Source organism: Coregonus lavaretus (genome assembly GCF_964263955.1).
Source record: "Coregonus lavaretus genome assembly, chromosome: 35".
NCBI classification, from domain to species: Eukaryota; Metazoa; Chordata; class Actinopteri; order Salmoniformes; family Salmonidae; genus Coregonus; species Coregonus lavaretus.
This window is the reverse complement of record NC_140022.1, coordinates 2,637,214-2,781,392: the sequence shown is the minus strand read 5'-3', so window position 1 is coordinate 2,781,392 and position 144,179 is coordinate 2,637,214. Positions and strand designations below refer to the sequence as shown.

Here is a 144,179-nt window from a genome sequence, read left to right as displayed (position 1 = left end):
TAACGGTGCTCCCAAAGGGACAGTTATCTCATTGTGTCTATCTAACGGTGCTCCCAAAGGGACAGTTATCTCATTGTGTATATCTAACGGTGCTTCTTAAAGGGACAGTCCTCTCCCCAGTGTATTCTCCATCTTAAACAACTTCCTACTTCTCAGCATCAACAAAAACACTACAAGGCTACAAGGTCCCGGGGTTCAGTAACAACAAAACGACTACAATGCTACAAGGTCCCGGGGTTCAGTAACAACAAAACGACTACAAGGCTACAAGGTCCCGGGGTTCAGTAACAAAATGACTACAAGGCTCCGGGGTTCAGTAACAAAACGACTACAAGGCTACAAGGTCCCGGGGTTCAGTAACAACAAAACGACTACAATGCTACAAGGTCCCGGGGTTCAGTAACAACAAAACGACTACAAGGCTACAAGGTCCCGGGGTTCAGTAACAAAACGACTACAAGGCTACAAGGTCCCGGGGTTCAGTAACAACAAAACGACTACAATGCTACAAGGTCCCAGGGTTCAGTAACAACAAAACGACTACAATGCTACAAGGTCCCGGGGTTCAGTAACAACAAAACGACTACAAGGCTACAAGGTCCCGGGGTTCAGTAACAAAACGACTACAAGGCTACAAGGTCCCGGGGTTCAGTAACAACAAAACGACTACAAGGCTACAAGGTCCCGGGGTTCAGTAACAACAAAACGACTACAAGGCTACAAGGTCCCAGGGTTCAGTAATAAAACGACTACAAGGCTACAAGGTCCCGGGGTTCAGTAATAAAACGACTACAAGGCTACAAGGTCCCGGGGTTCAGTAACAACAGAAGCAGGGCAAGCTTCATCCTTACGCCCATCATCCTATTGAATAGTGGGACAAAGGACACAATTGCCATTATCTGTCCGGACAGTAGGCTATGCATGTCACAGGGTACTGTGTGAATGTCTGTGTTCACTTTGTATTGCATTGCATTATATTATATTGAATTATAGTGTATTGGATTTGTGTACTTTCTTTGTGTTTTATATATACAGTAGAATTCCAATGCAAATGGGCAATAAAGTATATTGTATCATACAATGTCATCATTAACATAACAACAAAATGTAGGCTAGAATCCAACAAAATATCATGCTGCTGAGTGTCGCAAATTGAGTTGAACAATGTTAGCGTTGGCTCATGAGTCATCACCACATTGGTCATCATGACCCACTTGACTTGATGCCTGTCCGTTAAACTGCTTACAGGGAGGAGACTAGTGAGCCTCTAGTCTAGTAGAAACGTGTATGGTCTAATTCAATAGAGAGACGTTGCTGCCCAATGTTACTGTTTAGCGTTATTGTACCGTGAGCGGCTGCCACAGCCTATTCATTGGGCAAACCTCGTGGAGACCACTTGGACGTCACCGTGTCCAGCTCCAATACACCTTTCCCGCTCCACGAGAAGCACGCGGGACAGTTGCTCAGCAACTCTGACGCAAGCGTGACGTTATTGAAGTGTGTTTTAGTTTATTATGGCAGGAGAAGATTTCCAGCCGAGTTTGAGTTACAGAGGTTGTGTGAATTATTGCATACCAGACTGATCCCCCGTTATCAAAATATGAGGAACAAATCGTCTGTGCGCACTTCTTAGGAAAGTAGCCTGGGTGCGCTCATTGTTCTAGAACGGTGGAGGATTCCAACAACACAGGTGGATGTATTGAACTGTAGGTTTTCTGTGAAGGTAAATTACAAATGAATAATAAGCTATGGTCTTTTTTTATTTCCATGACACTTGTTGGCTAATGGCTATACTCTTACGCTGTTACGCTGGCTATAGTCTTTCATCTCCTAAATAGTTAAATAGAATTACACTTTTTGAAAGGTGATTTATAACCTAGGCCTACTAGATTTAATATCACAATTGTATATTTTTTATTTCCTGTTATATGCAGCCTATATATATGCAGCCAAATATGTTTTTTCAATTTTGTTTACAGGAGTGACCTAATAACGGTAGCCTAATCCTGGGAAGTGGACAATAGATTTATCCGGTCACTGGGGTGCCTCTGCACAATGGTGGTTTTATCAGATGGCTCTCCTCCGTGCCCTGGGGGGCCGGTTCAGGTCGGTTTCTACGAGATCATCAGGACGCTGGGGAAGGGAAACTTCGCCGTGGTTAAACTGGCTTGTCACAAAGTCACAAAAACCCAGGTGCTTAATTACGCAAGCATAATGCATATGAAACATTTCTTCCCTACACCATCAATCTCCAATATTCAACTCCAACGTTATACAGTTTGTTAACATAGAGTGATTTCATACTGTTAGGATTTACAGCCAGCTGCTGCTTAGCAAACAAGTGACAGAATGAGAAACATGGTCTCAGAGGATTTCGTATTATTCTGTACGTAATTCCGAGACACTCCATTTAGCATGATATGTTACGTTTCGTATGGAATGTATTAATTTGTGGATGCCATCATCAATGTCGTATGATATGTTAGGAATTACAATTCGTATGATATGTTACATACATTTGCAAAACATACAATATGTTACGAATTTTTTAAATGTATGATATGTTATGAATCCCAATTTGTTGTAGCTAACGTTAGCTAGGTGGCTAATGTTAGGGTTAAGGCTAGGAGTTAGGTTATGGTGTTTAAGGGATACTTCGGGATTTTGGCAATGAGGCCCTTTATCTACTTCCCAAGAGTGAGATGAACTCGTGGATACCATTTTTATGTCTCTGCATCCAGTTTGAAGGAAGCTGCAAACTAGCGCTAGCGCAATTGCTAATTGCTGTTAGCACAATGACTGGAAGTCTATGGGTATCCCCTATCAGCAAATACCCATAGACTTCCAGTCATTGTGCTAACACTAGTTGGCATTGGCTCGCAAAAATAACTCTAACTTACTTCATACTGGACACAGATACATACAAATGGAATCCACAAGTTCATCTGACTCTGGGGAAGTGGATAAAGGGCCTCATTGCCAACATCCCGAAGTATCATATCATACTAATTTGAGTGTCCCGGATTTATGTTTACTATGTTACGTCTAGTCTATGTGACCAGGCTGGAATGGGACCTTGGCTGAGTCTGAAATGGCACCCTATTCCCTGTATAGTCAAAGTGCACTACTTTTGACCAGGGTCCAGGGCTTTGGTCAGGGTCCATTTTGAAATTAACTCTGCTTTCTTCACACACAGGTGGCCATTAAAATCATTGATAAGAAAAGACTGGAGCCCTCTGACCTGAAGAAGATTTACAGAGAGGTCGAGGTGATGAAGCTCCTTAACCATCCTCACATTATCAAGCTCTATCAGGTAGCTCCTCAACCATCCTCACATTATCAAGCTCTATTGGGTAGCTCCTCAACCATCCTCACTTTATCAAGCTTTATGAGGTCGCTCCTAACCATCCTCACATTATCAAGCTTTATTGGGTAGCTCCTCAACCATCCTCACTTTATCAAGCTTTATGAGGTCGCTCCTCAACCATCCTCACATTATCAAGCTTTATTGGGTAGCTCCTCAACCATCCTCACTTTATCAAGCTGTATGAGGTCGCTCCTCAACCATCATCACATTATCAAGCTCTATTGGGTAGCTCCTCAATCATCCTCACATTGTCAAGCTCTATCAGGTAAGGTATAGAGATGTGGAACTACGCTCTCTCTCTCTCTCTCTCTCTCTCTCTCTCTCTCTCTCTCTCTCTCTCTCTCTCTCTCTCTCTCTCTCTCTCTCTCTCTCTCTCTCTCTCTTCTCTCTCTCTCTCTCTCTCTCTCTCTCTCTCTCTCTCTCTCTCTCGTCTCCTCTCTCCTCTCTCTCTCTCTCTTTCTCTGCCCCCTCTCTCATTCTCAGTACGAGGAGGATTTTGAAAGGTCAGGTTGTTTATCTTGTAATAGGGGTTAAGTGTGTGTGTTTCCCAGCCCTCAGCCCAGCCAACCCCAGCTCTATGAGTCACATGGGGTTTTTAGAATGGAAAATGAAGACCCCGTGAACCCTCCCCTACTTCCAATATGGTCTCAAAGCAAATATTTCTTAAAACAACTCAGTGAGTCCGATAATCTTTTACTTCGTTTTTGTAATGGTTTTTAAGGATTCGAAGATGTGCCACTTTGGGCACACTGTTCCACAGCCTTACATGTAATAGTGACATGGGACATTTATATTTTAAGATGTATTTATTTATCAGTGAGTGTGCCTCTCTTGTGTCTTGCAGGTCATGGAAACTAAGGACATGTTGTACATGGTGATGGAGTATGCCAGGAACGGAGAGATGTTTGGTAAGTGGGAGGGTATCGCTCTAGAGGTTTCCATCTTGCTTGGTGCAATCTCTTAGAACAGTGTGTGTGTGTGTATGTGCACATGTGTACTTGATCACTAATTATTTACAATGGTTCAATCAAACAATCTGAACCAACCAATCAATTACATTCCTCATTATTCACCCTCTATCCCCACCTCTCCCTACATCCCACCCTCTATCCCCTCCTCTCCCTACATCCCACCCTCTATCCCCACCTCTCCCTACATCCCACCCTCTATCCCCACCTCTCCCTACATCCCACCCTCTATCCCCTCCTCTCCCTACATCCCACCCTCTATCCCCTCCTCTCCCTACATCCCACCCTCTATCCCCTCCTCTCCCTACATCCCACCCTCTATCCCCACCTCTCCCTACATCCCACCCTCTATCCCCTCCTCTCCCTACATCCCACCCTCTATCCCCTCCTCTCCCTACATCCCACCCTCTATCCCCACCTCTCCCTACATCCCACCCTCTATCCCCACCTCTCCCTACATCCCACCCTCTATCCCCACCTCTCCCTACATCCCACCCTCTATCCCCTCCTCTCCCTACATCCCACCCTCTATCCCCTCCTCTCCCTACATCCCACCCTCTATCCCAACCTCTCCCTACATCCCACCCTCTATCCCCTCCTCTCCCTACATCCCACCCTCTATCCCCACCTCTCCCTACATCCCACCCTCTATCCCCTCCTCTCCCTACATCCCACCCTCTATCCCCTCCTCTCCCTACATCCCACCCTCTATCCCCTCCTCTCCCTACATCCCACCCTCTATCCCCACCTCTCCCTACATCCCACCCTCTATCCCCACCTCTCCCTACATCCCACCCTCTATCCCCACCTCTCCCTACATCCCACCCTCTATCCCCTCCTCTCCCTACATCCCACCCTCTATCCCCTCCTCTCCCTACATCCCACCCTCTATCCCCTCCTCTCCCTACATCCCACTTTCTTTCTGTAGACTACTTGTCATCGTCGGGGCGGCTGTGTGAGAGCGAGGCTCGCAGGAAGTTCTGGCAGATCCTGTCAGCGGTGGACTACTGCCACAGCAACCACATCGTCCACAGAGACCTGAAGGCTGAGAACCTTCTGCTGGACTCCAACATGGACATCAAAGTAGCAGGTACAGGCAGAAAGGAGAGGCTTGGAAATCAATCAACCTTGATTCACAGAAAGATGGATGTTTTAAAAAACTGGTCAAATATAATTGTTTTAGTTAGTAATTAAGCTACAGTGTATTCGGAAAGTATTCAGACCCCTTGACTTTTTCCACATTTTGTTACATTACAGCCTTATTCTAAAATTGATTAAATCTTTTTTTCCCCTCATCAATCCAAAATGTAAATAAGGTATTTCTGTTTTTTATTAGTAATACATTTGCAAAGATTTCTAAAAAACAGTTTTCACTTTGTCATTATGGGGTATTGTGTGTATATTGATGAGGAAAAAAATTAATTGAATCAATTTTAGAATAAGGCTGTAATGTAACAGAATGTGGAAAAAGTCAAGGGGTCTGAATACTTTCCGAATGCACTATTATATTTATTAGATTCTATTAAAGGTGGTGGTTTAAGAAATTACAAAAAATATTCACTTACAGTATGGTTGCTATGGTGTCCCTTGGCATGTGCATATGTGTCCTATGATATGAATGAGAACGTTTCAGAGGATTCGCGAGGGCTTTAGGCAGGGCTATTCAACTCCGGTCCTGGAGGGCCAAAACATATCAGTTATTTGTTTCTACCTGGTAGTTAATTGCAGTCACCTGGTGTCCCAGGTCTGAACCAGTCCCTGATCAGAAGAGGATGAAAACCAGAAGTGATTTGGCCCTCCAGGACCGGAGTTGAACAGCCCTGGCTTTAGGGATAGTATCCTCTAATATGAATAGACTTTTTCCTCTCCCTCCCTGTAGACTTTGGTTTTGGGAACTTCTTCAGTGAAGGAGAATTTCTGTCCACCTGGTGTGGGTCCCCGCCCTACGCCGCTCCAGAGGTGTTTGAGGGGATTGAGTACGAGGGGCCACCTCTAGACATCTGGGTAAGGGACCAGGAAGGGATGGTTTCGCTCCTATTCTCTTGCTTTGGGTTGGTTATTCCTCTATAACCTATTGGAATGTCATGGGAAGGAAAGTGCAGATGAAGGTTGTACGTTTTCAGATCTCAGATTCCCTCTTGTACTGTAATAACCCTATAGGTGGTTATGGCGGTGCAGAGATGATTCATCAGGAATTCTACATCTTTATCCTATCCTATTTTTTGCAGAAATTGTCCCTTTTTTCCAATCAAATCCCTGGTAGTGACAGTAGTACTAATAGTAGTAGGAAGTAGCAGGACTGTGGTGCTCATCTCTCTCCCCTCTGGTGTTCAGAGTCTGGGGGTGGTGCTGTACGTGTTGGTGTGTGGCGTCCTGCCCTTTGATGGCCCCTCCCTCCCCGCACTCAGACAGAGGGTCCGGGAGGGACGCTTTAGAATCCCCTTCTACATGTCCCAAGGTACGGTCCTGCAGGAGTGGTCACATGACAGATAATCACAGGACAAGTCTGAAACGACACCCTATTCCCTATTTAGTGCTCTACTCTGCAGTAGTGCAGTAAGTTAGTGCAGTAAGTTAGTGCGGTAAGTTAGTGCAGTAAGTTAGTGCGGTAAGTTAGTGCTGTATATAGATACGATTATTGATACTCTGCAGTAGTGCAGTAAATTAGTGCGGTATATAGATACGATTATTGATACTCTGCAGTAGTGCAGTAAGTTAGTGCGGTATATAGATACGATTATTGATGGGGGCAAAAATCGATATAGTTACATATCCCAATATTATTTTGGAAGATATTATATCGATACTTTGACACCAAGTATCGATAAAAAGAATATATATATATATATATATATATATATATACAGTTGAAGTCGGAAGTTTACATACACTTAGGTTGGAGTCATTAAAACTAGTTTTTCAACCACTCCACAAATTTCTTTTTAACAAACTATAGTTTTGGCAAGTCGGTTAGGAAATCTACTTTGTGCATGACACAAGTAATTTTTCCAACTATTGTTTACAGACAGATTATTTCACTTATAATTCACTGTATCACAATTCCAGTGGGTCAGAAGTTTACATACACTAAGTTGACTGTGCTTTTAAACAGCTTGGAAAATTCCAGAAAATGATGTCATGGCTTTAAAAGCTGCTGTTAGGCTAATTGACATCATTTGGTCAATTGGAGGTATACCTGTGGATGTATTTCAAGGCCTACCTTCAAACTCAGTGCCTCTTTGCTTGACATCATGGGAAAATCAAAAGAAATCAGCCAAGACCTCAGAATTTTTTTTTTATACCTCCACAAGTTTGGTTCATCCTTGGGAGTAATATCCAAATGCCTGAAGGTACCACGTTCATCTGTACAAACAATAGTATGCAAGTATAAACACCATGGGACCACGCACCCGTCATACTGCTCAGGAAGGAGATGCGTTCTGTCTCCTGGAGATGAACATACTTGCGAAAAGTGCAAATCAATCCCAGAACAACAGCAAAGGACCTTGTGAAGATGCTGGAGGAAACAGGTACAAAATTATCTATATCCACAGTAAAACGAGTCCTATATCGACATAACCTGAAAGGCCACTCAGCAAGGAAGAAGCCACTGCTCCAAAACCGCCATAAAAAAGCCAGACTATGGTTTGCAACTGCACATGGGGACAAAGATCATACTTTTTGGAGAAATGTCCTCTGGTCTGATGAAGCAAAAATAGAACTGTTTGGCCATAATGACCATTGTTATGTTTGGAGGAAAAAGGGGGTCGCTTGCAAGCCGAAGAATACCATTCCAACCGTGAAGCACGGGGGTGGCAGCATCATGCTGTGGGGGTGCTTTGCTGCAGGAAGGACTGGTGCACTTCACAAAATAGATGGCATCATGAGGAAGGAACATTATGTGGATTATTGAAGTAACATCTCAAGCCATCAGTCAGGAAGTTAAAGCTTGGTCACAAATGGGTCTTCCATATGGACAGTGACCCCAAGCATACTTCCAAAGTTGTGGCAAAATGGCTTAAGGACAACAAAGTCAAGGTATTGGAATGGCCATCACAAAGCCCTGACCTCAATCCTATAGAAAATGTGTGGGCAGAACTGAAAAAGCGTGTTCGAGCAAGGAGGCCTACAAACCTGACTCAGTTACACCAGCTCTGTCAGGAGGAATGGGCCAAAATTCACCCAATTTATTGTGGGAAGCTTGTGGAAGGCTACCGAAACGTTTGACCCAAGTTAAACAATTTAAAGGCAATGCTACCAAATACTAATTGAGTGTATGTAAACTTCTGACCCACTGGGAATGTGATGAAAGACATAAAAGCTGAAAGAAATAATTCTCTCTACTATTATTCTGATATTTCACATTCTTAAAGTAAAGTGGTGATCCTAACTGGCCTAAGACAGGGAATTTCTACTAGGATTAAATGTCAGGAATTGTGAAAAACTGAGTTTAAATGTAGTTGGCTAAGGTGTATGTAAACTTCCGACTTCAACTGTATACAGTGCCTTCAGAAAGTATTCACACCCCTTGACTTTTTCCACATTTTGTTGTGTTACAGCCTGACTTTAAAAATAGATTAAATTGCTTTTTTCTGTCACTGGCCTACACACAATACCCCATAATGTCAAGTGGAATTATGTATTTCGAAATGTTTACAAATTAATTAAAAATGAAAAGCTTCAATCAATCAATTAATCAAATGTTATTTACAAAGCCATTTTTACATCAGCAGATGTAACAAAGTGCTATACAGAAACCCAGCCTAAAACCCCAAACAGCAAGCAATGCAGATGTAGAAGCACGGTCTTGAGTCAATACGTTTTCAACCCCTTTGTTATGGCAAGCCTAAATAAGTTCAGGAGTAAAAATGTGCTTAACAAGTCACATAAGTTGCATGGACTAACTCTGTGTGGAATAATATTGTTTAACATGATTTTTGAATGACTACATCATCTCTGTACCACACACATACAATGATCTGTAAGGTCCCTCAGTCGAGCACTGAATTTCAGACTCAACCACAAAGACCAGGGAGGTTTTCCAATGCCTCGCAAAGAAGGGCAGCTATTGACAACAGACATTGAATATCCCTTTGAGCATGGTGAAGTTACTAATTACACTTTGGATGGTGTATAAATACACCCAGTCACTACAAAGATACAGGCGTCCTTTCTAACTCAGTTGCCGGAGAGGAAGGAAACCGTTCAGGGATTTCACCATGAGGCCAATGGTGACTTTAAAACAGTTAGAGTTTAATGGCTGTGATAGGAGAAAACTGAGGATGGATCAAAACAACATTGTAGTTACTCCACAATACTAACCTAATTGACAGAGTGAAAAGAAGGAAGCCTGTACAGAATAAACATATTCCAAAACATGCATCCTGTTTGCAACAAGGCACTAAAATAATACTGCAAGAAATGTGGCAAAGCAATTAACTTTTTGTGCTGCATACAAAGTGTTATGTTTGGGGCAAATCCAATCCAACACATTACTTAGTACAACTCTCCATATTTTCAAGCATAGTGGTGGCTGCATCATGTAATGGGCTTGTAATTGTTAAGGACTGGGGATGAAAAATAAATGCAATGAGGCTAAGCACAGACAAAATCCTAGAGGAAAACCTGGTTCAGTCTGCTTTCCACCAGACACAGGGAGACGAATTCACCTTTCAGCCGGACAATAACCTAAAACACAAGGCTAAATCTACACTGGAGTTACTTACCAAGAAGACAGTGAATGTTCCTCAGTGGCCAAGTTACAGTTTTGACTTAAATCTACATAAAAGCTATGGCAAGACCTGAAAATGTTTGTCTAGCAATGATCAACAACCAATTTGACAGAGCTTGAAGAATTTTGAAAAGCATAATGGGCAAATGTTCATGTGTGGAAAGCTCTTAGAGACTTACCCAGAAAGACTCACAGCTGTAATTGCTGCCAAAGGTGCTTCTACAAAGTATAGACTCAGTGGTGTGAATACTTATGTAAATTCAATTTCTGTATTTCATTTTCAACAAATGTGCAACAATTTCTAAAAACATGTTTTCACTTTTCCATTAAGGGGTACTGTGTGTAGATGGGTGATAAAAGTATATATTTAATCCAGTTTGAATTCAGGCTGTAAGATGACTAAATGTGGAATAAGTCAAGAGGTATGAATACTTTCTGAAGGCTCTGTATATATATATTTTTGTTGTTGTTACTGCTAGCGTTAGCTAGCGCTAGTCGGATGTAATTGCGCCAAAACTCCGGTATTATTCATCCAATTGTGATGAGGTGGTGTTGAAGGAGTCAGGCGCAGGAGGGTAAATCACAGAATAACAGGCTTTAATCCGCAAAATACAGGTTTACGCAGAAATGCGTCAAACACACTCCAAGGCACACAGGAAATACTCCACCGAGCTTCACTAACCTCCACAATAAACAATCACCCACACAGACAAGGAAGCAGAGGGAACACTTATACAATGACTAATGAGGGATAAGGACCAGGTGTGTGATTGAAGACAAGACAAATGGAGTGATAATAAATGGATCGGCAGTAGCTAATAAGCCGGTGACGATGAACGCTGAAACCTGCCCGAACAAGGAGGGGAGGCAGCCTCGGCAGAAGTCGTGACACCAATAGCTTATTCTCCATCTTCTTTTTAAATAGTGAGCCAACATGTTTTCAGCACTTTTATTTCCATGACCGATCAAAACTCATTTTCTCATGCTCTCTTGTCTCTGCAGCAGACATATAGTGAGCAATATGTTTGGAACATCCAATCGCAATACAAATAGAATGGTGGGAATCTCATACATATAGTATGGTGATAATGTTGTATTGTAAGGTCCCTGGCAATTCCCAGCCCTTGATAATAGGGTGCCATTTCGAACACATTCACATACAAAGTTAGATATGATTATAGATGTTATAAATCCATGTTGTATTAATCAACCAAACACTGCTATAGTCACCACCAACGAAACAAATGGCTTTTCCTTTGATCATAGAACACTAACCAATCAAACTACAGCGGTGACATCAGCTGGTTCTGAAACCCTCTTTATTTTCTCCCTTATCTCCCTCCATACCGTCAGACTGTGAGAACCTGGTGCGGAGGATGTTGGTAATTGACCCGGCCAAACGCATCACGGTGGCCCGGATCAAGAAGCACCGCTGGATGAAGGCGGACCCCCCGGTCACGGCAGCCCCTCCAGAGACGCCCCAGCAGACCCCTGCCCTGGCCCCTGAAGCAGAGCCCTGTCTGGGGGAGAATTACAGCGAGCCGGTCCTTGGCCTCATGCAGACCCTGGGCATCGACCGGCAGAGGACCATTGAGGTGAGTGGGAGAAATACTAACAGACCAGGTTTGATCAGGCCAATGCGAGTCCTATGTGTAATTCGATATCTATATAGCTACATTGCTTACTGTATGTCATTTCAGTAGCTCTCTCTCTCTCTCTCTCTCTCTCTCTCTCTCTCTCTTTCTCTCTCTCTGTCTCTCTCTCTTCCTCTCTCTCTCTCTCTCTCTCTGTCTCTCTCTCTTCCTCTTCCCCTCTCTCTCTCTCTCTCTCTCTCTCTCTCTCTCTCTCTCTCTCTCTCTCTCTCTCTCTCTCTCTCTCTCTCTCTCTCTCTATCAATTCAATTCAATTCAATTTAAGGACTTTATTGGCATGGGAAACATGTTTACATTGCCAAAGCAAGTGAAATAGATAAACAAAAGTGAAAAACAGTAAACATTACACTCACAAAAGTTCCAAAAGAATAAAGACATTTCAAATGTTATATTATGTCTATATACAGTGTTGTAATAATGTGCAAATAGTTAAAGTACAAAAAGGAAAATAAATAAACATAAATATAGGTTGTATTTACAATGGTGTTTGTTCTTCACTGGTTGCCCTTGTCTTGTGGCAACAGGTCACAAATCTTGCTGCTGTGATTGCACACTGTGGTATTTCACCCAACAGATATGGGAGTTTATCAGAATTGGATTTGTTTTCGAATTCTTTGTGGGTCTGTGTAATCTGAGGGAAATATGTCTCTAATATAGTCATACATTTGGCAGGAAGTTAGGAAGTGCAGCTCAGTTTCCACCTCATTTTGTGGGCAGTGTGCACATAGCCTGTCTTCTCTTGAGAGCCAGGTCTGCCTACGGCGGCCTTTCTCAATAGCAAGGCTATGCTCACTGAGTCTGTACATAGTCAAAGATTTCCTTAAGTTTGGGTCAGTCACAGTGGTTAGGTATTCTGCCACTGTGTACTCTCTGTTTAGGGCCAAATAGCATTCTAGTTTGCTCTGTTTTTTTGTAAATTATTTTCAATGTGTCAAGTAATTATCTTTTTGTTTTCTCATGATTTGGTTGGCCTAATTGTGTTGTTGTCCTGGGGCTCCGTGGGGTCTGTTTGTGTTTGTGAACAGAGCCCCAGGACCAGCTTACTTGGGGGACTCTTCTCCAGGTTAATCTCTCTGTAGGTGATGGCTTTGTTATGGAAGGTTTGGGAATCGCTTCCTTTTAGGTGGTTGTAGAATTTAACGGCTCTTTTCTGGATTTTGATAATTAGCGGGTATCTGCCTAATTCTGCTCTGCATGCATTATTTGGTGTTTTATTGTTGTACACTGAGGATATTTTTGCAGAATTCTGCATGCAGAGTCTCAATTTGGTGTTTGTCCCATTTTGTGAATTCTTGGTTGGTGAGCGGACCCCAGACCTCACAACCATAAAGGGCAATGGGTTCTGTAACTGATTCAAGTATTTTTTGCCAGATCCTAATTGGTATGTCGAATTTTATGTTCCTTTTGATGGCATAGAAGGCTCTTCTTGCCTTGTCTCTCAGATCGTTCACAGCTTTGTGGAAGTTACCTGTGGCGCTGATGTTTAGGCCGAGGTATGTATAGTTTTTTGTGTGCTCTAGGGCAATGGTGTCTAGATGGAATTTGTATTCGTGGTCCTGGCAACTGGACCTTTTTTGGAACACCATTATTTTTGTCTTACTGAGATTTACTGTCAGGGCCCAGGTCTGACAGAATCTGTGCAGAAGATCTAGGTGCTGCTGTAGGCCCTCCTTGGTTGGTGACAGAAGCACCAGATCATCAGCAAACAGTAGACATTTGACTTCAGATTCGAAGCCTACCATTGACTATGTACATACCCAGCGTGCGACAGAGCTGCAGGAGTTGTGACCCGTTTTTGTTGGTTATGTTGTTGTAGTTGTGTCTAGGGGGGCGTATGGGGGAGGGAATGCTGTCACCTCCAGGTAGGTGTTTGTCCCGCTGTGTGCTGAGGGTGTCAGGTTCTTGTCCAGTTTTGGCATTTAGGTCGCCACAGACTAGTACATGTCCCTGGGCCTGGAAATGGTTGATCTGCCCCTCTAGGATGGAGAAGCTGTCATCGTTAAAGTATGGGGATTCTATTAGGGGGATATAGGTAGCACACAGGAGGACATTTGTCTCTGTTGAGATCATTTACTTATTAATTTCTAGCCAGATGTAAAATGTTCCTGTTTTGACTAATTTAATAGAGTGGGTTAGGTCTGCTCTATATCAAATTAGCATACCCCCTGAGTCTCTTCCCTGTTTCACACCTGGTAGTTTGGTGGATGGGACTACCAGCTCTCTGTAACCTAGAGGGCAACCAGTGGGTCCGTCTCCTCTACACCTGTTAGTTTGGTGGATGGGACTACCAGCTCTCTGTAACCTAGAGGGCAACCAGTGGATCCGTCTCCTCTACACCTGTTAGTTTGGTGGATTGGACTACCAGCTCTCTGTAACCTAGAGGGCAACCAGTGGGTCCGTCTCCTCTACACCTGGTAGTTTGGTGGATGGGACTACCAGCTCTCTGTAACCTAGAGGGCAACCAGTGGGTCCGTCTCCTCTACACCTGGTAGTTTGGTGGATGGGACTACCAGCTCTCTGTAACCTAGAGGGCAACCAGTGGGTCCGTGATCCTTTATACCATGTTTCTTGTAGGATGACAATGTCTGTGTTTCCAATTTCGTTGATGAAGTCTGTGTTCCTGCTCTTTAGGCCAAAGGCAGATGATCTCAGACCTTATGTATTCCAGGATGAGATAGTAAAAGCTTTGTGTTCCATAGTGTCTGGTGTTGTTTTTGTGTGGTTTAGGCCCGGACCATTACAGTAGGTGTGAGCAGAGCATGTTGAGCATCTGATACATACCTCTTAGGTCGCAGGATGGGGCTTGGGCAGGTGTAATAGTGGGGGTTGGGCCTGTTGCTCTGCTCACGACCTGAGCATATGTCCTGCTGTCATGTTGAGGTCCTTGCTGCAGGGGCGGTGGGTATGGGGGGGCAGAAGGGGCATAGGTCTGATCTGGGGGGGGCCTATATAGGGTGAGCCAGGGTTTGCTTGGGGTGGTCTTAGCTGGTTGGGGTGTGGCTTGTGATGCTGTGGTCTGAGTGTAGGTCCTCTTGGCGTGGGTTCTCTCGGTGCAGGTCCTTCAGGAGGGGGTCTTGCAGGTCTGGGAGGGTGTCTCGCTGGTCTGGGCGGAGTGTCCGTTGCTCTGTTGCTCCTGTGTGAGGTGCTGGGGCTACGGTTGATGGTGACGTCCTTCAGGGTCCTGGCAAAAGTTGGGATTGCTGCCATGTAGAGGTGGACCTGGTGGTAAAGGCTGTTCAAGTCCAGGGTGGAGTGGTGGGCCAGGTAGACATTATGCTGCATTCACCCTCTGTATGGTGGCAGGGTGAAAGTCTTTTCATGGTAGCAGGGTGGAGATAACTCTTAGGCCTCACTCCCCCCTATCTGAGATACCTACTGCAGCCCTCATCCTCCACATACAACACCCGTTCTGCCAGTCACATTCTGTTAAAGGTCCCCAAAGCACACACATCCCTGGGTCACTCCTCTTTTCAGTTTGCTTCAGCTGGCGACTGGAACGAGCTGCAAAAAACACTCAAATTGGACAGTTTGAGCTCCATCTCTTCATTCAAAGACTCAATCATGGACACTCTTACTGACAGTTGTGGCTGCTTCGCGTGATGTATTGTTGTCTCTACCTTCTTACCTTTGTGCTGTTGTCTGTGCCCAATAATGTTGCTACCACGTTTTGTTCTGCTACCATGTTGTGCTGCTGCCATGTTGTGTTGCTACCATGTTGTTTTCATGTTGGGTTGCTACCTTGCTGTGTTGTCGTGTGTTGCTGCCATGCTATGTTGTTGTCTTAGGTCTCTCTTTATGTAGTGTTGTGTTGTCTCTCTTGTTGTGATGTGTATTTGGTCCTATATTTATATATAGGATTTATATTTTATCCTAGCCCCCGTCCCCGCAGGAGGCCTTTTGCCTTTTGGTAGGCCGTCATTGTAAATAATAATTTGTTCTTAACTGACTTGCCTAGTTAAATAAAGGTACAAAAATAAATAATAATAATAATAATCATATTGTGCGTTGGGGAAAGTGGAAGAAGCTTTTTCAATCACTCCCTTGAGTGCTGTGGCCACCCTTTCCTGCTGGGCTCTCAGGTCATTTGTGCCCGTGTGAATTATGATGTGGTTGGGGGACCCTAGTCTGTCCTCTGACAACAGCTCCAGGGCATGCCTAGTGTTTGGGCACCAGAGTTTAGCCACTTTGTGTTTGGGAAAAAGTTTATCCTCTTGAATGTATATGCCATTTGAGTCAATCTCCTCTCTGCCTCTCTCTCTCTCTCTCTCTCTCTCTCTCTCTCTCTCTCTCTCTCTCTCTCTCGCTCTCTCCCTCGCTCCAGTCTCTTCAGAGCAGCAGCTACAACCACTTCTCTGCTATCTACCGTCTCATGCTGGAGAAGGTGAAAGAGCTGCGCTCCCTCAGACTGCCCCCGAGCACCGAACAGGTGGGCCTGACCCCCAATCCTGACCCCGGCACTCTGCTACCGACCTGCATCAGTCAGAAGGATCACCATGGAAACCAGGGGGAGGAGCCACAGGAAGAGGAGCTGCAAAAGGAGGGAGGGGCAGCACTCCTCTCCTTAGACCCCTCCCTCAGACACACTCTGGCTGAGGTCTCTGCCAGCCTCCAGCAGTGCAGCCCACCTTGTGAGTACTGAGACACACATGTGCACACGCACACACACTCACACAAATCTGCACTATGTTCATTTAGATACACACATTTGCATGAAGTACACACAACACACCCACTATACACACCACTATACACACCACTATACACACCGCTATATACACACCACTATACACACCACTATACACACACCACTATACACACCACTATACACACCACTATACACACCACTATACACACCACTATACACACACCACTATACACACCACTATACACACCACTACACACACCACTATACACACCACTATACACACCACTACACACACCACTACACACACCACTATACACACCACTATACACACCACTACACACACCACTACACACACCACTATACACACCACTATACACACCACCACTATACACACCACTACACACACCACTATACACACCACTATACACACCACTATACACACCACTATACACACCACTATACACACCACTATACACACCACTACACACACCACTACACACACCACTATACACACACCACTATACACACCACTATACACACACCGCTATACACACCGCTATACACACCGCTATACACACCACTATACACACCACTATACACACCACTATACACACCACTACACACACCACTACACACACCACTATACACACACCACTATACACACCACTATACACACCACTACACACACCGCTATACACACACCGCTATACACACCACTATACACCCCACTACACACACCACTATACACACCACTATACACACCACTACACACACCACTATACACACCACTACACACACCACTATACACACCACTACACACACCACTACACACACCACTATACACACCACTATACACACCACTATACACACCACTATACACACCACTATACACACCACTATACACACCACTATACACACCACTACACACACCACTATACACACCACTATACACACCACTATACACACCACTATACACACACCACTACACACACCACTATACACACCGCTATACACACACCACTATACACACCACTATACACACCACTATACACACCACTATACACACCACTATACACACCACTATACACACCACTATACACACCACTATACACACCACTATACACACCACTATACATAGCCCACTTTCACATTGTCAAAGTTACAGGGCTAAACTACTTTACTTGTTCCCTGCTCTCTCCTCATCTACAGGTATTGTGGTAAACTCATCCGACCAAGCTTCCTCAGATAGTTTATCCTCTTCCTCCTCTTCCTCCTCTGCCAGTCCCAGCCTGTCCAACCCTATTGAGGACCCCTATATGTTACTGGTCACTACTGTGGTTGGCCCTGGGACCTATATTCCAACAGAGTCCCCCCTGACCCAGGAAAGCCTCCCCGTACCCAGCTTCCAGGAGGGCCGCCGATCCTCCGACATGGACACCGGCGCTCTAACACAAGGTATGGACGACCACATCAAAATGAAAGCACAGATCAAGTATGATGGATGGAAAGAAGAAAACCTTCTTACATATACTGTAATTGGCTCTTGTCTTACACATTGGAGACAACTCTTGAGTTTTAATCATCTTTGATGTAGATCAGAAACAACAAAGGTCCTAGAATGGATCCTTGAGGAACTCCACAAGATATTAAGATACCTGTCTGAACACACAAACTGCTCTCTAAAATAAACATAATTCTGTAACCGTTAGTAACAATTTAGTTCTAGATCTATTCGTGGTGGCTTTCATAAAGGTTTATGATGTCATGACCTTTGACCTCTGTTCCAGGTCTGAGGGTGTTCCGCCAGCAGTTGAGGAGGGAGGCCAGCGCCAAGGGCCTGCTGGGACTGAACAAGATGAAGGGCCCCAGGGTCCGGCCCGGGTGGTCCCGCCCTGCCTCTGGCCCTGCACCCTGCCCTGCACCCTGCCCCCCTGCCTGGGGGGGCCGAGGCCTGTCCCACTGTGTCCCCACCACACCACTGTCAGAGGACAGCTTCCAGCAGCAGAAGTGAGGCAGAGACCTTTTTGTTTCTTCAGATGTTATCATTGCGACTCAAATTATTATCAAGCCATTTTGATTTGGGTGAAATACATTTGTCAAAAGCTTTTAAGCATTTGCTTGATTTGTCTTGGACGTTGCTCCTGCAACGAGTTCCATTGGTTCCATTGGTTCCATTGTATTGGAGCAAACTAAATGAAGCGCAGCCTGAGTATTTGAAAATATTAGACACCTGTTGCTCTACTGACTCTTCTCTGTGTCTTCCCCCAGAGTGATCCAGATTCCACTGTACCAATTCTGCCCGACCACACCTCTTTCTCTCCGCCACCCCACCTCTTCCTCCCCGTCACCACACCTCTTCCTGTCTCCTCCCGTCCCTCCTAACGTTCCCGCTCCTCCTCGTCCTCCCATTGGCCTGCTCTCCACACACACACTGTCACATGACTTCCTCACACACTCCCTTCAACAGACCCACTCGCCACACCCACAACCACAACTACACCCATACCCACGACTACACTCACAACCACACCCACAACTACACCCACAGCCACAACTACACCCACAGCCACAACTACAACCACACTCACAACTACACCCACACTCACAACTACACCCACACCCACAACTACACCCACACTCACAACTACACCCACAACTACAGCCACAACTACACCCACACTCACAACTACACCCACAGCCACAACTACACCCACAACTACACCCACAGCCACAACTGCACCCACAGCTACACCAAAAGACACACCCACTGTCCTACCTATCTCTATGCTCGGAGCAACCATTAGACTTATCCCCTTCCTCCTCCCCTTCCTCCTCCTCTTCCTCCTTCTCTTCTTCAGCCATGGTGGCGTCGGCTGCCCACCTCTTGGAGACCCATCTCCATATCAGCTCTCCTCGGGTTGAGAACCACAGCCCACCCTTCTCTGACCTTCCTCGCCTCCCTGTTCAGCCCCAGTACCCCCACCCGAACCACCAGTCTCAGCTACTGCACCCCCACCCCCACCCATACAACCACCCAGACCCCCAGTCGCAGCTACTGCACCCCCACTCCCACCCCTACAACCACCCAGACCCCCAGTTGCAGCTACTGCACCCCCACTCCCACCCCCACAACCACCCAGACCCCCAGTCTCAGCTACTGCACCCCCACTCCCACCCCTACAACCACCCAGACCCCCAGTCGCAGCTACTGCACCCCCACAACCACCCAGACCCCCAGTCTCAGCTACTGCACCCCCACTCCCACCCCCACAACCACCCAGACCCCCAGTCTCAGCTGCTGCACCCCCACTCCCACCCCCACAACCACCCAGACCCCCAGTCTCAGCTACTGCACCCCCACTCCCACCCCCACAACCACCCAGACCCCCAGTCTCAGCTACTGCACCCCCACTCCCACCCCCACAACCACCCAGACCCCCAGTCTCAGCTACTGCACCCCCACTCCCACCCCCACAACCACCCAGACCCCCAGTCTCAGCTACTGCACCCCCACTCCCACCCCCACAACCACCCAGACCCCCAGTCTCAGCTACTGCACCCCCACTCCCACCACCACAACCACCCAGACCCCCAGTCTCAGCTACTGCACCCCCACTCCAACCCCCACAACCACCCAGACCCCCAGTCTCAGCTGCTGCAATCCTACCCCCACAACCACCCAGACCCCCAGTCTCAGCTACTGCACCACCATCCCCACAACCACCCAGACCCCCAGTCTCAGCCTCAGTTACTGCATTCCCACTCTGACCCCCAGCCTCAGCCTCAGTCAAGACCCTGGGCCAACCACCTCCTCTATACCCCCTCCCAGACCTCCAGGCGCCCCCAGCTCCAACGCCAGCCACGTCTGCCTCCATGCCTAGTAGGGAGAATGGAGCCTGGGTACGGCCTGTAGGAAACACCCAGGACTACAGGCCTAGCAGCTGTTGGACAGCAACGGTCTCAAGGCTAACATTAAGAGAGAGACTGGAGAAATGGAACTGGTCCTCAGACTGATGTCCCTAATGACTCAATGCCACAATACTCTGGCAACTGTGGACATTTACAAAGAAGGATGACATCAGTGGGACCTACTAAGGATGGACTGTGAGTCTAATGGTGGAAGCAGCTTCCCCCTAAAGCTAGGACAGCAGAGTCCCTGCCCATCTTCCCAAAACAACTGAAACCCTACCTCTTCAAAGAGTATCTTAAATAAGACATTGCACTTCTCTTTTCCTACTAGCACTGACTTTGCCGATAACTTTTCTATATAGGGAAAAATGTACTTACTACGACTGTGATATGTGGTTGTCTCACCTAGCTATCTTAAGATGAATCATTTAGCAGACACTTTTATCTAAAGCGACTTACAGTAAGTAAGTCGCTTTAGATAAAAGTGTCTGCTAAATGATTCAATTATATATCTATTTTTAATGTAATTCTGATCATGTGCAAACTGACATGTCTATTGTTGTGTGAACTGAAAATACCAATAATTGAGCTACTGTGGAGACGTTAGTTTTTTCCAGGAAACACTACTCCCAGTATTCTCCTATTATCCTATTACTAACTAGGTTCATTAATAGTTGTTGTCTCCCTGTCGTCTTCTATAAACTGTCTTTGATTCAGTGCAGTTGGCATGAGGAAGATGACTTAAAATAAGTGTTTTCTCATGCAGTTTGAATTCAGACCCGCCTTGTGCCTTTTGAACAAACAATATGACACATAGTATTGAGTGGACCAGACTCACCAAACCTCTCTGTAATAACAGTTTTTTTGTATTTGTTGAACATTGTAAATATAATTTTTTTAGTTTAATACTATTTCATACGTTGTTGGACCATTTTTTAACAAAGGAATTAAAAAAGCTGTTACTGGTCTTTGCTGTTTATTGCTGTTGCTCTCTATGTCTCCTCTGTTTTCTGCTGGCCCACCACCACCCCAGCCTCCACCTGTCTGGCTCTGCTTTCGTTCCAGTCAGGGGGATTGGTATAGATATACCTCCCTCACTGCCTGGAGTTTGGTATTATGGTAATGATTGAGCCTTGCTCTGGCAGTGAGCTCCCCTGAAGGAGCACAGCCTAACGCCAAGACCTAATGTATTGTCATTTATTTGGTTATTTAATGGTAAAACCAATATGTGGTGTTTCCTGTCTGAAATGCACTTCCTTGATTGTGTGTGTGTGTGTGTGTGTGTGTGTGTGTGTGTGTGTGTGTGTGTGTGTGTGTGTGTGTGTGTGTGTGTGTGTGTGTGTGTGTGTGTGTGTGTGTGTGTGTGTGTGTGTGTGTGTGTGTGTGTGTGTGTGTGTGTGTGGTGTGTGACTGTGCGTCACACAATGCACTACTGACCCTGGCTCCGCTATCTCTTTTTCTCTCACCTGTCTCTCTCTGTCCCAGTCTGTCTCAGTCTCTCTCTGTCTCAGTCTCTCTCTGTCCCAGTCTCTCTCTGTCCCAGTCTCCCTCTGTCCCAGTCTCTCTCTGTCCCAGTCTCTCTCTGTCCCAGCCTCCCTCTGTCCCAGTCTCTCTCTGTCCCAGCCTCTCTCTGTCTCAGTCTCTCTCTGTCCCAGTCTCTCTCTGTCTCAGTCTCTCTCTGTCTCAGTCTCTCTCTGTCTCAGTCTCCCTCTGTCTCAGTCTCCCTCTGTCTCAGTCTCTCTCTGTCCCAGTCTCTTTGACTGATTATGTGAGAGAAGAAGAGGATAAGATTAATCATAGCTCTAAGAAACAAACACTCTCACCTCTATTACAAGAATAGGTGGCCTAGTTTTCCTCAGTAGCTTTGCGGTTGACCTGCGCAACGGATACGTTCACAGCCAATAAATACTTGATGAAACAGAGAAAGTACAGACAAGGGGTTGCTTCTTGGTTAATATTACAGCTTTATTGTTTCTACTTCTCAGATAGTGAGCAGATATCAGCTGAACAGGGCTAACGCTACAGCACAGGAAATATTCAAGGACAAGAGAGAAGGGTTTGGAAAAAGTCGCGACACATGAATGGAAAAAAGCCAGGTGGGCGGTATGAGCCCAATGATGGAACCCCTTTGCAGTACTACAACAATCCTATACGACCAGACAATGGTATGCGCTTAACCCCAACTCCCCCCTATCCTCCAGCCCTCCCTCCATCCCTCTCTTTCTTACTCTTAGGAAGAGTTGCTCAGTAAAGCCCTTCAGTACAGCCAGGAGAAAGACGGCAGCTTCCTCACTGGGTGAAATATTACCCATGGTACCCCTGGGGTGTTGTTTGTTTACACAGGAAGTAGAAAGCCAGGGTTAAGTCATGTGACCCTCTCTTAAATCCTTTAGTTTTGTTGTTGTCCCCCAAGCCCCAACCATCCCTCTCTTTATCCGTCCTCATGGGTCATGAGTCATCATAATCAGAACCAGAATATTAATATTGCCATAATAGTCTAGCGAAGTCTAAAAAATGAGAAAATATTAGGCTAGAAATACACTGATATCTTCTAGGTGTGGAGTCGGGGAGAGAGGGATCGGGGTAGGGTGGCGAGGGGAAGGAAGAGGAGCGAGGGGGGAGGGAGACTTTGGGGGTAAAGGAATGTGTTGTTCAGCCCCCCCCCCCCCACCCTGCCCCAGCCCCAGCCACATGGCTGCTTTATTTGGAAGAGAAGCCCCCTCTGCATGCCCCCTCCCGCCCATCGACCCCTCCCCCCCATCCCCGGTGCCACCCGGCCGGCAGCACGCCACACGCCCGTCTTCTTAAGAGGAGGGGGCGGCGTTAGTCTTGTCGTCACGGGTGACGGGGATGCTGCGGTCGCCACGGCCGAGGTCGCCACCGCCACCGGTGACCTTTGGGCCACACAGGGTCAGGAGGCCGTCAGTGGACAGTGTGCAGGAGATAGCCGATTGGTCCACGCTGGAGGGGAGGCGATAGCGGCGATGGAACTCACGCGAGATGTAACCGTGGTCGTCCTGGAGAGAGGAGAGAGAGAAATGAAGGTGAGAGAAACAAATGGTTGCAGATGGTTGCAATGTAGGGGGTTCAACACTTTAGATTTTAACAAAATATTACAGTTTTTATGGTGCTTTAAAAAAAAAAAAACATTATCCCTTCATGCTGTCTGTCATATGTAGGCCTAACCGTATGAATTCCGCCCTCTAAGAAAAAAGATCTGCAGCTGCTGGGAATTACGCAGAAAGGACGTTGGAGAAAACAAAACGTTGTTTAGTTACAACGACTCCCCAACTCAGCCTGTCCCTGGAGGCCACTAACATCCAGAATGACAATACATGACAACATGGAGGGAGAGAGAGAGAGGAAAATGCAGGAGGAAACAGGAGAGTGAATAACAACAGACTATGAAGAGGAGATAGAGGGAGAGAAGAGAGGGAGAGAGGAGAGGAGAGAGAAAAGAGAGAGGGAGAAAGAGTGGGAGAGAGAGAAGAGAGGGAGAGAGGAGAGGAGAGAGAAAAGAGAGAGGGAGAAAGAGTGGGAGAGAGAGAAGAGAGGGAGAGAGAGGAGAGAGAAAAGAGAGAGGGAGAAAGAGTGGGAGAGAGAGAAGAGAGGGAGAGAGAGAGGAGAGAGAAAAGAGAGAGGGAGAAAGAGTGGGAGAGAGAGAAGAGAGGGAGAGAGAGAGAGGGAGAAGTAGTATAGTGTAATCTAATGTAATGATGCTTAAATCTTACAAAAGGAAAACTCTATGTGGGCCACGTTCACCTCTATGACTAACATACGTCACATTCGTTCTGTGTCACCGTGTGGCCAAGGAAATTAATTGATCCCAAGCAGTGTGTCCCATTGTTTATGTAGGAATCCCTATCATTGGAGATGTTTTTCCTAGCAAAGTGTGTCAGTGTGTATGGTTTCGTCTGAGGACACGTAATTGCTTGGTTGTTTGACTTTATCCTGGCTGAACATGGGTCTTGAAAAGGGTTGAATTGAATTTGTATGAAGGGCAATGCGCGTAAGCCGACCAATTCACAGAGTAAACAAAGCAAGGCTGTTGTTGTGTGTGCACATCGACACACACACACACACACACATATACTCACTTACACACGAGTGCACAACACACAAACACACGCACACACATTCTTTGAATCAATTAGCTATTTAGGTTGAGAAATTCTCCTCTGACTCAAACTGTTGACTCTAATAACACATCTTATTAGCATCTCTTTGAGGACTTGGCTGGTTAAAGCTAGTGGTTGTTGTTGTGGCTGTGTTTAGTTAGTTGGAATGAGCAACCTGCCTAAGGATCAATGCACTGACCTGGAAAGCACAGTGATGACAGTATCTGGTGCGCCTGTTGCTTCAACTACTGCCACAGGTCGTTTCTATGTGACAGACACTCACACCATGTATATATGTCACAGGAGGGTGGTGGCACCTTAATTTGGGAGGATGGGCTCGTGGTAATGACTGGAGCGGAATTAGTGGAATGGTATCAAATACATCAAACACATGGTTTCCAGGTGTTTGATGCCATTCCATTCGCTCTGTTCCAGCCATTATTATGAGCCGTCCTCCCGTCAGCAGCCTTCACTGATATATATGTGCACATGAGAGAAACCTGGCTTTGGTGTGCCAAGCCATAGTAGAGGGATTGTGTTTGAACTCAGGATTGGGTGTACTACCACAAGTCATAGTAAAAGTTTTGAGCTAGCTCGGCTTGTCTGTCCAGAGAGATTAGGGTGTGTGGTGCTTGGATGGGGATGGAATCTTAACCCATCCAACCAGGGGACACCGATGGTGGGAGGCCTCACCTGTCTCTCTCCATGCTTGCCCTGGATCTCCACATAGTCATCAGTCACCTTCACGTTGAGTTCATCAGGAGAGAAGTGCTTCACATCCATGAAGACCGAGAACTTGTCCCTGTCGGACCTCACCTGGAGAGATAGAGGGAGGGGGGTTGAAGGTTAGAGGTCAGGGGTAGCAGGTGGCGGAAATCTGGTAACCACAGTGATGCTCATCTTCTGAAATGTATTTTTTTTCAATATCCTTTCAATTCAATTCTATATGTTGTCATCGAGTCATACCTCAGAGAGATATGAAGAAGATGATCCATTTCTAAAGTTTGTGTATAGATGCTGCAAAACAAAATGTGTGTCACTAGTCACCAAAACAGTATATGTTGTTTGGACATCGAAATTCTGCTATCCTGGCACCCAAGTTGAAATGCAGTTTAAGCTAGTAATGGAATAAGCCAGTATATGATGGGCTGGAGGGAGCATGACTCTGATTGGCCTGATTTCGACTAGATAGATAACACTGCACCAGTCTCTGAGCTCTTCCCTGCTGAGAATCACACAAGATTAGTGCCTTCCATTTGCCGCTCATGTGGCAACGTGAACAAGATGATTTCGATACATTTTCAGCACACTTGCAATAATCTTGCAAACCGCAAAATGCACTTTGTTTAGTTGGTTAAAGCTCCATTAGTAGGGATGTTTGACATCTTTGTTCTCTGTGCTCTCTTATGAGAATCAGCAACAGATACTACAGCTGTATAGGATTGCAGGATGTCGTAGCCATTCAATAACAGATCTGGCTAGCGCTGCTGCTGTCGTAGCCATTCAATAACAGATCTGGCTAGCGCTGCTGCTGTCGTAGCCATTCAATAACAGATCTGGCTAGCGCTGCTGCTGTCGTAGCCATTCAATAACAGATCTGGCTAGCGCTGCTGCTGTCGTAGCCATTCAATAACAGATCTGGCTAGCGCTGCTGCTGTCGTAGCCATTCAATAACAGATCTGGCTAGCGCTGCTGCTGTCGTAGCCATTCAATAACAGATCTGGCTAGCGCTGCTGCTGTCGTAGCCATTCAATAACAGATCTGGCTAGCGCTGCTGCTGTCGTAGCCATTCAATAACAGATCTGGCTAGCGCTGCTGCTGTCGTAGCCATTCAATAACAGATCTGGCTAGCGCTGCTGCTGTCGTAGCCATTCAATAACAGATCTGGCTAGCGCTGCTGCTGTCGTAGCCATTCAATAACAGATCTGGCTAGCGCTGCTGCTGTCGTAGCCATTCAATAACAGATCTGGCTAGCGCTGCTGCTGTCGTAGCCATTCAATAACAGATCTGGCTAGCGCTGCTGCTGTCGTAGCCATTCAATAACAGATCTGGCTAGCGCTGCTGCTGTCGTAGCCATTCAATAACAGATCTGGCTAGCACTGCTGCTGTCATAGCCATTCAATAACAGATCTGGCTAGCGCTGCTGCTGTCGTAGCCATTCAATAACAGATCTGGCTAGCGCTACTGTTGTCGTAGCCATTCAAGAACAGATCTGGCTAGCACTGCTGCTGTCATAGCCATTCAATAACAGATCTGGCTAGCGCTACTGTTGTCGTAGCCATTCAAGAACAGATCTGGCTAGCGCTACTGCTTCTCTCTGATTTACTACAGCCACTTCCCCAGGGTCATGTCCTTGTCTCCCCCACTCAGCTTTCTCTACTCTATAACTGTTCCATCTCCCTGTATTAGTAATGAATTCAGTATAGGCCTCCTAGATTAAATACATTGAGTTTCTCTGTGAAAGATCTGCACACATAGACCACCTTAGGCCAAATTACAGTATGAGTCAGATCTGTCCAATCTCAGTCCATTTTGCGCTTCCTCTTTTTATAGGAAAACAGCATACTGTTCAACCAATGAAACTGTAGAGGATGTAACCAATGCACCAATGCATCATGGCACTAATAACCCGGCTTCGATTCCTCCAAGGACACACAAGCTCTCTGTAAGCTACGACAACATGCAGGCTCTTCTATTCTATGACATCAAACACGGACAACCAAATCTGCTTTTTATCCATACAGATAGAAAACAAAAAAGTGCAAATTATACGTTTGGGTAGTTTGAACTAAAATAAAGTGACTACAGATTCAGAATGATGGTGAATGAATAGGTTTTAGTGGATCCTATTCTTCCCCAGAGGATGGAGCAGGTTAGCCTGGGTAAACCAGACTGAACGCTTCACTTCCAATGCTGAGCACAGTGATCGGTCAGGTTGAACAGGTTAGTTGTTACCTCAGACATGCCAGAGTTGGTGGAGTCCAGGAAGTTGCGGAACAGCGACTGTCTGTAGTAGGGGCTGATGGTGGAGGCAGCGTAGGGGAACAGGTCGTAGTCGAACATGCCCTCCCCAAAAAACTGATCAAAGAGACGGGCAGGATACATGGAGCCCATGGCGCGTCTGAACCAGGGGTGCTGGATGGCAATATCCATAGGAGCGTAGGTTAGGTTTTAGCTCAACGGGCTAAACAAAATAAAGCAATTTCTCGCTGCTCGGCTTTAGCTCGGCTGGCTAGTGCCTGTGTTCCGTTAGGAGTAGAGAGAGAGAGAGAGGCGAGAGGGAGGACAAGAGCTGCAGTGGGAGAGATACAAAGGCAGTAATAGTAGTAGAGAAGAGTAGGGGTCCCAAGTGGTGCATGCCCTCTCCTCTGCAGCCGCCCCCTCTTTATATACCTGTGGGGCAGAAAAGAGGGGCTTTAGTGTGGATCTCTGTGGAATGGCATTATCTCATGGTGGGACGGGCTCTGTCAGCAGAATCTGCAGGCGGTGTGCACACTGGCCCGTTCAGCTACAGTCTGGCCCCCGGGGGAGGCTGGCCCTCGTAACGTGGCGGGACCTATGCCAGCGCCGACCGGACGACAAGGGTCTGCCAAAACAAGCCGAGGCTTGGCCTGCCGAGGGGTGAGGAGAACGGAGAGAGAGAGAGAGAGAGAGAGAGAGAGAGAGAGAGAGAGAGAGAGAGAGAGAGAGAGAGAGAGAGAGAGAGAGAGAGAGAGAGAGAGAGAGAGAGAGAGAGAGAGAGAGAGAGAGAGAGAGAGAGAGAGAGAGGACTGGCTCATAGTAATGGCTGGAACAGATTAAATGGAATGGTATTGAACAAATCAAACACATGGGTTCCATGTGTTTGATCCCATTCCATTCACTCCATTCCAGCCATTATCATGAACCGTCCTCCCCTCAGCAGCCTCCTGTGGTTGGTGGGGTTTCTGACATTGGAAACAGGGTATTGGAATTGAACCTGTCTGTGTGTGTACATTAAGGCCTTGACGTGTAGCGAAGTTGTGGAGCACCGACATGCTCATCCTCTCTCTCTGTCTTTCACACACACAAAAACACACACACACACAGACATGCAAACACGCACAAACACACACAAACACACAAACACACGCACAGACACGCACACAGACATGCACACACAGTATTGTTCTGGTACTTTGTTGGGATGAAGAGCAGATTTAGTCACAATACAGTCTGGGGATGGCTGTGTGAGGGCGGGGAGCGGTCAACATGGGTATTTGTCCGATGTGGGACGAAAAGTATGGAATGTATGGAATGTAATATGGAATGTAAAGAGAAAAGCAGAGGGGAAACAGCAAGGGAAACAGCAGGGGAACAGCAGGGGAACAGCAGGGGAAACAGCAGGGAAACAGCAGGGAAACAGCAGGAGAAACTGAAAGGGAGGTGATCTGAACTGCCGGATACAGTTAATGTATAGTTAGGGCCCCCGGGCTATGTATCCTACAGTATCATGGGTCATGTTAGGGCCCCCAGCTCTATGTATCCTACAGTATCATGGGTCATGTTAGGGCCCAGCTCTATGTATCCTACAGTATCATGGGTCATGTTAGGGCCCAGCTCTATGTATCCTACAGTATCATGGGTCATGTTAGGGCCCAGCTCTATGTATCCTACAGTATCATGGGTCATGTTAGGGCCCAGCTCTATGTATCCTACAGTATCATGGGTCATGTTAGGGCCCAGCTCTATGTATCCTACAGTATCATGGGTCATGTTAGGGCCCAGCTCTATGTATCCTACAGTATCATGGGTCATGTTAGGGCCCAGCTCTATGTAGCCTACAGTATCATGGGTCATGCTAGGGCCCAGCTCTATGTAGCCTACAGTATCATGGGTCATGTTACGGCCCAGCTCTATGTATCCTACAGTATCATGGGTCATGTTAGGGCCCAGCTCTATGTATCCTACAGTATCATGGGTCATGTTAGGGCCCAGCTCTATGTGGCCTACAGTATCATGGGTCATGTTAGGGCCCAGCTCTATGTATCCTACAGTATCATGGGTCATGTTAGGGCCCAGCTCTATGTATCCTACAGTATCATGGGTCATGTTAGGGCCCAGCTCTATGTATCCTACAGTATCATGGGTCATGTTAGGGCCCAGCTCTATGTATCCTACAGTATCATGGGTCATGTTAGGGCCCAGCTCTATGTATCCTACAGTATCATGGGTCATGTTAGGGCCCAGCTCTATGTATCCTACAGTATCATGGGTCATGTTAGGGCCCAGCTCTATGTAGCCTACAGTATCATGGGTCATGTTAGGGCCCAGCTCTATGTAGCCTACAGTATCATGGGTCATGTACATTAATCAATACAATAGCCTTCCTACAGATTCTGTCTCTATTGAGGTGTGTGTGTGTGTGTGTGTGTGTGTGTGTGTGTGTGTGTGTGTGTGTGTGTGTGTGTGTGTGTGTGTGTGTGTGTGTGTGTGTGTGTTGTTTATGTCTGTCTGATCTGTGTGTGTGTGTGTGTGTGTGTGTCTGTATCATTGTGTTTGTGTGAAATAGCATGGCAATTCCTTTGTAAAGCAGCAGTGTGTGTTAAAGCCTAAGAACACAGAGAGAGGAGCTATCCACCCAAACAGACCCCTCCACGCCCGCTGCACCCACCGCCAGTTCCCATGGCTCTGATCCCTCTCCCGGTGACTTCCCTCCGGGCCTCGCTCACCGCTGTATTAACCTAATCCCGCTGGGCTTTCACCCGGCCCAGCACAGAGGCTTACACAAAGCATCAGCCAGGCTTTTTTTCCAGCCCACAGACTCACCTGCCAAGACCAACCAACCTCGGCTAGGGCCGAGCGCTTAGAGGGCATTGTGGGGCTGGATGAAGGCCAGAGGGGAGATGGGGGAGAGGATAGGGGTGCAGGACGTAGCGGGGGTAGGGCCATGTTTCAGCCCTGTCAGCAGGTTTAGGGGCAGAGAGGGTTTTATCAATGGGTCAGACAATGGAAGCCCTGGTCTGTGTATCTCCTACGGTACGCTAGACAGGTCAGGCTGTTCATCGTCAGCTTTGGTTGGAACAGTGGTGGGTAACCTAACCTGGGGCTAACCTGAGTTTGTTGGGGACGTATGGGGATATTGATTATTGTACTGGAATGTTGAGGGAGCTTGAACGCAAGCATTTCACTGCACCTTTTATACATGCCAACTGTGTACATTACAAATACAGTCTGATTTGTATTCCTTCCTTTAGGTGATCACTAAATGACAGTGAGTAGGGAAAGAGAAAAGGAAGGAAGGGGATGTGGTAGACTAGGTTTGAATCCAGGTCTCCTGTGCACCACAAGACTGTGTTAGCCCACTGAGCTAAATTGGGGGTTTCAGACCTCAGGAAAGGTTACTCACCACACCTTCTAATCAGGGGCTAATTCAGACCTGGGACACCAGGTGAGTGCAATTAACTACCAGGTAGAAATAAAGAAAATAAGTGTTTCGGCCCTCCAGGACCGGGATTGAAGAACCCTGTCATAGGGTAAGAGTTGAGTACCCCTGTTATAGACTGTCTGATGTGGTATGTCAGTTGAACTAAGCTCATGGGGCATTTATAAATTGTATTCAAGAAATATAATTAATTAAAAGTCCAAAAATGGATATACCCTTTAAAACCCTAAACAGTATATTGTATTATGAAATTGTTGCACGCCCACTCAGACTCAAGAGCAGTCACACTTGGAATGTTACACCAACCAAATCTATGCTCTTTCACTGCCACCTCGTGGTAGGGAGGTGTAACTGCTGATACGGTTATTCATATGCACAACTCAGCTATACATTTTTCCACAGAAGGTTCGGTAGTTTAGCTATCAAGAAGAGACGTCCAGAGAATTCGGCCACGCAGCCACGTCATACATTTTAAACAGTTAATGGCTTAGGTTCAACATAATTAGAGTACCATTTATCTTAATCACAATGGAATCTCAAACTACTATTAAAAACTAATGTATTTTCACTATACACATTATAAACACAAATAAAAACAACAGTATTCCATTACATGATTGCATAGCAAATATAAAGTGATTTTTTTAACAACACTTAATTTTTTTCATATTTTGTAAAGTAATTTTATAGTACACAAATCCCGATAATCCTTTTTACTCTGATACATCCAAAGTGAAAAGCATAAACAACCGTACCAATGCATTGCTGGAACACCAAATTATCTCGGACCCTGTATTACAGTGCATTCGGAAAGTATTCATCAATTCCTCATCAATCTACACACAATACCCCATAATGACAAAGCGAAAACTGATTTTTAGAAATGTATTTAAAAAAACAGAAATACCTTACTTACATAAGTATTCAGACCCTTTGCTATGAGACTCGAAACTGAGCTCAGATGCATCCTGTTTTCATTGATCATCCTTAAGATGTTTCTACAACTTGATTGGAGTCCACCTGTTGTAAATTCAATTGATTGGACATGATTTGGAAAGGCACACACCTGTTTATACAAGGTCCCACATTTGATAGTGCATGTCAGAGCAAAAACTAAGCCATGAGGTAAAAGGAATTGTCCGTAAAGACCTGGGAAAGGGTAGCAAAAAATGTCTGCTGCATTGAAGGTCCCCAAGAACACAGTGGCCTCCATCATTCTTAAATGGAAGAAGTTTGGAACCACCAAGACTCTTCCTAGAGCTGGCCGCCCGGCCAAACTGAGCAATCGGGGGAGAAGGGCCTTGGTCAGAGAGGTGACCAAGAACCCGATGGTCACTGACAGAGCTCCAGAGTTCCCCTGTGGAGATGGGAGAACCTTCCAGAAGGATAACAATCTTTGCAGCACTCCACCAAGTAGGCCTTTATGGTAGAGTGGCCAGACGAGAGCCACTCCTCAGGGGCGGCAGGTAGCTTAGTGGGTAAGAGCGTTGTGCCAGTAACCGAAAGGTCGCTGGTTCTAATCCCCAAGCCGACTAGGTGAAAAATCTGTCGATGTGCCCTTAAGCAAGGCACTTAACCCTAATTGCTCATGTAAGTCGCTCTGGATAAGAGTGTCTGCTAAATGACAAAAAATGTTAAAAATGTAAAAAGCACATGACAGCCCACTTGGAGTTTTCCAAAAGACACCATCCCTACGGTGAAGCATGGTAGTGGGGATGTCATAATACCTTTTTCAGCAGCAGGGACTGGGAGACTAGTCAGGATCGAGGGAAAGATGAATGGAGCAAAGTACAGAGTGATCCTTGATGAAAACCTGCTCCAGAACGCTCAGGACCTCAGACTGGGGAGAAGGTTCACCTTCCAACAGGACAACGACCCTAAGCACACAACCAAGACAACGCTTTGGGACAAGCCTCTGAATGTCCTTGAGTGGCCCAGCCAGTGCCCTGACTTGAACCCGATCGAACATCTCTAGAGAGACCTGAAAATAGCTGTGCAGCGACGCTCCCCATCCAACCTGACAGAGAAGAATGGGAGAAACCCCCCAAATACAGGTGTGCCAAGCTTGTAGCGTCATACCCAAGAAGACTCAAGGCTGTAATCGCTGCCAAAGGTGCTTCAACAAAGTACTGAGTAAAGGGTCTGAATTCTTATGTAACTGTTTCAGTTAAAAAAATTATAAATGTGCATACATTTCTAAAAACCTGTTTTTGCTTTGTCATTATGGGGTATTGTGTAGATTGATGAGGAAAAATACAATTGAATCCATTTTAGAATAAGGCTGTAACATAACAAAATGTGGAAAAAGTCAAGGGGTCTGAATACTTTCCAAATGCATATCAATCATACTATTTCATTTCATATGATCTTGTCAAAAAGGCTATTTTGGTAGCTAAACATATTTGACCATTCCAGAACAAAACCTCAATTTTTTCATTTAAGTATGACGTTGAAGAGTACGGTACAATGAATATGTGTATACGTAGTTTTAAATGGCCAACTCAGCGATTGAAAAAGCAGTTTGACATCAGCATTGCAGACATAGGAAAGTTGCACAGGGATAAAGCAACAAGATAACGTTTTAAGGCCCAATGCAGCTGTTTTTATAAACATTTCAAATCATTTCTGGGTAACAATTAAGTACCTTACCGTAATAGATTTCCATTAAAATTGACAAAAATAGCTTTTTAGCAAAAAACTTTCTCAGAAGAATTTTTCTAGGAGAGGGGAGGGGAAAACTGAAAACTAGCCGTTATTGGCAGAGAGGTTTGGAACTCTTTGCTATTGGTCTATTAACACATTTATCGCATGATGATGTCGCCATGGAACGTCGAAACTCCCGCCCACGCAAACCTGCTGATTAGAAGGTCCTGTGTAGATTGCATTTTCAACCAGCAACTATCAGTAAATAACACTGATCAAATTTCTTCACACTTTTACAGTGTTAGTTTCATCAGCTGTTGTACAATATGATACAAAAGACAGGAAATACTGAATTTGCAGAAAGTGTTTTTCATTTCATATATATATATATATACACAATTTGTTTTTCACACTATAAGGTTGGAATAATACTGTGAAATTGCAGTCCCGTGTGGCTCAGTTGGTAGAGCATGGCGCCTGAAATGCCAGGGTTGTTGGTTTCATTCCCAAGGGGGACCAGTCCGATAGCCTTAATGGCCATGTACTCTTATAATCTCCATCAGGCACAGCCAGAAGAGGCCTGGTTCCTTCATAGATTCCAGCCTTTCTAGGGAATCTTTCCTAGACACCGTGCTTCTGCATTGCTTGCTCTTTGGGTTTTTTGTATAAGGACTTTGTGACATCTGCAAATGTAAAAAGGGCTTTATAAATACATTTGATTGATTGAAAAAGTATGCACTCTACTGTAAATTGCTCTGGATAAGAGCGTCTGCTAAATGACTAAAATGTAAATTGTGGAAATTATAATGCCCTTTTAGTTTAAGATGTGTTTGAAAAGAGCGCCTGAAATTCCAGCCCGTTTTGGTGGGATGTAGTTTTGGCCTGCCTGGTGACATCGTCAGGCAGTAAATTAGTTAACAGACCAAACCTCTCTTCCAATAACAGCTAGTTTTCAGTTTTCCCCTCCACACCCAGTCAGTCCTAGCAACAGTCTTGTTTGAGAAACTGCTCTTTGCCAAGAAGCTACTTGTTTCTTATTGATCATGTTTTAATTGAAAACAAACACATTAAGATACTTAGTTGTTACCCAGACATGAAATCATAAAAACAGCTGCATTGGACATTTAAATAAACATCTACACACACACAGGTCTGTTTCCCAAACCTTTGTAATTGTGCAGTGTTGCGTCATTATGCAATAATGTTGATTATGCATAGTGTTGAAATACGTTGATCGATGTTTTCACAATTACAACAGTTTTTTTTCAGTAAAGATTGGTTTCACAATTATTGTTTCAGTACATGGAAGGGGGTACAGTCTGATCATTTAAATAAACATTACAGAGCAACATGGCAATTTCCTCTGTAGGCGGTGTCAACATTTTACATTCTATGATCAAGCTAGCAAAAATGTAAGACTTTTATATGTATGCATGGAGCTTTCAACGCTAGGGTTGTGGGTTCGATTCCCACGGGGGACCAGTACCGGGGAGGGGGGGGGGGGGGGGTGGACAACGACGACGACGACTATGAAAATGTATGCACTCTCTACTGTAAGTGGCTCTGGATAAGAGAGTCTGCTAAATGACGTAAATGTAATGAGAAAGCAGCAACAACAGTTTGTCCACCAAACATGTTCATAAGACCTCATATTCTTTTGTATTGTCATTCATATCGCCAAGTATGTTTGTGAGCTGTATGTGTAAATTAATGTGTTCTAATGTGTGTGTACACGAGGTGTGTGTGCGTATGACCCAGCCGTCACAGGGACACGGTCACAGGTCACTGCACTCAGAGAAGGACCTCTCCCTCTTCTCCCTGGCCGTGACGAAGTTGAGCAGGTCGATGGCTGTCACCACACCAAACACCATCTGCTTCATGCTGGGGGAGCCGTCCGTCAAGTCTGAGAGCAGAAGACAGGGAAGGGTAGAGTGTGGCATTAGCTCCCTCCTATAGCTATCATTGGACCAGGGGAGGGTGGGACTATGGTTGGTTGCAGGCCCAAATCAATGTTGGGACCTAATAACTGAGGACTTTGAGACTGGCACATATACCAGTCACATGCACAGAGCAGACATTAAACCAGGTTGGTTTAAAAATGGGTTCAGACCAGCCACCTTACCACCTTGTTACTGCCCTCAGAAAAGGACATGTCAATGAACCTTCACTCCTCTTATCGCAACATGTTCTCTACCATTATAGCAGGCAGAAAGACTTACATTGGATCTGTTCGTGTACCACCAGGGCAAAATGGTCCGTCTCCAGGATGCGAGAGAGCTTCCCCAGGTTATCAGTCAGACGGATCTGAGAATAGAATGAGACGTGAAGGTTATCAGTCAGACGGATCTGAGAACAGAATGAGACGTGACGGTTATCAGTCAGACGGATCTGAGAATAGAATGAGACGTGAAGGTTATCAGTCAGACGGATCTGAGAATAGAATGAGACGTGAAGGTTATCAGTCAGACGGATCTGAGAATAGAATGAGACGTGAAGGTTATCAGTCAGACGGATCTGAGAATAGAATGAGACGTGAAGGTTATCAGTCAGACGGATCTGAGAATAGAATGAGACGTGACGGTTATCAGTCAGACGGATCTGAGAATAGAATGAGACGTGACGGTTATCAGTCAGACGGATCTGAGAACAGAATGAGACGTGAAGGTTATCAGTCAGACAGATCTGAGAATAGAATGAGACGTGAAGGTTATCAGTCAGACAGATCTGAGAATAGAATGAGACGTGACGGTTATCAGTCAGACGGATCTGAGAATAGAATGAGACGTGACGGTTATCAGTCAGACGGATCTGAGAACAGAATGAGACGTGAAGGTTATCAGTCAGACAGATCTGAGAATAGAATGAGACGTGAAGGTTATCAGTCAGACGGATCTGAGAACAGAATGAGACGTGAAGGTTATCAGTCAGACGGATCTGAGAATAGGATGAGATGTGAGATAGAGAGGACTGTTTCATCATATAAACAAACATTGGTGGTTACAGTGTGTGTGTGTGTGTGTGTGTGCGCGAGAGCCCTATTTGCACTACTTAATGAAAACGTGTATGCTTGCGAACACGTGTGTGTGACTGACCTGTTTGAACTGGTTGTAGATCACCTTGTTGACCGGGTCTGAGGGTTTGACCTTCCCAGCCAGCACTGAGGCCAGCATGTTCCCCAGAGTAACCATTCCTAGGATCAGCCTACACACACAGTTATTTTAGCAGCAGAACAACACTACCCATGGATTATGTCACCAGAACAGTTGACTTGAATCAGATGGTCATCAGTCTGCTTTCCAACAGACACTGCAAGACAAATATCACCTTTCAGCAGGTCAATAACCTAAAACACAAGGCCAGATCTACACTGGAGTTGCTTACCAAGACAACATTGAAAGTTCCTGAGTGGCCTAGTTACAGTTTTGAGTGTCCAGAAGTGAAACATGGGTTTACAACATTTAGAAATCAATAATACTAAATTAATTGAATTCCAGGGTTATGTCAAAAGGAAGTTATCTTCAAATTCTCTACAATAATTGAATTTCTTCACCATGAACTGGTAAGCTGCACAAAGATAATGGACGCATCCCAAATGGAACCCTATTCCCTACACGGTCAACATTAGTGCACTATGAAGGGAATAGGGCTCCATTTTGGGATGCGACCACTGTGAATGAAAGAGGCAGGAGATGAGACAGTGAAGGAGTGCAGGAGGACACCCACCCAGCCGCGTCCACTACAGGGGCCTGGTCAAAGCCTTTCTCCTTCAGGATCTTGATGGTCTTCTGACAGCTGACCGTGGGCAGGACGGTCAGAGGGGCAGAGAGGTTCAACCCCTGCAGCTTCAGGTTCCACCACCTGGGGGTGGGGGGCAGAGAGAGAGAGAGAGACAACCAATTATAGAAATAAAAACAAAATACAGGCACAATATGCAGAAATCGCCCCGCCATCGCCTGGTTGCTAAAACTCTACAATTTACGCCTGATATCAGTTTGTGACAAAACAAGCAATGTTGAAAATCATTGTACCATCTAAACCTCTGTGAAATCTATTTTCAATTAACAAAATATATTGTATTTTCAGCTGTACTTTCAGCTGTACTTTCAACTGAATTTAACTGTATTTTCAGCTGTAGTACAAAACCGAAAGTAAAAAGACGCAAAACTGCACTTAACGAAAGGAAGCACAGAAATGGCACACATAGAACAGATCTACTGCTTCTTAGACATGCTTCCAATTAGAATGACAGATCTATAACTCCCATTTCTATGTGAGTTTGGTCAGGTCGCCCACAGAGCTACATATTGCACCTTTAAGAGAAAACTACAAACAAATAGACAATGGATCACTAGATGAAGACATGTTCAGAGACACAGACCCACCAGGGTTTATTCAGGCTCACAGACCCACCAGGGGTTATTCAGAGACCCAGACCCACCAGGGTTTGTTCAGACCCACAGATCCACCTGGGTTTATTCAGAGACACAGACCCACCAGGGGTTATTCAGACCCACCAGGGGTTATTCAGACCCACCAGGGGTTATTCAGACCCACAGACCCACCAGGGTTTGTTCAGAGACACAGACCCACCAGGGTTTATTCAGACCCACCAGGGTTTGTTCACCATGATGTCTGACTCCTTCAGGAAGCCTTTCTGGAACATCCACTTGTCACTCAGGAACTTGGTCCTGAAAAAAAGAGAAGAGTTGTTGTTGGTTACTTCATCCACTGGGAACAGCTGTTAAATGGTTCAGATTAAAGAGAAGGGTTGTTGGTTACTTCATCCACTGGGAACAGCTGTTAAATGGTTCAGATTAAAGAGAAGGGTTGTTGGTTACTTCATCCACTGGGAACAACTGTTAAATGGTTCAGATTAAAGAGAAGGGTTGTTGGTTACTTCATCCACTGGGAACAACTGTTAAATGGTTCAGATTAAAGAGAAGGGTTGTTGGTTACTTCATCCACTGGGAACAACTGTTAAATGGTTCAGATTAAAGAGAAGGGTTGTTGGTTACTTCATCCACTGGGAACAGCTCTGTTAATGGTTCAGATTAAAGAGGGGATCATAAATCAGTGACGCCTGCATGAGGCAACAGCTGCAATATTCAGACATGGCCACAAGGGGTCAGGCTAAGCTAAACGCTGACAGATCATTAGATTCACTATAGAACTACAGTATATTATAGTCAAGTATAACAGTATATTTAATGATGGTCTAGACCCTGGTTCCTCACATGTAGTTGCGGATGGAGTCTGGCAGGATGACCACACACCGCTGGCCCTCCTTCAGGTCCTTGGCCACCCTCACCGCCGCTGCCATGGCCGTGCCCGAGCTGCCACCTGGCACAGGGGTCAAGAGACGGGCTCACTGGTGAACACTGGGCACACGTTGGCATGATGACTCGTGGCCAGGTCAACCCACAAATCAAAACTATGACATAGGCAGCGTTCCAGGTGGTTTTATTGAAGTGGGAATGTGCAGATGATCAGATATCCCAGTGTCTGGATAAGTATTGAATGCCACTTTAACCACATTCATTTGATGTGGGTATGTGCAATAAGGATGACCTGCAACATGGCCATAGAGTCGACACTGGTGACAGTGAGATGAATGACAGAGAGACTAAAAGGTGACAAACGTACCACACAGCAAGCCCTCATCTCTGACCAGCATACGGGACATGTTGAAGGACTCCTCATCGTTAGACTTGTACCAGCTATCCACCACCTACAGGTAAACACACACTGGTGAGGTAGTGTATGTGAGTGTGTATGTATGTGTGCGAGTGTGTGTGTGTCCATCTGACTCACTGATCTGTCCAGTACAGTGGGGATGAAGTCGTATCCGATGCCCTCCACCTCGTACTGGGTCTTGTCGGTCTTGTTCAGCTCCTCAGGTTCAGCCAGGATGGAGCCTTCAGGGTCCACACCGATGATCTGACCACACAAACCAGACAGAACCACACCACACCAGACCGAACCACACAGAACCACACCACACACACACAAGTTAACACGTTAACACCCAGTAAGGACTGCCATAGCCTCTGATCAGAACCAGAACCATTTCTATTCAGTCGTGTTGAAGTAGTGAATTTGAAGATCCAAGTTGAGACTGATTCTATTTGTATGGATCTTTCCATACTTGAATAGGAATTTCAATTGAAATGCTCTCAACCCTAGTCAGATGACACCTGGGGAGGGAAATGCTCCCAGGTGGACACCCAGAGCTCACTCACCTTGATGTCGGGGCACCTCTCCTTCAGTTTGCGGGCAATGCCAGTGATGGTGCCGCCTGTGCCCGCGCCTGCCACCAGCATGTCCACTTTACCTGCCAGGTCACAGATGAGGAGGGTGTCAGGTTAGCTCATACAGATGGAGACAAATCATGTAAATTAACAGTGTATCAATGAGGGCTACAAGCCAACACAACTGCTCAGACAACGCTTTGCTATTGACCAAAACCATGAGTTAAACCTTATTCAGACACACACACTTGTATAACAACGATTCTCAACTAGTGGGTCGCGACAAGGTTTTGAATGGGTCGTAGGTGTCGGAGTCAAATAAAAACGTGTTTAATATATTTTTTATTTTTTTGAGAGAAAAAAATACTCCATTCTGAACCTAAACCAGGTAAAAAGTGTGTAGAAATAATTTACTTACATTTCTAAATAACTTAATCTCTGCACTATTTTTCTTCAATCACAGTATTTTTTGAGAGCGAGAGTCAGAGAGAGAGAGAGAGCCAGTAAGACTAGAGAGAAGGAAAGACAGAACAACAGAGGGAGGGATCTGACAGGAAGTCTGTCTCACCGTCACACTGCTCCAGTATCTCCTCTGCTGTGGTGTCATAGTGGGCCAGGGGGTTACTAGGGTTACGGTACTGGTCCAGGATGTGAGAGTTGGGGATCTCATTCTTCAGACGCCAGGCCACGCCCACGTGAGACTCTGGGGAATCGAAGCGAGCGCTGGTGGGCGTACGGACGATCTCTGCGCCCAGGGCTCTCAAAACGTCCACCTGGGCGCACGCAAACACACAGACAGGCAGCGTTTTCATTATCATATGTGCAAACTTCACAATCAAATAGGTCCTGTGAAATTCCCAGAGAGGAGATTGATGAGGCAGGCATAGAGAAGTCCTAAATGATCTTCAGTTCCATAATGTAAATGGAGGGGCTTACCTTCTCCATGCTCATCTTCTCAGGCATGACAATGATACAGCGGTAACCCTTCACAGCTGCAGCCAGGGCCAGACCGATACCTGTCTCACACACACACACACACACACATTATTCAGTGAATCTACTACTAGAGAGACACATCCCTAATCATTTACTGTGATGTAACACACCCACACAGTTACCTGTATTCCCTGAGGTGGGCTCTATGATGGTGTCTCCTGGTTTCAGATGTCCTGCTCTCTCTGCATCCTCCACCATACGCAGACTGATCCTATCTTTCACACTGCCGCCCGCGTTGAAGTACTCACACTTGGCCACTGCACAGAGGCAAAACAGAATGATACACAATGGATTATCACACACAGATTCAAATGTTTTTAAATTCTGAATTAAAACACCACCTTGTCTGAAAATATCTGATAATGTAACCAGACCTGGGTCAAACATGTTCATTTCATTTAGTTTAGAGTTTGCACTTTTGGAGCTACTCCATTGGTTCCATTGTACCAGGCAAACTAAATCAAACTCAGCTCACAGTATCTGGAAGAATTTTACTTTCACGTATGCATCTGACCCATTGTGTAATATACAGTATGCTCAGACATTTATTATAAGCTTACACTATAAAATGTATGAAGCACAAGTGAGGTCATTCATTGCTGTGCTAAAGTCCTAAGCCAACAATAGAATTAAACTGTTACATTGGATACAATATAACTGGCAACAAATCCCAAATGGGATTATGGAGTCAAGCATGAAGGATTCTACAAAGTAGTCAGCTGAAACCCCCCCCCCTAAAAAAGGTCCAGACGCCCCAAAGTAAATCCAATTCACATGACTTCTTAAGCCGACCAATCAAAAAGGGTTTGACTGCCTGTGTTATATGTATGTCTAAACAGAAAGAGACGTTGAGGGGGAAGAGCGCCTTGAAGGCCCCCTCTCCTGTTTCAACAGTATTCTCTGGACTATGTCTAATTGGCAGATAATGCAAAGTTCAAGGATAAATGGGTGAAGGATAGGTTTTTCATGGTGGCACAGATAAATGGGTGAAGGATAGGTTTTATCATGGTGGCACGGATAAATGGGTGAAGGATAGGTTTTATCATGGTGGCACGGATAAATGGGTAACTCTCCGTGAGAAAAGTGCCCACACGAGGCTGAAACATTGCGTGGGAAACATTTCCACCCATGTAGCAAGTTAAGGTTTCTCCATTCATCCCAAAAGGGTTCTGAGAAAAGACACCCTGATCAACTCACAGATTTCACACTTGAGGCCGAAGGTCTTGGGGATCTTGTTCATGCACACCAGCGGGGTGTCACCGATCCTCTGGAGGATGTTGGTAAGGATTTTAGGGGCTTTGGTCCTGGAGGGAGGAGGGAGGGAGTTTAGCTGACTAACTCATTGAAGTTGATGAATGCTCAATGCTCATACAACATTGATGGAATCTGACTAAAAGATGGACAGGTGAACAAAGTGGAAATCAGTAGAGAAGGAGGAGGCAGGTGGAAGGAATAACAAAGGATTACCAGTCTTACTGTTGAGGGTTAGGATTACCAGTCTTACTGTTGCGGGTTAGGATTACCAGTCTTACTGTTGCGGGTTAGGATTACCAGTCTTACTGTTGAGGGTTAGGATTACCAGTCTTACTGTTGCGGGTTAGGATTACCAGTCTTACTGTTGAGGGTTAGGGTTACCAGTCTTACTGTTGAGGGTTAGGGTTACCAGTCTTACTGTTGAGGGTTAGGATTACCAGTCTTACTGTTGAGGGTTAGGGTTACCAGTCTTACTGTTGAGGGTTAGGGTTACCAGTCTTACTGTTGAGGGTTAGGATTACCAGTCTTACTGTTGAGGGTTAGGGTTACCAGTCTTACTGTTGAAGGTTAGGGTTACCAGTCTTACTGTTGAGGGTTAGGGTTACCAGTCTTACTGTTGAGGGTTAGGGTTACCAGTCTTACTGTTGAGGGTTAGGGTTACCAGTCTTACTGTTGAGGGTTAGGATTACCAGTTTTACTGAGGGTTACCAGTCTTACTGTTGAGGGTTAGGATTACCAGTCTTCTGTTGAGGGTTAGGATTACCAGTCTTCTGTTGAGGGTTAGGATTACCAGTCTTCTGTTGAGGGTTACCAGTCTTACTGTTGAGTGTTACCAGTCTTACTGCTGAGGGTTAGGGTTACCAGTCTTACTGTTGAGGGTTAGGGTTACCAGTCTTACTGTTGAGGGTTAGGGTTACCAGTCTTACTGTTGAGGGTTAGGGTTACCAGTCTTACTGTTGAGGGTTAGGGTTACCAGTCTTACTGTTGAGGGTTACCAGTCTTACTGTTGAGGGTGGGTGTGAGGGGAGTCGGCATGGTTGCCCCCCAGTCTCCAGGTGCACCGGCTGGGCAGGTCGGGACGGATCCACTTCCTCTCCCCCACCGCCTGGATGGTTCCAGCCATGTCCTCCACCTCTAGCTTGTCTCTGACGCCCCCCTTGGTTGGGAGTTGTGAAGGCCCTTCCTGGATCTTGGCGGATCCGTTGGCATCCCCGTTGCTGAAGCGTAGCCTGGCAGCGTGTGGGCACACAGTGCCGATAGGGCCCAGGACGCTGCTGTCTTTAAGGGAGGGTACCGCAGGCATGTCTCACCTGGGAAGGTAAATGGCACATGGGCTAGTAAATGGCACATGGGCTCCGTCCTGCTCTTAAGCACAGATCTAGGATCAGATTCCCCTTACCCCAGTCCTAATTGTAGCCGGTTAGTGGGAGGATAACTGATCTGACCCTGTATCTGTGGTTAGAGGGGAAGGAGCAGCAAAAGGCCAGTCTTCAGAATGTTTGTGGGATTCGAGGAGGTGCTGTCTGTCTGTCCGTCTCCTATTACACACTGCTGGACAGACTGACGACTTCTGACAAATTAGTCAGGAAGCCATTAAAGAATATTCCTGAAAAGAAATGTACACCAAAACAATTGTAAAAACGTTTGACCCCCAAGAGAGGTGCACACACACCTGACACCACCATGCATGGCATGCTGCATGTCCCTCTTAAGAGTGGTACTGCGAGCCCCACAGTTCAGTTACAAATTACTCAGGCAGACGCAGTACCTCAACACGTTTGACGTTTAAGTTAGTGAACTTCCTCAGGTCAATTTAAAAAAAACATTCACTTTGAATATGCGAAAGGCCAATTGCTAAATTGGCTCCTACACCTGAGTGGCTAGGCGTGAAGCGCTACAATGATTGAAAGAAATGTCCCTTGTCAAGAAAGGCTAATCATTAACGAGGTAATCGTGTGTGCCCAGCTAATTTGTATAGCCTATAGACCCAAGGTTATAGAAGACAACGTACTGTCCCTAACGTATTAACAAGACAACGTACTGTCCCTAACCTATTAACAAGACAACGTACTCTCCCTAACCTATTAACAAGACAATGTACTGTCCCTAACGTATTAACAAGACAACATACTGTCCCTAACGTATTAACAAGACAACATACTGTCCCTAACGTATTAACAAGACAACGTACTGTCCCTAACCTATTAACAAGACAACGTACTACCCTTAGCGTATTAACAAGACAACGTACTGTCCCTAAAGTATTAACAAGACAACATACTGTCCCTAACCTATTAACAAGACAACGTACTACCCTTAACGTATTAACAAGACAACGTACTGTCCCTAAAGTATTAACAAGACAATGTACTACCCTTAACGTATTAACAAGACAACATACTGTCCCAACGTATTAACAAGACAACGTACTGTCCCTAACCTATTAACAAGACAACGTACTGTCCCTAACCTATTAACAAGACAACGTACTGTCCCTAAAGTATTAACAAGACAACGTACTGTCCCTAACCTATTAACAAGACAACGTACTGTCCCTAACGTATTAACAAGACAACGTACTGTCCCTAAAGTATTAACAAGACAACGTACTGTCCCTAACGTATTAACAAGACAACGTACTGTCCCTAACGTATTAACAAGACAACGTACTGTCCCTAACGTATTAACAAGACAACATACTGTCCCTAACCTATTAACAAGACAACGTACTGTCCCTAACGTATTAACAAGACAACGTACTGTCCCTAACGTATTAACAAGACAACATACTGTCCCTAACGTATTAACAAGACAACGTACTGTCCCTAACGTATTAACAAGACAACGTACTGTCCCTAACGTATTAACAAGACAACATACTGTCCCTAACCTATTAACAAGACAACGTACTGTCCCTAACGTATTAACAAGACAACGTACTGTCCCTAACGTATTAACAAGACAACATACTGTCCCTAACGTATTAACAAGACAACGTACTGTCCCTAACGTATTAACAAGACAACGTACTGTCCCTAACGTATTAACAAGACAACATACTGTCCCTAACCTATTAACAAGACAACGTACTGTCCCTAACGTATTAACAAGACAACGTACTGTCCCTAACGTATTAACAAGACAACATACTGTCCCTAACCTATTAACAAGACAACATACTGTCCCTAACGTATTAACAAGACAACGTACTGTCCCTAACGTATTAACAAGACAACGTACTGTCCCTAACGTATTAACAAGACAACATACTGTCCCTAACCTATTAACAAGACAACGTACTGTCCCTAACGTATTAACAAGACAACGTACTGTCCCTAACGTATTAACAAGACAACATACTGTCCCTAACCTATTAACAAGACAACATACTGTCCCTAACGTATTAACAAGACAACGTACTGTCCCTAACCTATTAAAATGGGACTAATTCTTTGGATTCCCAGACAGAGAGTTCAGTCCATTTGGTTACCCCCGTCTAATACTAATATGCAGTGTACACTTCCAAGCAGCTGTTCAAATGGACCTCTTTCTGAACCGCGCTGAAGACACAAACCTCGCCTGAGTGGCTTGACACCAAATGACCAGCACACAATAAACCCACAGGAGAGCATTGTGTCCTTAGGAAAACAAGGTACGGTGGGAGACGGAGAGAGACCAAAGGAAACGTTCCTTTCTGAGCCAGTGCATTTCTTAATGGGACTACTACTACAGGTCTAGCTACTTCTGTTAAAGCGTAGGTCTACTACTGCTATGGCAGATATGGGAGCAGAGGGTTGAGTGTTCCTTGGGTGGGTTCATTTGCAATCTGATCCCCCTTGCAGACAGGTTCACTGAGTGGCAGTGAGGCTGAAATGGTCAGAGGTGTTGTGTTGCGTCACAGCTTGCCTAGGGTGTGTAACCAAACAAGTGGAGCAGACACCCTTCAGACCCAACAAACCGGTGGTAACAGTGTTATTACTACATGAGACAAACTGCCTTTGGAGATTTCTCTCAACAGATACTCTCAATACTTTTTAGCATCAGTTCGACAACAAACAGTGGTGCAACGCAAGAAGTATGATTTAAAAATAAAAAATTATCCTTTCAGAACTCCCAAAAGTAGTGGAATTAAAAGATAGTGTGCAATGATGTATAGCCTTGCAAAACAAAACAAAAAACAGGTAAATATCAAACAGGACAGTATCTACAACCCTATAATAATAAATAAAACTGCCCTAAAAAGACAGTGCCCAATAATGCCTTTCATAACTATTCAGAGGCAAAGCCATCAAGCCCATAGCGGACTAAACTCCATGGCAAAGGACGTTTCTGATGACTCCACCAACGGAGTGGAGCAGAGACCAGACTTTGTGGAATCTAGCAACGACTACATTATTCACTGAAGGTCAGTACTTTAAAACATGTAACTTATTAAACGCCTACCTTGTAATTGCGTGCCTTTGTTCGTTTGCTTTAATCCATACTTTTTCAATAAACTTTAATCAAATACAACCACAGACTTCACCTTAGGCGAATCAATGTAGTCGGAGCTAAATTCCACAAAGACTGGTCTCTGCTCCACTCTGGTGGAGCCGTCAGAAACGTCCTTCCCATGGAGTTTCGCCTGCTATGGGCTTGATGGCTTTGCCTCTGAATAGTTCTGACAGGCATTATTGAGCACTGTCTTTTTAGGGCCATACTAGAAACATATGCTTGGTTTAGTCCACTATCAGGGCCATGGCACAAGAGTGCACTCAATCATGACAAATTGTGGGGGGCAAAATGAACTGTATAGGTGTAGCTCAAATTCATTACCTGCAGCCCTCAGTCACCAGAACAGAAAGAGACAACAATAAATGTGCCATGTGATGAATGATTCACAGGTCAATTCATTCAATACTGTTTTTTCAAACGATAACATTTATTTCTCAACACAGAGCAATCATGTACTCAGTTCACATATAGTCCCATATGGTGGGTCAAAATAAGATTTTTTGGTGTGCATTTTAGCTAACCCTAACTCCTAAATGTACTGTACTTCTCCTACGAAAAGTGAAATCTGACGTTAATTTGACAAACGTTGGATCCCTTCTAGCCATGTTCGGAGGTTTCTGGGCCCCGGAAATAAACCACGTGCTTGTTAAAAACACGAACTGTCATTGTAGTACCCACCTCATACTATTATTTTGATTGCCATGACTCAGTAGGTATGTACACCATAATTATAAAAAATATATATACAAGGAGACAGGACTATATTTCGATGAATGAAACAGGGCATCATAAAAGAAACGTGCATCCAAAATAGCACTAACATCATCTTGCACGTGGTCGATCAGTTTCAACTTACCTATGTATCTGATGATCTGGGAATCTGGAGAGGTAAAGAATCGTCCACCGGCGATAGAAAGAGACTTTTAGAACAGTGCGATATTAAAGAGCACTTTCAGGGCGAGGAGCTTGGCCAATCGTTGGGGAAGAATGCATGTTTAGGGCGCACTTTGATTGGCTGCAGCGAGGGAGTCTATTTCTGCCCCTCCTCCAATCAGAGATGCAGATTTGGGGAAACGTTGGGGAAAACAAGTTATTAGTACATTGGGAAACGGTTGGAAGTCTACCAGGGATCTATTCATATTAATTTCCAAAAAGTGGAGAACCTATTCAAATGTTATTTTCAGAAACATCGGAGCCTATACGCAACTCGCGCATCACATGTGACATTCAATGCGTTAATGTGCCTTTCACGTATGGTTTATGGTCGTAAATATATTTTTTTGTAAATGTTACTATTCATTGTAAGGACTTTGTATTTTTCCAACTGGTGATCTGGGCATGTCATAGTTGCCCATGGTAATTTCAATGGAGTTGTTCACCTGCGTAACCATTAGACATAATCCGGATGGGTTCCTTTGGGGACATGGTCAGAACGCTTCCGTACTCGGAAAAATACTAGGTCAAATCATCACGTCGATGATCGTCAGCTCGGAGATCTAGAAAGAGGCTCGAGATCCCAGTCGGAGCTCGTTTTTTCTCCGAGTTCCCAGCTGTTTTGAACGCACTGAAGTAGTTCCCAGTTGTTTTGAACGCCTCTATACCAGGCGGTGTCAGAGGAAGGCCCTCAATATTGTGAAAGACTACAGCCACCCTAGTCATAGACTGTTCTCTCTGCTACCGCACGGCAAGCGGTACCGGAGTGCCAAGTCTAGGTCCAAAAGACTTCTCAACAGCTTCTACCCCCAAGCCATAAGACTCCTGAACAGCTAATCATTGCTACCCTAACTATTTGCACTGCCCTCCCACCCCATCTTTTTACACTGCTGCTACTCTTAATTATTTAGCTGCTACTCTTAATTATTTATTGTTGATAATCACAAGTTTACTGGAGAACTGAGACCAAGTAGAGACTTTGGACAGGGTGGATATGGTATAATAAAGGCAGTTTATTCAGAGGTAAAGATATCTGGAATCGCGTGCACGGACTCGTTCGTCAAACTCTTAGGGAGCTATCTGAAGAGAGCCCCGAAACATTGTGTGCAGACATTTTATGCAATAAATGAAGTAGGTTGAATCTAGTAGTTCTGATCTTCTGATTGGTCCTGATGAGTTGGGCGAGGTCCCCTCCAGGCTAGTGTCACTGTTGCATTGGCTCTGAGTCAGGTTCTCTGTCTTCAAATGTTCAGCCTAAAAGAGGGGGTTTTGTGTGTGTGTGTGTTAACAGTAATGATGTGTGTGTGTGTGTGTGTGTTTGTGTCAAGGCAGAACTCGTGAGTTGGAAGAACTGAGAGGCCTATGGCGTGGGTGTTGTCCTTGGCCACCTGCTGACAAGGCTGACAAGATAGGACCCTTTTGTCCATTGTTATTGGATTGGAACAGAACTTATAACCAGCTCCTGACCTAAATAGATCTTAGCACAACATTTTACTCAACATATCATATTCCATATTCACTATAACAAATATATTTACTACGACATTATGCATAGTCACTTTAACTCTACCCACATGTACATATTACTACAACTACCTCAACTAGCCGGTGCCCCCGCACATTGACTCTGCACCGGTACCCCCCTGTATATATAGCCTCCCTACTGTTATTTTACTTCTGCTCTTTTTCCTCAACACTTTGCTGTTTTATTTTACTTTTTTATAAAAAAATAAATGCACTGTTGGTTAAGGGCTGTAAGTAAGCATTTCACTGTAATGTCTGCACTTGTTGTATTCGGCGCATGTGGCCAATACAATTTGATTTGAACTATACAACTCATGACGCACTGGTAACTATTGGTGCGTTCAAAATAACTGGGAACTTGGACATCTCCGACTTCAGTGCGTTCAAAACAACTGGGAACTCGGAAAAAAACGATCATCCAACTCTGGAGATCGGCCCTTTTCTAGAGGTCCGAATGACGTTATGATTAGACCTCGTATTTTTCAGAATTCAAATGCTGCGATCAAAACAACAGGGAACTCTGCAAAACTCTGTTGCACATTTTGGTTTTTGTCCTAGCTACACAGCTGATTCAAATAATCAAAGCTTGATGAGATGGTTATTTGAATCAGCTGTGTAGTGCTAGGGTAAAAACCAAAACATGCACCCAGAGGGGGCCCCAGGACCGACCTTCGGAAACCCTGCATACATTACATTCAAACGTGTTGTAAATACAGAGGGATTTCTTAAACTCATTGCCTATGCCAGGGCTCTCCAATCCAATCCAACCATGTTCCTGGAGACCTACTGTCTTGTAGGTTTTCACTCCAACCCTAATCTAGCACAACTGATTCTAATAATTAGCTGGTTGATAAGCTGTTAGTTACAACTGGAGTTGGAGCAAAAAACCTACAGGAGGGTATCGCTCCAGGAACAGGGTTGGAGAGCCCTGGCCTCCGCTGTAGTGTAAACCCTTTCACCCAGTCTTCTCCCTGCTAGATTGTAACTCCCAACACCGACCAACTGCAGCAATAATAGAGGACATAGCAGAGAATCACTACAAAGTCTGTTTTATTGAGAAAGCAACGCAAGCTTGTATTTGTGTCTTTAAAAAAAGGGATAAAAGAAAAAAGAAATTAACGACGATTCCAACATGTCACACATTTTTCATCACGGGGGGAGGAGGGGGGGAGGGGGGACAAGGGGTGGAAGAGGGGGATAATTAGGTCTTGGCTCATCTTAAAATCTTCCAGAACGTTCCCGGTCCCTGGACCTCCGTTTCTCGCGGTCCCGTCCGCCTCCTCTGCCGCCATCGCCACCACGGCCACGGTCCCGGGAGCGAGAACGCCTTTCCCGGGATCGCGAGCGAGAGCGGTGTCCTCCTCCTCCTCCTCCTCCTTTGCTAGAAAGGGAGAAATAAAATGCTTGAACCACATAATGCCAGCACATGACTTAACCAGCCTAGAGAATACAAAAACAAAGGAGGCTTTTACATTAGTCAACTACCCAAATACCAGCGGTGGAAAAGTACCCAATCATCATACTTGAGTAAAAGTAAAGATACCGTAATAGAAAATGATTGAAGGTAGTCACCCAGTAAAATCCTACTTGAGTAAAAGTCAAAAAGTATTTGGTTTTAAATAAACATAAGTATCAAAAGTAAATGTAATTGCTAAAATATAATTAAGTATCAAAAGTAAAAAATCATTTAAAATTCCTTATATTAAGCAAACCAGACGGCACGATTTTCTTGTTTTTTTAAATTTACGAATAGCACACTGCAATACTCACACATAATTTACAAACAAAGCATGTATTTAGTGAGTCTGCCAGATCAGATGCAGTAGGGATGACCAGGGATTCTCTTTAAGTGCGTGAATTAGGCAATTTTCCTGTCCTGCTAAGCGTTCAAAATGTAACGAGTACTTTTGGGTGTCAGGGAAAATGTATGGAGTAAAAAGTACATACTTTTTTTTAGGAATGTAGTGAAGTAAAAGTAGTCAAAAATATAAAAAGTAAAGTACAGATACCCCCCAAAAACTACTTAAGTAGTACTTTCAAGTATTTTTACTTAAGTACTTTACACCACTGCCAAGTATGGTCTTGGATGCTTCACCATTCAATCTAAAACAGTCAAAAGTTGACAGTGACACAGAACAAGGTCTTCCTGGAATACAAACATTCCCTAGAATGTGTCATACCCTTTTCTACGGCGTCCATACAGGTCCCGGCGGAGTTCCCTGGAGATGGGTTTCAGGTGCATGAAGTTACAGAAGCCTCCTCTGGTGCACTCTCTGTGGATGGAAGGCAAGCAGGGGGTTAAAACTGTTACTGTGTGTGTGTGTGTGTGTGTGAAAAGCTTTACCAATCACCACCTGTATCCACTGAGTAGCACGTTTACCACCCTGCACTCCAAAGCAGAGGCCTAGCTAGCTACATGCATCTCTCCTGCTGGAGTTAGCCAAACAGTTCAACTGTAGCCTAAGCAAACGATGGGTAGTTCCAATGGAAAAACTCTTGAGGCTACGTCCCAAATGGCACCCTATTCCCTACATAGTGCACTACTTTTGACCAGGGCCCATAGGGAATAGGGTGCCATTTCAGACAGCCTGAGTTATATGCTGCAGGGAGACAGGCCTACATTCTTCCTGTTGGATAAGAGGTGGAAACTTAAGCTTTGCCCAGGTGTGTATTCACTAGGAACCAGACGGAACTAAATGGAAGCAAACTGAAAGAAACAGGGAGGGATCTATCTGAATTTGTCCAATAGAAACTCTCGTTTTCGGTGTAAAACGTTTTCCGTTTGGTGTAAATGGTTTACGTTGAAAAAAGTTTTAGGACTACTGATTACACCCCTGGTTTAGTCTGGAGTAAGAATATGGTGGAATGCAGTGCTGAAACAAGGCAAACAGATCACTATGTTCCTGGTTATTGTTGTTGGTCGCAGACACAGTGGTGTATAGATATATCAATCAGAAAGAGAGATTGACACTGACCCCATCTCATACTGCCGACAGCAGGCTTCCCTGAAGTCAGTGACCGGGGAGAGCTCTGAGTGGACAGGCTGACCGTTGAACCAGCGGTTGTTCAGGTCCATCACCGCTTTCTCTGCATCCTCTTCCCGCCGGAACTACACACACACACACACAGAGGGAGAGAAAGAGGCCATTTAGACAGATTCATGCTCTGATGAAGGTCGACTGACTATAAAGATCAGCTACTATAAAAAGGGGACGTTTTCCTGTTTCTCCAGACAGATTAACACAACACACTGAGGACGGATGCAGGGAGAATTTAACACGGCTGACATGGGATCTCTGACCCTCACCTTCACATAGACGTTGCCGACCAGATGGTCTCCGAGGTTGTCACACACGTTCATCTCCTCCACCTCTCCGTACTTCTCCTCCATCTCTGTGAAGACCTCCTGTAGGACCAGAAGATGGGGAAGGATCATAGGTGACAAAACTTTCACTGATTGATAAGTAAAGCAGCACCATGGAGACCCACTAGTCCAGACTTTATTTAAAGATCCACTAAAATCACTAGATCCACTAATAACTATACTGAACAAAAATATAAACGCAACATGCAACAATTTCAAAGACTTTACTGAGTTACAGTTCATATAAGGAAACCAGTCATTGAAATAAATTAGGTCCTAATCTATGGATTTCACAACTGGGAATACAGATATGTATCAGTTGGTAACAGATACCTTAAATAAAAAGGTAGGGGCGTGGATCAGAAAACCAGTCACCATCTGGTGTGATCACCATTTGCCTCATGCAGCGCGACATCTCCTTCGCATAGGGTTGATCAGGTTGTTGATTGTGGCCTGAGGAATGTTGTTCCACTCCTCTTCAATGGCTGTGCGAAGTTGCTGGATATTGGCGGGAACTGGAACACGCTGTCGTACATGTCGATCCAGAGCATCCCAAACATGCTCAAATGGGTGACATGTCTGGTGAGTATGCAGGCCATGGAACAACTGGGACATTTTCAGCTTCCAGGAATTGTGTACAGATCCTTGCGACATGGGGCCGTGCATTATCATGTGGCGGATGAATGGCACGACAATGGATCTCGTCACGGTATCGCTGTGCATTCAAATTGCCATTGATAAAATGCAATTGTGTTTGTTGGCCGTAGCTTATGCCTGCCCACACCATAACCCCACCATTGGGCACTCTGTTGACATCAGCAAACCTCTCGCCCACACGGTTGTGAGGCCGGTTGGATGTACTGCCAAATTCTCTAAAACGACATTGGAGGTGGCTTATGAGAGAAATTAACATTCAATTCTCTGGCAACAGTTCTGGTGGACATTCCTGCAGTCAGCATGCCAATTGCACGCTCCCTCAAAACTTGAGATATCTGTGGAATTGTGTTGTGTGACAAAACTGCACATTTTAAAAGTGGCCTTTTATTGTCCCTAGCACAAGGTGCACCTGTGTAATGATCATGCTGTTTAATCAGCTTCTTGATATCCCACACCTGTCAGGTGGATGGAATATCTTGGCAAAGGAGAAATGCTCACTAACAGGGATATAAACAAATTTGACCACAAAATGAGATAAATAATATTTTTGTGCGCATGTAAAATTTCTGGGATCTATTATTTCAGCTCATGAAACATGGGACCAACACTACATGTTGCGTTTCTATTTTTGCTCAGTGTAGATCCACTAATCACTAGACTGTATCTAGAGACCCAGTAGTCTAGACTCTTCTTTAAAGGCATTCTAAGCAGCAGCAGTAAACAACCACCTGCCCCTGGAAACGACCCCAACATGATTCTATTAATACTTTAGGAGGACAGGTCATCACCGCAGGTCAAACCAATGACATAATGCACTGACAAGAGGCCCTGTTCGAGAGCATCAAAACCATGATGTATCATGGGTAAATTGTGACCGACTAATCTACAAATAATATTGAGTAGTTATTTATGATACGAGGTGATTTGTAGATCAGTTAGCCTCGACTCGCCTTCAAAGTCAGCTGCAATGTCGAACATGCCCATGGTTTCTACACGGCTGACTTAGTCTCACTGAGGGTCTTTTCTATTACCCAACTACATATCCTCCGCTGTACAAATACTGCCCCTTTTACATCAGTGAACACTGAACAGGGCCAATATTGGCACAGCAGAATTGACCCCGTTTTGAAAGTAAATGGGAGAGAGGAAGTTGATACCGTGTAAAACAGGCAGGTTTAGCAGAGATAAGGTGAAACATCACAAGTCTCCCATGCCGAGGTCACTCACCTCAAAGAACTCGTCATAGTGCTCTTGCATCTCCACGTCGCTGACGGCACCTAAAACCATGAACAAATAACCAGTGAGAAAACAGCTATGTGGAGGCAGTGGCAGAGTCACTAAGCATTTGCATCAGCGCAATTTCAAATCCAACGATTTACGAGAATATAAAGACAAAATACCAAGCTAAACCATGAAACTAACGTACAGGTTAACTTTGTTTCATATTTGTCCTATAGCCATCATTTTAACTTTATGTTCAATTACTTTATCCCCCTTGGAAATCACCAGATAAACATTACAATGGTGCAACAGCTGAGTAAATCTGGCCAGTAATCTATTAGAATTGTAATTTTTATTTGATCAATTAGTTATTGTAAACATTAAGATGACGTTTTGCAACAACAACCTTAATGACATCGTCTCAGCACAAGCCAGGTCCAATGACGCCGTTTGAGAACACTGACAGTGAAGCTGGCTGGTGCTGAAACTGAGTGCCAACGAAGCTAGTATGAGCAAGAAATACATGCAAAACCAGAGTCTATTTAGGAAGTTGAAAGTCTAGCAAAATATAGAAACATTCAATGCATTTCAGAAGACGTTTTTCCATAACATACAACCTGAAAGAAAGGACCGCTTCCCATCTCTACCTGCCTGTGGTCTTGGTATTAAACTGAATGCAATAGAACGCAAGCATGATACATTTACTCATACTAATCGACATAAGAACCTAGGCTAGGTAAATATATACCTGACATCTTGTCAGTCAGAGGGGGTCTATGGGAAAGGTATGCTTTTCAGAGCTATTGATCAAGGGACGTCTGACCTTCTCCATCACAAAAATACTACTTCATAATTTATATTTCGCATGAGCAATAGTTCTTGTCATGGGGAAGGCTATACACACACAACTACACTGAGCCCATCACATCAGGTTCACAGTGAGGCCTCCAGGGAAAACGGTGTACATTTATGGGTTCAGCTAATAGGAATATAATAGCATATGGGTGTTGGGTGGGCAAATTCAATTCAGGTCTAGGCTACTAAAAACAAAACTAAATGTTTTCCAGGAAAAATATCTAAGCTATAGCTGTTTCCTGGCGAATGGAGGTGTTGTTGCAGTGTAGGTAGGAAGGTGTACACCAGATAACTGTATAATATAATGGAGGTGTTGTTGCAGCGTAGGTAGGAAGGTGTACACCAGAAATCTGTATAATATAATGGAGGTGTTGTTGCAGTGTAGGTAGGTAGGTGTCCACCAGATAACTGTATAGTATAATGGAGGTGTTGTTGCAGTGTAGGTAGGTAGGTGTCCACCAGATAACTGTATAGTATAATGGAGGTGTTGCAGTGTAGGTAGGAAGGTGTCCACCAGATAACTGTATAGTATAATGAGCGGTCCATGCCGCAGGGCCCTGCAAACGTAGGGGGAACTTACAGCGTATACCATCGGCAGACTGGGCAGTGTTTTGAGGGTTACGGTAAATGTTCAAGAGGGCAATGGTCTGAAATACAAAACGGACATTTTTGTGATACAGGTCAAGCAGAAATGGGGGTTTTGGGGGAAGAAAGTTAAATTAGATAAGGTATCATGCTCCTTACAACAGGCCCTGAAGAGAACACACTAGGGTCAGCTAAGACGTTCTCAATTTACACATTTGAAGCCATGACTAGCTTCATTAGTCCCCTCTATGGAACTCTGCTCTGAACCATAGAGTGCATGGTGTGATCTGAAATGCTGAAAGAGAAGGTAACTGTGTGTCTCCTGACCACAGACGTCTCTGCCAGGGCGTCACAGGAGGCTGCAATCACAAGGAACTCAGAACTAGTCATTGTAATGCCAGTTAAAGAGAGAGAGACATTACTGACAAGGGTTACTGGAGAGGTAGCAAGGACTTGTGTGTTAATGTGTTGATAATTCAATCCAATACATTTCCCCAAAGGAAATAGCTGTTTGTGAATAGGTTACAGTACAAAAGCCATCTAAGTAAAGCACATGTGAAGCCATCTCTGGAATAAGGAAGGAGGGAGGTGTTTGGCTAGTTCTGGGATCCTTGTTTGGAAAGTCAGTCATCAGAAGAGAACAGAACAGTGGCAGACAGACAGGACAGTGGGACAGACAGGATCCTGTGAGAGTCCACAGCCATACCTACCTACCTGTGTGAGAGGACAGGCATCAGCTCTGGTAAGACAGGGCTCAACACTGGGTACTGCTCACACAGTGGAGGGTTACAACTAGGTCTACACTCACCAAATGCTTAGAAGATGCATTACCCAATTACAGGACTTGTGCTCAAGGTAGTTTGGGATTTAAATTGGTCAACATAGCCTATAGAAGAATGGAATGTTTTTTTTTTTGAGTGGCTGAGAGATTGCGTATGAGAGGGCAGAGACTGAGGCAACATAAATATTTGACAATACAAAACAGATTGAGGAGCATCCTGTTTATTTATCTGGTAGTAATGGTTTGCTATTTAGGGGGGGGACTGGGAGGAGAAGTTACAGTAGCCGAAGTGTGAGAGAGGTACTGTAATGTTGGGTTCCCTGCTAACAGTGCTGAGGCAGTCCCTCACAGCTCGGCTGCTACGTGACCTACATATGGGGAGCAGGAGAAGAGGAGGGATTTCTGAACCCGAGGCTAACAGATCTTTGGACTTACAGCGAGAGGCGTCGGCCGTCTGTGCACTGTTTTGGGGGTTACGGTAGATGTTTTGAATCAAGATGGTCTGCCGGGGATGACAAGAATAAAAGAGATAAATCATTCAATTGAATTCTTGTAGATTCCAAATGAGTCTAGTTCCCTGATTGACGTAAATACGCTATTGTGTTTACTGACGTAGGAGTCGAATCTCTCCTTAGAATCTATGGGCTGTATTTCAGAGAAGTTGGGGTAGAGGACATTATTATTATTAGGACAGAATATGTGAGCGGAGCGAACCCAATTTGACTGGAGCGTGCAGCGAGTTTCCCAAAGGCTGGAGCGTGCAGCGAGTTTCCCAAAGGCTGGAGCGTCGGCCTTCTGGCCCGCTCCAGTAGCACTCACTTCCCGAGCTCAGGGCATGCCCGTCCCAGCATGCATTTGTAGTTTACCTGTGTGCCGTTATAGCCCCTTGCTTTAGCTACTGTCATCAAGTACGCTACATATTTTCATAAAGAAACTGATTTTTTTTTTTTTAATCAAGGTGATTTACAAAGATGAGGAGGAACAAGAGAGGGAGTGTGGTGATGTAGTGTCCACAACTAAAGAATCATTGTGGGGGGCCTCCCAGGTCTAAGGCACTGCATCGCAGTGTTGCGGCGTCACTACAGCCTGGGGTTTGATCCGTGACCGGGAGTCCCAAATGGCGGCGCACAATTGGCCCAGCGTCGTCCGGGTTAGGGGCTTTACTTGGCTCACCGCGCTCTTGCGACTCCTTGTGGTGGGCCGGGCGCCTGCAGGCTGACTTCGGTCATCAGTTGAACTGGGTTTCCTCCGACACATTTGGTGCGGCTGGCTTCCGGGTTAAGCGAGCGGGTGTTGCGAAGCGTGGCGGGTCATGTTTCTGAGGACGCATGACTCGACCTTCGCCTTTACCGAGCCCGTTGGGGAGTTGCAGCGGAGACAATATCGTCATCACGAGGGGAGAATAAAAATTAATGTGAAAAAATTGAATAATTGTGGAATCTGAAAAGACATATCCCGAAAGCATGATGGTGTACTTACTACGTGCACATGCTAACAGAAAGGAATGAGGTGGGTATCTAGCTAAACGTGTCATTGTAGCAAACTATTTATAAACTAAAATCAGATCTCTTAAAAGTTAGGCCATAATTGATTTTGGTCCAATAGGCCTGGCATATTACCTCTTTCAAGTAGTTTTCCATTTTGATAGGGTTATTTGACCTAAAATCCTTTGGGCCTAACCCCCCCCCCCCAAAAATGCATCCTGACCAGCCTGGCCTGAAGGGTGTTTAGCATCCCCAGTGGCTCTGCAAGCGCGGAGAGAGTATTCTTCGCCATTGGCCTGCTCTCCGAGCACCATCACATGAGCCTAAAGCCACAGACTGGCCAAACTCCTGTTTCTAAAAATGTATTCAAAAGGCACTGAGCATTTTTCATTTAATTTGTATTTAGCCTATATATATGCGCAATTTATAGACCATACTGATTTAATACAACAAAATGTGTGTGTGTCGCACTCGCAAATGCCTCACAATGTATTTATTTGTACGCTATAGCCTTGAAATAATTGAAATTGAGCTTAAATGATAAATTTCCTTCTTAGGGTACCTGTCTGGCTCCTGACCTATTTAGAGTGTTTATATGCTGTTTAATATGACATGTAGCCTATTTGAAATGATGAGCGCTTCTTACAGTTTATTTCTCTCCTGTGCGCGAAGAGCGGTTTTTAGCGGAGCGGTTGGAAAGGACATGGAGCGCGGGAGTGCTGAGCAAGGACCAGTCCAATGAACGGGATTTACAGACCGGCTCAACTCCGCCCACATGCTCTGGTAGAGGACGATCATCCAATCAGTCTTCTGATAGAAAGCTTTGTTTTGTTTCTCATGGTTCAGCATGGGGCCAGGCGCAACTATCCTGAGTTTGGAGACCTAGGGTTGAGTCAGATTAAGTCTTTTGATATGAACTGGCTGAGCTGTTCAATGAAGCACAATGACAGGGAAATTGAACTGCCATCGTGTCTATTGAATGTCTACCAAAGAGCCAGAGCCAGGCAAGCAGTCACTATAAATGAGGGGGGAGGTTGGCTGCATGTTCATGTGAATGTGTGCATAGTCAAAAGTACCAGGTTGGAGTAAAATATTTAACATTCAGGCTAACACTACTTCATTCCATTGAGGTTGTGCCGTCTGCCATTGCATCATGTATATCATAATCAGCAGTAGCCCACCAGTGGCTAGGGTGACCACATGTCCCGGATTGTGCAGGACACTCACGCATTTTATCAACAAAAAAGGGTAGATTTGTCTATATTTAAGTCAGATTTCCTATTCATTTGATGAAAATGTAATAATAATAATAATAATAATAATATGCCATTTAGCAGACGCTTTTATCCAAAGCGACTTAGTCATGCGTGCATACATTTTTGTGTATGGGTGGTCCCGGGGATCGAACCCACTACCTTGGCGTTACAAGCGCTGTGCTCTACCAGCTGAGCTACAGAGGACCACAAGTACATTCCAATCTGTCTCTTTTGCAGTCCCGTTGCGCTTATGACAAGATATATATTATAAGGACGTGGTACTGGTGATGTTGAACACAATCGTTGAGGATCTCTGATATTCTGCACAGCACAATACGAGACGGGCCAATGTCATATAGTCAACCAATCACATGTCAAATCCTTTCAGGATTTGCAGCGGACAGTGAGTAAACTACTTACAAAAAGTGTGCTTCTGATGAAAAGCTACAAAAGTAAGTAAATAGCTGTGTTAGACTGACAGATAAGGTAATTTGTAAGGCTCTCCATACTCAGTTGCTCATTCAACGTAATTGCTGCTACTTCACTCAATCCCATTTTTTAAAAGTCTTCCTTCCTAACCGTTTTAAATTCTCAGAACCAGAAATGGTTCCATGGCCAAATATTCCCTGACTTTCATAAAAACAGCCACACATGCGGTCTCTCCTTTCTGCATCACCAAATTTTGTGCGAGCTCGGCAAAAGAGTAGGCTTCATGTGCTTCAATTAGCTCAGTGCAGCTGCAAAAAACATGTATTCATGTAGGCTACACTGTCCCACGAATGTCTCGCAAAATCATCCTGTTTTCCCGCATTTGGATATTTTCAATGTGGTCACCCTACCAACAGCAGTTGCTTCTCTTCTGATTATAAATATTGACTGAGAGGCATTGACATGCTGCCAACCCTATCCACATAAATCATAATGCAGGTTCTCTGAAAGGCAACAGAACACAATGTTATATACACTTCTGTAGCTAAGCCCATCGTGGAATCTGAAATGTAAATGTACACAGGGTTAGTGGAAACAGCATCAAACATTTAGGCCTACTTTACATACATCTGCCCACATTATGTTATTGCAGTATGTGCGTAGGCCCATTGGAACATGGAAGCAACATTGCAAACATGAATGGAATTAGGGCTAATTGACAACACTGCAAAGTTTCAGTACTTCATTAATTATTATTTGATCCTACACAAGGTGAAGTCCATACGTCTATCTCCACACAAACAAGTAAACAATCAAATGTGAGTATAATCAGTCATGCTAGCTAGCTAACAAAGAAACCTAAGAAAGTCCTGAAATTCTAGTGGGCTATAACACAAACATTGGGCAATTGCTTACCATAAACCCCTAGCTAACGAATCATATTCAAGACATAGAAGCACGCTTACCTGGCTGAAAGTTGGCTTGTTGTGCAACCTAGAGCAGCGGTCCCCATGTCGGCATGCTCCAATTTTAAAGTAGAATGAACAATTGACCCTTGAATATGGACAAGAACATAAACAAATTAGATGTTGATAGCTGGCTATGTTAGTGTTTGCTTTGTATAGTTTTGTTGCTGCATCTAGCTAGCTACAATGGAAAACAAAAACATGATTCGTTGTGCTTGTGCAGTAGGCTACCAAGCCACTGGAGTCGTCTCTCGGGGCAAAGCTAAAGAGGTGGAGTTAGCTAGCTACAGTAGCACGCTAGTTAGCTGCAGATTAGCTTAGCAAGCTAAACCGAGGTTATACAAACTAGCTAGCTAACTATTTAGCTACTAACTTGTAAAACATGTGATACTAGATTCATTAAGAAAACAAAGACTGGTTTAGCTTAGTCTGGCCGATTTGGAGGGATACTGACGCGACGCAGCACATGCCACATTTTCAAACCAAGCCGCCTCCTCCATTCAAGCAAGTTAGCTAGCCTCCTACAGTATAGTCAGGAAGCTACGCTAGCTAGCTAGCCACACAAGTCTGAATGAAAAGCCACGGGTGCAGCAGCAGTCGTATTTGTAAGTAAACTGATAGCTTGTTGGGTTAAAACGTGCACGTTTTACCGAATATGCGTTATTATTTCAGCAGTTTCACAAAAAGACGAAATAACCTACTTGTCTTTCTCTGTGCCGAAAATGGAGGCCAGGTACTCCGCCATCTTCGGTTTGTCAACTAAACTGTGCTCTACGTCATGTATTCAACGCTTGCCGCTTTTTCGATAGAGACGAAAGTTGTGCTCTTCGTTTTTGTCGTTTGCATACGCTCTTGTCTTGTCTGTTTTTTTCTTCACAATATTCTCATGGGGGCGCAATTGCATCCATTTTGGTGTCATGATTAGGGCCAAAGATTATGATAACTAACCCTTTCATCTGTTTAGAGGTCTGTAGAAAATATATATTTATAGACTGGGTGGTTCGAGCCCTGAATGCCGATTGGCTGAAAGCCGTGGTATATCAGACCGTATACCATTGGTATGACTAAATATTTATTATTACTGCTCTATTTATGTTGGTAACCAGTTTATAATAGCAATAAGTCACCTCAGGGGTTTGTGATATATGGCCAATATACAACGGCTAAGGGCTGTGTCCTAGCACATAAGAGCAGCCCTTAGCCGTGGTATATTGGTCATATACCACACCCCCTTGGGCCTTATTGCTTAAGTATGCTATGCTGAATGAAGAAGAAGAAGAAGAAGAAGAAGTTTCAAGTTTTAAGAAGAAGTAGAAGATTACTTTATTATCTAATGTCCATTCATAATGCAAATTAGTGGCAAGGGGTTTCAGACTTCCTAGTATCATTCAATGAGAGGACAGTAGAGGTGACAAAACAACTCCACCACACAATGTTGGCATGTGACTCAATATTACCCTCCAACCACACAGAAAAGCCACAGCAGGGTTATATTAGAGAATCTGTGTATGTTCACACAGAGAGATCTGACAGATATTCTATGACTTAAGCTTACTGTAATGTGCATAATTTTTGCCTACTGTAATGTGTATAACTTTAGCCTACTGTAATGTACATTTGTACTCTGTTCTTGCCCCAGCTGGAACATGAAAGTGACAACTTCTCCATTTTGTGACGCAGATAGAATATATCTGACCATCTCTGAACAACCAAGGTCATGTTTAATTTACAGCCAGTCTCGAATCCTGCATCTATCTATTTATGATCATAGCTGATTTATAGCAACAGGGCCACTGTTGAGACAGTCAAAAACGTCAAGTTCGTCGGCGTACACATCTCCAAGGTACTGAAAATGGTCAAACCACACTGACACCGTGGTGAAGGCGGCACGACAGCGACTCTTCAACCTCAGGAGGCTGAAGAAATCCTGCCTGTTCCCAAGGACCACTAGTCAACTACCTGCTACCCCTGTGTCCCCCCCAACTGATGTTAACCCTGCCCCCACCCCCCAATGGACATTTAGAATTGTTACAGTTGTAAATATGTATATATTATTATTATTTGTATTATTGTTTTATCTACTTCTCTTCGACCAGCACTGTTGGAGCTCGGAGCTGAAGAATTTCACTGTACCCTGCTATTACATCTGAGACCCTGTGCATGTGACTAATACATCTAATCTAATCTATAGTGATCACCACAGTCAATTTTCGTAGATGAGAGCGGATGAAGCACATGGGGAGAGAGCGAAAGAGAGAGTAGGTAAAGGAAGTAAAACGGAAGAAATGTTACCACAAACACTTATGCAGTGACGGAGACACTATGATGCTGAGGTGTGTTAAGACTAATGTGAGAGACATTTAAAATTGAGAGAGAGTGCGGGAGAGAGAGAGAGGACAGACAGTGTATTTCACTCTCTCTCTCAGACACACAAACACACAGAGAGATGATCATCTACCGTTGCTGTGGCTGTCTTCCTAAACCACCTCTGCTGTAACCTGTTGATTATAGAAGGCCTGTGTGCTACAAGTCACCATGGGGCCCCATGACTGCTGGTCCTGGACCAGCCTACCTCTCACTATCCTGGTTGTGCTTCTCTTCCCCCGGGATGCCCATGGTAAGTTAGACCCAGGAAAAAACACAACACTTTGTATAAGGTTAAACTACAGCGTATTGTGGTTGGTTCAGTCTCAACACACAGTAAGAGAAGTGTTGCTGGTAAATAGAAGAGCAGTTGTGGTTATCTTTGAGTGAACATTGAGGTAAATATTTGAAATGTCATCCTCACATTCAAGACTTTCAGTTTTTGTCATCCTCGCAAAAAAACACTTTTTTAGTTGTGTATGAGAGCTCGATGAAGGAAAAGAGATATCCCGTTGTAGAAAAAGACTAGGGGACTAAAATAAGGGATTAGCGGAGGTAAATATTTGAAATGTCATCCTCACATTCAAGACTTTCAGTTTTTGTCATCCTCGCAAAAAAACACTTTTTTAGTTGTGTATGAGAGCTCGATGAAGGAAAAGAAACATCCCGTTGTAGAAAAAGACTAGGGGACTAAAATAAGGGATTAGCGGGTTAAGAAAATGTGTCAAAAGTAACTTTTTTCCATCTTAATTTCCTTCCCATCCTCCTACCTATAGATGAATAATATATGTTATTAATGTTCTCATCCCTGTTTTCCAGTTATTGTTGTTGAAACAAATGGCTCTAACTTTTACCTTCCATTTTGTTTCCACTGAATAGCAAATATACATTTCACACTGGCATTATGAATCAATCAACAACATCAATATTTTTCAATTGACATTACAGAGATACACTATTGTAGCTTACTCATACCCAGGGTGGGGGGGGGGGGGGGGGGTTGCACATCTCAGTTATACTACTGTTATGTTTTTTAATTTATATGATTTCAACAACAATCATGAGGGCATGAGCGAATTAAGCTAAACTTATCATAACATGATAATGATGAAAATATGGGCCCTATTTTTCCTCAGTCAGTCATTGATTGTTATTAACCAGAGTGTGAGTTGTTCAATATCTGTCAGATCTCTCTATTACTATAACCCTGCTGTGGCTTTCCTATGGTATTATTGAGCTGTGTGTGGTAGGCATACAGTCAAGCTGTATGATGATATCGTTTTGTCACCTCTACTGTCCTCTCATTGATACTGGGAAGTCTGACACCCCTTGCCACTAATTGACACTCAGAATGTCATTGATGGTCAGTTATACTGAGTTAAACTGAGACCTTTGGGATATATATATATATATTCAATTCCTTTTAGTGACGATTATTACGTTTTCAGGTTTATGAAAAGTTTCCCCATTTGTGGTATGATGAGGTGGTCCTACACTACACGACCAAAAGTATGTGGACCTGCTAGTCGAACATCTTATTCCAAAATCATGGACATTAATATGGAGTTGGTCCCCCACCCACAAGAGCATTGGTGAGGGCACTGATGTTGGGCGATTAGGCCTGGCTCGCAGTCAGCGTTCCAATTCATCCCAAAGTTGTTTGATGGGGTTGAGGTCAGGGCTTTGTGCAGGCCAGTCAAGTTCTTCCACACCGATCTCAACAAATCATTTCTGTATGGACCTCACTTTGTGCACAGGGGCATTGTCATGTTGCCACAAAGTTGAAGCGTAATTCATCACTCCAGAGAACGTATTTCCACTGCTCCAGAGTCCAATGGTGGCGAGCTTTACACCACTCCAGCCGATGCTTGGCATTGCGCATGGTGATCTTAGGCTTGTGTGCAGCTGCTCGGCCATGGAAACCCATTTCATGAAGCTCCCGACAAAAGTTATTATGCTGACATTGCTTCCAGAGGCAGTTTGGAACTCGGTAGTGAGTGTTTCAACCGAGGACAGACGATTTTTATGCGCTACGCGCTTCAGCACTCAGCAGTCCCGTTCTGTGAGCTTGTGTGGCCTACCACTTCACGGCTGAGCCGTTGTTGCTCCTAGGCGTTTCCACTTCACAATAACTGCACTTACAGTTGACCGGGGCAGCTCTAGCAGGGCAGAAATTTGACGAACTGACTTGTTGGAAAGCTGGCATCCTATGACGGTGCCATGTTGAAAGTCACTGAGCTCTTCAGTAAGGCCATTCTACTGCCAATGTTTGTCTATGGAGATTGCATGTCAGTGTACTCAAATTTATACACCTGTCAGCAACGGGTGTGGCTGAAATAGCCGAATCCATTAATTTGAAGGAGTGTCCACATACTTTTGTATATACAGTATAGTGTATTTTAGTCTGAGGGGGGATGCAGCTCTGAATAAGCACAGCTGGGGTTGAATTTCAGTTCCCTAGAACCTGTAGCCCCTTTGTCAAATGCTAATTGAGTTCCCACTCTTCAGGATGTGAAATGTCACTAAAATCGGTGTTTCTGTCACTTTTTGTGTCTTTTTGTGTCTTCCCCTTGTATTAGTCATCAGAATGACACAAGGGGGAATTTGACTGTCTCCTGTTAGCCATCATATCCTCTCATCTAGGAAAATGTATTCTCAGATCAGTCTGAGGCTGATCTTATAGCTGTTATTAATGAAAACATGTTTGGTTTTCTGTTTGTGGAAGATTTGATATTCACGGGATGTGAACATATGGGAACCTATTCATCAGTCAGTGATTTGTTTAATTTTCATTCATTTTCATTCTCCCCAGAACAAGAGAATTCTACCTGCACAGAGATTAAAGTGAAACGGAACACAGTATGGAGGGCTTCACCAGGAGTTCACCTGGAGATTAACTGTTCTGTTACTTTCTATACCAACTCACCATCACCTGTCTTATGGTGTAAATTGGACTCAAATGACTCAAATGACTGCGTTACTGTCAACACAACTGGCCACATTAAAACACAGTGGAGAGAATTGACAAACAGTGGACATGACAAACAGGGGATTTCTTTTCTGATTTTCACAAGCATATCCGTAGATGATGTAGGTCTATACCGGTGTAATTATGAAAACACTGTGAGTCATTCTATCAATGTAACTGTCTCAGGTAAGCAAGCTATTACATTTACTTTCATTTGATTAGTTAATTTGCCATTGGTATTCATGGAGGCAAAACCTCCCTGCAACTGGGTTCTGATTTTGTATGTATTTCAGAGAGAGTTGAAGACACCACAGTTGTGTATCAGAAGAACGAAACAACCAGTAAGCGGAGATTTTGACTCTTCGTAGCTTAGCATGCATTGCACACAGGACATAAAGGTGCTGCAGTATGAATGTACATCAAGGCACACCACAACACAATGCTATGTCACACCTAGCTCTGAAACACCGTGGTAACCAGTAACACCCTAACAGCCAGTTAAAACTAGCAACCTAGTATCCATGTTGAGTCAAACCTCCTCTTCAGGGGCATAATTCTGATTTGAAATGTGTGTGTGTAATTAGGCAGAATTATTTTGCCATTGTAAACTCATTTCCTGCATTTTTATATTTTTTGGCCTATAGCTTTTATGAATTCAAATGTGGGGTTGGGGGGGCATTTCCTCCCTGTTTCGTAGTGGAAATTAGGCCTCTTTCTCTTATAGACAGTACACTGCGTCTCTTTCTCTTATAGACAGTACACTGCGTCTCTTTCTCTTATAGACAGTACACTGCGCCTCTTTCTCTTATAGACAGGACACTGCGTCTCTTTCTCTTATAGACAGTACACTGCGTCTCTTTCTCTTATAGACAGTACACTGCGTCTCTTTCTCTTATAGACAGTACACTGCGTCTCTTTCTCTTATAGACAGTACACTGCGTCTCTTTCTCTTATAGACAGTACACTGCGTCTCTTTCTCTTATAGACAGTACACTGCGTCTCTTTCTCTTATAGACAGTACACTGCATCTCTTTCTCTTATAGACAGGACACTGCATCTCTTTCTCTTATAGACAGTACACTGCGTCTCTTTCTCTTATAGACAGTACACTGCATCTCTTTCTCTTATAGACAGTACACTGCGTCTCTTTCTCTTATAGACAGTACACTGCGTCTCTTTCTCTTATAGACAGTACACTGCGTCTCTTTCTCTTATAGACAGTACACTGCATCTCTTTCTCTTATAGACAGGACACTGCATCTCTTTCTCTTATAGACAGTACACTGCGTCTCTTTCTCTTATAGACAGTACACTGCGTCTCTTTCTCTTATAGACAGTACACTGCATCTCTTTCTCTTATAGACAGTACACTGCATCTCTTTCTCTTATAGACAGTACACTGCATCTCTTTCTCTTATAGACAGTACACTGCGTCTCTTTCTCTTATAGACAGTACACTGCATCTCTTTCTCTTATAGACAGTACCTATAGTAGCCTGGAGTGGCTGTGGCCTTATGTTTACTCCTCGGCTGGGATTGTGGTGTTTGTCACCGTGGTGATAACCGTATCCACGCTCTCAATGCGTGGTTGTAAAGGTAAGAGGCTCACGATTACCATAACACATTCATATGGACGAATGATGACCATAGTAACACATTATTACAGGCTAATGATGACCATAGCACATTAATACAGACTAATGATGACCATAGCACATTAATACAGACATTTACAGTGCCTTCGGAAAGTATTCAGACCCCTTGACTTTTTCCACATTTTGTTAGTTTACAGCATTATTCTAAAATTGATTAAATGTTGTTGTTTTTTCATCAATCTGCACATAATACCCCATAATTTATTAATTTATTAAAAAATAAAACTGATTTTACATTTACATAAGTATTCAGACCCTTTACTCAGTACTTTGTTGAAGCACCATTGGCAGCGATTACAGCCTTGAGTCTTCTTGGGTATGACGCTACAAGCTTGGCACACCTGTATTTGGGGAGTTTCTCCCATTCTTCTCTGCAGATCCTCTCAAGCTCTGTCAGGTTGGATGGGGAGTGTTGCTGCACAGCTATTTTCAGGTTTCTCCAGAGATGTTCGATCGGGTTCAAGTCCGGGCTCTGGCTGGGCCACTCAAGGACATTCAGAGACTTGTCCCGAAGCCACTCCTGCGTTGTCTCGGCTGTGTGCTTAGGGTCGTTGTAATAATATAATAATAATAATAATAAACTTTTATCCAAAGCGACTTACAGTGATGCGTGCATACATTTTTGTGAATGGGTGGTCCCGGGGATCGAACCCACTACCCTGGCGTTACAAGCGCTGTGCTCTACCAGGTGAGCTACAGAGGACCACCTTCCTGTTGGAAGGTAAACCTTAGCCCCAGTCTGAGGTCCTGAGCGCTCTGGAGCAGGTTTTCATCAAGGATCTCTCTGTACTTTGCTCCGTTCATCTTTCCCTCGATCCTGACTAGTCTCCCAGTCCCTGCTGCTGAAAAACATCCCCACAGCATGATGCTGCCACCACCATGCTTCACCGTAGGGATGCTGCCAGGTTTCCTCCAGAATTGACGCTTGGCATTCAGGCCAAAGAGTTCAATCTTGGTTTCATCAGACCAGAGAATCTTGTTTCTCATGGTCTGAGAGTCTTTAGGTGCCTTTTGGCAAACTCCAAGCGGGCTGTCATGTGCCTTTTACTGAGGAGTGGCTTCCGCCACCATAAAAACCTGATTTCACTTTGTCATTATTGGGTATTGTGGGTAGATTGCTGAGGATTTTCTATTTATTTAATCCATTTTAGAATAAGGCTGTAATGTAACAAAATGTGGAAAAAGTCAAGGGGTCTGAATGTTTTGTTCATGATTTCCTTAAAATTGCAGGTGCCTGTCCGGCCAGGCAGTCAAGGAAAGAGGAACAAACAGAGAACCAGGTCAAACAGATATACACTTTGCACATCTCCTTTTCATTTAGTCCTTTATTAGTACTCTACAGATTCTGAATGGTCTTTAATGTGTTTACAGTATGTAACATGGTGGAGTCTTTTGGTGCACTCCTTGTCTGTAAGGTCCCAGGTGTGGCCCATTATAATCAAGGTTGGGGTTTGCAAATACACAGAGTATAAAAGTTGCTTACTTGTTGTTACAGTACATGGCTATACCAATGACCCAGCTAGCATCCCCACGACCCAACCCCCAACCCCACCACAGAGGAAGCATCCGATCCCACCAAGCCCAGGACCGGCCCCAAGCCCAGGACCGGCCCCAAGCCCAGCCCCGGCCCCAAACCCAGGCCCAGGCACAAGCCCAGCCCACCCCACTGCCAGACTGTATCTATGACAACGCACCTACCAGGGGCCCACGTCGCACTCATCCGGCACCAGTCCAAGCTGCAACCAATCAGGTTACTGTCCCGGTGGACAGGGACGATACCTATAGCAACGTGAAGGAGAAAGAGGAAGACAGCGATATCATGTACGCAGCGCTCAACCATCAGGTAAAGCCTCGAGCCGCGCTGTGCCCTGCACAGCCTCAGGAGGAGTGCTCAGAGTACGCAGCCATACGAGTGTCCTGAGCCCTGGAACCAGGAAGAAAACTCCTCTTCCCAGAGGGTCACAGTCCTACTGGTTTTTGTTTCTCCCTGATTACGAGAAGGGGGTCGCTGCATCCCAATATGGCGACTGGAGTATGGGTGAGTGGGTGTGTGGAAAGGGAAGTAGTGGGCGTGTGGAAAGGAGTGGGTGTGTCGAAAGGGAAGTAGTGGGCGTGTGGAAAGGAGTGGGTGTGTCTAAAGGGAAGTAGTGGGCGTGTGGAAAGGAGTGGGTGTGTCGAAAGGGAAGTAGTGGGCGTGTGGAAAGGAGTGGGTGTGTCGAAAGGGAAGTAGTGGGCGTGTGGAAAGGAGTGGGTGTGTCTAAAGGGAAGTAGTGGGCGTGTGGAAAGGAGTGGGTGTGTCTAAAGCGCTATAGGTTAGACGGTTTTGATTGAGCTGTGTTTTTTCTCTTCCACTTCTTGCCACTCAATCAGACTGTGACACAGCTACACTCTTAGAACAAAAGGTGCTATCTAGAAACCAAAAATGGTTACTTGGCTGTCCCCATAGGAGAACCCTTTGAATAACCCCTTTTGGTTCCAGGTAGAACCCTTTTGGGTTCCATGAAGAACCCTTTCCACAGACGGTTCTACATGGAATCCAAAAGGGTTCTACCTGGAACCAAAAAGGGTTCTCCTATGGGGACAGCCATAGAACCCTTTTGGAACCCTTTTTTCTACGAGTGTGCCTTACATTGAGCTACCATACTGCGAGAGTTTGGACTTCTGTTTTTAAGCCAGAGGATGAGTCTGAGTGTTAGTTTTACATAAATAATTGTACATTTTCCGGTTTAAAACTGAAGATTGTTTAATTTTTATTAGAAGTATTGATGATGGGTGTACTGTTGCTTCATGGGTTGTATGCAGGTCCTTACTGTGGCTGTCACCCTGATATTGGCTACTAGGTAGCTACTTCCCACACCGTTGCCGGACAGTAGTGCCTGTCAAGCGGGAGCGAACGGTACTGTGTCCCAGTGTTGTTGTTTTTCATGTGTGCCCTCCCCATTTGAGTAGTAGACTGTAGGTACTGTATGTATCAAGGTGACATCTAGATGGTTTTCAATATTAACGTAGTTACTTCTTGTGTAGGCTGCTATCCTCCTTGATATAAAATAATTTAAGAGAAAGCATTGCCACGTTAGCTACCGCCTGCGACATGACCCTGACACCAGTGGCGATTGGTGCCGTTGAAGATGAGGGAGGACGATTCTTTTCCCCATGATCATGGCCTTATTTCTATTACAGCTTATTGGATGACTGTCATTCATATTCCATTCACCCAGTTCAATGTAACATCGATAGGTTTAGGCTACTACATGATACTCTACTTTTCCCTATACCCATCATGAGGTTGCTACAACCTAGCCTATGAATGAAAGTTTGCAGCGTAGGTGCAGACAGGTTGAGAGAAAAATTTGAGGTGACAGACAGTGACACATGGACAGACAGTGACACATTCTATACCGCCTTGCATGCTCTTGCCTGCAACTAGCTGATCTAGGGTGTAATCATTAGTCCAACAGTTGCAAACGAGAGTTTCTATTGGACAAATTCAGGTATGTTTATCCCCGTTTCATCCGTTTGCTTCCGTTTAAGAAACATTTAAGAAACGTTTTTCAACAGAATTGGCAGAATGAATACACCCCTGATCACACGTAAACACAGTTCACTTTCATAGCAGCCACGTTGTATTCCTTCTCGCGTCTATGCGATCTCCTCCTCTCACCTTTTCCCTTCACTTGTGGACTTTAATGCACAACACATCAGCTGTTTGTGACCAGGCGAAAAAACCTTTCCAAGCCAAACCATATCATAACAGCTACACACAGCCTACCTCATTGTCACCATATTAGCTAAAGTAATGTCATAGCTAATAGAACCAATGCATTAGTAAACATGCTACAACCATGCAGTAACATTACAGTGTACAGTCAGTAAGCAGTTTAGCAGTTACACCGGCAGGCCCCAGTGGCAAAAAATTTGTACAACCAAAAGCTTATCATGACTTGGAAGAGTTCCAGTGTTGTGTTGGATCGTCATAGCCAGCTAGCTAACATATCATGCCTCTGAGCCGGGTGTTCGAGTAGGCTAAACTAGCTAGCTGCATTTGCTAGCTAAGTAAGTGAAAGTGAAAGTGATTTTTTGGGGGGAAATATAGCTCTCTCTCCCTCTCTTGCTTCTTAATTTTTAAAGAAATTATTTTGTTCAAAACAAGTTCAACTATTTTCTTTCTCTCTCTTTGAGTCAACTACTCACCACATTTGATGCACTGTAGTGCTAGCTAGCTGTAGCTTATGCTTTCAGTAATACATTCATTCTCTGATCCTTTGATTGAGTGGACAACATGTCAGTTCATGCTGCAAGAGCTCTGATAGGTTGGAGGACGTCCTCTGGAAGTTGTCATAATTACTGTGTAAGTCTATGGAAGGGGGTGAGAACCATGAGCCTCCTAGGTTTTGTATTGAAGTCAATGTACCCAGAGGAGGACGGAAGCTAGCTGTCCTCCAGCTACACCATGGTGCTATATTTAGTATAGTTTTATGTATCTAAATTCACTGAGGAAGATTGTCCTCCCCTTCCTCCTCTGAGGAGCCTCCACTGCATGATACCCAGTAGGAAGTACTTCAAGTCGGCAGGCATGTCGATACAACCCCGGTGCACTGGTCCGGCTTATTGACTCGTCTTGCAGCCCAATCAGCCACGTAAAACGGTATTCAGTGGCAACAAATCTGCCCAATTAGCTGATTTGCTTTCCATACAGCCAGTCCTTTCAACACACCCCCTCTCCCATACTCCGGTTGCCATATTGGGCTGCAGATACCCATACTTGGTATTATAGAAATTGATCAGTTGGCTGCCTCTGAACTTTGAACTTCCACCAATGATAATGTCAGTTTTAACTATGGTCTTTTGGGTAAAACTTTCATACAGAGGTTAATTCTTGAGACCTACATAAAATATTCCACAGCACTGTAATCAAGTGAAAATCAGTTGACTGTTAACGTAACTGTGATTGATTGTTTTTTTTGTAAATAATTTTTTCTGTGATTGCGTGTTACCTATTTAAACAAAGAATCAGATTTGTTTTACTATAATATAATTTTCACTGCAATATTACTATTCTCCAGTCCTTACTGTAATCAACCAATTTAGGTGAAATCACTGTGAGTGATGATAATCCCCTAGCCTTGGGTTTAGTTGTGGTGTTACTGTCGTTATGCAGGGTGTTTTGCAGTTTACCTCTTGTGCTGGGATGTGATTAGGAGGGTTTCCTGTGCTACACAAACCAAAAACCCCACATGCTGCAGCACACTGTCACATATCCTGTGTGAAGCTGAGAGAAGCTTTCAGTGTGTGTTTGTGTGTGTGTGTGTGTGTGTGTGTGTGTGTGTGCGTTCAAGCGTGCTCTACTGTTTCTGCATGCGTGTGTGCATGTGTTATCCCAGCTAGCACACAACGTTCGGAGAACAATATATTTCTTAGGCTTGGTGAGAGCGTGGTTGTCCTATGGTTATTTTGCACACGATCTTCCCACATTGTTCTGGGAATGGTGCAGGATACCCAGCTAGCACATAACGTTCTGAGAACCATGTGTTTTTTTTTGCATAAAGTTTTCTGCAGGTTTCCTCATGGTTCTATTTAAAGAAAAAATTCACCCAAAACCACTCAATCCTATAATTTACAGTGTTACATAACACTAATATGTGAGATAATAATGTTGGTAGCAACGTTATAATAATGTTGGTAGCAACGTTATAGTAATGTTGGTAGCAATGTAAATCGTTGTGGAAATCTGTTGCAGCTCAAGTCGACTAGAAAGCCGACAATGCAATGCTCTCTCTGCTGGCTGGCTAGTAGCTAGCTAGCAAATGTAGCTACACACAATAATACCAAAGTCAATATCAGCATGTGAAGTAGCTAGTTAGCTGTAAAATCGCCTAAACAAACTGCACTGTCAATTTAGGAGTCTACAATCTCACCATGTTCAACCTGCAGATCGATGTGCCTCACAGAGTGGAGTCTGACATTCGCAACGACACTACGCAATGCACCCTGGACTGACGAGGCAGACAAATAGGAGATATGTGTTAGACCCTCTGTTAAATTAAACATTTCTCGAGGTTGGAATATCGCAATAATATGATCAATGGCTCATTCGAGAGAAGACAACCTCCCGAGTTATGACATCGGCCAGTATTGAAATCTGACATGTATGATAGACGTTTTTGCGATTTAAAAGTCATATTTCTATTAACTTCCAGTGTAGTGAGAGCGACTTTATCACAATGCTACGTCATACCGGCCGAATTTCTACCTGCTTGAACGGCAATAGCTCAGATACACATGAAAACATGACATGACCCAGGGAATCGATAGAACAGAGATGCACAAAAACAATATAACATAAAAAATGAGTGAATCTTTACTTTAAAGTCATGTTCTCAGAACATTAAGAAAACTTTCCATAAAAAGCACAAGCAAATATTAGTAACGTTCTAAGAATGATATTTAAAAACATATACATTCCGTTCTCAGCATCAACAAAACTCTCTCTATCCTCTATCTTGTTAAATGTGTTCCGGTGTATTGATCTTAATCAGTTCTTGTTTCCTTTGAAATGGGGTCTGTTTGAATAGACTAAAACGAACAACTTTGTATGAGTAAAAATACATGGCATGCTAGCTCCAACTTGGTGGCGCAGTGGACTAATTCCATGGATAGAGCACAAAATATCATAGGTTCAAATCTCACTGATGAAAAAAATATGATTAATGCCTAAGCAAAACAATTTCCATGTGTCCTATCTGTGCTTGGAGTTCAAAACAGTGAATCCAAACTAAGCTAGCAGTGTTATTAAAAGTCTTATTGAAACATGTTCTCAGAATGTTATTTAATTACCTTCAAATAACCTATAATTTCCGTTCTCCGAACGATAATAAAACATCCCAGGAAAACATTCAGGGAACCATAGTAAACGTTCTCAGAACTTCCCTGCAACCTAAAAATGAACATTTCCAGAACAAGGGACATTTTCAGGAAACTTATGGCTTCCTTCGAAGTACCAATGGGAAACCAAAAACGTAAGTTCCCACGACTTCCAAGTAACCACATTTAGAGCTGGGATGTGAGTGTTTATGTGCATGCATGAGTGTGTGCTTTACAAATATGTGATTGTGATCTCCTAACCATCACAAAGACACAGGGCCTTGAACAGAAACACAGGGCTGACCACAGTGTTGTGAAGTACACCTGACATGGTGGAATTGAGACTGTATGGTTTTACAGTACAGCACAGGTGTCAAACTCAATCCACAGAGGGCCGAGTGTCCGCGGGTTTTCGCTCCTTCCGTCTACTTCACTGTTAAAATAGAAAGTCTCAGAACACCATGATTGTGTAATGAAACCATGAAAAGTAGTGCACCTAAACTGAGACCTGGTGTTTGGAGGGGGTTTAAATGTAAACCCAATGTAAGCGTTTTAATACACAGAATGTGATTGTAAACAGAAATTAAGTACTCAAACACCCAAAGCGGTTCTTCAACCTGAATATTGAGAGTGTTGTGAAAACACTTTGTGGGGTTTCAGTGCATGTAAAAGGCAGCTTCAAAAAACAAAAACAGAGTTTCACATACAATCAATGGTTTATAAATGCAAATAGTTTATATCCTAAATATTGATTGATGATAAGGACCTATGGAGAATAAAAAACATATACTTAATAAAAATGAATGCAAATTGTGCAGAGCCCGAAGACCGGGGTTAAATTCCCCGCTCCAACCCTTCAATCTCTTTCTCCCACCTATCTGTATCCCCTCTGTCATTTCATAACTGTCTCAATAAAATGTTAAAATACTCAAAAAATATATTTAAAAAAATGTATGCAGTCATATGAATTATTTCTTAATTTCATTTTACCAAAATAATGTAAGAATAAATCCAACTTAATATGTTGCTCAAAATGTCAGTGTCTTTCATGACGATAACCAAACAGAAAGAAAATGAGTGCGTGAACTCTGGTTTTAATCACCTTGCATTTTTCTATCTTGCCACGTGACTGATTTCAGAGGATTGTGGGTAAAACAATTAAAATACTTTATGATTCTTTCACACAATGGTGTATGCATGTTTGAAGAAATCCAAGTATATTTCTGTATTAGTATTAAGCTTGTGCCATGAAGTGTAATGGATGATGATGAACGAATAGCTAAACCGTCAGGCAAATTGACCTTCAATGAGGACAGCACCCATTCCCACATTTAACATTATTAATGGAAAAGACAAGTGTAGAATCCCGAATTTCTGCAGTTCAACCTCCAGGTACTGCTGGTGGTTGGAACACTTGACAATGCCTGTCCAAAACGGTATATAATGACAAATGATCAAATACATAACAATGTTAAAGGTTAAGCCACTTCAGAAAAAGGGATCTAATTCTGCAGTAGACAGGATTCAGAACATCAGAATGGTGTTTAGAAGCTTTAGAGAGAGGAAACGGCACCAAAAGAGAAGGTATCTCATTCTGCACTAAACAGGACTCGAAACAGCAAAATAGTGTTTTCAACCTTTTCAGTGAGTGCAGTCTCTGGCAAGGTGTTGGACAACACTTGATTAAGTGGCATTATAACCCACCATGTCATGTTTCAAAACATCTCAGGATGATGTGTTTCAATACTCCAGCAAAGTTAAGGTTTCGTCTTCGTCAAGTTGGTGGCAGCTCAGTTGCCATTAGTTTTGGCATTACAAAGCACTTCATTTTAACAGTGTTGATTGATGAATTAAGGTCCGTAATTAGTAAGGAACTCCCCTCACCTGGTTGTCTAGGTCTTAATTGAAATGAAAAACAAAAAACCTGCAGACACTAGGCCCTCCATGGAATGAGTTTGACATCCCTTCAGAACAGTATTGTAGATGAGGTGAACCCCAGGTGCACTGGTCTATTGGCCATCTGACGCCATGATTGTAAAAACAAAAGGGAACCACTTAGCTGACTGGCGTGTATAGGCCAGTAATGGGACTTTACCTCTCAATACCATCATGCACATCACAGGAGGTTGGTGGTACTTTAATTGGGGAGGACGGGCTTGTGGTAATGACTGGAGCGGAATTAGTGGAATGCTATCAAATACACCATTCCATTTACTCCGTTCCAGCCATTATTATGAGCCGTCCTCCACTCAGCAGCCTCCACTGCAAGCACATACAGTACCAGACAAAAGTTTGGACACACCTACTCATTCCAGGATTTTTCTTTATTTTTACAATTTTTTACATTGTAGAATAATAGTGAAGACATCGAAACTATGAAATAACACATATGGAATCATGTAGTAACCAAAAAAGTGTTAATCATTTCAAAATATATTTTATATTTGAGATTGTTCAAAGTAGCCACCCTTTTCCTTGATGACAGCTTTGCACACTATTGGCATTAATATTATTATTGTTATTTCATAGTTTTGATGTCTTCACTATTATTCTACAATGTAGAAAATTGTTAAAATAAAGAAAAACTCTTGAATGAGTAGGTGTGTCCAAACTTTTGACTGGTGCTGTATATGGTAATGTTGTGTGTGATCACTTGCACCATAAAGGCTGTTTTGTGAACACAATCAACCCACAAGGCCTCATACTCTGACAAGACCCGTTTCATTTCTGTACTTTTATATCAATTCTAACCTGCGACTCTGCACTGTCTCCGGGTGTCTCTTGAAAAATAGATGTTTTCTATCTCAACGAGAGACTAACCAGGTTAAATAAAGGTTAAATACTTTTTAAATAAGTGTTAACCCTTCCATGGTGCTGTTTGTATAAGATACTGCTTTCCTGTTCTCTCACTGAATGTACTGTAACATAACTGAAATGATGATTGCCATTGAATGGCTATTTAAAATTATTTGACCTTTTATCAAATATGTGTTGTTGCTTTTTTAAAATTATTATTCAATAAATGTATTATATTTTCTGAACGGCGAACTGTCCTAAATGATGAACTGTACATGAATTAGGATGAAACTATGTATTTTGTTTTATTTAACTGCATCTCAACTGCATATACAGTAAACCTGATTATTAGGCCTATGTGTTCTTTCCCAACCAAGACGTCAACGACATTTAAGACCCTCAGATAGGGAAGCATCAATTCCTCTAAAAGACCATGCTCCCCCATGCTGAACGTCTCAACATCCCACCGAATACGGGAAATGAGCCATTTATGTTCAGAACAGTAATCCAAAACTTCGACCACGTAGTGATTCTCTGGTCTCAACCCCTTCAGTCACGTGGAGTGAGGTGGACGTAGGTTGTTCCCGCCACCTCTCTGTGGTCTGTGAGTGGAACATACTGTTGAAGCCTGAATCTGTGATAGCACCCTCCCTGATGTAAAAAAAGGGCTTCATAAATACATGTGATTGATACGTGCGCCCACCAAGTGCTACACCTAAAGCAGCACCCTGACTGTGTGGCTGACACCTGACACTGAGGAGGGGGAGGATGTGTAGAAGTGAGAAAAACAACAACACGTGAAAAGCTTCCTACCGTTGTTCTCATGTCTTACTTCCCTGTTCTGCTATCAGGAGGAAGTTGTATACTTCACATACTTTTACAGGTAAACCAGTATGTGTCTGAAAAATGTGCTTAATTGACATCAGCGGACCGAGATTAGAGATCTGAAAACTACACTGAGTGTACAAAACATTAAAGACACCTGCTCTTTCCATGACACAGACTGACCAGGTGAATCCAGGTGAAAGCTACGATCCCTTATTGATGTCACTTGTTAAATCCACTTCAATTAGTGTAGATGAAGGGGAGGAGACAGGTTAAAGAAGGATGTTTAAGCCTTGAGACAATTGAGACATGGATTGTGTATGTGTGCCATTCAGAGGGTGAATGGGCAAGGCAAAATATGTAAGTGCCTTTGAACAGGGTATGGTAGTAGGTGCCAGGCGCACCGGTTTGTGTCAAAAACTGCAACGCTGCTGGCTTTTTCACGCTCAACAGTTTCCTGTGTGTATCAAGAATGGTTCACCACCCAAAGGACATCCAGCCAACTTGACACAACTGTGGGAAGCATTGGAGCCAACATGGGCCAGCATCCCTGTGGAATATTTTAGACACCTTGTTGAGTCAATGCCCCAACAAATTTAACCTGTTCAACTCAATATTAGGAAGGCGTCCTTTTATGTTTTGTACACTCAGTGTATATCAATGGAAAACAGGTGGACCACCTTAAAGATCCCTTATATTAGAACCACCACTACAGAGTTAATGGCTGTAGGGGGTAAGTAAAGGGTTAATTTACAGACGACGATGTAGAGTGGCATCTAGTGGATGTATAGCATGTAGCACACAATTGGCAGATTACAATGTAATGAGCTAATGACCTCCCACTAAACTGTTATCTTGTTTCGGTCTGATAATATTATGAATGGGTTCAATCCAAATGTATTCATCTAGTTTCAACTTGAGAAAATGACCCGCTTCTCCCAGACAATCTGTCTCAGGTCAAAGGACATGGTATGACCACTAAAATATGTTGGCCCCTGTTACAGGTTTCGGGTTTTTCCATTTATGTTTTGAGGTTGGACTTTTAGCACGTATAACATGTCTTTGGTCTAACAGAGTTGGATAAAATAATGGGGGGGGGGGGGGGTCTTCTATAACTCAGTTGGTTAGAGTGTGGCACTAGCAACGCCAGGGTCATGGGTTTGATTGCTGTTGGTGTCAAATATACAAGAAAAATTATGCACCCTGTATTGTAAATTGCTTTGGATAAAATAATCAGTGAAATGACATATAGTTATGTTATGATATCTCCATAGACACATATGAGAAGCCAAGTGTCATCATGTCATAGTCTGATTGGCATTTACACTGCATTAGTTGCATTATAACCATTCATAGATTTGGTATTTGCATTTTAACCATAAATGGACAAAATATCCTAAACAACTAAAGCAGACATTCCATTGAGGCCAGTAGAGCTGTGACTAGATCACACTGTTCTATTAGGATCACACTAGATCACACTGTTCTATTAGGATCACACTGTTTATACACTGTTCTATTAGGATCACACCTGTTCTATTAGGATCACACTGTTTATACACAGTTCTATTAGGATCACACTGTTTAAACACAGTTCTACTAGGATCACACTGTTTAAACACAGTTCTACTAGGATCACACTGTTTAAACACAGTTCTACTAGGATCACACTGTTACAGTATATTAAGATCACACTGTTTAAACACTGTTCTATTGGGCAGAGCTGTGACTAGATCACACTGTTTACATTTACATTTTAGTCATTTAGCAGACGCTCTTATCCAGAGCGACTTACATGAGCAATTAGGGTTAAGTGCCTTGCTCAAGGGCACATCGACAGATTTTTCACCTAGTCGGCTCGGGGATTAGAACCAGCGACCTTTCGGTTACTGGCACAACGCTCTTAATCACTAAGCTACCTGCCGCCCGTTTAAACACTGATCTATTAGGGTTCAAAAACAAACATTGACAAGACCAAGACAGACCAAGAACAACCAAGACAGGACAAGACAAGACAGGAAAAGATCGTACAAGACAAGACAGACCAAAACAGGACAAGACAAGACAGACCAAGACAGACCAAAACAGGACAAGACAAGACAGACCAAGACAAGACAAGACAGACCAAAACAGGACAAGACAAGACAGACCAAAACAGGACAAGACAAGACAGACCAAGACAAGACAGACCAAAACAGGACAAGACAAGACAGACCAAAACAGGACAAGACAAGACAGACCAAAACAGGACAAGACAAGACAGACCAAGACCGGACAAGACAGACCAAAACAAGACAAAACAGACCAAAACAGGAGAAGACAAGACAAGACAGACCAAGACAGACCAAAACAGACCAAGACAAGACAGACCAAGACAAGACAAGACAGATCAAGACAGACCAAGACAGGACAAGATCGGACAAGACAGACCTAGACAGGACAAGATAAGACAAGACAGACACATGCTGAGGAGAAGCCTCTAGTCATAGATAAGTGGAAGTGTGTGTTTGTGTGTTGACCCAGTTTCCCTGACTCATATGACTACCTGAAACTGGAGTGTGAGACTAGACTGGGTGCGTGTTTGTTTTTAGGCTATTTCAGAACTTTCACTGTGGCACAATAGTCTGGAAAGTAAGTTAGTCATAGAACATTTAAGAGTAGATATGTTTAAAAAGCAGTGCCATTCAGACGGTCCAAGAGAAACAGCACTGAGTCCAAACTGGGCACAAGAGGGGTAGACTGAATGGGCTTTCTGTTAGCTTACCTCCCACAATCTATCCTGACCATCTGTTTCCAAAGGGACTCTTGTGGTGAAACCCTGGTGAATAATCTTCAAGCACAACACACACACTAATTCATAAACGTGCATACACATATAAACACACACATATAAACACACACACTCAAAAAGTATGGAATGGCTCACAAAGCACTTCAAAGTAGAACCATTTTCAAAAAGCATAGGTCTGATAAATCAGGCACCTAATGAAATAAGCCTGGCTGGGGCCACGTTTGTATCATCTGTAGGATGCAAGGGAACACAAACACCTCTGAAGTCCAGCAAGACTTTCAGATCATGGTACAAGTATGAGAGGTTCGAATGGTGAGGTCCACTAATTATCATAAACACATAATACATACTTTAAAAAGCATGGAACAGTTGGCATTGTTTCAAAAGGCAACGAGTAATCTGCCACAATTAATTTGATAATGAAGAATCAACAGTGTGAAATAAAGAGCGTCTCTGGATGGTTTTAATTGTGTAAGTAGCTCCTGTAATAGTACATTACATACTGTACAAACAGCGCCTTCAGAAAGTATTCACACCCCTTGACTTATTCCACATGTTGTTGTGTTACAGCCTGAATTCAAAATGGATGAAATATACAACATTTTATCTCACCATCTACACACAAAACCCCATAATGACAAAGTGAAAATATGTTTTAGAAATGTTTGCAAATGTATTGAAAATGAAATACAGAAATATCTAATTCAAATAAGTATTCACACTCTTGAGTCAATACATGTTAGAATCACCTCTGGCAGTGATTAAAGCAGTGAGTCTTTCTGGGTAAGTCTCTAAGAGCTTTGCACACCTGGATTATACAATATTTACACATTATTCTTCAAAAAATTCTTCAAGCTTTGTCAAGTTGGTTGTTGATCATTGCTGGACAGCCAAGTCTTGCCATAGATTTTCATTTACATTACATTTACGTCATTTAGCAGACGCTCTTATCCAGAGCGACTTACAAATTGGTGCATTCACCTTATAGCTGTCACGAACTCTGATGCGGATGTGGTGCGAATCAATTGCAGGACACAGGAGCTAAATCAATCCAGATTTTACTAGTAATACCAAAATAACAACACGGGTCAAAAAACCCGGAGGCGAAATATACGCCACAGTGCGTAAAACACTCCCAAACCGAAACTGCGCACAAACAATAGTGCGACGGTACACAAAGAGCGACTGGCAAACAGCACTGCACCAAACGACAGGAAAACAATTACACACAACACATGACAAACAAATGGAACAATATAAAGGGTACATAATCACACTAACAGGGAACAGGTGCACAACAACTAGACAAAACCAAACGAACATCGAAAACATACAACGGTGGCAGCTAGCACTCCGGGGACGACGACCGCCAAAGCCTGCCCGAGCAAGGAGGAGGAGCAGCCTCGGCCGAAACCGTGACAATAGCCAGTCGGATAACCACTTTACAATATGTTTATTTTTTGGGGGGGTGGGTTAAGGGGGGGGTAGAAGGATTACTTTATCCTATCCCAGGTATTCCTTAAAGAGGTGGGGTTTCAGGCCGATTTAAGTCAAAACTGTAACTAGGCCACTTAGGAAGATTCAATGTTGTCTTGGTGAGCAATTCCAGTGTATATTTGGCCTTGTGTTTTAGGTTATTGTCCTGCTGAAAGGTGAATTCATCTCCCAGTGTCTGGTGGAAAGCAGACTGAAGAAAGTTTAAATGTTTTATCCTGAAAAACTCCCCAGTCCTTAATGATTACAAGCATACCCATAGTATGATGCAGCCACCACTATTTGCCCTAAACATAACACTTTGTATTCAGGACAAAAAGTTAATTGATTTGCCAATTTTTTTTGCAGTATTACTTCAGTGCTTTGTTGCCTTGTTGAAAACATGATGTTTTGGAATATTTGTTTATTTTGTACAGGCTTCCTTCTTTTCACTCTGTCAATTAGGTTAGTATTGTTGAGTGACTACAATGTTGTTGTCCATCCTTAGCAGTGGTGTGTATTCATGGATGCAAAGGGAAGCCAGGCTTCTCCCAAAATGGACCCCCAAAAAATAATATATAAAACATGTATATTTAGTCTCTCTGTGTTTAATACATTTCCTTCAATTCGCAAAAGAGGCTGAATATATTCCACGGGAGAAAGCATCCGAGCGAACGAAACAGCTCCCCTATGTCTCAGAATGTGTAGCCCAACTATTGAATGCAAGGGAAGCCAGCAAGCATTTGGGCTCCCTTGATAAAAAATAAATATAAAATAATAGCCAATCAGCCTTGAGTTGAACAGGGTGAGCTCAGCTGTGAATGGTCCTGGCGCACCAAAAGAAAGTGTCAAGGGAAGCCCGTTTGGATTTAGCTTCACACCAATCACATCACATCAAGCCAAACGTCATTGACAGAAACATTTTTAATTGTTGCATCTCATTGTGTTGTTGTCCTCCGGTGGCTTGCTAGCTAGCTAAAATCGGCCCATTCCTAAATTAGCCATGGATGGAGATAGGAGTTAGGACTAATTCTCAGTACTGGCCAATGATTCTAACGGCGATTCTGATCCAACCATTCATTAATGCATTGTTGTGCCCCTGGCCTGAGAGGATGGAAGTTCAACATGTAGCTAGATGTAGTAGGCTAATGTTAACTAGTTGGCTTGACGTATCGTTGCCCATGAAAGAAACTTAGGCTAGCGAGCAACTATTTTAGCCAGGTAGCCTAGGACAACAACAACTAAAAGCGTGTACTGTATGACAGAGTCATAGACCATTTAGGCAGCATGAAAGAGAATGGCATTGCTGGCGTTTCTCTACAAGTAGGTTGAGTCAACATGTTTTTCTACTTGCAAGCACGCACACACACGAATCAGTACCATTGGACAGCCACATCAAATTTAGCTTACGTTGATTGGACTAAATCGTTTTTGGTATCTTTTAATTGTCACTATTCGACTAAGCATAGGTGATTAGATGATGTTGAAATTATTACATTGAAAGGGTCCTGGATCAGTGGAGGCAGAGCCTGTTTTCTTTGCGACTTGTGGTAACTCTCCGTGGTTCTAAATCAATAGTTTAGTAGTTCAAAAATGTTGGAAACATTAACTTGCTCTACCATGCTGTAGGTCACGTAACTGTTTGTTACATGCAATATGTTTTGTGGACTTCACCGGACAGAGGTTTTCTCCGGTTTTGTGATGAAACAAAGGTGTGGTTCAATTTATTCTGCCACTGTCTTCTTATTGTCTCGGCCTTTAGGCCTATACATCACTGTGGCAAGGCATTTGAACTAACAGGTTATAGAGCAAACAACGCAATTATCATAACACATAGGTTGTAATGTGTTTTTTATTCCCTGGCTTGGCTTCCCGCGTGATTTTACCCACCGCTACTGATCCTCAGTTCTCTTATTTATATATATTTTTATCTACCAAAAGGTGCCCTTCTTTGCGAGACATTGGAAAACCTCCCTGGTCTTTGTGGTTGAATCTGGGTTTGAAATTCACTGCTCGACTGAGGGACCTTACAGTTAATTGTATGTGTGGGGAACAGAGATGAGGTAGTCATTCAAAACTCATGTTAAACACTATTATTGAGCACAGAGTGAGTCCATGCAACTTATTATGCGACTTGTTAAGCACATGTTTACTCCTGAACTTATTTAGGCTTGCCATAACAAAGGGGTTGAATACTTATTGACTCAAGACATTTCAGCTTTTCATTTATAATTACTTTGTACACATTTCTAAAAAAAAATTCCACTTTGACATTATGGGGTATTGTGTGTAGGTCAATTTCATCCATTTTAAATTCAGACTGTAACACAACAATGTGGAAAAAGTCAAAGGGTGAATCCTTTCTGAAGCCACTGTAGATCTATTTACCAGTAATCCTCAGGCATCATTTAGAAATACACAGCTGAGTTTGCTACTAGTGCTATTTCTGACACTCTAACAGGAATACACTGTGTCGTAAGGGACTGTAGCCTAAAAAGCTATTCAGATATACAGAACCTGACATCCAAAGTCATAAGCATATTTCATTGACACAATCCTGTCACCTTCCATCGTTGTCTAGACCATTTTGAGTATGCTGATTTAGTGTGATGTTAAACTATAGGGTTTGTAATACTGACGTTATGAAAGTGAATTGCTAATAAACAGTAGTAATTAATTTGTATACATTTGTTGTGAGGTTTAAACAGGTTGAAAAGTATGGAAGCCATTTTCAAGTCAAATGGGCAGATGGTAGGAATATGCTTCAATAGGAAAGGCACACACCGAGACAGACATTTTGTAAAACGCTGTTGTAAATATGTAAGTTAAATATAGAGCATGAGAAATATACATGATATTGTTTGGATTCTAAATTATATCATATAGCTAGCTGTAATATACATGGCAAATTGCAATTGCATTTTAATACTGGAACTCCAGTATTAAAAAACTAAAGATATCTGTAACACACACACACACACACACACACACACACACACACACACACACACACACACACACACACACACACACACACACACACACACACACAGCAGCAAAAAAACAAATAACAGGAGAACTCCTACACAAAAAAGCAGCCTGGTCCTTAAACATACTGTAACTGTTAAAATACATTACATAGTGTGTACTTAGAACGTTTTTGTGAATGTATCATTTAAAAACCTCCTACTTTTACAGCACTTTGTTATAAGGGCCTTTGTCCTAGACTTTTTTCTTAATCGAGTGGACCGATTTATAGCCTGATCCCAGATCTGTTGAGCCATTGGCGTGACAATGACTATAGGACTTACAAACAGATCCGGGACCAGCCTCGACAGACTAAACTTCAAAGCCACATTTTGATAAGTGTCTTTATCTAATGTTAATAGAAACATGGCTTTAGTCTTGTTTATGTTTTCGTCACTGGTGGGATGAAGGTTTACATCCAGTTCAGCCATTGAGGCCTGGAGAAACAGTTGTTGATGATGTGTAATACTGTAGTGAGCAGACATGGAGCGTATGGTGCTGAGGAGCCTATAGGTCTAGCTGGATGATCAGCACTCTGGCTTCTCATCAAAACACTCCTTCTTCCAACATTCCAGGTCAAATCTCAATCTGCAGGACAAGAGAGAGAGAGAGAGAGAGAGAGAGAGAGAGAGAGAGATTTAATTCATTGTCACATCCAAAAACAAGGTATTATTGTGCTAGTTCTACTATCATCTACTCAACAGTTTCAACTCAAAACAACAGTCCCCAGTCCCCTGCCTGTCAGTCACACCATTTTCCTGACCCCCTAAAACAGGGATCATCAACTAGATTCAGCTGCGTGCCGCCAGTTGGGGAACCCTGCCCTAAAATGTCCTCATCACAGAAACAGGCAGTCAGCATCATGTGGAGACAGATCACAGTCTGCTGCAGGGTGAGAAGTCTGCCGCATGGTGGGATATCGACACCTTTGTCTTTGAAAGAATAAACGCCTACATCGGAATTGCTTTACAATCACACAGACTTCCTCTGGTTTGCTTAAGGAGCAGGACCAAACCTTGTCTTATTATTCTTCCTGGAAGTGATTAAATCATGCAATGTTCCCTGCCAAAAGTATCATAACATTCTGGTCAAGCGTGACACTCGTCCAGACACATTATAGAGCAGTGAAGGCTGCTGAGGGGAGAACGGCTCCTAATAATGTCCGGAACGGCGCAAATGGAATGGCATCAAACACCTAGAAACCATGTGTTAGATACCATTCCACTGATTCCGCTCCAGCCATTACCATGAGCCTGTCCTCCCCAATTAAGGTGCCACCAACCTCCTGTGTTATAGAGGGTGTCATGATCGAGGTAAGGAGTAGACCAAGGCGCAGCGTGATGAACAAACATACTTTAATTAGTTAAAGTTTAAACATGAATACAAAACAAGAAACGACTCGTGACGTCCACGGTATCAATGACCGAACACGGAACAAAAACCCACAAACACAAAGGGAAAACAGACAGTTTAAATATGGCTCCCAATCAGAGACAACCAGCCAACAGCTGACACTCGTTGCCTCTGATTGGGAGTCACTCAGGCAAACATAGAATTAAACACAACAGAATTACCAACATAGAAATACACACATAGAATGAACACACCCTGGCTCAACATAATGAGTCCCAGAGCCAGGGTGTGACAGTACCCCCCCCTAAAGACGCGGACTGCGACCGCGCCTCAACTAAACAAAACAGGGGAGGGCTGGGCGGGCATACCTCCTCGGCGGCGGTTCTGGCTCCGGCCTTGACCACCACCCTCCAATACACCCCCCATAGCGCCCCTGGTCCAGTCTGGCCCCGCCGGCTGGAGCCGAACTTGGCTTGGTGCGAGTGGCAGGAACAGGCCGGACCGGGCTGGCGACGCGCACCGTAGACTTGGTGCGAGTGGCAGGAACAGGCCGGGCCGGGCTGGCGATGCGCACCGTATACTTGGTGCGAGTGGCAGGAACAGGCCGGGCCGGGCTGGCGACGCGCACCGTATACTTGGTGCAAGTGGCAGGAACAGGCCGGGCCGGGCTGGCGACGCGCACCGTAGACTTGGTGTGAGTGGCAGGAACAGGCCGGGCCGGGCTGGCGACGCGCACCGTAGACTTGGTGCGAGTGGCAGGAACAGGCCGGGCCGGGCTGGCGACGCGCACCGTATACTTGGTGCGAGTGGCAGGAACAGGCCGGGCCGGGCTGGCGACGTGCACCGTAGACTTGGTGCGTGGAGCAGGGACAGGCCGGACTGGGCTGGCGACGCGCACCGTAGACTTGGTGCGAGTGGCAGGAACAGGCCGGGCCGGGCTGGCGACGCGCACCGTATACTTGGTGCGTGGAGCAGGGACAGGCCGAACCGGGCTGGCGACGCACACCGTAGGCTTGGTGCGTGGAGCAGGGACAGGCCGGGCTGGGCTGTCAACGCACACCGTAGGCTTGGTGCGTGGAGCAGGGACTGGCCGGACTGGGCTGGCGACGCACACCGTAGGCTTGGTGCGTGGAGCAGGGACAGGCCGAACCGGGCTGTGGAGACGGATAGGAGCCCTGGAGTGAAGAGCGGCCACAACCCGTCCTGGCTGAATGCCTACCCTCACACACTCTGTGTGAGGCATCCGCACAGGACGTACAGGGCGGTGTATCCGTAACCTGGTGGCCTCCAGAATCCGCCCCTCTTTTGCCTCCGTCAGCCCCGTCGTCCATGCCGTGTGCCCCCCCCTAAAAATTTTCTGGGGTTGCCTCTCGACCGCCCGACGACGACCCTGATCACGCCGTTGCTCCTCTCTACGGCGCGCCTCCACCGTCTCTTCTCCCGGCGCTTCCTCCCATGTCCAGCCCAAGAGCTGCCCCTGGACACGCTGCTTGGTCGTTGCATGGTGGGTTTTTCTGTCACGATCGTCATATGGAACAGACCAAGGCGCAGCGTGATGAACAAACATACTTTAATTAGTTAAAGTTTAAACATGAATACAAAACAAGAAACGACTCGTGACGTCCACGGTATCAATGACCGAACACGGAACAAAAACCCACAAACACAAAGGGAAAACAGACAGTTTAAATATGGCTCCCAATCAGAGACAACCAGCCAACAGCTGACACTCGTTGCCTCTGATTGGGAGTCACTCAGGCAAACATAGAATTAAACACAACAGAATTACCAACATAGAAATACACACATAGAATGAACACACCCTGGCTCAACATAATGAGTCCCAGAGCCAGGGTGTGACAGAGGGTGTCTACAGTACACGCATTCCACCCGTTTCCAGGAACACAGAGAAAACCACCAAACACACAGCCAGCTCTGAAAGACCATATGCACACTTAGAAGTAAAGCATGGCTGAAATTCCATAGTAGTGTACGTTTGTGAGTGTGGGGGATAGTCACTGGTGGGTTTCCAGCAAAATAGGCATCAACTGTTTTTGTTTTTTACTTTCTTTGCCTTGAAAAGTAAATCAACATATACTGGCAACCACCAGCAGGTGTCTCCTAACCATCCAATCAGAGGATCTCTAACCAGGTTGCCAGATTGGTGATAGATGACCATGCTGTCAAGATAATGTGAAGGTGATAAAACTAAAACTATTATTTCCCTTCTTCTCGTAGACTGTTCCTGTAGCTCTCTTCCCTATTTCACAACCAATCAGAGTTTTGCCGACAGTGCTGCACTCATGGCGAGGTAAGGTCGGTTGAGTGTGTTAGTGTGCCGGGACAGGATATGGTTACTCCCTGGTGTTGCAGATTAAAAGTGCCCCGTGTAAACCTCATCAAATAACAGAAGTTCTTATCTGGACTTTACTTTCTGCATGACTGGCTGAAGCTCATTTTCCCAAAAGATACACACAAAGCTTTTCAACAGTATGTCTGACAACCAACTGGGTCTCCTGCATGCCACAAGACTATGTAAGCATACAAACGCTAACTCTGTGTGGACATAAATAGAACTGGAGAATTTTACTGGAATACCTTCAGTTCTGGGTTGGGTTCTATTTCCCAGCTGTCATTGAGGCAGACAGAAACAACTTTGGCCCATTGATTTAGTAGAACCACAGTAGAACCACAGAAACCCACTTGTGGTTCCGCACTGGTCCCAGTCTCTCCCCAAGCATGTCAATAATCTACTCCACCATCCAGAATAGCTACATCTCTATCAAGTGAGGCCCATCTCACAAACATATAATGCCTAAGAGGTTAAAGTGCAGACTGTCAGCTTTTTTAAAAACTATATAGTTTGAACCATTTAGAAATTACAGCACTTTTTGTACATAGTCCCCCCCATTTTAGGGGACCAAAAGTATTGGGACGAATTCACTTGTATGTGTCTTAAAGTAGTGAAAAGTTTAGTATTTGGTCCCATATGCCTAGCACGCAATCATTACATCAAATTTGTGATTCCCCCGCTCCGGTGCTCGACGTCACCAGTCTACTAACCACCGGTCCTGACAATCATCATTACACACACCTGCTCCCCATCGTTACGCACACCTGGACCTCATCATCGCCTTGATTACTCTCCCTTTATTTAGCCCTCAGTAGCCTCAGTCTTCAGGCGGTATTATTTAGCCCTCAGTAGCCTCAGTCTTCAGGCAGTATTGGTTTTGTTCTCCTGTTTTGAAGAGGCAGTATTTTGTGACGTATTTGCTGGGAGTCAGGAAGCAGGTGCAGAAGGTGAGTTTAATAATGAGAATCATGAAGATGATAAACAAAACAGGAGAAGCAGACTGAACGAGACCAAACCAATACCGCCTGAAGACTGAGGCTACTGAGGGTTAAATAAAGGGAGCGTAATCAAGGTGATGATGAGGTCCAGGTGTGCGTAATGATGGGGAGCAGGTGTGTGTAATGATGATTGTCAGGACCGGTGGTTAGTAGACCGGTGACGTCGAGCGCAGGAGCAGGAGCAGGAGCAGGCGTGACATGGATGCATTTGCTGTTTGTTTTGGTTGTGTTTCAGATAATTTTGTGCCCAATAGAAATGAATAGTAAATAATGTATTGTGTAATTTTGGAATCACTTTTATTGTAAATAAGAATAGAATATGTTTCTAAACACTTCTACATTAATGTGGATGCTACCATGATTACGGATAATCCTGAATGAATCGTGAATGATGAGTCAGAAAGTTTGACGCACAAATATCATATTTTCAAAAGGGACAAAGGTTATCGTCAATTATGAAATTATATTAAATCAATTAGAGAAGCCATCTCTCATTCCATCGCAAGTGTTGATGTCACTTACAGTTGTTTGACCTATAATACACAGTGGGAGATAAATCTGATACCAAATCAGAGACGCAGGTGCCTCTCTTGATACAACAACCTCACCGCAACGTCATAATCAAAACCGTCTTTCGACCCAACAAAGTGATTAGTAACGGCACTCTGCACAATGTCATTGAGGGCACTGCAATGCGTGAGGGCCGGGCTAGCATGCGGCAGGAACAGTTTGAGAAAGAGAGAGGCGTTGTTATCCACTGGGCAGTTTGTCAGAGTTTGGGTCCTTTCTCCTCCCTACTCCTGGCCTCTCGTGTGAATCTGGCTCCAAGTACCGGATTAGAGAAGGTTCTTTCTACTGAGAAACTAGCACTGGACAGCATAGCACAATCACTTGTTATTCTGGGGGGGAGGAGAGGAGCACGAACCATAGACAACACTTCAAGCAAACTAAATGAGTAAAAATAACCAAATTACCTCAATGATGTTTATTTGGCTGGGATGCCATAAGGACAGTATGTCATCCCTAAGTTCTGTACATGTTACGTCATAGTGAGTTACCGAGTTACATTCCTCACACATATTCTATTTAACAATCTGAATATTTCTCATAATGACTTTATGAGAAACAGCTGTGCAAAGTAAATGATTACCTCACAGGGAATTGCGGCAGTAGCTCTCGCTTGACCAGAGGACGATCCTGGCACAATATATATCAATTCCCCTAAGTGGTGCTTTAATATCCTGAATGCACTTCAAGCTGAGTTTATCATTCAATTTATAGGATGTGAGAAGCACCCAGACACACACTTATACTGCGTCCCAAATGGCACCCTATTCCCTATGTAGTGCACTACTTTTGACCAGAGCCCATAGGGAATAGGGTGCCATTTGGGACACATCCGTGGTCTTGTATCCACATCATGATTCAGGGGGTGAACCAACAAGGACATGTCTGTATCTGCCCTCCCGGATGTTGCTTTTGGACCCTTTGCTGCCCGTCTGAGAAAAGTAACTCTACAGGAAAGAGTGTTTACCAGTTTGGAGGAGATGAGTGCCAGTGAATCTGTGTCCTCAACACATCTACCGACATGGCAGAGGTCTTCCTCATCTGTTCCAGCCTTTCTTATCGCGTAAGAAAACAGCAACGAGGAAAAGCAACATTGTGATGAAAGCTCTGACCGACCAGTGGGTCAGGACCTATGAATCAAGTCGGACACTTTCATCAGCTAAGGAAACAAAAAAATGACTAAACCTACGCAGTACGCAAACAAACCATGGACGGTTCGTTCAATGTCTCTTTAACTTTACAAGAGTGCAAAATCCGATCAACTTTAAAAATGTCTTGCCCTATCTGTAAGAATTGAGAAATCAATCAAACTGTCCATATTGCAAAATACTACACCACTTCTAAGGTTTAGCCATGAGCCAACAGAGCCAACACCCATGGACTGTCATTCTAATTCCTCCACAACCCTACCTGGCTTATCTTGACACCTCAGTGCCAGACTCAGCAGCAGTGTTTTGCAGACTACACCTCTCTCAGAATAAGTTGACACACCTCTCACCCCTCCCACCGCTGCTTATCATAGACAACAGTAACCACAGTAACCATAGAACCATTTCCCTCCCATTGGTTAAATTACTATCATTAGTGATCTTGAACATGTTGAGACGTAAACAAGCTAAAATGGCACGAGGATTTCTCAATAGGAAACGGAGTAATACTGTTGCGTTGAATTCCTTGAAGGAACTACCAGAAAGTACTCATACAATTTCCTCTTTAATACCAGGTAAATACCAATGGAAACTAGTGCTACCAGAAACTGCCCACACAGGATTTCCCAATTGAAAATAACAGAACAAAAAATGGACAATTCCTGAAATCTCTCTCCTTTGGCAGACCAAAAAGCGAACTTTGATGGCAACTGTTGTCAGTAGCGTGATTGATTTTATTTCCTGTATCTACCAGGGGACTGGGAAGTCCTATTATTATTGCCATTGGCACTGCTGGCACCAGACCACCCCACCCTGAAGAGGTCATGGGAAAAAGTGTTAGAGGTCAAGGGTCAATGGAGCGACGATGACACAGGACTGGCATGTCCCCTTTCACTTTCCTGTGGACCTCCCACCTCCATGTTAAAATATGTCATCACTCTCAAAGAGTTATCCTTTTGAGTCATGTTTCCTTACCTTTGTGACATTGTTTTTGTGATTTAGGGGAATGGTAACTTGGGTAACTTTCCATTAGTGTAAAGTTTGAAGGTCATACTGTTGTGTTTTTGTATCAAGCTTTGTGCCAACTGTTACTGAGTGTTCTTTAACAACACTGATAGTGGCAGTTTTAGATACTTGTTACCATAGAGATAAAACAGTTTTATCAACTGTCATTACTACTCTCTACTAAGTCCTAGAGGGGATCCTGAGAGTCCACTAAAATCACCTAGGGATATGATGACGAGGCCTTGACCCCATAGAACTCATAGTTGAGATAAAATATAATACTTTATTAATCCCAGAGGGGAAATTTGTTAAATTAAGTTTCCCATACAGTTCCGTTTTTTCCCCATACAGTTCAAGTGATTGACCCATAACCTCCCCTCCCATTCTCACCAGTGGATGTTGCAATCAAGATGGAGTCACAATAAATGAAACATTAGAGCTGCCTTCTACATTGTGTTTATACGACATGCTCCAACCATGCAAACTCCTGGAGCAAGACGCTAACTTTTCACTCTGAGATTGACAGTTGGCTTTTAGAGACCGTAGATCTCAGGGAATGTGACATCACATTCCGATGCTAAAAAAAGCCTCCCCTTCATCAAGAACACATGAAACAACCACAGTAGGAGACAGATGACTAGGGTTATGAGAAGCACTCATAACTTGGCTAACATAACCCGGTCACATTGTGTCTGCTGTGTCAGCTCTGAAGAGGCTTGTTCCCAGGACTCTGAAGGACACTGGTATTATTAGCATCACCATGGCAACAACACATCCATGGTGTTGGAGACTACACAAAAGTAGCAGCAATGTCCTTTTTGTGACTCTTTACAAAACACTTGGGGAATGTATTGAGTAGGACACAACATTTGAAACATTGCAGATAGAACTACAATGTACTGTATATTGAATGGACAGGGTCCTCTATTCTGAACGAGAGAATCGAGTCCACTCTATTGGTTACATGTTCAGGTGAGAATGTTGCACCCCACTAAATAACCCCATGGAGTGTCACTTCTTCGACCAGGAAATGGATCAGAAGCTGATTGGCTACTCACCGTCTCGGCACAGGAAGCACTTGCAGAGGCACACACACAGGCAGCACAGGAGCAGGGCTGCCACACAGGATACTGAGATGAGAGTAGCGAGGTCAGGCCCAACTGCAACACACACACACACGTTTACCAACAGACATATGACAAGCCATCAGATGTTATAACGATAACACACCATTTAGCAAGCGCTTTTATCCAGAATGGCTTACAGTACAGTGAGTGTATATATTTTGGTAAACAAATCTGACCTCCCGGGAATCGAAGCCACGACCCTGGCGTTGCTAGCGCCATGACCAACTGAGCCACACAGCACCACATTATTGTCTTCAAGGACATTAAGCTACGCCTTATTTCGACCATAACTCATGATATGAGCTTCAAAACAAGAGAGATAGACATACTGTGGAAAAGGCCTGATGCTTTTTTGGTTTTCCACTTCCTGGAAACTGTAGCACTTCATGGTACATCAAATGAGCCAAAATGACATGTCACTAGAATATCAACTGAAGCTTTCCTAACAATCACTCCCCCTCTGGGAGCAACTGGAAACAATCAAAAAACCAAAATCAGGACAGTGTTACAATACAGGATTTCAACACACAACTCTACACATGTTGAACCACAATGCAGACCTGGATTCAAATAGTGGACCCAGGTCCTGGGCTTGATTGACCGTGCCTGGTGGAATGGACCCAATACAATAGTCCTAAAAGTGCAAACCCTGCCCATCGCACTCCATGTATGGTATTTGAAATAAAACAAATACAATTTGAACCAAGCACTGTCACATTGCAAGGGCTGTTAAGCAGACTTGTATTCATAAGCACAACAAATCTGTGTAACACTTTATTTAAAAAGTATCATTAATATACCATTATTAAATCATTTATAAGACATGTGTTAATGATTTGCTGATAATATGTAAATCTTTATTAACCCAATGTGATTCTCTGAGCTGCTCACCATTGAGGTTGACGGACATGGGCGAGTCCAGGCCTCGGTGGTGCACCATGCATTTGACGGATAGGTCGTGGAGCAGGCCCTCCTGGAGGAGCAGGGTGCTGGTGACCAGTGTGGTGCCGTCCCCCTGGTCGTAGGAGGAGGACACGGATGGCCCCAGCGTCCGGTTGTCCCCCTCCACACTCCATACCATCTGGGCTGCAGGACGGGCTGCGGCCGTGCAGTTGGCTTCGATGACACCGTTGGAGGTCATGGAGGTGATCTCCGGGTTGGGCAGCACTGAGGGAGACATCACACACAATGGATGAGAGATCATGTTTATGGTGAATGACAGCATATACAGTGTAAGGCAGTGGTTCTCAACTCTAGTCCTCCAGTACCCCCAACAGTGGTTCTCAACTCTAGTCCTCCAGTACCCCCAACAGTGGTTCTCAACTCTAGTCCTCCAGTACCCCCAACAGTGGTTCTCAACTCTAGTCCTCCAGTACCCCCAACAGTGGTTCTCAACTCTAGTCCTCCAGTACCCCCAACAGTGGTTCTCAACTCTAGTCCTCCAGTACCCCCAACAGTGTTTCCCAACTTTCCATCTGACACAATGACACCTCGCTATATCAGACGGCACAACATGGAAACAGGGCATGGCCTCCAACCCTCCAGTCTCCATCTGACACAATGACACATCACTATATCAGACAGCACAACATGGAAACAGGACGGAACGACAGACAACAAGGCAGAGGATTGGAGGAAGAATCACTTCTATGTAGTGTGATGGGTATCGGTGCCTGGGTTTACTGCTGCTGGTCTGGAGCATAGGGGCGCACACAGAGACATACTGATCAGAACACACACACTGAGCAAGGCACACACCACTCACACACACACACACACACACACACACACACACACACACACACACACACACACACACACACACACAGAGGGCCTGTGTCCAGGGAAAACAATGGCCCAGTCATCCCAGGGGCCTCAGCCCAAATTAATCACCTCTTTCCTGTCTCCAGAATCATCACCCTTCCCTCAGTCCATAGGCAGCCACACAGCATCTAAGAGGCATTCTGTCAAAGTCAAATTCCATAACTTCCATTCCATAACTTTGAAAACCTACAGGAGGGTAGCTCTCCAGGAACAGGGTTTGAGTGAAAACCTGCAGGATGGTATCTCTCCAGGGACAGGGTTTGAGTGAAAACCTGCAGGAGGGTATCTCTCCAGGAACAGGGTTTGAGTGAAAACCTGCAGGATGGTATCTCTCCAGGGACAGGGTTTGAGTGAAAACCTGCAGGATGGTATCTCTCCAGGAACAGGGTTTGAGTGAAAACCTGCAGGATGGTATCTCTCCAGGGACAGGGTTTGAGTGAAAACCTGCAGGATGGTATCCCTCCTGGGACAGGGTTTGAGTGAAAACCTGCAGGATGGTATCTCTCCAAGAACAGGGTTTGAGTGAAAACCTGCAGGATGGTATCTCTCCAGGAACAGGGTTTGAGTGAAAACCTGCAGGATGGTATCTCTCCAGGGACAGGGTTTGAGTGAAAACCTGCAGGATGGTATCTCTCCAGGAACAGGGTTTGAGTGAAAACCTGCAGGATGGTATCTTTCCAGGGACAGGGTTTGAGTGAAAACATGCAGGATGGTATCTCTCCAGGGACAGGGTTTGAGTGAAAACCTGCAGGATGGTATCTCTCCAGGGACAGGGTTTGAGTGAAAACCTGCAGGATGGTATCTCTCCAGGGACAGGGTTTGAGTGAAAACCTGCAGGATGGTATCTCTCCAGGGACAGGGTTTGAGTGAAAACCTGCAGGATGGTATCTCTCCAGGGACAGGGTTTGAGTGTAAACCTGCAGGATGGTATCTCTCCAGGGACAGGGTTGTGAAGTAGCCTTCCGCCCCTAAAGGGCCCTGGGTTTAATAACTGTACAGTAGAGTGTCTCCACAGAAGGTCTAAACAGTAGCATTGTGACCCACTCTGGCTCCTCCCACCAGCTACATTAAGCTCTTCCCTTTCCTGTACTATATCTGGGAAACACACACAGACAGACAGAAGTGTATCCTCTTATTATATGAGTTCCTTCCTATCTACTATTCCTGCTCTTACAGTAGTATGTCTACTATGACAACATCATCCGGGAAATCGTCTGATATTTACAGTGTGATTACAGTGTGATTACAGTGTGATTACACATGGCCCTTTAATGACCTGAAGTGTATAGACATAAACACACATCCTCCCCTCCAGTCTCAGGGGGCGGGGTTGGCCTTCAATGAGCACAACAACTGACTACCCTGGGGCACACGGCTACATTTTCCAACTAACTAAATATAACATACAGTGCATTCGGAAAGTATTCAGACCCCTTGACTTTTTCCACATTTTGTTAATTTACAGCCTTATTCTATGGATCCAAAAAATAATAATCCTCATCAATCTACACACAATACCCCATAATGACAAAGCAAAAACAGGTTTAGATATTTTTGCAAATGTATTCAAAATAAAAAACTGATACCACATTTACATAATAAGGATGATCAATGGAAACAGGATGCACCTGAGCTCAATTTCAAGTCTCACAGCAAAGGGTCTGAATACTTACGTAAATGTGATATTTCCGGTTTTAAATTCTAAAAACCTGTTTTCACTTTGTCATTATGGGGTATTGTGCGTAGATTGATGAGGATTTTTTTTTATTCAATCCATTTTAGAATAAGGCTGTAACGTAACAAAATGTGGAAAAAGTCAAGTAGTCTGAATACTTTCCGAATGCACTGTATATTAAAATGGATGGGCAGTAGATCACTGCTACTGGTTTTGAGACGCATCTTTATCAATCTTTATCAGTGAAGATTGGGAGCAGGAAATTCCAGCAAAAACCATAATCAATTAAAACTTTCCTCACAATAATAGCCTCAGCAGATATACTGCCTGAGATATAAGTTAATTTCAACAATATAACCTTCCAAATGACCCCTAATAACCCCCATCCATACACACCATATACAAAGAGGCAGGCCGTGGCGCTCCTGGTGCCTTCTGGGTAGGTGTGGAACTCACAGGTGTAGCAGCCCTCGTCCTCCGTCCTCACCGGCCGGATGGACAGCTGGGTGTCTCCCAGGGAGGGGCTCAGGGTCGTGCGTCCCCGATAAGGTTCCTCAATGCTGGGTTGGCCTCGCTTGGCGAAGGAGGCCACCTTGGTCGTGTCACCCTGCTCTGCAGTCTTCCTCCACAGGACCTGTCGTACCCTGTCTGGGAGGCCATACCAGCAGGACATGGTGGCCAGCTTCCCGCTGACGGCTATTTTATCACCCTCGTTGCCCACTTTGACTGGGCCAGACACAGGGAGACAGAGGAAGGTATCAATAGGTGAGCATTGGAATGGGAGGATCACATTCATAGTGGTGGGTTGGAGAGATATGACAGAGGTAGTAGGCTTTCTTGGTCCTAGAGAGTCAAAGTGTTTGGAGGCTTACATTTCAGCAAGGCATTTAAATATGTAAATAATTTGGCTCCATATAAAACCTTACGAACACTACACGACCAAAGGTATGTGGACACCTGCTCATCGAACATCTCATTCAAAAATCATGGGAATTAATATGGTGTTGGTCCACCCTTTGCTGCTATAACAGCCTCCACTCTTCTGGGAAGGCTTTCCATTAGATGTTGGAACATTGCTGCGGGGACTTGCTTCCATTCAGCCACAAGAGCATTAGTGAGGTCAGACACTGATGTTGGGCGATTAGGCCTGGCTCGCAGTCAGCGTTCCAATTCATCCCAAAGGTGTTCAATGGGGTTGAGGTCAGGGCTCTGTGCAGGCAAGTCAAGTTCTTCCACACCGATCTCGACAAACCATTTCTGTATGGACCTCGCTTTGTGCACGAGGGCATTTGCATGCTGAAACAGGAAGTTGGAAGCACAGAATCATATAGAATGTAATTGTATGCAGTAGCGTTAAGCTATCCCTTCACTGGATGGTCAGAGATATATGGGAGAGGTTGAGGGTAGCTGAAGGATGGGATTAAAAACAAACAAAAGATAACTATTGTAAAATACAGATGGTGAAGCGTGATTCATCACTCCACCACGCGTTTCCACTGCTCCAGAGTCCAATGGCGGCGAGCTTTACACCACTCCAGCCGATGCTTGGCATTGCGCATGGTGATCTTAGGCTTGTGTGCGGCAGCTCGGCCATGGAAACCCATTTCATGAAGCTCCCGACAAAAGTTATTGTGCTGACGTTGCTTCCAGAGGCAGGTTAGAACTCAGTAGTGAGTGTTGCAACCGAGGACAGACGACTTTTGCGCGCTACGCGCTTCAGCACTCGGCGGTCCTGTTCTGTGAGCTTGTGAGGCCTACCACTTTGCGGCTGAGCCGTTGTTGCTCCTAGACGTTTCCACTTCACAATAACAGCACTTACAGTTGACCGGGGCAGCTCTAGCAGGGCAGAAATGTGACGAATTGACTTGTTGGAAAGGTGGCATCCTATGACGGTGCCACGTTGAAAGTCACTGAGCTCTTCAGTAAGGCCATTCTACTGCCAATGTTGGGCTGTGGCTGTGTGCTCAATTTTATATGGGTGTGGCTGAAATAGCCGAATCCACCAATTTGAAGGGGTGTCCACATAGTTTTGTATATATAGTGTATCTGTTGGGGCAGTAATACGACAGAGGGTTAGAGGGGTCCTCTTGTTGTGGTCTTTATAGTTACAGGAAGTATCGGGTCCTGGTCTGTTGAGTGTGGCTGACCTCAACCCAGTTCCTGTTTCTGATTATCCACAACTGATGCATTCTGGGACGGCAGGGCCAAGTGAACATCCTGACTTTTCATGACCTTACACAATCACCAGAGAAAAACATGGGAACTACAAGCCTTGTGAAAATAAACAAATTCACAGGAGGCTTTGTTTTCGAATGTAGACAAATTTAAACATTGGGAATGTGTCAACCCTGTGAAGAAGGCAACCTGGTGCTGGAGAGAGAGTATTTGAGGAGGAGAAATGAAGGAAGCCTTTGCATGCCATAGTCCTGGAATCTGTAAGTCCTTGCTAGTGTGACTAACCGGGGTTCAAATCTGGGTCCCCAAGACAGTGTTAGCATGCTGTGCTAAAGCTTATGCATTACCTCTGGCAAGTCTTCAGGTCTCAGGCAACCACATGAGCGTGGTTTACCAAACCAACTTGTTTAGTCTAAGGCCAAACTCACCTTCAATACTGAGGCAGGTCTTTCCTTCCTGCGCTCCGCTGGGGTAGATGTCAAAGATGCATCGGTAGCAGCCCTCGTCCTTAGGCCCCGCCCTCTTAATGGTGATGGCGCTGACGTCGCGGTGCGATGATGAGGTTAGCTCCACGCCGTCGTGGGAGGAGGTGGTTCTGACCGACTCGCCCGGCTCGTACGCCAGGAGAACCTGGTTGTGTTTGTTCAGCCAGCGGACCTGCTTGACCGTGTCGCCAGTTGCTATGGTGACATTACAGCTCAGCGTGAAGGGGAGGCCCGCCACAGCGGTCATGCTGGAGGGGGTGATGACCTCACCTGACACATGACAGGAAGTCAACCAATGAGAAGCACTGAAACTCAATACAATTCAACAATTTTAAGGTGGTCGACTACATACTAAGTCAAACATGCTTTCTCACTGCAAGGGAAGAATAGCATTTTCTACTGGAAATATCCACTACTTTTGATTCAACATGGCACCTAAACCTACTGTAAAGTAGTGAAGTATGTTGAGTGTTGGCTACCTTGTATCCTGAACACCACCATCCCCAATAACTGCAGACACAGCGTCCGCCACCGAGACAGGGCAGATCCACACATCTGGTCTGCAGGAGTGGCACCAAGTCTCACTTTGGGTGTTGCATCCAGGTTACTGATAGAAAACATGAATACTGTTCAAAATAGCACCATGGGACAGCCACACCCAACAGTCACCATGAACTTCAGCATATAAAGTTAAATCAGATATTTACTTACCCCACCTGTGATCCAGTGTGTGAGACGTGTTGTCGGTCAGTGATGTAGTAACCTCATCTTACTGGAAGACAGACCCCTGTAGCTGGATCCAGGAGCCAGAGGAGGACACAACTCTCTCAACATTGTAACCCTCTATTCAGCCTTATAACCCATTATAACAGAGCATTATAACCTATAACGTTGCATTAAAAACTTTGATGTACTGTGTAGCATTATAGCACTGCTTAGTGGATGACAACAAAACTGGATAATGGCACAGTTATCAATTGGAGCTTATTTGCAGTGGCATTGCACTGCACCGCACCAGGTCTATCAAGCTAGGTGACACAAACAGTGTTGTTGGTCTGAGGGGCTATCGCCATGGGGATTGACTCAACAGAACAACAACAGCATATTCATCAGCTCTGTCAGATTATAGGTCTTAATCACCTGGCAAACAGAAGGCTTGCTGTGCTGCTTTGATGTCTACAATGCAGCAGCCCCTGGTCTAAAAAAAAACACGTTTGTGCAATCAAACCAGAAGCAAAACTCTGTGAACGACGCAAGATGAGCCTATGATAAAAGACAGATGAGCCACCATAACAGCCAGTACTAGCCATGAAAGAGCACCGTACAGCAGCCGATAGGATTCAGGGCTACTGTATGCACTGTGTCTGATCATGGGCTTAGAGGTATGCCAGCCAAGCCAAGCGTGGTTCAGTGGCTATAAAAAACACTTGTGGTTAAGCTCCTGTGTCTGCGTTGCTGGGAAATCCACTTGTTTAAGAGAGCCAGCGGGAGGTTGTGACAAAGCAAGGAGAAACAGCCCTCCAGGCAGAGGGTGTCCCTAAGAGCTGATTTGGGATCAGTTTACACAACCACAATGATTATCCCTTCTCTAGTGGAGGTACATAGCAAAACTGACCTCAGATCAGTTTAAGAGGCAACCTCCACTTGAAATAAGCTACACGACCAGACCAGAGCTAACCCACCAGGCTTTTATAGGCAGTTCATTGGGTCTTTTACGATGTAAACCATCTGGAAAAAACTATACACATTAAAAAAGTAGTTCTGACATCTTATCGTAAATAAAACATAGTATATGGAGTGAATGTAAACATAGCAACAAGTATTTCAAGAGGACACAGTCCCGTAGCAGAATTCATGCCCCTCATGCATCTCTTTCAAAAACATGACACAGAAACTCCACTCTATCAAACTGACTTGGGTTTCACTGAGGATCATAGCACAGATTATTACTGGGCCATGTTTGACTGATTCCATATCAAAGGGTGTATGGCATAGCCAATAAACTTCAAAGTCAACCTCATTGCCACGGAGTAAAGGAAAACCTGGCCTTTCACAGAAGAAAGGAACATATGAAAAGCAGAGTACACTGGTCCTCAAGGGCCAAACAGTGTGCCGGTGTGTGCAGAGCGGTAACATTTTCAACAGCTGTTTGTTTAGTTCTCAGTAACAAGATGTGTGGACTCCCTAATGTCCAATCAAAGACTGGGGAGTCCAGACATTCTATGTGATGAGACCACCTAGCTTGATTCAGTGTAGGCATTTGAGGAGTACGAAGCCTGTTAAGGCTTGTTCAGTTGATGTACCAACCTATGGGTTTTCTGTAATTGTTCTGTTGACGGATGCACTACCATGCAATACCATGATTAGGCCATTTGATTATGATAGGACATGTTCTTTTTTGTTTTGGAAGGGAAGAAGAAGGGGGGGTATTAATTGACGATATTAATTCTATAAATGGTTGAGATTTACATTTACATAATTTAGCAGACGCTTATCCAGAGCGACTTACAGTTAGTGAATACATATTTTTTTTATATACTGGCCCCCCGTGGGAGATAATCCTACTAGCAATATGTAGGCTAAAAGGTGATCCACATAAATTGAACGAGGTCCTGGTCAAAAAAAGGCAATTGTACAAAAATACAATTTCAATTTCATACAACGTCTATATGATGCTATATTTGTCATAATCCTTGATAAAAAAAAAAAACTGCACTGGGATACAAAAATATATAAACATGATATAAACATTGATTGTTATAACAATATTATAAACGTAATGCCCTGGTGGAAAAAGTACTAAATGATCTTACTTGAGTAAACGTAAAGATACCTTAATAAACAGTTGCCAAGTAAAATAGTACTTGAGTAAAAGTATCTGGTTTTAAATGTACTTAAGTACAGTGGTGTCATACTTGAGTAAAAGTAAATGCTATACATCAAATTCCTTATATTCAGCAAACCAGAAGGCACGAATTATTTTTTCAGTTTTTTACGGACAAACAGGGTCACACTCCAACACTAAGACATAATTGACAAACGCAGTATTTGTGTTTAGTGAGTCCGCCAGATCCGAGGCAGTAGGAATGACAACGCGTTATAATGATAGGTGCCTGAATTGGACCACTATTCTGTCCTGCCTCGGCAGTACTTTTTGATGTCAGGGAAAATGTATGGGAGTAAAAAGTACATATTTTTAGGAATGTAGTGGAGTAAAAGTAATCAAAAATATAAATAGTAAAGTACAGATACCCAAAAGAAACGACTTAAGTAGTACTTTAAAGTATTTTTACTTAAGTTGGCTACTTTACACCACTGACATAATGTATAGACTAACCCTATAGGCTTCTTCCACCTTTAGAAGATAATGCAATATAGACAACGTTATTATGAACGCATTTATATGCATATTAAATATTAAACATAACACAATGTTTTATTTTAACTGGGCCCTATAACAAATTAATACTGGTATAAAAACGACTTACCCGTTGAGCAGTGCATGGAGTTAGTGATAATGAGAATCATTGAATTCCGTCCTCTGCAATAACACAATCTTCTACACTGATTATCAAATCCATGTTTCAAAAGTCTTAAAGATGAACAGACCGGGTGTGATGGGGCGGCAGGTAGCTTAGTGGTTAAGAGCGTAGTGCCAGTAACCGAAAGGTCGCTGGTTCTAATCCCCGAGCCGACTAGGTGAAAAATCTGTCGATGTGCCCTTGAGCAAGGCACTTAACCCTAATTGTTGTAAGTCGCTCTGGATAAGAGCGTCTGCTAAATGACTAAAATGTAAATGTAAATGATGCGTTCTGCCTCTACATGAGTGGCGTCAGAGAACGGAGCCTGTCAAGTGTCTGGTGAACCAATATGGCGTACCGTCGTGTGTGATATTCAGGCGAACCCTAGTGGCAATTGTTTGCAACATTGGCTGGTCTCGAGTGGCAGAAGAATCTAAGACTTAAAAAATGTTTAAGCTTAGCCAGCATTAGATATCTGACAGTTCCATATATCACAACATTGTTACAGCGTTTGATTTTTTTTAAAGTGAAGAAAGAAGAAAACAACAGCACACGCGCACCACAAAGTACATTATGACCACATTCTGTAGGCTGTAATATTAGGGTACAAGGGGGTAACTAGCCCCCCACTAAGAAAAATGTCTAATTGCTGACACAAAAAAAAGCAATATTTGGAGAAAGAAATGGGTATGTGGATGAAAGTCATGCTGAGGTGAATAAACTATAAAGGGAAATAAATGGCTACAGTTTAAACTTTTTTAGATATTTCATTTTCATTAGAAAAGGGGCGTTTAAAAAAAAAAGTGCCGGGTAACTAGATTCCAACATGGATTGTCTACTCAGGGAAAACAGTGTGATGAGGGAGTTGGTACTAGACACACAAACCCGAAACATGCGTAAAAATCTAATATTTTCTGAGATTCCTGATGACGCATCCAATAATCCAGGGGGTGCTATCAGAGAGTTCATGCAATCCGCCTTGAAACTTCCTCTAGAGACTGTAAACATGGTGGCTTTCCACCGAGTACACAGACTTGGAGCTCGGAGCGACAAGACCAAGGGTCCCCGACCTAACATCGCAAAATGTGAACACTACCAAGAAAAGGAGCTGATCAAAAGCAGGGGAAGGGAGTTTTTAGGGACCAATTTCCCCCGGAGATAAACGAGCGTTGCAAGAGGCTGTATCCTATACAGAGGAAGAGGAAACAGACAGAGAGGGGTAGCGCGCCTTTCTCATTGTGGACAACTCTTTATAGATGGACAGCTCTTCCGAGACAGTTCCGTAACACCATGGCTGTACTAAAATTTACGGGGACGTCAGGATACGGATTTTTTTTTAAATGGGGACTGTCAAAATATCTGAACACTATGAAGTTGATACGTGAACACACGCTCGCTTACACATAAGGACGCATAGACACAGACACACTTGATCTCCCTCTCTCCTCTCTATTCTCGATTATTTTTCTATAACTTCATATCCTTTTTGTTTCTCTATCTTTTGTATGTTTATCTATGTTTACAACAAGAAGTGGGAAGATATCAGAACAGAGACGCTGGGGAATAATAACATATTGCAGGGGATACATGTGTACTGTAGTGAAGCCGTCTCTATGGTAATGCAAGGTCTCTTTTTCATAATCACTCACTTCATGTTACATTTACGTCATTTAGCAGACGCACTTATCCAGAGCGACTTACGCACATAGACACTCAACCATGCAAATTGGATGGGTTATTATTTATTTAGTCATCACACATTATATTCTTACTCTTACCCAGACATCATACACACTGTCACTAAATCACATCCAATATCACACACATCAACCTACTTGGATCAATTACACACATAATATCTTGACTCAATTTTCTAACATCTGTGGCATTGGCTCAAAGGCAAACAGGCAAGGGAATAAAACATATATATTTCTAGAACCTATTTGAAATCTTTATTCTTGACCGTCATAATACCTCTTATGGCAGTAACTTTACAAGGACTAATTATGGTACATTTAGTATCTAGTTATGGCAAGAGGTGAAATAAGTATAGCCAGTTATAATTGTAACGGTTTAGCAGATTAAAAGAAAATAAGATCAGCCTTCGGAAAGTATTCAGACCCCTTGACTTTTTCCACATTTTGTTACAGCCTTATCCTAAAATGGATTAAACTTTTTAAAATCCTCAGCAATCTGCACAAAATATATTGTTTGTTTGTTTTTCTGTGGGGGGGAGGGAGTGGGGGGGGGGTCTCGGATGGTTGAGGGGCAGCTCTTGGGGTACTGTGGGGGGGATCTTGGAGTGCTGGAGGGCTAGTGGTCTGGCGGTTGGACGCTTGGGCCGGTGGCTGATAGGTCGTTGGTTCGGGCCCTGTTTTGACATTGTGGGAGATCTGGCGACGTGCCCTTGGGCAGGGCGTTGACCCTGGTTGCTTTTGTGGGTTGCTCTGGATCGGAGTCTGTCAGATGACTGAATGTAATGTAAATGTTGAGCGGCTTCACTGCAAGTAAATTGTATGGTTTAACATTCAATCAAAATAAACATCTTTGTAATTATTTCAGATCACTGTCTACATTGCACATAATCTGATCTCTCAGGAGATATTCTGTATAAATATGGTATAACATATTGTTCTGTATAAGAGGGTAATTAACATATGTATCCATATAAAGAGGGTAATTGACATAATGTTCTTTATAAAGAGGGTATTTAACATATTGTTCTGTGTTAAGAGGGTAATTTACATAGTTTTTTATGGAGTATATAAGTGACATGAGTAACATTAGAACAACAATTCAGCAACAAATGCAACTCATTAGAATATGTGTCTTACTGTTAGATTAGACCTCTAGATTTCAGGGTCATCATGTTGAGGGTTGACTGTTGATAGTTCTTCCTGTTCTCTGTCATGGGCTGTGGGATTTGGGCTAAAGATTGTTTTTGTTAGTTTGACAATTAATGTCAAATGAATACAGTATTTTCTCTTTGTCATCTGGACAGTAAAACTTACCTTCTCATTTTATTTCTCTGTTTGCACCACCACAGTACCACAGCTCCACAGCACACAGCAATGAAACACAGTGAACCCATCACTGCACCAATCACTGTTCGCTTACCTGTGAAAGATGACAAGATGAGAATGGTACAATTCACAGATAAGAGTGTCAGAGATTAGTTGTGGTCATTAGATTAATGACTTACCACTGATCCTGTCACCATCAGTGACCTCAGGTAGATCTAGCACAGAAAATACAGAAACAGTACTTCAGAATGACACCAGCATGTTGATTGTTACTGTAGGCATGTACAGAACCATTTCTCACCAGCAAATGGAGCTTGAGTTCTAGCTGGAATGTTCTTGATGACACCCCCGGAGAACAGTGACACCATACAGCCAATCCTGGTGTCTTTGTCAGCTAGACTGAATGCTGCCAGCGTGAAAGTTATGGTGACAGTGACAGTTCCATTGGGATGGGTGACATTGGCCATTGTGGAATTTTCGAGAATGTCGGTGTCGTCCCAGGTCACTATAGGAGCAGGTTGTCCAGTAGCAGAACAGGACAGAGTGGTGTGACTGTTGTTGGTTTGTGTGATGAGGAGTGAGGGTCCATACAGCTCTACAGAACAACAACAGACACAGATCACAGTGAATGTAAATACTATAATGTTTTTATCACATGGTCAAATGGATCCATGATGTCTGGAGGCCATTGTTCTTCTTTTAAAGGGATTATTACACATTGTTCCTGTTTTAAAGGGATATTACACATTGTTCCTGTTTTAAAGGGATATTACACATTGTTCCTGTTTTAAAGGGATGTTACACATTGTTCCTGTTTTAAAGGGATATTACACATTGTTCCTGTTTTAAAGGGATATTACACATTGTTCCTGTTTTAAAGGGATATTACACATTGTTCCTGTTTTAAAGGGATATTACACATTGTTCCTGTTTTAAAGGGATATTACACATTGTTCCTGTTTTAAAGGGATATTACACATTGTTCCTGTTTTAAAGGGATATTACACATTGTTCCTGTTTTAAAGGGATATTACACATTGTTCCTGTTTTAAAGGGATATTACACATTGTTCCTGTTTTAAAGGGATATTACACATTGTTTAAGACCTCAAAAGTAGCCTTATGTTAAGATGAATCCACATGATCTGCCTGAACCCAAAATGAATGGAAAAGAGAAGCACAGCAGATCTGGAAATGACATGGTGCTTATCTTCTCCATTGATTTGGGAATCTGGCAAATAGCTGAATCTTCAAAACAGATGGTCTAGAATGTGGACTTATCTCAGCTGAAATCTATGTTTAAGGTCTGAAAACATTTGACAAACTTACACTAGACTTTAGAGTGTAGTACCCCTTTAACCCCCCCTTCCCTAACCCAATGTAATATGATTTTTACCATTTACTTTGAGGCAGGTTCTTCCATGGATAGCTCCATCTGGAAAGGCATTAAACTTGTACTTGTAGCAGGACTCGTCTCCTCTTGACACTCTTCTGATGATGATAGAGCAGTTCTGCAGTCCCTCGTCTTCAAACTCCACTTTCCCCTTAAAAGGTTGGTTGACTTCGAGACCAAAACGTTTGCCATAGGAGCCAATGTTCACATTTTGTCCTTGTGTCATTTTTTGCCAGGTGACTTGCTGCACGTCTTTGGGTTTCATGAGCTCACAGTTTAAAACTGCATCTTCTCCAAGGGTTGCTGTGACAACCTGCTGTGTTCTCACCAGATGAGAGAGCCCTGCATGAAGACAGTTATACACTACTTAGAACTACTACAACACACACACACACACACACTTCTAGGATGTGCGTACGGCCCAGTACATCACTGGGGCAGAGCTCCCTGCCATCCAGGACATCTATACCAGGCAGTGTCAGAAGACGGCCCCAAAACAAATGTTAAAGGCTCCAGCCACCCAAGCCACAGTCTGTTCGCTCTGCTACTGCACGTCAAGCGGTACCAATGCACCAAGTCTGGAACCAACAGGACCCTGAACAGTTTCTACCCCCATGCCATAAGACTTCTAAACAAGAATGCTAAATATCTAATCAAATGCCTACCCGGGCTACCTGCATTGACCCTATTTGCACTAACTCTTTGTACTGACTCTATGCACACACACTGGACTCTACCAACACAGTCACACATACTTACACTGACACCCAACACACACACACACACACACACACACACACATTTCCACACTCATCACATAAGCTTCTGCTACTGTCTGTCTATCCTGTTGCCTAGTCACTTTACTCCAACCCCCGGTTATCTTGTACCCCTGCACATTGACTGTTGTGGTACTCCCTGTTATTCACTGTGTATTTATTCCTTGCGTCACTATTATTTTTTTGTGTTTTTGTTGTTGTTGTGAATCTTATCTTTAACTCTGCATTGTTGGAAAATGACCTGTAAGTAAGCATTTCATTGTTAGTCTACGAAGCATGTGCCGAATACAATTTGACTTTATACAATCTATAATATAGTGGTGTAGTTCTCAGAATGGTCAGAAGGGGGAGTACTGAACTAGTCTGTAATCTAGTCTAGGGGGGTCAGTATGAATATATATATACTGTATATATATATATATAATGTATGCACTCACTAACTGTAAGTCGCTCTGGATAAGAGCGTCTGCTAAAAATGTAAAATGTGGAAAGTATTCGGACTTTGACATTTCCCACATTTTGTTACGTTACATCCTTATTCTAAAATTGATTAAATTAATTGTTTTCCTCATCAAATTCTGAGACTAGAAATGTAGCTCAGGTGCATCTTGTTTCCATTTATCATCCTTGAGATGTTTCTACAACTTGATTGGAGTCCACCTGTGGTAAATTCAATTGATTGGATATGATTTGGAAAGGCACACACCTGTCTATATAAGGTCCCACTGTTGACAGTGCATGTCAGAGCAAAAACCAAGCCATGATGTCAAAGGAATTGTCAGTAGACCTCTGAGACAGGATTGTGTCGAGGTACAGATCTGGGGAAGGGTACCAAAACATTAATGCAGCATTGAAGGTACCCAAGAACACAGTGGCCTCTATCATTCTTAAATTGAAGAAGTTTGGAACCACCAAGACTCTTCCTAGAGCTGGCCGCCCGGCCAAACTGAAACACGGCTTCCCGTTAATTTTCAATGGAAGGAAAGCGGTGAGAAACGGAGTGGGCGAGGGCCCGTTGGGCGGCGCGAACGTGGCGTGCGATGCGGTGAAAAAGTACTGCATTTCCTAACTTTATGCAATTCACCAGCGGCGATATGAGACGTGTTATGATGAGCCTCTGTTGGGTGTCATGGACAAAGTGGATTATTTTTTTCTTTCGTTCCCATTACGATTTTGACGCTACGTGACCCAACGCAAAGATGGCTGACAAAAAATACCCCAGGATGGAAGCAAATGTAAGTAATTATAGCGTCATAACGAAACATGCAAAGAATGTACAGTTGAGAGGAATATGTTAGTTAATGTAGAGACAAACGATAATGCATATTTTGACTGCAAACTGAATGCTACATTTTGTAAGCTTGTCTTGCTGATATTTGCCAAGCTACGCAGCTGAAATAACGTAGCTAGTTAACTATTTTCTTGCTTATTGCGTAGTGGAGGATAAAAATACCTTTCTGCCTATGGATGTGTAGCTAGCTATGTAGCCGATCTGTGTATGGACCCTAAAACGTTTGGCATAAATATTAGTTCAGAACCTAGCTATGAACCTCCGCTATCATAGCCGGTTGTATCGACTTCAGCTATCATAGCCGGTTGTATCGACTTCAAAACAGTCTGAATGGCATTAATGAAGCCTATGGATTGAGTAGAATATAATATAACTTTATTGTGCCAAGGATGCAAGTTGTATATACATGTAGTTATTACCAAGCATAAGATCCACACATTGTAGCCTGTACATTGAACATATTCACTGAACATGTACTCTACCAAATAAAGGTGTAGTTCAGGTATGAATGTCTGTGAGAGATTATTTTTCAGTCATATCCTATACCAGGATTATCAAAATCCAGTCTTTGAATGATGCTGTGTCTGCACGTATGTATTACAATTATACACTTCAACAGTGTTTACCTATCCTGGTCCTGGGACATCAATGGTTATACATTGTAACTATGCAATAGACTAGAACGCATTATTTAACTAGTTAGAGGCTGATTTGTAATTCATATACAGAAAAATATTATTATTTTAAACAGTACAGTACACTTCCTATGCATCATGTAAATACTCTAAAACCGGTTCATCTCACTATCTAATTTCCTTCATCTGCATTGATCTGAGGACACAGGGTAGGTGTAGTATTTCATCAAATGAGACTTAATTTCAACCAGTAGAGAATATGAAATGCTTTATTGAAAGAGGTTAATTATCCAAGTGTAATAAATACATAATACATATTATACAGTGAGGGGAAAAAATATGATCCCCTGCTAATTTTCTACGCTTGCCCACTGACAAAGAAATGATCAGTCTATAATTTTTAAATGGTAGGTTTATTTGAACAGTGAAACAGAATAACAACAACAAAAATCCAGAAAAACGCATGTCAAAAAAGTTATAAATTGATTTGCATTTTAATGAGGGAAATACGTTTTTGACCCCTCTGCAAAACATGACTTAGTACTTGGTGGCAAAACCCTTGTTGGCAATCAGAGGTCAGATGTTTCTTCTAGTTGGCCACCAGGTTTGCACATATCTCAGGAGGGATTTTGTCCCACTCCTCTTTGCAGATCTTCTCCAAGTCATTAAGGTTTCCGAGGCTGACGTTTGGCAACTCGAACCTTCAGCTCCCTCCACAGATTTTCTATGGGATTAAGGTCTGGAGACCTTTAATGTGCTTCTTCTTGAGCCACTCCTTTGTTTCCTTGGCTGTGTGTTTTGGGTCATTGTCATGCTGGAATACCCATCCACAACCCATTTTTAATCTCACCCAAGATTTGACGGTACATGGCCCCGTCCATCGTCCCTTTGATGCGGTGAAGTTGTCCTGTCCCCTTAGCAGAAAAACACCCCCAAAGCATAATGTTTCCACCTCCATGTTTGACGGTGGGGATGGTGTTCTTGGGGTCATAGGCAGCATTCCTCCTCCTCCAAACACAGCAGGTTGAGTTGATGCCAAAGAGCTCCATTTTGGTCTCATCTGACCACAACACTTTCACCCAGTTCTCCTCTGAATCATTCAGATGTTCATTGGCAAACTTCAGACGGGCATGTATATGTGCTTTCTTGAGCAGGGGGACCTTGCGGGTGCTGCAGGATTTCAGTCCTTCACGGCGTAGTGTGTTACCAATTGTTTTCTTGGTGACTATGGTCCCAGCTGCCTTGAGATCATTGACAAGATCCTCCTGTGTAGTTCTGGGCTGATTCCTCAACGTTCTCATGATCATTGCAACTCCACAAGGTGAGATCTTGCATGGAGCCCCAGGCCGAGGGAGATTGACAGTTATTTTGTGTTTCTTCCATTTGCGAATAGTCGCACCAACTGTTGTCACCTTCTCACGGCGATGGTCTTGTAGCCCATTCCAGCCTTGTGTAGGTCTACAATCTTGTCCCTGACATCCTTGGAGAGCTCTTTGGTCTTGGCCATGGTGGAGAGTTTGGAATCTGATTGATTGCTTCTGTGGACAGGTGTCTTTTATACAGGTAACACGCTGAGATTAGGAGCACTCCCTTTAAGAGTGTGCTCCTAATCTCAGCTCGTTACCTGTATAAAAGACACCTGGGAGCCAGAAATCTTTCTGATTGAGAGGGGGTCAAATACTTATTTCCCTCATTAAAATGCAAATCAATTTATAACATATTTGACATGCATTTTTCTGGATTTTTGTTGTTGTTCTGTCTCTCACTGTTCAAATAAACCTACCATTACAATTATAGACTGATCATTTCTTTGTCAGTGGGCAAATGTACAAAATCAGCAGGGAATCAAATACTTTTTTCCCCTCACTGTACATATTCATATTATATTACAAATACAAGTTAAATCTGTACTTCAATGCACATCTGGAAGAAAGAGGTGGGGAGAGAGGTATGAGAGAGGTGGTTGAGAGAGAGGAGGTGTGAGAAAGGAGGTGGGGAGAGAGGTGTGAGAAAGAGGCGGTGGGGAGAGAGGTGTGAGAGAGGGGGTGGGGAGAGAGGAGTTGGGGGAGAGAGGTGTGAGAGAGGAGTTGGGGGAGAGAGGTGGTGGGGAGAGAGGTGTGAGAGAGGGGGTGGGGGAGAGAGGTGGTGGGGAGAGAGGTGTGAGAAAGAGGTGGTGGGGAGAGAGGTGTGAGAAAGAGGTGGTGGGGAGAGAGGTGTGAGAGAGGAGTTGGGGGGGGGAGGTGTGAGAGGAGTTGGGGGAGAGAGGAGTTGGGGAGAGAGGTGTGAGAGAGGAGTTGGGGGAGAGGAGTTGGGGGAGAGGTGTGAGAGAGGAGTTGGGGGGAGAGGTGTGAGAGAGGAGTTGGGGGGAGAGAGGTGTGAGAGAGGAGTTGGGGGAGAGAGGTAAGAACAGAGGAGCAGGGAAGGCAGCATATGATTAATGAATTACAGTGCTACCCTAATATTCTCTCAGTTCATCACAATTACATAATAGTGTCTCTAGCGGTGTCTCCTAACAACCTTCGGGCCAACTGGGGGACCAAAGCTATCTTAATTGCGGGTGAGATGGCGATGACGGGACTGGAGGTTGGCACCCTCTCTCACATCAAAACATACCTGCAGACGAGAGACAGATGGAGAGAGAGAGAGAGCTGGCGTGATTAAGCCTTGTGTTTTTTTTTATTCTAACACTGTCAGTCATCATAATCATCAGGAGGTGAAATGCTCAACTGACCTTGGATCATCAACTCTGAAATACAGAGAGATGTAGTAGTCCCATTGTAAAGCATCTCTTTAATAATTCTTCCTGTTGACCCGACCAAGTGACCTCTCACCTCTGATCATGCTGTGCCCTCTATGTAGCCAGTTCAGATGGGGGAGGGGTTCACTGACACAGCTGATATAACCTAGAGGATTTAGGGGGGAGAGGGATGAAGTGAAGGAGAGAGACTGTTATGGAGAAAATAAGGTAGTTAAAGAGACAGTGTTCAACAGGAATGTGTGTGTGTGTGGCCTCACATGGTGTCCACACTAAGTGGCTGCAGAGTACTTTATACTGAAAAACATGCACAGACACATGACGAACTACAATATAGCGTAGTTATATAAATAATGAAGTGTCTTACTATTCTCCATGGTTGATCCTCTTGCCTATTCTTTGAAGGTGGAAGGAGACACAGTTATACACCTGAGCCTGCTTACTGCACAACAATCCATCAATCAGATTGATACACAAGTGTGTAGGTGTGGGTTATAGGGTGTCTAATTGTTCTAAATTGTTTCAATATGGGTGACTCTTAAAAGAGCCTGTTATGTTTTTGTACAGACATCACCCTTACCTAAACAGCACCCTCACCTGAGAAGTAGAAATCAAAGGGAGAGAAACTGGGAATTGAATAACTGCAGTTGACATAGCGAAGTAAATGGAAGAATATTCTTATTGCAATGTGAATGGCTCTTAAAAGAGCCTTTGGTTGTACATAGTGTAGTCTATGGTGTTGCCAGGGAACAGCACCCTCAACGAAGAAGTAGGAGGTGAAGATCTCCCGCACACGGATTGCTTCCCGTGCTGCATTGTTGGCCCCCATCCTTGAAACATCCTGCAGAGCAGCAGACCTCTCCTCTGGCACACAGGAAGCAATCCTGCAGAGCTGCAGATCCCCTCCTGGTCCTCGTGTCCATCCTCATGAAGTTATGCAGGACACAGGTAGCCTTCACACACACACCTGAATTCCCCCAGGAGGCAGTCCCAGATGGCCCTGGTCACCCAACCTTGCAGTGCCCTACACGGTAACTGTAGGCAATCGTTTTGAAGGAATCACCAATTGCAAGCTATCTGTAGGAATATGGATAATGTCATTATTAGACTTTTATATCACCAGGTCATTGTGGATTACTAAAGTATAATATCCCTTATAACAAATCATGATAACATTGGATAGATAGATGCATGTGCACACACATGTGCATGTGTAGCATGTGACAACAGCAGGATCATATCAAGGATAGCACCACAAATTAATACATAAATACCACTGGAAGCTTGATGATGAGTTGATCATTTCAATCAGCTGTGAAGTGCTAAGGCAAAAACAAAAATGTGCACCCCTTTGAGTCCCCAGGACCAGGACTGAGAACCACTGCTCTCCATTGGGACCTCTTCATCTGCAGACAGGCTTTCACTGGTCTCTGTATCTAAGGACAGAAAACATCACAAGAAACAGACTTCATTATACTCAAAAATAGACCACTGAATATTATGTTACTATGATCTCCTTCCTCACCTCTAGGGACTGGAACTACACCAAAAGGATCTGTCCTATCCAGAATAGCCTACTCTCTCACTTTGACAGACGGAGGAGGGTGAAAGGATAGCAGCCCCATGGCTGTTAGCTACCTACCTACCTACAAATGCATTTGGAGTTACACTATTTACTTACTTTAATAGATTCTCCCAGCCATGTTTTTATTTTATTTTACCAGGCAAGTCAGTGTAGAAACAAATTATTATTTACAATCACGGCCTACCCCGGCCAAACCCTCCCCTAACCCAGACGACGCTGGGCCAATTGTGCGCCACCCTATGGGACTCCCGATCACGGCCGGTTGTGACACAGCCTTTAGACCGCTGCGCCAATCAGTCCCCCCATGTGGACGATTGCTGCCCTGTTTCCAAAGTTTGTTTGTCACCAGAGCGGTTTAGAGCATATTACTATTTACCTGGGAATAAATTCATTAAATGGAGAATCTATTCAACTATTTACCCATTAAATAACCAGACCTTCATGCAAACTTGCTATGCTGAATTCTGGACACACAATCGAACGTGATGCTACATGCTGCAAGCACACCCACAAGTGAGCAACTCTGGGCGGCCGGAGCAACACGCAGCAATTAAAGAAAATCATGCTCCACCTCCTCCATAGTGAAATGTACTGTCAGTATCATATACAATTACTGGTACCAGAGAACCAACATCACGTTTTGTACCAGTAGAGGGCGCACATGACTGTAAGGAAAGGAGAAAATATATGGGGTCTAAAGAAGCTTTACATTGAGGTGAAATAAATACATTTGGGATAGAATATTGCACATTCACAGAAAAAAATGTAAGGTAAAAAAAACGTTATTACTCTAATCTCGCGCTTCTTCCTGGTCTTTCAGTAAGTAAACAGTAGCACAATTAATGCTAAATTGGTCCATTAGAAAAAATGTGTACCTCACAAGTAGGCTCTGGTTCAAAGGCAAGATACCGAGACAGACAGACACGATAAAAAAAAACAAAAAAAACATAAAGGTTTAGTCAATAATGACCACCTCTCTGTGGTGAGTGCTTTACAAAGACCCCAAATCTAAACCATTAATTAAAACTTAAATTTCCAATAAGATCCATTAACTCTATAGTAATATGTATACTTTATCAAACCCAGCATGTTCATTCTAGAGGGAAACAAACCATTATCTACATTAGGCTTATATGATATAAGAACCCTTCAGCCTTGTGGTGGTGCAGAATCTATCATTGTTTGTGTCTAAAGAAGGAAGTGGACCTGTTGATGTGTCTGTGGTTGATCATTAGACCTCTCTGTGGCGAGTGCTTTACAAAGACCTCAGTCACAAAGACCAAGATGCACTAGCATGATTAAGATAGGTAGAAGCTAGAAAACAGCAAGCTCTCAAGGTCCATTATAACTAGGTCAACCCAGTCAAAGGAGGGCCACTTTAGTTTGATGAAGTTTTATTGTGTTCCTCTACTGAGTAAATACGTCATATCTGTAGTTGGTCTGAAATGGCAGTGTTGGGTCAACGTTTGGTTCTGCAGTTGGTCAGTATGTGTGGAAGTGTATCCAGACTTGCTCTGCTTCTGGTGCTGTGGGGTCTATTCACAGCTGTTGAAGGTAAGAGAGATATTGCATGATCTATTTAATTTGTACCCTAACCCTAAGTACAGGGTAACAATGAGTAATGACAGTACTTGTTACGCTGTACTTACAGGAGTTAGACCTACACAGTAATAAGCACACTGTATTGTAAAGTGTAACCAAATTGTTCACTACCAGTTTAATGCAGTTAGTCAATAAGAATAAACGTCCTTTTCACTTTCGCTATAGCTACTAATGCTCAATCAAATCTTTCCAATGAAAAAAACTCACAGTCCGATTCCCTTCCTGTTTGCAGAGACAGTGATGAAAACATTGGAGACCGGAGGAGCAGATGCCACTCATCTGCCCAAAGGAAACACTTGATCTACAACTGATTTACAATATGTAAGATAAATAGAGTAATGATTGGGGGCCTTACCACTAAAACGTGATGTAGCCAATTCCAATGTGACATCTACTGTAAAATAAATAGCCCAAGCTGCCCCAGTCACACGTTTGAGTGGGAGGCTATAGCAACTGACTGTGGAGGAAAGTCGAGGAGTGAAGTCGGGGGAGGTGCATCTGCGACAGCCGAAAGTCTGACACTAATGTGGTTTTCCAACAGCAAGGCTCAGACCAACATGGAAGGGGAGGTGCATCTGCGACAGCCGAAAGTCTGACACTAATGTAGTTTTCCAACAGCAAGGCTCAGACCAACATGGAAGGGGAGGTGCATCTGCGACAGCCAGAAGTCTGACACTAATGTAGTTTTCCAACAGCAAGGCTCAGACCAACATGGAAGGGTTGCCGTTGTTTATAAAAGTTTTTCTTTATAATGTCGAAATAAACATGTTTCCAACCCCCATATCACACACTCACAAACTGAAATCATATGAGTGTACATTGTCCAATCAATTAGTGAGAGAGAGCCTCAAATATAACATTAATTTGTATAGATCCACTGTATACATGAATCGTGGACAAATTGGTTCCTGTTTCAGTCATGTCTTTGGTTACGTTTGGGTGAGTAAAAAACAACTAATGATTGGTTGACAATAGAGCCTCCCACAATGCAGGCAATTGCTGCAGGATGAAGTTGGTGAAGGGTAACTGCAAAAAAAAAAAGTTTTAAAAGATCATGCATTCGACATGTATGCATTTTGATCCCCATAATGCAACACACTTCCAACGGCGATGGTCACCGACTTGACAAAAGTGATCCGCTCGAATGCACCCTGTGTGTTAGAGATAGAGACGATGGGTATGATGTCTCCTCTCTAACGCCCCCCTTCCCTGAAAATCCCACTATCTTCATTTACTCCCGTTACAGCCGCTATGTACTTCCAAAAAAGGTCTAAATACAAATATACAAGCAACCGCAAAATGTATCTTTGGCACCTCTAATGTATTGAGCTGTGCGTGGCAGTAGGCTATACAGTGAATCTGGAAAGTATTCAGACCCTTTGACTTTTTCCACATTTTGTTACGTTACAGCCGTATTCTAAAATGGATTCAATAGTTTTTTCCCCCTCATCAATCTACACACAATACCCGAAAATGACAAAGCAAAAACAGGTTTAGATTTTTTCCCCCAAAAATAAAAAAATAACTGAAATATCCCATTTACATAAGTATTCAGACCTTTTAATCAGTACTTTGTTGAAGCACCTTTGGCAGCGATTACAGCCTCGAGTCTTATTGGGTATGATGCTAGAAGCTTGGCACACCTGTATTTGGGGAATTTCTTCCATTCTTCTCTGCAGATCCTCTCAAGCGCTGTCAGGTTGGATGGGGAGCGTCGCTGCACAGCTATTTTCAGGTCATGCTTCACCGTAAGGATGGTGCCAGGTTTCCTCCAGACGTGACGCTTGGCATTCAGTCCAAAGAGTTCATTCTTGGTTTCATCAGACCAGAGAATCTTGTTTTTCATGGTCTGAGTGTCCTTTAGGTGCCTTTTGGCAAACTCCAAGCGGGCTGTCATGTACCTTTTACTGTGGAGTGGCTTCCGTCTGGCCATTCTACCATAAAGGCCTGATTCTGGAAGGTTCTCCCATCTCCACAGAGGAACTCTGGATCTCTGTCAGAGTGACCATCGGGTTCTTGGTCACCTCCCTGACCAAGGCCCTTCTCCCCCAATTGCTCAGTTTGGCCGGGGGGCCAGCTCTAGGAAGAGTCTTGGTGGTTCCAAACTTCTTCCATTTAAGAATGATGGAGGCCGGGCCTCCCGAGTGGCGCAGCGGTCTAAGGCACTGCATCACAGTGCTTGAGGCATCACTACAGACCCGGGTTCAATCCCAGGCTGTGTTACAGCCGGCCGTGACCGGGAGCCCAATAAGGCGGTGCACAATTGGCCCAGCGTCGTCCGGATTAGGGGAGGGTTTGGCCGGCCGGGATGTCCTTGTCCCATCACACTCTAGCGACTCCTTGTGGCAGGCCGGGCGACTGCAAGCTGACTTCAGTCGCCAGCTGGACGGTGTTTACTCCGACACATTGGTGCGGCTGGCTTTCGGGTTAAGTGAGCAGTGTGTCAAGAAGCAGTGCGGCTTGACAGGGTCGTGTTTCTGAGGACGCTTGGCTCTCGACCTTCAACTCTCCCGAGTCCGTATGGGAGTTGCAGCGATGGGACAAGACCAATTGTAAAACAAGTATTATAATAATGGAGGCCACCTTGGACTTTACAGATAATTACAGATAATTGTATGTGTGGGGTACAGAGATGAGGTAGTCATTCAAAAATCAACTAATTATGTCACTTAAGCACATTTTTACTCCTGAACTTATTTAGGCTTGCCATAACAAAGGGGTTGAATACTTATTGACAAGACATTTCAGCTTTTCATTTGTAATTCACTTGTAGAAAAAAGTGTAGAAAAATGTAGAAAAAGTGATAAAGGCCAGTGATAAAAAAAACTACTATATTTAATCCATTTTAAATTCAGGCTGTAACAACAACAACAAAATGTGGAAAGAGTCAAGGGGTGTGAATACTTTCTGAAGGCACTACACACACAATTTTTTCATTTGGCCTTACAGCTATTAGCCCACATGCATTGAATAACAGATTCACACATTTGTTTGTCTCTAAACAGTCTCCATATATACACTTCCATTCATTTTTTCAACTGGTACCTGGGACCTTTAGACGAGTCTTGTGAGGCCCGTGGGCGGCCTAGAATAAAACAACCATTACGTACGTGTCCGTGAGTCTCACCTTTCCACAGAGGTCTCACCTTTCATATTAGCGTGTAGCCCAAACTGTTTGGACGCTACAGACAGAAGTTGGCAGATCGGCTGTACCAACTTCAGACAAGTCCCAAGACGTCCCAAGCAAAACGGAGAACACACGTGTTCGTAAGAGTCTCATCTTTCCATAGAGGGGTCCAAAAAGTTTGTAGGCAAAACCATTCAGACTCTACAGACGATTTTGTGAGAAGACCGATTTTGGGGATGTCTCAAGGTCTGACAAACACTGCTCTAGCTCTGTCACATTTCACCGTAGATGTGTGAGTGCAACACTGATGTGGTGGATTGAGATGCATCCAAAGAAACTGATATCTCTAGCATAATCTGATGGATTTTTATGGGGAGCAGATTAGTAATGTAGTCATTAATATGGATTACCCCTTTACCCCGATGAAAGCTGCAATATTTCACTTTTCGGGGGACCCAACCAAATTCACATAGAAATGTGAGTTATAGATCTGTCATTCTCATTGAAAGCAAGTCTAAGAAGCGGTAGAAGCGGTAGAGTTATTTCAATGCTTCCTGTTCTTAAGTTTCATTTTTGAGTCTTTTGTACACCAGCTTCAAACATCTGAAAATACAATATTTTTAATAATAATCTATTTCACAGCGGTTTAGATGGTACAGTTATTCTCTACACTAACCATTGCTTGTCGTCACAAACTGAAATTAGGCAAACTATTAGAATTTTAGCAACCAGGAAATGGCAGTGAGTTCTGCAATATAAACAGTGTAGAATTGCAGGACAATTGTTATAAAAATGCAAAAAATGTCTAGCACCATAGCATCTTTCTTTACAGACCTGGGATTCGAACCAGCAACCCTCCAGTTGCTGGCCTGCCTCTCTTACACTAACCAGTCAATCGCGATCAACTGGTCGATCTCCAAGGCATTCCTAGTTGATCACCAAACATTTCTGTAAAAAACCCAACGATAGAGCCTTGCCTTCCTATTTTTTTTTATTAGGTACACTTGATTCAGCAGCCCTAGCGCTGGGAAGGCTAAGTGTTCCCATTTTGAACCATTTATTGTCTGAAAGTAGAACTCCACCTACCAGGCAGGCCCAGAGAGCAAATCAAGTGCACCTATTAGGCCTACCGCTGGCCAATCAGATAGCTCAGATCACTGTGTCTGCACAGTTTCCTCGAGCCATAGACTGTAAAAAGAAACCTCGAACTCACAGCAAAGTTGATACTGTGAGATTTCAAAACTTTTAAAACCATTACTAGAGAGAGACTCAACGAATACAGCAAAGAGCTGCTGTTTTTATGAGTAACTTCCTGTTTAAGTTGTTATTCAACACTGTCAACACTTTGTTCAACACTTTTATAAGCCATAAAATGAGCGTTCTCCCTACTTCCACTCACGCCACAACCAGCACTGCAGCTGCGATGAATGAGTATAACAAAGTGTTCCAATAAGCTTGCTTTGTTATTATTAGCGGCTTGTGTCTTTTTTAATAGAAGAATATTTTACTTTCTCTGGTCACAGGATTAACAACATTAATTGGTGCATGAGGCAGAAATAAGGCTGTGCGACTTGAGTTTCGCCATCAGCTGGAAGACAGTGTCCCCTTTTCTCAGCGGAGGGAGGGAGAGAGGAGGGACGGTGAGTTGGGTGAGAGGCAGCCTCACCACTGCTCCCTCCCTCAGTCCAGTAAAAAAAAATATATATATATATATATATATTATGCTCACTTAGCTGTGCCTCACACGTAATATAACAAATTATCTATTACCAGTGTGATCATATACCTACATTTAAAAAATATCATTTCTAAATGGTGTGAGAAGAACAAAATTGGCAGGGCAATTCAAGCATAGCCAATATGCAGTGATAATGTATTGGGCCTATAGCCTATTGCAGTGGTTCCCAATCTTTTTCTGTTACTGTACCACCAACTTAATTTCGCTCTGAGGGGGTACCCCTGAAGTACCCCCTCAAGTGCATTTTACCATTAGACCTATGGTCACATGAGTCTTCTCAAGTATCCCCTGTGGATAGGCCAAGTATCCCCAGGGGTCCTAGTAAATTTACATTTTAGTCATTTATCCAGAGCGACTTACAGTTAGTGAGTGCATACATTTTTATTTAATTTTTTTCATACTGGCCCCCAGTGGGAATCGAACCCACAACCTGGCATTGCAAACACCATGCTCTACCAACTGAGCTACATCCCTGCCGGCCATTCCCTCCCCTACCCTGGACGACGCTGGGCCAATTGTGCGCCACCCATGGGTCTCCCAGTCGCGGCCGGCTACGACAGCCTGGATTCGAACCAGGATCTCTAGTGGTACAGCTAGCACTGCGATGCAGCGCCTTAGACCACTGCGCCACTTAGTACCCCTGGTTGGGAACCACTGGCCTACTGCAGAAACCTCATTGCTACAGAACTGTTTTTAATTGGTTAATGTTGCATAGGCTTACGTTTAAGTCATGTTTAAAACAAATAATAATATGAGCGGTAGATCTCGGCTTGCATTTTGACTCAGAAAAGGCTGATGACCACTGCTCTGGGCTAACTACAGTTTTACCAGATGACTCAGTACCATCACAAGGTGTCAGAGATGACAGAGCAGTCTAGTCATCAGTCTAGTCATCAGTCTAGTCATCAGATAAGGAGTGTTTCCTGTAAGTATCGTTCTGACTGCGTATCCTTCCTGAAATTGAATTCAGCATATTTGTTTATTAGGATCCCCACTAGCTTTTGCAGAGGCAGCAGCTACTCTTCCTGGGGTCCAGGAAAAACACAAAACATGTAACAAAGTACTGATAGGCGAGGACAGTCGCACACATTTTGATTTAAAGCATAACACTGAGGTTGGGAGTGGCCAGAGTACTGTAATAACCCTCCAGCCCAGATGGTTCCTCTTTTGTTTGACTCTTTTCTACAGTAACCCTGACTCAGACCTCCTGTTGGGCCACATAGCTAAGTTACTTGTAAATTGTGGGAACAAAGTCATGCTGGAACAAAGTCATTTATCTCCTCAGCATGGTGAGCATGACCACGACCCCTAACACTGGAGAGAGACTCAGGACCAGCAACGGGGAAGTTCCTGCTGACTCAATTGCCAGAACCGCTCGTACTTTGGGTATGTGAGAAGCATATGGTAAACTGTAAACCCCTATGACACACACATTCTACTGTAATAGATTTAAAATCTCATAAAATAAAATCCTCACCCTATTCCCATAACATGGAGTCATCATTTCCCACATTGTAAAACGTTTTTATTATGTAGATTGACTGAAATGTGTGCCATGTTATTCTTGTTGCGGTTGTATTTTATGTTCTTGTCTTTTAGGCCTATGAATTAAGTGCAGGCCAATTTAGTTTCTTGGGTGGAGCATTAGCAGCCAATGGGTTTGGAACTTGCTGTGCTTACAGTAGCCCTTTGATGCGGTTGCCTTCAAATTGGAGTAGCATTTACATGGTTATCAAAACGTCACGCCAGGGTAAGCCTACACGAAAACCGAGTGATTACTGCTTTTTAAGGTTGGTTCGTTTTTTTGTGTGTTTTTTTTTAACATGAATCCATTATGTGGGTTGAATACTGTAACGCAGAATAAAACAATTAATAAAAGTCCCATGATGGTAGTGACTGGCCATTAACCATCATTTATTCACATTACTTTATATAATATTTCAGTTGTTGTGTATATTACATTTATTTTATTTGATTACTTTATTATTTAATTTCAGATCATCTCATCTCTATTGTCACGTTCGTTCATAGACTGGTCGAACCAAGGCGCAGCGTGATATGCATACATGTTTATTTAACGAATAAACACAACGACAAAACAATAAACCAACGATACGTGACGTCCTAAGGTACACACAACAAACCTCACACGGAACAAGATCCCACAACCCACTAGTGCCAAAAGGCTGCCTAAGTATGGTCCCCAATCAGAGACAACGAGCGACAGCTGCCTCTAATTGGGAAACACACCCGGCCAAACATAGAACTACAAAACCTAGATCACAAACATAGAAAATACAACATAGAAAATCACACCCTGACTCAACAAATAAGAGTCCCCAGAGTCAGGGCGTGACATCTATAGAACTGCTCTCTACACGGTCTGTCAAAATCACTATTTTAGTAGTTCTTCAAAGTAAATCAGGCATACTTCTGACTGCTGAATACCAATAACTTAGATTATGTACAGTTGAAGTCGGAAGTTTACATACACCTTAGCCAAATACATTTAAACTCAGTTTTTCACAATTCCTGACATTTAATCCTAGTAAAAATTCCCTTTCTTAGGTCAGTTAGGATCACCACTTCATTTTAAGAATGTGAAATGTCAGAATAATAGTAGAGTTATTTATTTCAGCTTTTATTTCTTTCATCACATTCCCAGTGGGTCAGAAGTTTACATACACTCAATTAGTATTTGGTAGCATTGCCTTTAAATTGTTTAACTTGGGTCAAACGTTCCGGGTAGACTTCCACAAGCTTCCCACAATAAATTGGGTGAATTTTGGCCCATTCCTCCTGACAGAGCTGGTGTAACTGAGTCAGGTTTGTAGGCCTCCTTGCTTGCACAAGCTTTTTCAGTTCTGCCCACACATTTTCTATAGGATTGAGGTCAGGGCTTTGTGATGGCCACTCCAATACCTCGACCTTGTTGTCCTTAAGCCATTTTGCCACAACTTTGGAAGTATGCTTGGGGTCATTGTCCATTTGGAAGATCCATTTGCGACCAAGCTTTAACTTCCTAACTGATGTCTTGAGATGTTGCTTCAATATATCCACATCATTTTCCTTCCTCATGATGCCATCTATTTTGTGAAGTGCACCAGTCCCTCCTGCAGCAAAACACCCCCACAGCATGATGCTGCCACCCCCGTGCTTCACGGTTGGGATGGTGTTCTTCGGCTTGCAAGCCACTCCATTTTTCCTCCAAACATAACGATGGTCATTATGGCCAAACAGTTCTATTTTTGTTTCATCAGACCAGAGGACATTTCTTATTTGAAGCGTTTCTGAAATCCCCTATGGGAAAAATGAATGGTGGAAAAACAATTGGAACCATTTCCCTGTTTGACCGCTAGGTTTTATGGGTATTATGACTCACTTTGCTCCTCTATTCAGAGGGCAGCAAAAGGAAGAGCTCAGCAAAAATACATCAAAACACAGCAATCATTCAACAAACACATAAATTATCCATGACCCAGGCAGTCTACTTCATTCTCTTGCATCGTCTGATTGGGTCCTGAATGTTCTATCCTTACCTTTATTGTTGTACCACCTGGTGTTTGCTATTTGTTCTGTACCATATGCTGGATATGCTACATGTATTGATCAAAGAAATATAAAGATACAGTGGGGAGAACAAGTATTTGATACACTGCCGATTTTGCAAGTTTTCCTACTTACAAAGCATTTAGAGGTCTGTAATTTTTATCATAGGTACACTTCAACTGTGAGAGGCGGAATCTAAAACAAAAATCCAGGAAATCACATTGTATGATTTTTAAGTAATTAATTTGCATTTTATTGCATGACATAAGTATTTGATACATCAGAAAAGCATAACTTAATATTTGGTACAGAAACCTTTGTTTGCAATTACAGAGATCATACGTTTCCTGTAGGTCTTGACCAGGTTGGCACACACTGCAGCAGGGATTTTGGCCCACTCCTCCATACAGACCTTCTCCAGATTCTTCAGGTTTCGGGGCTGTCGCTGGGCAATACAGACTTTCAGCTCCCTCCAAAGATTTTCTATTGGGTTCAGGTCTGGAGACTGGCTAGGCCACTCCAGGACCTTGAGATGCTTCTTAAGTAGCCACTCCTTAGTTGCCCTGGCTGTGTGTTTCGGGTCGTTGTCATGCTGGAAGACCCAGCGACGACCCATCTGCAATGCACTTACTGAGGGAAGGAGGTTGTTGGCCAAGATCTCGCGATACATGGCCCCATCCATCCTCCCCTCAATACGGTGCAGTCGTCCTGTCCCCTTTACAGAAAAGCATCCCCAAATAATGATGTTTCGACCTCCATGCTTCACAGTTGGGATGGTGATCATGGGGTTGTACTCATCCTTCTTCTTCCTCCAAACACGGCGAGTGGAGTTTAGACCAATAAGCTATATTTTTGTCTCATCAGACCACATGACCTTCTCCCATTCCTCCTCTTGATCATCCAGATGGTCATTGGCAAACTTCAGACGGGCCTGGACATGCGCTGGCTTGAGCAGGGGGACCTTGCATGCGCTGCAGGATTTTAATCCATGACAGCGTAGTGTGTTACTAATGGTTTTCTTTGAGACTGTGGTCCCAGCTCTCTTCAGGTCATTGACCAGGTCGTGCCGTGTAATTCTGGGCTGATCCCTCACCTTCCTCATGATCATTGATGCCCCACGAGGTGAGATCTTGCATGGAGCCCCAGACCGAGGTTGATTGACCGTCATCTTGAACTTCTTCCATTTTCTAATAATTGCGCCAACAGTTGTTGCCTTTTCACCAAGCTGCTTGCCTATTGTCCTGTAGCCCATCCCAGCCTTGTGCAGGTCTACAATTTTATCCCTGATGTCCTTACACAGCTCTCTGGTCTTGGCCATTGTGGAGAGGTTGGAGTCTGTTTGATTGAGTGTGTGGACAGGTGTCTTTTATACAGGTAACAAGTTCAAACAGGTGCAGTTAATACAGGTAATGAGTGGAGAACAGGAGGGCTTCTTAAAGAAAAACTAACAGGTCTGTGAGAGCCGGAATTCTTACTGGTTGGTAGGTGATCAAATACTTATGTCATGCAATAAAATGCAAATTAATTACTTAAAAATCATCCAATGTGATTTTCTGGATTTTCGTTTTAGATTCTGTCTCTCACAGTTGAAGTGTACCTATGATAAAAATTACAGACCTCTACATGCTTTGTATGTAGGAAAACTTTCAAAATCGGCAGTGTATCAAATACTTGTTCTCCCCACTGTATATACTTCAGAAAATTTATTGTCTGTCTTCGGTGTCTGTGTTTCTAGATTTAAGCATTGAGATGCAGCTGGAATCTTCCTGTGGTTGAGCGAGACAGCTTCACAGGTATCAATGTGGTCCTCTGTAGCTCAGCTGGTAGAGCACGGCGCTTGTAACGCCAAGCTAGTGGGTTCGATCCCCGGGACCACCCATACACAAAAAAATAATGTATGCACGCATGACTGTAAGTCGCTTTGGATAAAAGCGTCTGCTAAATGGCATATTATTATTATATATTATAATGTCACCACAGTAACATAAGATCGCACCTGCCTACCAGAATTTAAGACAGGTACTTCCCAAGATACAATGAAAATGTTTTGCTCAGATTTAAACAACACCTTCCTGCTCTATTTCTCCTTTCAAGGGGGTTTCTATGGAAACTACACATTTGGCACCATACAGTGTTGTGACACTGTACACACTGACACACACCTGATGGACCTGGGATTCGAACCAGCGACCCTCCAGTTGCTGTCCGCCTCGCTAACTCTAAGCTACCAACAGTTTTACCAGATGACTCACAGTACACATTTCAATACAAATCACAGGATATAAACGTTTACAGAGCAGCCTAGTCAACTGTGTCCACTGTAAGTATCATTCTGACAGATAAGGAGTGTTTACTGTAAGTACTGTTCCTCCTTTACTGGATTCAGTACAATACTTAATTACCACTGTGAGTGGCCAGAGTACTGTAATAACCCTCCAGCCCAGATGGTTCCTCTTTCATCTGATTTTATTCTACAGTGACCTTGACTCAGACCTTGTCTGACCACCAGTCTCTTTGGCTAACATTCCACTCCTCGTCATTGTCAAAGAAGTTCAAACGTTCAATATGCAGCCGGATTTATAGCGCAGTTATTGTTATTTTCGATGACAACGTCATGGAACATGGGGTGCGCGCAGATTTGGCGCAATATAGAATTAGAAGTAGAACAACAATAGCTTTACGACCTGATGCGGTAATTCCCTTGTGAGAAGGCAGTGTCAATGCAAGATTTCTCCTTTCCTAAAAACGTACGCTATTCAAAACCTAGGCTCACATTCTAATCTTGGCTGTAGTGCATCAGAAAGTAGGCATAGGCTATACTCTTTAAAAAAGGTTCCTTATAGAACCAAAAAGGGTTATATCGCTTGCTTCATATATGGAACCACTAAAAGGGTTATATCGCTTGCTTCATATATGGAACCACTAAAAGGGTTATATCGCTTGCTTCATATATGGAACCACTAAAAGGGTTATATCGCTTGCTTCATATATGGAACCACTAAAAGGGTTATATCACTTGCTTCATATATGGAACCACTAAAAGGGTTATATCGCTTGCTTCATATATGGAACCACTAAAAGGGTTATATCGCTTGCTTCATATATGGAACCACTAAAAGGGTTATATCGCTTGCTTCATATATGGAACCACTCAAAGGGTTATATCGCTTGCTTCATATATGGAACCACTCAAAGGGTTATATCGCTTGCTTCATATATGGAACCACTAAAAGGGTTATATCACTTGCTTCATATATGGAACCACTAAAAGGGTTATATCGCTTGCTTCATATATGGAACCACTAAAAGGGTTATATCGCTTGCTTCATATATGGAACCACTAAAAGGGTTATATCGCTTGCTTCATATATGGAACCACTCAAAGGGTTATATCGCTTGCTTCATATATGGAACCACTAAAAGGGTTATATCGCTTGCTTCATATATGGAACCACTAAAAGGGTTATATCGCTTGCTTCATATATGGAACCACTAAAAGGGTTATATCGCTTGCTTCATATATGGAACCACTAAAAGGGTTATATCGCTTGCTTCATATATGGAACCACTAAAAGTTCTATACAGAATCCTGTATGGTGCCATTTATGAATTATGGCTATTACTATTAAATAGTAATATTTATAGCTACGAATGTAATTTAATAAACAATTAAATCATGGACAAAATAATGCCAGCATTGTTTTTACATTTTATTGTCATTATAGGCAAACATAGTTTGGAAATGTGCACTGGTGGCCAGGGTGGCATGTCTTTGTTTAAATGATGGCCCACGTCATCTCTGGCTGACTTATTTACAATACAACTTTATTCATTAGTTACAGCGAACAACAAAAACGTGTTTTTTGCTCCGTTCTCAACCCGGATGTACATTTACTATGTTATGTCTAGTCCATGAGCCCAGGCTGTTTTGTTAGATATTTTCTCAAATCCCCACTCTGGGGATTTGAGATCTTTGCCTTCACTAGGAATATACACGTAGTGGCCAGTTTATTAGGTACACCCATCTAGTACTGGGTCGGACCCCCCTTTGCCTCCAGCGCAACCAGAATTTTTTGGGGCATGGAAACGTTGGTCAATTGGTATCAAGGGACATAATGTGTGCCAGGAAACATTCCCCAGACCATTACACCACAGCCACCAGCCTATACTGTTGACACCAGGCAGAATAGGGCCAGGGCCTAATGCTGATTACTCCAAATCCTGACTCGGTCATCAGCATGATGCAACAGGAACGGGGATTCGTCAGACCAGGCGATATTTTTCCACTCCTCAATTTTCCAATGTTGGTGATCGCGTGCCCACTTGAGCCGTTTCTTCTTGTTTTTAGCTGATAGGAGTGGAACCCGGTGTGGTCATGTGCTTCAATAGCCCATCCGTGACAAGGACCGAAGAGTTGTGCTTTCCCGAGATGCCGTTCTGCACACCACTGTTGTACTGCGCCGTTATTTGCCTGTTAGCTTGCACGATTCTTGCCATTCTCCTTCGACCTCTCATCAACCAGCTGTCTGTAGGAGCAAACCATTTTTGTGAACTGGGTGATGTCCCTAATAAACTGACCACAAAGTGTACACTGAGTGTACAAAACATGAATACCTTCCTAATATTGAGTTGGAACCTCAGAACAGCCTCAATTTGACGGGGCATGGACTCTACAATGTGTCGAAAGCGTTCCACAGGGATGCTGGCCCATGTTGACTCCAATGCTTCCCACAATTGTGTCAAGTTGGCTGGATGTCCTTTGGGTGGTGGACCATTCTTAATACACACGGGAAACTGTTGAGCGTGAAAATCACAGCAGCATTGCAGTTCTTGATACACTCAAACCAGTGTGCCTGGCACCTACTACTTGAATCGATTGTCTTTCCCATTCACCCTCTGAATGGCACACATACATAACCCATGTCTCAATTGTCTCAAGACATAAAAATCCTTCTTTAACCTGTCTCCTCCTCTTCATCTACACTGATTGAAGTGGATTTAACAAGTGACATCAATAAGGGATCATAGCTTTCACCTGGATGAATCTGGTCAGTCTATATCATGGAAAGAGCAGCTGTTCCTAATGTTTTGTCTTTAATCTCGTCCAAAGAACCAAAAGGTTCTATATAGAACCCCAAATAACCATTTTTTCCCTAAGTGGAGGCCTATATTATAGCATAATCCTAAAATAATATTGCCTATCAAATGAATTGACAAGGAAAGATTGAAGGGGTGGGAGAGAGCGGGACAGCTAATAGCATTACTAGAGACGTTGGTTATGTCATTACTATCCAAGCATGTGCCTGATTCCAGAGGAAGATTGGCAAGGGATTCGTTTTTTACAAACTGCTCCCTGTAATTCTAATTTTTTTTTCACAATAAATTGAATCAATGATGGAAGCCTGGTGGTTTTTAATTCCAGCCGTGAAGACATTTCAACATCATGTCTAGATGATGAAAGGCTACAATGATCACTGGCGCTTGGCTGCCAAATGTCCCCGTAGGTCTATCATTATTTTAGAGATAATAATAATAATAATAATAATAATAAGCCATTTAGCAGACGCTTTTATCCAAAGCGACTTACAGTCGTGCGTGCATACATTTTTGTGTATGGGTGGTCCCGGGGATCGAACCCACTATCTTGGCGTTACAAGCGCCGTGCTCTACCAGCTGAGCTACAGAGGACCACAGATCGACGGTTGATGTCCCTCCTAATGAAAAGGGCCCCTTCCTGCTGATGTGAGCTGCTGGACAGCGCACTTGCACTTGATGTTTATGGATGAGAACGTGAACTTGCCATTTCCAAAAATAAGCTCAGTGGGAAATGGAGATTCCCTGCTTTACGATGTGCTGCCTATAGCAGCAGCCAGTGTTTCATTAAATAGGCCCTATACTTTTTTATTGCACATTTAATTAAAATATATTTATATTGCATAGCACACACAGGTTGTGGTCACCTACATTCACTGTTGTAGGCTTGGCCTATACAGTGCCTTCATTCAGTTGTACAACTGACTAGGTATCCCCCTTTCCTTAATTAGTGTTTCCGAATTTGCATACAGAATACTACGAAATGCTCTGAGACAAGGTTGCAGAACAGCACATCATTTTGGCCACATGAGAGGCATTGAGTGACAAATCTGTAAACTCCAATGACACACACATAAGTAATAACCTTTTAACTATATTCTAGTTATTAGATCATACCGTGAAATCCTCACCTTCTTCCCAACAACATGGAGTCACTATTGCCCCACATCACACAACTTTTTGTATGTAGATTGACTTAAGTTTATGCAAAATAAAAATAGTGTTTCATCTCTCATACAGGGGCGGCCTGTTCAATAGGGCGATATGGGCGACGCACTGCCAAACGGGAAAAGGAAGGGATTTTTTTTCTAATCAATTATATCACGGCAACAGTAGTTATCAGTGTTGTAATCTATACGTCTGATCTGCCACAGTGCCACACTGCCACTAAATGTCGAATCAGGCTAAAGTCGTGCTTCAAATGGCTCCCCCCCCTTTTGGGGCGATTTCAGTCAGGTTGAAAATCGCCCAGAAGTCTGTCATAGACTCCCATGTAAAATCTATTTTTTTCAAATTTCAGAGCCTTCAATACAATCTCAATGGGTGTCTGTGGGCTTGCACTTACGCGCTTTCGTCATACGTTACGTAACCATGAACGTAACTGAGAAAAGAGTGGATTGTTTGAAAGAAGTTCCTTTTTGTCGGCGAACAAATGAAGATAAATTGGCAACGAAACAATTAGGACCTCCCAGACCAAATTTAATAATTCAACAGGTTTCTACTAAAGGCGGAAAGTCCTACACCCGAGGATTTTCCAAAAATTGGTACGAACGAAAAAAGACATTGCCACTCACTCAACTGGATGACGAGGGATACAGGCTAGCTGTCCGCCGCCACAACGATGAGGTTAGTGTTGATAATCACAAGTTTACTGGAGAACCAACTGAGACCAAGTAGAGACTTTGGACAGGGTGGATATGGTGTAATAAAGGCAGTTTATTCAGAGGTAAATATATCTGGAATCGCGTTCACGGACCCGTTCGTCAAACTCTTAGGGAGCTATAAATTAAGCACCATTACTTACCATATCAGATAAGAGAAATTGCTGCAGCTACATATATTTTACATCCTGGCCCTACATAGTTCACTATTTGCATCACTTACCAAAATATTACATGTGGTCATATATGCTTGGAAAGTGGAGATGCCATAGAACGTCAAAAAAGTAAACATTGCTGGAGACACATTGCCGTTTTGGAGAAGACATCGCGTTTGCTAGCGAAGAGATTTGTTGTGGCAAATGAACTTGGGCTGGGAATTGCCAGGAACCTCACGATAAGATATATGCATCAGCATTGCGAGTCTCATGATTCTATACGTATTGCGATTCGATACTGTGATTTTATTGCGCACCATATGTCTGTTGCAGAGGGATCAGAAAGCCATGAGAACGAGTTTTGATCAGTCATGGAAATAAAAGTGCTGAAAACAAATTGGCTCCCAATGTGAAAAGATTGAGAACAAGCTATGAAGGAACAATAATGGTGTTTTGGTGCAGGTACAGCCAACTAGCGCTAAAATATTGCGATATTGTCAATACAGTATATCGTAAAGTATCACTATGTAACTCGATTTCTTTCACCCCAATCCCTCAAATTAACGGTAAATAACTGAATTGTTTGCCCCACATTTAGCTAAGATGATTAGCTAGCCAGCTAAAATGTTTTATTTAGTTAGCAGTCGCATCTACAATAGTTTACTGTCAATAACATGTCTCCAAAAATGACGTGGTGTCTCCAATTGTGTTGACATTTTACAATTGCAATGCGCATCCATGAGTATCCACTTTCTGTAGCTCAGCTGGTAGAGCATGGTGCTTGTAACGCCAAGGTAGTGGGTTCGATCCCCGGGACCACCCATACACAAAAATTTATGCACGCATGACTGTAAGTCGCTTTGGATAAAAGCGTCTGCTAAATGGCATTTTATTATTATTATTATTATTATTATCTGAAGAGAGCCCCGAAACATTGTGTGCAGACATTTTATGCAATAAATGAAGTAGGTTCAATCTAGTAGTTCTGATCTTCTGATTGGTCCTGATGAGTTGGGCGAGGTCACCTCCAGGCTACTGTCACTGTTGCATTGGCTCTGAGTCGGGTTCTCTGTCTTCAAATGTTCAGCCTAAGAGAGGGGATTTTTGTGTGTGTGTGTGTGTGTGTGTGTTTAACAGTGATGATGTGTGTGTGTGTGTGTGTTTAACAGTGATGATGTGTGTGTGTGTGTGTTTGTGTGTGTGTGTGTCCTCAGAGCAAGAACTCGTGAGTTGGAAGAACTGAGAGGCCTATGGCGTGGGTGTTGTCCTTGGCCACCTGCTGACAAGGCTGACAAGATAGGACCCTTTTGTCCATTGTTATTGGATAGGAACAGAACTTATAACCAGCTCCTGACCTAAATAGATCTTAGCACAACATTTTACTCAACATATCATATTCACTATAACAAATATATTTACTACGACATTAGCAAGAACCGCCACATCCTCAGCCGGCTAATCCAGTGTGTGAAGTTTTGCGGAGTGTTTGAGTTAGCTTTGCGAGGCAAAGATGAAACTGAGGGCTCCACCAACCCTGGTAAGCCAACACTTTTGAGATCAGTCAATAAATGCTTCTGGTATTGACTTATATGCTGCCCCTGTCTTCATGTTGTTGCTGGACATATCTTTTTTTAAATGTGTGTAGGTCACCTAAATCATCAGAAAAATTGCCCCTCCTGAGAATTTTTTCAGGAGCCGCCACTGCTCTCATACATATTAAGAAGGCTATTAATCTGGTATTTAGGGGACTTTTGTTTTCTGTTTTACCTAGAACAACGCAGCCTTGCTTTGGAACTAGTTGTGGTTACAGTAGCCTTAATCTAACCAAAATATATCGAGTCTGTTTAAACGCCCAGCCGCATAACTTTCACTTTCACTTACAATATTTAAAGGTCTGACGCCAGAAACAGAAACGTGATCTTGTCAACATTCACCAGCTGAGAATGAACACTTACCTCATTCTCCTATGCTTGCTGTCTGAAGGTAAGTTATTTTCCATGGCTTCTGACCAGTTGATTCTGCTCGTATAAGATACAGCAACATTTCCCACGTTTGACAGGTCATTGATTATTTTGTATGTAGGCTAAACTTCCTTTATTTACTTGTTTCCCTGACTTCTTTCTTTTGTAGCCGTCTCTGTCAACGTCGTAGCTAGAGGAGACAACAGGGTGGACTTCAATGGCGATGCATCATATGCCTGCACCCTTGCGGACCCGACAGGTGTGCTGCAAGTTACCTGGCAGAGGCTGTTCAAAGACGACTCGGTGGAGAATCTGGCCACCTACAGCAAGCGGTTTGGAGCTCAAATCATAGACCCGCACCGAGACAAGGTGGTTTTCACTGAGCCATCTCTCAACTCGACGTCTATTACCGTGAAGAATGTAACATGGGCAGACGAAGCCTGCTATATTTGCTCCTTCAACGTTTACCCGAGTGGATCAAGACGCAAGCAGACTTGTCTTACCGTTCAAGGTTAGTCAACTAACTAATCAACGAATTAACTAGTTAACTATTAATGAACTGGTCAACTAATGATCCAGGCTTTGATTAGGGCTAGTTGAATCAGGTGTGCCGGTGGAATAGAAGCGCTAAAAAGCCTCTGGGGGTGTTCTTGGAGAGAATCCTTTTGGGGAAAACACTTGTTACATAGCATTCATAAAGTCTTCACAATAAACGCTTCACAACTAATTTATAAGCAAAATCATACACATAAAGAGTAACGTTAGGCTTCGTTTACACAGGCACCTTAATTCTGATCTTTTGCCCAATTATTGGCAAAGGAGCTGATTAGATTGGTCAAAAGACTAATTCATGAAAAAAGATCAGAGTTTAGCCAACCTTTACAGCAGGACTAAGGCAGGATTTCTGAATCATACAGTAGAGCCAAGGGTTTATTAAGCCATTTAAACCTAAATATGAAAGGGAATTATAACTTCTCCGATTTATTGTGTTGTCTGTCTTGTAAATAATAATGTATTCTTAATTGACCTGCCTGGTAAAATGAAGGTAAAATGAAGGTAAAATCAATGTGAGCTAATATTCCCTGTTTCATCTATTCTAAGGTGTATCTGAAGTGAGAGCCACAATGCAAAAAGTCCCCAGCACTGAACCTAAAGCAGACATGGAAGTTGTGGTCAGCTGCTCTGCCACGGGAAAACCAGCACCTTGGATCCAATGGAACATTTCTGCAGCGGCACTAATAAAGACGCCTAACAACTGGACTGTCGTTAACAAAGACCAAACTGTCACAGCCATTAGCAACATCACCCTCCAACTGTTGCCAGGTTCAGGGGGATACGTGGACTGTATTGTAAACAATGGGATGAGGACACAGAGACACGAGAGAGTCCTGCTTCCTGTTCTCCCTGGAGAGAGGGAGGTTGAAGAGGGTACGTAATGTTGACGTGTCATATACTTTTAGACCATACACTTTTAGAGTGTCAGTTCAGTACAGAATGGTCCAACTTGAAAACGACATTGAGAAAACATCCTCATCCCCAGTGGCATGTTGGGAAAGCCTAGTGAACCAGCCAGATCGTGCAATAGCTCACTATTCTAACAGAATGGTGAGCACGATGAGATCAGGCTGGTTGCAAGAGGCTAATGTTGTGATGCTGGTAGTGCTGTTATCTAATCTCACCAGTTAAGTTTCATTTTTACTTCTGTGGTAAAGAATCACGAGTCACTGTGTGTTATTGAGTTCTGGGTAGTTTCCTGCTCTCAGGGAAGGTAAATGAATGATGGATGATATGTTAAAGGGGAAAACCATATCAACATGCTATTCAAACAGAGGAGGTACAATTCCCAGCTTCCTCTTCTCAAGAAATGGGATCTCTTCAAATGCATGCTCACTGGAATTTCATGTTTCACCATCCAGATGACAAGAGGACATCCCTGTGGGCGGTTGGCATTCCAGTTATCCTAATCATTTCCTTTTTAGTCATCTGCGGCTGTGTCATGCTTCAAAAGAAAAAAGGTGAGTCCGCACAAGATTATCTGATGATGTGACCTCGTGTCAGTCTTGTTTGCTTAACAGTCACAAGAGACTAGATGTGATGTAATGACACCTTAGTAAGACCAATTGAATTCATGTCTATAATCAGAACCATAGTATATCATCTCTCTATATACAGTTGAAGTCAGAAGTTTACATACACTTAGGTTGGAGTCATTAAAACTAGTTTTTCAACCACTCCACAAATTTATTTTTAACAAACTATAGTTTTGGCAAGTCGGTTAGGACATCTACTTTGTGCATGACACAAGTGATTTTTCCAACAATTGTTTACAGACAGATTATTTCACTTATAATTCACTGTATCACAATTCCAGTGGGTCAGAAGTTTACATACACTAAGTTGACTGTGCCTTTAAACAGCTTGGAAAATTCCAGAAAATGATGTCATGACTTTAGAAGCTTCTGATAGGCTAATTGACATCATTTGAGTCAATTGGAGGTGTACCCGTTGATGTATTTCAAGGCCTACCTTCAAACTCAGTGCCTCTTTGCTTGACATCATAGGAAAATCAAAAGAAATCAGCTAAGACCTCAGAAAAATTATTGTAGACCTCCACAGGTCTGATTCATCCTTCCAAACGCCTGAAGGTACCACGTTCATCTGTACAACAATGGTACGCAAGTATAAACACCATGGGACCACGCAGCCGTCATACCGCTCAGGAAGGAGATGCGTTCTGTCTCCTAGAGATGAACGTACTTTGGTGCGAAAAGTGTAAATCAATCCCAGAACAACAGCAAAGGACCTTGTGAAGATGCTGGAGGAAGCAGGTACAAAAGTATCTATATCCACAGTAAAACGAGTCCTATATCGACATGAAAGGCCACTCAGCAAGGAAGAAGCCACTGCTCCAAAACCGCCATAAAAAAGCCAGACTATGGTTTGCAACTGCACATGGGGACAAAGATCGTACTTTTTGGAGAAATGTCCTCTGGTCTGATGAAACAAAAATAGAACTGTTTGGCCATAATGACCATTGTTATGTTTGGAGGAAAAAGGTGGCAGCTTGCATGCCGAAGAACACCAACCCAACCGTGAAGCACGGTGGTGGCAGCATCATGCTGTGGGGGTGTTTTGCTGCAGGAGGGACTGGTGCACTTCACAAAATAGATGGCATCATGAGGAAGGAAAATTATGTGGATATATTGAAGCAACATCTCAAGACATCAGTTAGGAAGTTAAACCTTGGTCGCAAATGGGTCTTCCAAATAGACAATGACCCCAAGCATACTTCCAAAGTTGTGGCAAAATGGCTTAAGGACAACAAACTCAAGGTATTGGAGTGGCCATCACAAAGCCCTGACCTCAATCCTATAGAAAAAGCGTGTGCGAGCAAGGAGGCCTATAAACCTGACTCAGTTACACCATCTCTGTCAGGAGGAATGGGCCAAAATTCACCCAACTTATTGTGTGAAGCTTGTGGAAGGCTACCTGAAACGTTTGACCCAAGTTCAACAATTTAAAGGCAATGCTACCAAATACTAATTGAGTACATATAAACTTCTGACCCACTGGGAATGTGATGAAAGAAATAAAAGCTTAAATAAATAATTCTCTCTACTATTATTCTGACATTTCACATTCTTAAAATAAAGTGGTGATCCTAACTGACCTAAAACAGGGATTTTTTACTAGTATTAAATGTCAGGAATTGTGAAAAACTGAGTTTAAATGTATTTGGCTAAGGTGTATGTAAACTTCCGACTTCAACTGTCTATGTCTCTGGCTTTATGAAATAAACTGTGTGAAGCTTCAGCTGTGGGCAAGTCATGTCTTAGAGCTCTAGAATGGTTACTGATAAAGCATACAGTGCATTCGGAAAATATTCAGACCCCTTCCCTTTTTCCACATTTTGTTACGTTACAGCCTTATTCTAAAATGGATTAAATAGTTGTTTTTTTTACCTCATCAAGCTACACACAATACCGCATAATAACAAAGCGAAAACAGGTTTTTAGAAATGTTTCAAATGTATTAAAAATAAAAAACAGATACCTTATTTACATTAGTATTCAGACCCTTTGCTATGAGACATGAAATTGAGTTCAGGTGCAACCTGTTTCCATTAATCATCCTTGAGATGTTTCTACAACTTGATTGGAGTCCACCTGTGGTAAATTCAATTGATTGGACATGATTTGGAAAGGCACACACCTGTTTATATAAGGTCCCACAGTTAACAGTGCATGTCAGAGCAAAAACCAAGCCATAAGGTCAAAGGAATTGTCCGTAGAGCTCAGAGACAGGATTGTGTCAAGGTACAGATCTGGGGAAGGGTACCAAAAAATGTCTGCAGCATTGAAGGTCCCCAAGAACACAGAGGCCTCCATCATTCTTAAATGGAAGAAGTTTAGAACCACCAAGACTCTTCTTAGAGCTGGCCACCTGGCCAAACTGAGCAATCGGGGGAGAAGGGCCTTGGTCAGGGAGGTGACCAAGAACCCGATGGTCACTGACAGTCGGCCAGAGTTCCTCAGTGGAGATGGGAGAACCTTCCAGAATCAGGCCTTTATGGTAGAGTGGCCAGACGGAAGCCACTCCTCAGTAAAAGACACATGACAGTCCGCTTGGAGTTTGCCAAAAGGCACGTAAAGGACTCTCAGACCACGAGAAACAAGATTCTCTGGTCTGATGAAACCAAGATTAAACTCTTTGGCCTGAATGTCAAGCGTTTTCCAGCGGCAGGGACTTGGAGACTAGTCAGGATCAAGGGAAAGATTAATGGACAAAAGTACAGAGAGATCCTTGATAAAAACCTGCTCCAGAGCACTCAGGACCTCAGACTGGGGCGAAGGTTCACCTTTCAACAGGACAACAACCCTAAGCAAACAGCCAAGACGACGCAGGAGTGGCTTCGGGACAAGTCTCTGAATGTCCTTGAGTGGCCCAGCCAGAGCCCGGACTTGAACCTGATCGAATATCTGTGGAGAGACCTGAAAATAGCTGTGCAGCGACACTCCCCATCCAACCTGACAGAGCTTGAGAGGATTTGCAGAGAAGAATGGGAGAAACTCCCCAAATACAGGTGTGCCAAGCTTGCAGCGTCATACCCAAGAAGACTTGAGGCTGCCAAAGGTGCTTCAACAAAGTACTGAGTAAAGGGTCTGAATACTTATGTAAATGTCATATTTCAGTTTTTAATTTTTTAATACATTTACAAACATTTCTAAAAACCTGTTTTTGCTTTGTCATTATGTGTAGATTGACGAGGGGGGGAAAAAACAATTGAATGAATTTTTGAATAAGGCTGTAACGTAACAAAGTGGAAAAAGTCAAGGGGTCTGAATACTTTCCGAATGCACTGTATGTCTTTACTACCTATAGTAAAGTCTAACCTTTACGTTATATCTGGCAGGTTACAGGCTAGCAGCATTGGCAACCACAGCAGACGAGCAGGACCCAGTTGGGGAAAGTGTGTAAATGTTTGTCTGTGTTGATTACTATACTTATGTACTTTAGCTGACAGAGGTTTTTATTGAGCATCGGAGCACTGTTGGTAATTACAGTCCAGTTGCAGAAGAGCTCAGTTCCTCAGGTGATGAGATCCACTGACACGTCTAATATGGCTCAACCAGACTACTAATCCATCTTTAGAATATTACAGTATATTCAAATTGTATGACAAAGGTCATATTAAATGCATGGCGACTAGCAAGATGCAGTACTACTATTCATGAATGAGGATGAGACCATAAGGGAGTCTTGGGAGCATGAACAGTGGCGGACCTTCCTGTTCTTTCTAATTATTCTTCATTAGCCCAGCTCCTACGTTTTGAAGGATGTGGTTATGACAAACATTTCTAATGAGACAGTCAGACAGGTAGATGCAACGTATACTAGATATGTTGAACCTTTTTGAGTTGACAGTGTCAAATTTCTTCCCCAGTCATATGTAAGCTAATTTACACCAGCGCAATACATTACATCATGTCGCTAATACTTTTTGTTTTGAAATTGCACTTTAGTTTTGAGAGAGGAGTTTTGTCAGTGAGGATATACAATATAATCTATTAGAACACAGCACCACCTACCGTTTCCTTTATGACACACCAGGAAGAAGAGGGGGGGGGGGATATATTTGTCTGTGTTAGGCTTCTATTTAATTTAACTTGAATCCATTTCGAGATGATAGCACCTGTGTTAATGTAAGGTTTATGCTGTTATTTTTACATCCTCTACCTATAGTAATATAGATACATTAATGTTTTACCTCCTTTTTTATATCAATGCAATGTATGAATGTATTTGAGCACTGAAAATGTAATGGTGATGATGACAATGTTTGCACTTTGTTTGTTTGATATACTGTACCTTGTTCACTAGATTTAAGTGTATCACATTTTAGTTCCTGTTTGTATTTATTTTGATCATGGATGTTGCTTGTTGTGTTTGACCTCACTTGATTTGACACTGTTTATAAATCAGGCTATTATTCTCGCTTGATCTGTACAATGTTTTAGATTGTTTAAGATTCAAAAGCATTCTTTAAATGTATTGTGTTCTCCCCTATAAAATTATACGCTGTATTTAAAAAATCAAACTGCCCATTGTCACCTTGTTTACAGTAACATCACCATTTAAATCAGGGTTAGGTTGTTATAGGTCTGCACCAGGCTCACTTGGCGGTGTGTGTAATATTTTGAGAAGAGTTAATCTAATTAACCTTCTCAACTAAAACTGGTAAAACACCCAGAGTTTCCTTTTACTTTATGGGGAGGGACTTCTGCCAAAAAGGTCGGTATGTGATAGGTCCATTCGAATCAGGAGGGAAATTCACAATTCTTCCTAAGAACTCACATTTTCACCATGGCTCCTGCACTCCACAACTATCTGTTTATTTAGCTAATAGTCCTCCCTAAAGGTGAGTTATATCAGTTTTATGCATGATATACTGCATTTGTCAGCTTTCTATTTTAATTGAAAAAGTATTGCTGACACTCTAGCTTTTCTTTATGAAATGAGGTGCTTTAAAAACCTGTTTAACTGTTCAAACCTATTTATTTCAATACACTGCATTCATCAATTTATTTATCTTCCACTATACAGATAGACTAAAATATATACAGATGAATGTAGTGGAAGTCAATGTATTAACTGTATACTTAACTATTTATTTTTTATTTAACCTGTATTTAATTAGACATGCCAGTTAAGAACAAATTATTTACAATGACGGCCTACCAAAAGGCAAAGGCCTCCTGCGGGTACGGGGGCTGGGATTAAAAATAAAAATATAGGACAAAACACATCAAGACAAGAGAGACCTAACTAACACAACATAGCATGGTAGCAACACAACATGGTAGCAACACAACATGGCAGCAGCACAATATGGTTTCAGCACAAAACATGGTACAAACATTATTGGGCACAGACAACAGCACAAAGGCAAGAAGGTAGAGACAACAATACATCACGCGAAGCAGCCACAAATGTCAGTAAGAGTGTCCATGATTGAGTCTTTGAATGAAGAGATGTCCAGTGGTTTTTGCAGCTCGTTCCAGTCGCCAGCTGAAGCGAACTGAAAAGAGGAGCGACCCAGGGATGTGTGTGCTTTGGGGACCTTTAACAGAATGTGACTGGCAGAACGGGTGTTGTATGTGGAGGATGAGGGCTGCAGTAGGTATCTCAGATAGGGGGGAGTGAGGCCTAAGAGGGTTTTATAAATAAGCATCAACCAGTGGGTCTTGCGACGGGTATACAGAGATGACCAGTTTACAGAGGAGTATAGAGTGCAGTGATGTGTCCTATAAGGAGCATTGGTGGCAAATCTGATGGCCGATTGGTAAAGAACATCTAGCCGCTCGAGAGCACCCTTACCTGCAGATCCATAAATTACGTCTCCATAATCCAATAAAGAGCTCCCGAGTGCCGCAGCGGTCTAGAGGCGTCACTACAGACCCGGGTTTGATCCCGGCCTGTATCACAACCGGCCGTGATCGGGAGTCTCATAGGGCGGCGCACAATTGGTCCCACGTCGTCCGGGTTAGGGGAGGGTTTGGCCCAACGTCATCCGGGTTAGGGGAGGGTTTGGCCCAACGTCATCCGGGTTAGGGGAGGGTTTGGCGGAGGGGGCTTTACAAGTAGGCCGTCATTGTAAATACAAATTCTTAACTGACCTGCCTTGTTAAATAAAGGTTAAATAAAATAAAATACAAATCTAGCATGGGTAGGATGGTCATCTGAATCAGGGTTAGTTTGGTTAAGTATGATTTAATCAGTGAACAAAGTAAGAGGATTGATCTATAGCCATAGCTCCTTATATTAACTGATATCCACACGTTCTGTAGTTGATGTTACTTTAATAAATCAACACATGAACCCATACTGCAGTCAGTTTAAAAACCCCTTCATTCATAACTTCCTCCTACTGTACCTAGACTAGATTATAGACTAGTTCTGTACTCCCCCTTCTGGCCATTCTGAGAACTACACCACTATATATTGTATACAGTGAATCCGGAAAGTATTCAGACTCCTTCACTTTTTTCATATTTTCTTACGTTACAGCCTTATTCTAAAATCGATTAAATTGTTTTTTTCCTCATCAATCTACACACAATATCGCATAATAACAAAGCATAAAACTGGTTTTCAGAAATGTTTGTACCTTAAATATTACATTTACATAAGTATTCAGACCCTTTACTCAGTACTTTGTTGAAGCACCTTTCGCAGCGATTACAGCCTTGAGTCTTCTTGAGTATGACGCTATAAGCTTGGCACACCTGTATTTAGGGAATTTCTCCCATTCTTCTCTGCAGATCCTCTGAAGCTCTGTCAGGTTGGATGGGGGGCGTCGCTGCACAGCTATTTTCAGGTCTCTCCACAGATGTTCGATCGGGTTCAAGTTCGGGCTCTGGCTCTGGCTGGGCCACTCAAGGACATTCAGAGACTTGTCCCGAAGCTTGTCCTGCATTGTCTTGGCTGTGTGCTTAGGGTCGTTGTCCTGTTGGAAGGTGAACCTTCGCCCCAGTCTGAGGTCCTGAGCAGGTTTTCATCAAGGATCTCTCTGTGCTTTGCTCCGTTCATCTTTCCCTCAATCCTGACTAATCTCCCAGTCCCTGCCGCTGAAAAACATCCCCACAGCATGATGCTGCCACCACCATGCTTCCCCGTAGGGATGGTGCTAGGTTTCCTCCAGAAGTGACACTTGGCATTCAGGCCAAAGAGTTCAATCTTGGTTTCATCAGACCAGAGAATCTTGTTTCTCATGGTCTGAGAGTCCTTTAGGTGCCTTTTGGCAAACTCCAAGCGGGCTGTCATGTGACTTTTACTGAGGAGTGGCTTCCGTCTGGCCACTCTACCATAAAGGCCTGATTGGTGGATTGCTGCAGAGATGGTTGTCCTTCTGGAAGGTTCTCCCATCTCCACAGAGGAACTCTGGAGCTCTGTCAGAGTGACCATCAGGTTCTTGGTCACCTCCCTGACCAAGGCCCTTCTCCCCCGATTGCTCAGTTTGGCCGGACGGCCAACTCCAAGAAGAGTCTTTGTGGTTCCAAACTCCTTCCATTTAAGAATGATGGAGGCCACTGTGTTCTTGGGGGCCTTCAATGCTGCAGACATATTTTGGTTGCCTTCCCAGGATCTGTGCCTCGACACAATCCTGTCTCGGAGCTCTACGGACAATTCCTTCCACCTCATGGCTTGGTTTTTGCTCTGACATGCACTGTCAACTGTGGGACCTTATATAGACAGGTGTGTGCCTTTCCAAATCATCTCCAATCAATCGAATTTAACACAGGTGGACTCCAATCAAGTTGTAGAAACATCTCAAGGATGATCAATGGAAACAGGATGCATCTGAGCTCAATTTCGAGTCTCAAAGCAAAGGGTCTGAATACTTATGTAAATAAAGTATTTCCGTTTTTTATTTTTAATACATTTGCAAAAACATTTAAACAACTGTTTTCGCTTTGTCATTATGGGGAATTGTGTGTAGATTGATGAGATATATATTTTAATTTAGTCCATTTTAGAATAAGGCTGTAGAGTAACAAAATGTGGAAAAAGTCAAGGGGTCTGAATATTTTCTGAATGCCGTGAATATACTGTTTATACTGTAACACTTTCTATGAAGCCCATG

At 43.5% G+C, this 144,179-nt stretch overlaps 8 protein-coding genes and 1 long non-coding RNA gene across 11 annotated transcripts; 4 read left to right on the top strand and 5 right to left on the bottom strand.

Moving 5' to 3' along the window:
• Positions 1-23,025: 23,025 nt before the first annotated feature.
• On the bottom strand, positions 23,026-28,033 carry cryaa (crystallin, alpha A). The gene is made up of 3 exons (XM_084152692.1): positions 27,346-28,033; positions 25,084-25,206; positions 23,026-23,289 (listed from the first exon to the last, which is right to left on the bottom strand). Exons 1-3 carry the CDS (start codon positions 27,541-27,543, stop codon positions 23,077-23,079), a joined length of 534 nt encoding a protein of 177 aa, XP_084008818.1. The 5' UTR covers positions 27,544-28,033; the 3' UTR covers positions 23,026-23,076.
• Positions 28,034-31,429: 3,396 nt separating this feature from the next.
• On the bottom strand, positions 31,430-47,406 carry cbsa (cystathionine beta-synthase a). Its single transcript, XM_084152716.1, has 15 exons — positions 47,285-47,406; positions 42,939-43,244; positions 41,878-41,984; positions 40,803-40,937; positions 40,621-40,700; positions 40,253-40,457; positions 39,676-39,767; positions 39,248-39,373; positions 39,080-39,164; positions 38,671-38,776; positions 38,047-38,124; positions 37,160-37,294; positions 36,529-36,637; positions 35,656-35,740; positions 31,430-35,339 (listed from the first exon to the last, which is right to left on the bottom strand). The coding sequence occupies exons 2-15, from the start codon at positions 43,235-43,237 to the stop codon at positions 35,212-35,214; spliced, it is 1,770 nt and encodes a 589-aa protein (XP_084008842.1). The 5' UTR covers positions 43,238-43,244; positions 47,285-47,406; the 3' UTR covers positions 31,430-35,211.
• LOC311109516 (uncharacterized protein) lies at positions 43,430-52,179 on the top strand (the record flags this gene model as incomplete). The annotated part of the gene is made up of 3 exons (XM_084152435.1): positions 43,430-43,450; positions 44,327-46,339; positions 52,118-52,179. 2 exons carry the CDS (start codon positions 43,430-43,432, stop codon positions 45,380-45,382), a joined length of 1,077 nt encoding a protein of 358 aa, XP_084008561.1. The 3' UTR covers positions 45,383-46,339; positions 52,118-52,179.
• LOC311109743 (splicing factor U2AF 35 kDa subunit-like) lies at positions 49,919-61,634 on the bottom strand. The gene is made up of 8 exons (XM_084152717.1): positions 61,184-61,634; positions 60,483-60,570; positions 55,563-55,629; positions 54,134-54,183; positions 52,193-52,291; positions 51,861-51,994; positions 51,066-51,158; positions 49,919-50,266 (listed from the first exon to the last, which is right to left on the bottom strand). Exons 1-8 carry the CDS (start codon positions 61,225-61,227, stop codon positions 50,104-50,106), a joined length of 738 nt encoding a protein of 245 aa, XP_084008843.1. The 5' UTR covers positions 61,228-61,634; the 3' UTR covers positions 49,919-50,103.
• A 126-nt stretch (positions 61,635-61,760) lies between these two features.
• On the top strand, positions 61,761-63,099 carry LOC311109745. The gene is made up of 2 exons (XR_014610626.1): positions 61,761-62,744; positions 62,994-63,099. It is a non-coding gene; the product is annotated as an uncharacterized lncRNA (long non-coding RNA).
• A 3,770-nt stretch (positions 63,100-66,869) lies between these two features.
• LOC311109661 (uncharacterized protein) lies at positions 66,870-69,941 on the top strand. Its single transcript, XM_084152617.1, has 3 exons — positions 66,870-67,409; positions 68,699-68,748; positions 68,964-69,941. Exons 1-3 carry the CDS (start codon positions 67,394-67,396, stop codon positions 69,387-69,389), a joined length of 492 nt encoding a protein of 163 aa, XP_084008743.1. The 5' UTR covers positions 66,870-67,393; the 3' UTR covers positions 69,390-69,941.
• Positions 69,942-84,049: 14,108 nt separating this feature from the next.
• LOC311109741 (OX-2 membrane glycoprotein-like) lies at positions 84,050-103,554 on the bottom strand. 3 transcript variants are annotated; one of them, XR_014610624.1, is made up of 9 exons: positions 103,440-103,546; positions 100,663-100,744; positions 100,431-100,558; positions 99,895-100,221; positions 97,688-98,017; positions 94,684-94,959; positions 93,724-93,825; positions 91,480-91,642; positions 84,050-85,829 (listed from the first exon to the last, which is right to left on the bottom strand). XR_014610624.1 is itself a non-coding variant. In XM_084152715.1 (8 exons), the coding sequence occupies exons 3-8, from the start codon at positions 100,504-100,506 to the stop codon at positions 85,825-85,827; spliced, it is 1,116 nt and encodes a 371-aa protein (XP_084008841.1). In that variant the 5' UTR covers positions 100,507-100,558; positions 100,663-100,744; positions 103,440-103,554; the 3' UTR covers positions 84,051-85,824. The 3 variants fall into 3 exon arrangements, 1 of the variants encoding a protein (XP_084008841.1); XR_014610625.1 differs by having other exon boundaries at positions 100,663-100,738; positions 103,440-103,517; XM_084152715.1 differs by lacking the exon at positions 91,480-91,642 and having other exon boundaries at positions 84,051-85,829; positions 103,440-103,554.
• Positions 103,555-106,764: 3,210 nt separating this feature from the next.
• Positions 106,765-114,173, bottom strand: LOC311109515 (OX-2 membrane glycoprotein-like; the record flags this gene model as incomplete). Its single annotated transcript, XM_084152434.1, has 3 exons — positions 106,765-107,090; positions 107,891-108,229; positions 114,101-114,173. 3 exons carry the CDS (start codon positions 114,171-114,173, stop codon positions 106,765-106,767), a joined length of 738 nt encoding a protein of 245 aa, XP_084008560.1.
• Positions 114,174-133,878: 19,705 nt separating this feature from the next.
• On the top strand, positions 133,879-140,154 carry LOC311109611 (OX-2 membrane glycoprotein-like). The gene is made up of 5 exons (XM_084152540.1): positions 133,879-134,057; positions 134,205-134,546; positions 135,137-135,463; positions 135,952-136,050; positions 139,449-140,154. Exons 1-5 carry the CDS (start codon positions 134,018-134,020, stop codon positions 139,511-139,513), a joined length of 873 nt encoding a protein of 290 aa, XP_084008666.1. The 5' UTR covers positions 133,879-134,017; the 3' UTR covers positions 139,514-140,154.
• Positions 140,155-144,179: the final 4,025 nt, after the last annotated feature.

Coding starts and splice junctions, on each gene's coding strand:
- cryaa (XM_084152692.1), bottom strand. CDS start 27,543: ATGGATATTGCCATCCAGCACCCCTGGTTCAGACGCGCCATGGGCTCC. Junction 25,207..27,345: donor CCAACTCTGGCATGTCTGAG/GTAACAACTAAC, acceptor CTATCTCTCCAG/GTGAGGTCCGACAGGGACAA. Junction 23,290..25,083: donor GCAAGCATGGAGAGAGACAG/GTGAGGCCTCCC, acceptor TCCTCTCTCCAG/GACGACCACGGTTACATCTC.
- LOC311109743 (XM_084152717.1), bottom strand. CDS start 61,227: ATGGCGGAGTACCTGGCCTCCATTTTCGGCACAGAGAAAGACAA. Junction 52,292..54,133: donor ACTATGACGAGTTCTTTGAG/GTGAGTGACCTC, acceptor CTGGTCCTACAG/GAGGTCTTCACAGAGATGGA. Junction 51,995..52,192: donor TCGGCAACGTCTATGTGAAG/GTGAGGGTCAGA, acceptor GTGTGTGTGTAG/TTCCGGCGGGAAGAGGATGC.
- cbsa (XM_084152716.1), bottom strand. CDS start 43,237: ATGCCTGCGGTACCCTCCCTTAAAGACAGCAGCGTCCTGGGCCCTATC. Junction 41,985..42,938: donor CCTCACACCCACCCTCAACA/GTAAGACTGGTA, acceptor TCCTCCCTCCAG/GACCAAAGCCCCTAAAATCC. Junction 40,938..41,877: donor CGGCCTCAAGTGTGAAATCT/GTGAGTTGATCA, acceptor GCCTCTGTGCAG/TGGCCAAGTGTGAGTACTTC.
- LOC311109611 (XM_084152540.1), top strand. CDS start 134,018: ATGAACACTTACCTCATTCTCCTATGCTTGCTGTCTGAAG. Junction 135,464..135,951: donor AGAGAGGGAGGTTGAAGAGG/GTACGTAATGTT, acceptor TTCACCATCCAG/ATGACAAGAGGACATCCCTG. Junction 136,051..139,448: donor CATGCTTCAAAAGAAAAAAG/GTGAGTCCGCAC, acceptor TATATCTGGCAG/GTTACAGGCTAGCAGCATTG.
- LOC311109661 (XM_084152617.1), top strand. Junction 68,749..68,963: donor AGGAACAAACAGAGAACCAG/GTCAAACAGATA, acceptor TTGTTGTTACAG/TACATGGCTATACCAATGAC.
- LOC311109741 (XM_084152715.1), bottom strand. CDS start 100,506: ATGTGTGGATCTGCCCTGTCTCGGTGGCGGACGCTGTGTCTGCAGTTA. Junction 100,222..100,430: donor GGTGGTGTTCAGGATACAAG/GTAGCCAACACT, acceptor GTCATGTGTCAG/GTGAGGTCATCACCCCCTCC. Junction 98,018..99,894: donor GACCTGCCTCAGTATTGAAG/GTGAGTTTGGCC, acceptor TGTCTGGCCCAG/TCAAAGTGGGCAACGAGGGT.